Consider the following 144179-nt stretch of genomic DNA (forward strand, 5'->3'; position numbering starts at 1 on the left):
TAACCTTCCTAACTCATTTGATAAACTTACTGGAAACCTAAGAATTTCCAATTTTTGGAGGAGTCAGAGAGAAAATATAATTGTTTTGTTTATAACGTTTAATTTTACCAAAGTATTGTCATAATTTGTTTGAGAGGAAGGTTTTCCCTACTCCCTGAAAACCCATAATTTTTCAGATACAAACCATAAAAGTTATAAGCATATTCACTGGTCCATTCAGTCCTTCTGTTAACTTTTGTGAAGTCATCAGGTTTTCCATTAGAGTACCAGGACATATCAGAATGGTAAGAACTCCATATAATTTCTAGGATATCTGTATTCGTAATTTTACCATACATTATAACATGAACGGATTTATTACTCATTTGATAATCTTTTTCATGTAATTTAACCAACCAAATAAACACAGTTTAATATCTCTCTTTGGGATGTTTCAGGGGCCCTCTGAAGCACCCCAAAATTAGCTAGAGGTCAAAAGAACTTCAGAAGAATTCTATTTAGGAAGTTTTATCAAAAAGATCAATTAAAAGGGTTTAGAACATTTGGTCAGATTTAGTCAATGTTGATGGGTGTATCATTTAGCTTGTTGATATGTTACAATAGGCCTAAAAACCAAGGCTCAAGGTCTAGTGAAGGTCAGCTCCGCCATCTTGGACCTACTTGACTAACCAGTTTTCTTATGGCTGTGTCATTTCTAACAAAATCCATTTATCTAACTAATTGTAATCCAATTTTAGAAAATCCTGATCATGCATAACTCTTTAGTATTTTTCACACCTTTTTCTTTCTTTTTTTTTTAATACTGAAAACACACTTCCTACTTTCATTTAGCAAACCAAGAACTAACTTTTATATTAGCATTTTATAGATTGGTGAGCATAAATACCAGTGATAATTTCTAAAACTCTTGCTTTCTTAGAACATTTTAGAATGGCACCAAACATTATTCATTTATAGTCCCAAATCTCTTTAGTTTCTCTGTAAAAGGAAATTAGTGTTTAGTAGTAAATGTTTCAAAATCTTACTTTATTTGGAAATGACCTAACTATTCAATAGACTTCCAACCCTTAGCACACTTAGCACAACCCTTAGAAATTTAAGTTACGCCAATCTGGAGAGACTATTTTAGACAGATATGTCTAAAGAATAATTATTCTTAATAGAGTTTATATAAAAGCTCATATCTCATTTACATTTTTTAGAAGTTTCTACACTTGAGGTAATTTCCTTGTTGACAAACTTGTAACAGATATAATATTTAACTTGTATTAAACCTAGGTACAATGAAAATATTCTACTTAATGTTAATTACTCTAAGACATGTCTATATTAGATAGGTCAACAAACAAACATTAATATCAGGTATTTAATACTGAATATTTCCCAGTTCACATGAACCTGGAATTTATCATTTAATTTAGAATTATTTGACTTGTAAGCACTTACCTTTTTTAAGCCAGTTAAATAGAGCTCATTTACAAATTAACCTCAAAAATATTACCCAGAGACAAAGACATACCAAGACATATTTAGACAGACACAGTGCAAGATCTAGCTTCATTTTCTAAGTTTAGTCATGAATTAGATACTACAATATAAAATTTACTAGTTTATTAAAAAAACAGTTGAAATAAATAAAAATTTTAAAGTCTTTTTCCCCTTTTCCCTCAGTCTCAGGAGTTAGAGATGGTCTAGATAAGTGTTCCTGAGAGCCCTGGTCTCAAGGAACAGGGAAAGAAAATCGAGTTCTAACAAAATGGTGGCAGGTCTAAACCAAATGTTGGCCAGACAAAGCAAAATGGCCATCAAAAATCACAACACAGAACACAGAGTTGAAACACACACATATAAACCTGGCAGTCCTCATCAGACACTCCCTTAAATACAATACAGTCTCTCAGAAAACCTCCTATAGAGACACAGAACTTCAGATCCAAGTACTAACATCAAAGATTTCAAAGGGAGGAAAGGAAGCCAGGTTGAAAGAAGAAGGGGGAGGAGCTGGGAGAGGGGGTGAAAGGGGTGGCCTTACAGACATCTCCTGCCACCCACAGATACCCAGGCTTTATGGGACTTTTCCCTGAGCCTCCAGAGAAGGGAGGACTGGAGCTTGGCCCTACCAGAAATCAGACCAGACCAGAACCAGAATTCGAGTTCTCTGCCAAGAGGAAGTGATCAATCTCCAATCCTCAGCTCAGGCTGAGGGCCCTTCGACCAGATTCCTTCGTCCAGGACCAGGGGACTAGAAAAACAGTGAAGGATAGGAAGGGTTAAGGAGAGGGAAGGGGAAAGAGGTCAGTAAAGTCTCTTGTTCTTTACTGGTCGGGGCACTCTGGCCAGTTGTCCACGTCAGGAGGAGACCAGGGACAAAAGGGTCCCAGTTGAGGCCGCTGGGTCTGGTCCATTGGCAGGCAAGCTGGCCCCTGAGTTCCCCGAGTGGTCAGGATGTCAGTCTTAGCAAAGAAGAGTCCCCTCCAGAGTCGCCATTTTTTGCAGGAAGGCGGACCCCTTCCAGAGCCCGAAACTGGGCTCTTGTCTAACACTTGGAAATGAATTGTCCGAGGAGACACATGTGCTGACAAAGCAAGAGATTTTATTGGGAAAGGACTCCCGGGTGGAGAGCAGTAGGGTAAGGGAATGCAGGAGAACTGCTCTGCCGCGTGGCTCGCAGTCTCTGGTTTTATGGTGATGGGATTAGTTTCCGGGTGGTCTTTGGCCAATCATTCAGTCTTTCCTGGTGGTGCACACATCACTCAGCCAAGATGGATGCTAGCGAGAGGGATTCTGGGAAGTGGACCGACACACGGCATCTCCTTTAGATCTTTCCTGAACTCTTCTGGTTGGTGGTGGCTTATTAGTTCTATATTCCTTATCAGGCGCTCCTGTCATGAAACAACTCATGTAAATGGTTACTATAGTGCCTGGCCAGGGTGGGTGGTTTTAATCAGTGTGCTTCCCCTAATACAGGGAGAGCCTACAAGGTTGCATCCCTGTGAGCTAAAGCTGATGGAAGCCTCACCTGCCAAGGCCAGTTCTGGGACTTCTCCTACCTGCAAACCAGAGAAAAGGGAAGGCTGCATTCTGTGACAGGACCCAGTTAATTTCAGGATGTGTTATAAACCTTCTGCTGCAGAACTTTGGCAGAAAGCAAATCCGTCATCTCGAGAGGAGTTCGATGTTCTAAATAAGTACAATTAGGATGATAAGCACACATCTCCCTCCTCGAAACCCCTTCATTATTAAGAGAGAGAAGGATACAGACAGAGTGGGACAGGAAGAGTCTGGTAAGAAAGTAAATGACTCCAAAACAGACCAGAGGGTGGAGGGCGACTGGCAGCTTCCGATGAATGAAACCAATTTTTCTCCCAAAGCTTCTGGAGTATAAATGGCTTGGATCAGCTTCTGCATTGGCAACTGAAGATGGCAAACTGTTGCTGAAATGCAAAGTGGCTCAGATGGTAAAGAATCCACCTGCAATGCGGGAGACCTGGGTTTGATCCTTGGGTTGCAAAGATCCGCTGGAGGAGGGCATGGCAACCCACTCCAGTATTTTTGCCTAGAGACTCCCCATGGACAGAGGAGCCTGGCGGGCTACAGTCCATGGGGTCACAAAGACTTGGACACACCTCTGTGACTGAGGGCAACAGCACAGTGTCCACCGCATTGTGAGGCCAAACAAGACCAAAACATCCAAGACTGGAACAGAGAAAGCTTTACTGCAGGGTCCTGCAAGGAGACGGTGGCTCATTCCTTACAAATACCAAACTCTGACTTCCCTGGTGGCTCAGTGGTAGAGAATTTGCCTGCCAACAGAGGAGACATGGGTTTGATCCCTGGTCCAGGAAGATCCCACATGCACTGGGGCAGCTAAGCCTGTGCCCCATAACTACTGAACCTGTGCCCTAGAGCCCTTGCTCCGTGATGAGAGAAGCCACCGCAGTGAGAAGCCCACTTGCCACAACTAGAGAAAACCTGCACAGCAATGAAGACCCAGCAGAACCAAAATAAATAAATTAATTTAATTAATTACCAGCCTTTTAATTAATTTATTAAATAAAATAACCAGCCTTCTGGTCCTGGAAGGCTTTCAGCAAAACCCTTTTCTAGGAAAGGTGAAGGAGGCACAAGGTTGCAAACATCTTGGCATCACAGCCTTTGTTCTTGAGGTCAGGTCATGGTCAGGTAATTAGGTTCTGGGAAATCTATACCAAATGAATGTTATTCTCTGTTCTGACAAGAAGGTCCAGGTCCCCAGATCCTGTCCAGCTGCCATCGCTGAGGGAGCCAGGCGCCTGGGACTCAACTGGCCTTCAGGCTCCTCAGGCTGCCCGTAAGGAGGGGGCCAGTAGGCTGCACCCTATGCAGACAGCCGCTGCCATGAGATGGCTGAGGCAGGGATTGGGGAGAGGGTCACCACAACCACCTCAAGGCCTGGGCCCAGCAGTGGGCAGCCTTGGCAAGGGCTCTGGAACCTGCAGGACACAGCCTGCAGCCTGTTCCCCAGGCTCCTGGCTCACCCACTGGGCCGAGGCCAGGAGAACTGGAGGGCCCCAGGGAGAAGGCTGGGCTCCACCTCTTATCCTACTCTCAGTCTGAGGACCACTATTCCACAGACCATTGGCTGAATGCCCAGACTAAGGGTCACTCACTGACAGCTGGTTGCTTGTGGGAGGGGCCACTGCAGCGCTGACCAATAGCTGAACGGGGACCACTAACTGCTCTGCAGTAATCATCACCTGGAAACAGGGTGGTGGGAGAGGAGGGGTAATGGCCCATAGCAACGGTCTGGTGCTAGGGCTGTACTGGGCCACGCTCTATTACAAAACCTCTTCTAAACCAAAAGGGACACAAGAAATAAGATCTTGACACAAGAAATAAGATCAATTCACCTTATCTCATTTTATTTTATTTTTTGGTGTTCTCATCCAATACTTTTTTTAATAAGAGATGCTCAATAAATTCTTCAAAATGAAGTACTGAAAGTGTGTTTATATCTGTGGTTCTCACCTGGGAGTGGTGTGTCTGGCTCCCAGGGGACACTGGGTAGTGTCTGAAGACACTTCTGATTGTCACCATGCAGTGGTGGCCTCCCCCACCCCAACCTGATGTGTAATCAGCCCTTCCTTCCGTGACATTGGCCTGAGTGCACTGGCCCAAGTGCTCCATTGAGGCAAGGACCTTTCGGTCCACAGCCCCTCCTAGCCCATCAGGCCAGCCTACTCCTGCCACCCACCCACTGCACTGCTCTAGCAAGCAGACAGGAGCTCCACCCTGGGGGCACCAGCTCTGGGCCTATCTCTGGGGTCAGGAGCTGACTGTTGGGGTCAGGAGCTGACTGTTGGGGCCAGGGTGGGCTGAACCCACAGTACCTGACAACCCTCCACATGGCCACCGTGCTCTCTGTCATCTGCACCTCATTCCACCGAGGGCTAAAGGACAATGTTGCAGGATCAGCTGGGTCCTTCAGACCTGGGGTGCAGTGGCAATGAGGCAGGTACCAGTTACAGTGGCCCAACTCAGCCATTGATTGGCACCACAGTTGACCCCCCACCTTTATATGTGAAAGGAGTTTGAATTCAGACCAAAGGAAGATGGTTTTTTGAGATGCTAGATGCTAGTCTGCCATCTTCTTAGTCTGCTAGCCTTCCCATTAAAATCATTAGTCCTTGTTTCAACTACCCAGGGCGGGGCGTGGGGTGTGGGCAGGCACATCACCCCTAGGTGAGAGTCACTGATGTAAACTCCCCTGCAATATTTCATTTTGAAGAATTTATTGAACATCACCTATAAAAAGTACCACATGGACTGGATGAGAACACCAAAAAATAAAATAAAATGAGATAAGGTGAATTGAAATGATCTTATTTCTTGTGTCAAGATCTTATTTCTCACAGGCAATGGTGATGAAATTCTGCTCAATATTATGTGGCATCTTGGATGGGAGGGGAGTTTGGGGGAGAATGGATACATGTATTAATATATGTGTGGCTGAGTCCCTTGGCTGTTCATATAAAACTATCACAACATTGTTACTTGGCTATGAGAATGAAAGTGTTAGCTGCTCAGTCTTGTCCAACTCTTTGTGGCCCCATAGACTTAGCCCTCCATGCTCCTCTGATGGGACTCTTCAGGCAAGAATACTGAAGTGGGTTGTTATTTCCTCCTTCAGGAGATCTTCCCAACCCAGGGATTGAACCCAGGTCTCCTGCATTGCAGGCAGATTCTTTACCATCTGAGCTACCAGGGAAGCCCAAAATAAATAAAAAATTTAGAGAACTCATCTCCCAATTTATTGGCCTGTCGTGTGGCAAGCAGAATGAGCTTGGGCTCGGTGACAGCCGCTTGGGGGAGGGAGGTTAGTTATTGGCATCTACTGGATGGAGGCCAGGGGTGCTGATAAACTCCTCCAGTGCACAAAGCAGCGCTACAAGGAAGCCTCTGGCCCCAAACGTCAATGTGCCAAGGCTGGGAATCCTGGACAGGACCGTGTCCTCTAAAGCTGTCAGTCATTCAGACAGGGATGCCTACAGAGAAGCCCTTTGCAAGCCAGGCTTTGTGTTTAGAAACCAGGGAGGTTTAGATGACAAGACACAAAATCCAATGCAAATCAGTTGAGGCACTACAGGGACCCCAGTGACTCTAGCAACTAAAATCGACATCCGTAACTTTTGAAAGTTGGACCATAAAGAAGGCTGAGCACTGAAGAATTGATGCTTTTAAACTTTGGTGTTGGAGAAGACTCTTGAGAGTCCCTTGGACTGCAAGGAGATGAAACCAGTCAATCCTAAAGGAAATCAACCCTGAATATTCATTGGAAGGACTGATGCTGAAGTTGAAGCTCCAATACTTTGGCCACCTGATGCAAATAATAGACTCATTGGAAAAGACCCTGATGCTGGAAAAGATTGAAGGCAGGAGGAGAAGGGGGTGACAGAGGATGAGATGGTTGGATGGCATCACTGACTCAATGGACATGAGTTTGTGCAAGCTCCAGGAGATGGTGAAGGACAGGGAAGCCTGGTGTGCTGCAGTCCTTGGGGTCGCAAAGAGTCAGACACGAATGAGTGACTGAACAATAAAAACTTTTGATGAGTACCCCTGGTATGCTTACTCTAACTCTGCTCACTTGGGCCAACATGTCTGCAAACAAAAATTCAGGTATGGGGAAAAAAAAAAAACAAACCTCAGGTATGCATTCATTTTATGGGCTTTGTCCTACTGAGATCCTCTGCCTGATCTGGGCAGAACTTCTGTTCTTCGTCAGTGGAGGCTGGGAGAAAAGAAAAAAAGCAATGCTGGAGCCCTTTGATTTTCTATTGTCTGCTAGCTCTAGGATTGATTACTTCACCTCTGAGGTTTGAACTTCTCCCTGGAAAATCATAGTGAAAATAAATGTAATTTATACAAACTCTTGAGCTTAAACATATACATTGTGCAAATTACTTTGGAAATGTTCCTTACAGCCTTGCCCATCAGAACTGTGCTGAAAGGGTGTCTGGTGAGCTTTGGAGCATTTATGAGTCCTAAGTCCATTTATAAGTCCACAAGTGCTAAGCTAACATCTTCCCCTTGCCCTCAGAAATAAAAAATAATTGGTTTCTCCTAGTATCCATTTTCACTCATGATCCTACATATGTCATGAGCTCTTTACTGATTAGGAAGTCATGATTAACATGTTCCCATAATTGCAAAGAGCAGAAGGAACATTCTACACATACCCATTGCTGTTGCTTCTTCTGCCAAAAATATAAACACTCATTTGAGTTTAGTTGGACATTCATTGCCACTAAAGAATCCCCCCATATCAGTGCTGGGAACTTGTTAGATGCTCCTCTGAAAACCATTGTTTGCTGAATTGAAACAAGTTCCCGAAGCATATCTTCCAAGGTTTTTAAAAAAGGATGAGACTACAGGTTTGGGTGTCAGGGAATCACACTAACCATTTTGTGTTTGATTAAAAGCTTATCATCTAAAAATTGCATATTTCTTGTAAGAAATGGAAATTTCCCTTCAGTCTGGCCACTCAGAGGCAGCAAAAACTCCAAAGCGTTTCTTTGGAAGGAATGATGCTAAAGCTGAAACTCCAGTACTTTGGCCACCTCATGTGAAGAGTTGACTCATTAGAAAAGACTCTGATGGTGGGAGGGATTGGGGGCAGGAGGAGAAGGGGACGACAGAGGATGAGATGGCTGGATGGCATCACTGACTCGATGGACGTGAGTCTCAGTGAACTCCGGGAGTTGGTGATGGACAGGGAGGCCTGGCGTGTTGCGATTCATGGGGTCGCAAAGAGTCGGACACGACTGAGCGACTGATCTGATCTGATCTGATCTGATATATAGAATGGTGTAACCAGGCTGGTGAGAAAAAGGGACTGGAAAGACAGGTGAGACCACCTCAGCCTTTTATTTAGAAACCTTACATTTGTTTTGCACTGTTTTCCTTCAAAGCACTTTTTACATGTTTTGTACCTTTTGAGTCTCACCATATTCTAAAGCTGAGCTTTTTGAGGCAGGAAGACTGGGGCTTTTTGGTCTCTGTGTCTCCCTGTACCCAAAGTCTCATCAACCTAAGTTGGAGAGAACCTGGGGAGAAAGAACGCTCCCCTAGGACTGTCCCTGTTTTCGCATTCAAGGAAACAACAATGGCCATTTTGGAAGGCTGCTTCCAAGGTTAAGGTGGAAATCAATGCAAAACACCCTACGGGTATTCCTCTCAGCTTCTGGGTTCCACTGAGAGCTCTTTCAGAAGGATCCCCTCCCTTCTTGTACTCACTGTCTCCACTGCATGCTGAGCGGCGGCTCTGTAAGTTGCCATCCCTTTGTCTGTGGGGCTGTTCATCCCCAACCAGAAGTTGTTGTGTAGGTTCATGTTCTGGTTTCGCACACACTCCAGTTGCCAGCAGTTACAGCCCTAACTCAGAAATAGCTGAAGAAAGGCATCATAAACAAAGCATTATGGATTGGAGTTGGAGGTGGCTGTCTACATTCGTGACTGGAGTGTCCTGGAGGGTAGGAATGGGGGCTGATTTGTCTTTGAAACAGACACACAAACTGACAAGATGAAAATCCTCAATAACCACTTGGTCCATTGTTAGTTCATTTGTCAAATCATCACAGATTTTCTAGGGGCCAAGAACTCTTCCAAGCAACTTACAAGCATGATAACATTGAATCCTTACAGTGATGTTCCATGATCAAGCTAGAAGATGGCATTAACTCCTAATATGATGTGATGAGAAGGGCCCTTCACCTATGTGATTCCCTCCACGAAGCCCACCACTGCAGCTTAATCCCTAGGAAAACACCAGGGAAGCCCCCAAAAAGTATTAGTCATGTCTGACTCTTTGTGTGACCCCATGGACTGTAGCCCACCTTTCCATGGAATTCTCCAGGCAAGAATACTGGAGTAGGTAGCCAGCCGTTCCCTTCTCCAGGGATCTTCCTGATCCAGGGATCGAACTCCGGTCTCCTGCATTGCAGGCAGATTTTTTTTTAACCATCTGAGCCACCAGGGACGTCAATCATGAGGAAAACCTCAGACAAACCCAAATGGAGGGACAAGCCACAAAACAACTGGCCGATCCTCCTCCAAACTGTCAAGGTTATCACAGCCCAGAGGAGCCTAAGGAGACATGATGATGGCCAAATGCAAAGGGGTGATCAGGATGGGGTCTTGGACCTGCAAAGGGACCTTAGGTGAAAACTAATGACATCTGAATAAACTGTGGCGTTTCATTCATAGTCCCTTGTCGGAACTGTCATTGTCACCAATGTACTACAGAAACGAAAGATGTGAAAAATACCCCTATTTTTCATTGGGTAAAGGTTTATGGACACTGTCTGTACTATCTTCTCAACTTTTCTGTAAATCTGAAACTATATTAAAATAAAAAACACGTTTAAATTAGAAAGCTTGCTTAAAAAAAAAAAATAGAACCCTTTAAAGTAGGGATTTTTAACTGCCCCAATTTGATGGTGAGACTACTACCCAGGGGAGTCAAAACTTATTGTCTCCTAACCTGCTTATCATTCTAGCAGTTTGTCCCACCCTGCTCTGAGGCTCCTGTTAACACCACGGAAACCCTCCCAAGCCTCCTGAGAATTAAATGCGAGAGCAGATCTTGAAGGGGTCATTTCTCTGCTTGAAAAGTTGAGTCACCCAGGTTGCTCTGAAGGGCAGAGAGCAAGCTGACAAGGTCTGGGAGCTCAGGAAAACATCGCCAGATTGATTTAAAGGGATGTTCAGAGACCTCCTCAGAACTCCTGGGAAGTCTTGGATGTCTGAGGAGGTTGAAAAATTGTTCCAATTCTGTGAGGCCTGGGCAGCAGGAAATCATCCAGAGTAACCTCTCACACCATCGAGACACCAACTTTTCTGCCTCTCTGCGAAGTCCAAGACCCACAGCTGCTTCCAATCAGGATAAGCAAACCCTCCTTCCGGAGCATCTCACTCCACGGTCCCCATGGCTGGCTCTTCAAAGCACACTCCGTCGCCCCATGCAAGGAAGAAAACACACACCCTTTCACCGCCTGGGGCCCGTGGTCCCTTCCCTCTTTTCCCTCTTCACCATGTTATTTCTTTTCTGAGTCCTCAGCAGCTCCAGCCTTATCCACTGGGATTTCTTGGAAGGTCCCCTTGCTTCTGGTGTTTGCGTCATTCCAGTGAATTTCTCCCAATGACATTCAGATCTATAAACTTCCAGTGCTGCAAAAACTCGCCATGGACCGTGCTGGGCACTATGGGTTCTGTTTCCTCAGGATCCAGTCTCCCTTTTCTCCCATGACAGCTTGGGAGGTACTTCATCCCCACAGCTGGCTCCTTACCTGCAAGGTTCTTTGGGAGAGGCCTTCCCTCCCTTGTTCAGGCCTGGCTTAATCACAGTCCCAGTGAATATGGGTTTGTGGGAGGGGGATGTGAACCAAGAAGATTTGCCAGGGATTTTGTCACCAGCAAATGAGGGTCCTGAGTGCTCTTCAACGCCAAGGAAAGTCCCCTGTGATACCCCAGGGGCCTTCTGTTGGCTGCTGAAAGATATGACCATGCTCCTTATGACATCACCCTCCCCCAAAAAAAGTCAGCCTTTCAACTTACCAACTGTTGTGTGATACATTGTCCTGTGTATTCCACTGTTTTCCTCTAGGCTCTGTTCCAACACATTATTCCTTCTTGTTTGTTCTTATAAAAATGGGGACATCCGATAAACACTCTTATGCTAGACTCGGTGGCCCTTCCCTACCATATTTATCAATCGACTCATTCTTTTGGACCCTGAAACATATGTCTTGAATGGATGTACTCCGGTTTATTGAACTTTTTACTTGCTGGTGGGCATTTATGCTGCATTCTACTACAACTGCCTTGGTGCACCTGTCAATGTACTTTTTTAAGACAAAGTCTAGAAGTTGACATGTTAGTTGAAAGGGAAAATGTCAGTGACCACGCCACGGATGGACCTCAAGAGCTCTGCTGTCGCACACCTTGACCCTGCCTCTCTGTGGCCACCACCTGATGGTGCCCTGAGTCTTGTTCTGTGAAATTTGAGGAGAGGGCTCCTGGTGAGTGAGAACCTTCTGTGTGTCAGGCTCTGAGCATTTAGAATTTTATGTGCATTTAACCCTGTGAAGCAAAAACAATTACTATCCCCATTTACTTTGCAACTCTATGGACTGTAGCCTACCAGGCTCCTCTGTCCATGGGATTCTCCAGGCAAGAATACTGGAGTGGGTTGCCATGCCCTCCTCCAGGGAATCAACCCAGGGATGAACCCACATCTCTTGCATCTCCTGCCCTGGTCGATGGGTTCTTAACCATTAGCGCTGCCTGGGAAGCCCACATTTACAGATGAGAAAACTGAAGCTCAGGGAAAGTCAGTAAGTTGCCCCAAATCGTAGATCTGATATATGGGGGGAAAAAAGGAATTTGGCTCCAGTGTTGCCTGACTTTGTAGCCTGTGCTCAGCACCCCCACCTCCCCTTCCCAGAGGCTGTTGGTGGGTGCATGGATGATGGATGGGTGGGTGACGGATGGATTACCTCCGCAATAATTGATTAGAAATCAGAGCAATTGGTGTGGGGTAGATGTGAAGTTCTCTTCATCTGGTTTGAATTATTATGAAATCAGGATTATGTTGTTATTTTTCAGGCTACATTCTGAAAGACAGTGATTACTTTCTTTTATTCATTTATTTTCTTTTTCTATCAGCTTTAGCTACTAAATCCTCCTCAGTACAACCTTCTGGATCTTCCCAGAACTGCACAGGAAGAGGAGGCTTACTGTGTTCTGAGCCGTCGACTTCTAGGGTGGGTCAGACGTCCTCACAGGCAAACAGGCCCTTCTGAGGTCATTGCCTTTGGGGCTGTTTTGTCCACAAACTTCTGGCTTCTCAGGGAAAACACATTTCTATATGTGGAGAAAAAGGAACCCTCGTGTACTGTTGATGGGAATGTAAATTGGTGCGTCCACTGTAGAGAACGTTATGGAGGTTTCTCAAAAAATTAAAACTAGAACTATCATGTGACCCAGCAATCCCACTCCTGGGTAGATGTCTGAAAAAAAGAAAAACACTAATTTGAAAAGATCCATGCACCCCAATGTTCATAGCAGCATTATTTACAATAACCAAGACATAGAAGCAATCTAAGTGTTCATCAGCATATGAGTGGATAAAGATATATAAATACATTACTGTTAGTCTCTCAGTCGAGTCCAGCTTTTTGTGACCCCATGGACTGTAGACCACCAGGCTCCTCTGTCATCGGGATTCCCCAGGCAAGGATACTGAAGTGGCTTGCCATTTCCTCCTCCAGGGCCACCTAGGGATGGAACCTGGGTCTTCAGCATTGCACGAGAGGGCCATAATGGGCACAACGTGTGTGATATCAGAGATTTGGCAAATGCAGGATGACCAACCTTCCTATTTTGCCCAGAACCGAGGAGGACCCTGGAATGTTACACTTCCAGTCCTAAAATGGGGGAAGTCCCAGGCAAACCAAGACAAGCTGGTCACCATGCCAAACATCTCTATCCTGTTAGGGATAAAAGAATGGATGGAGCTCATGAAGGCTCAGACTGGACCACTCCCCAAAGCTGGGGCCATGTACCTTGAGTCTCAAAGGCACATTCTAGAAAAGTTTGGTGGAGTTTGGGAATGCAAAAAAAAAAAACCCTAAATATTAATGACTTTCCTCCCTGCCTAGGTGCTTCTGATTAAATCTAGGGTGTTTATGTCTGATAGGGGGCTTGACGGTAATGAAGTCAAATCACCCTGCTATCCTGCATGGGGCAAAACTCCATTCCAGGCAACCACCAGAGCTAAACCCACCAGCCACCAGAGTATATGGCAGGGCCTCAGAAATTGCAAAGCATTATGTAAATATAAGTAAGATATTATTTTCATCCTAGTCTATGAAGGTCCCTTGTGGTATTGGCAATTCTTATATGACAAAGATCTATGTTCCTTTTATGCTGAATTAATAATTCACTTATGCTAATAAAAGAAATCCAGTTGCCAGGGTCTCAGAACAACCCCATGTCCTCCCATGAATTCTAATATGCTGGTTTTTTTCCTTTTTTTTTTTCCTTTTGAACCAGCAAACGGGAACAGGTGAGTTGCAAACTCTTGGCATATTTTGAGCCAAAAGTGGTCCACAAATTTTTTTTTTTTTTAATGTGAGACACATGCCTCTGCTTTTGCTTGGCCTCAGAGCATACCACCAGCTGCAAGTCATTTGAATCGACTACCCATGTTTTTGGTTGAAGCGTGAGAGACCTGTGCTGATGTGACCTTTCACCCCTCTCCCTTACATGTGTAAGTTTTGTTTGTTCTCCACAAATGTGCATGCCGGGTGGGCCCCATCACAACATCAGCATTCCAACTCAGGTGGGTATAATTGAGCCTTCCCGTTAGCAGAAATAGGTCTAACTTGGTCTTGGAATCTGGGATGTCTAGAAATGGGCTGGACCCACAGTAGTTACTTGTAAGCAAATCAGACATGCCTGATGATTTTGAGGGGTCTCTTCTCCATAAAAGCCCAAAGACTTTCTTGTTCAAAGAATCAACCCTATCACAAAATCCTTGTCTTTTGAAAACCGGAAGAAAGCCCTGGAAGCGTAACAGAAAACTACCTATCAAACTTGGATGCTAAAGAATTCATATTAATTCAGAAAAACCTTCCCTCGCTGACCTTCATCTTATCTCGACATTTAGTGAACCCCTGAAAGGTCATTTAAATACAGACACAATCTGCCTTTTGTCTCTCTGACTTGCAGGGTAGAAAATGGCTGAATGCCCCCAGAGGTATTTCATATTCGAGGCAGATCTGCAGTCTATTCAGGCCAGGGCTACGGCAAAGGCTTTGCAAGAAGGACAACAGCACATGGCTCCAAGAGACAGCTGACCAGGTGGGCTTCTTACAGATGGGGGCTTTTCACCACCTCCCTAAGTCCACCCCTAATGCTTTATAATTGCACTATTTTATCTGGTGATGTGGTTCTGCCCAAGCGCATCCAGAGATGGGCTGTAACTGTCTATCCACACAAATTCTTCCCTCTGGTACACCAGGTGTCATCTGAAATTCATACGTATGTAATTGAAAATGACATTTCCTCCCACTAGGCAGGAAACCACCAAGCAGTGACCACAGGAGTGATTAATAACATAGCTCCTCCCACCTCACTCCCCAGCGCCTAGGTTTAGGGTAGAAATCAATTAGACTTCCACCTTGAAGCTCCCTGCTGCTCCAAAGCATATTATTTTATTCCATCTGTCAGTAATTTCCAACAATCTGGTTATAAAATCAAAGTACAACCCAGAGGGTTTTTTTCCCCTCCATTCATACTCTTAGAAGCTCTTTCTCCCTCAGATGAAATTGTGTTGAAATCTGTGTAGTGAGGCTCCGATCCTTGGTCCTATAGCGCCCTTTGCACATTCCCAGGTCTGCGGGAATGTCCAGGCAGAGAACCGTTATTTCTCCAGTTCTGTTAATGTTTTGTGGCAGACATGTCCCGCAGGAGGGGGACTACAGCTTTGCTTCCCGCACCGCTGGTGAAAATTGAGTTGTCACAGCACAGGGAGTCCACGATCATTTCTAATCACCCCAACCCCTGGTGGGAAGCATTTAGCTTTGGGTCAGTTGCACAGACCAAGGCAGGTATGAGGACAACCAGGGCAACAAGCCCATCTTCGCCACCCAGGTGCTTCATGTGGCCATGAAGTCACCGGAAGATAAAATGTTAAATGTTCTTCCTTCTCAACAGTTCTCTTAATTAAAGACCAATACGCGCCTTCTGTTCCCAGGCTCCCAGCCCTGAAGGGGTCTCTTCTGACACTTTGAAGGCAGCACATTTTGAAGTGCTTTTTCCCGATGCCTTCCTCATCGGATGCGGACCATTTTTATACGCATCAAACAAAAGATGACTCATCTACACTGATCCAGGAATTGGCTTTTTTTAATTGGCTGATCTCTATGGGGGAGTGGGGAGGACTCAGCTACTAATGGAAAAGGTTAAGCTTTTCAAACTTTATGTGAAATCAGAATGAAGATGGCCGAACAAAATAAAGCAGCCTCGGTGGGCGGGGTGTTTTGAGTGAGTCCTGGGTGAGACCACACGTGGGATAGAACCGCTCCTTCTCAAGCCAAAAACAGGCTTGTTTTTCAAATGCTTCCCCATCTCAATGAAGAGAGAATGAGAGAGAAAGAGGAAGACTCCAAATACAAACCTAAGCCTCTTGAATTTTATCAGATCCCAGGGTGTCTCACTTCTGTCCCTACGTAAGTCAGAAGAGACCGTCTCGCTCCATGCGTCTCACAAGATTCAACACCGGATGGCAGGCATTCGGATTTTTCTGTTATTACGGTGACTTTTTCCCTTTCATCCAGATGACTGTAAAAACTGCAAGGCGATTAAAGCCATCTACTCCTTTATCAGAGGGTTTATGGACAGCAGTTCTCAAGCCTTGGGGTCAACGGACCCTTTAAGTATTTTGTTTTAAGCCTTAGATTACTCACGTGTTAACAGTTGGGGCAAGCTGTTGAGAAAATTAAAGAAGGCAGGGGGGAAAGTCAGGTTAAACCAGATGCTGACAGAAAACCCTAAATGTGTCCATATAGAGTTTTGCGCAGCTCTACACAACTCCGCCTTGAGCTGGTTGGAAATGCTACTTTCATCTTAGGTACTTCCCATTCTCAGGAACAGTATACACCTTGTAGACACGAGTGTACATTTACATTTTAGGTCAATTTTCAGCTTTTCAGTTCCAGAAGAACCTCCTTCCTAGATCCCCGAGCATGGTGTGGATTTCTTGGTCATAGCTTTAGGATAAAATATACTCTAACTCTGCCCATAAAATCCCCCAGGTCCAGCCCTGCCCCCTGCAGTCTCACTTCCTGCTCCCCAGTCCACACCTGTGCCCCTCTGTGCCTGGGGACCATCCCATTGTCTTTTCGGTTCCTTCCCCTCAAAGCGCCCTCCACCTGGAACATCCATTTTCCTCTCATTCTAATTCATCCTTCAGCGTTCATTCTCAAGGTACCATGATTCTGTGGGTTCCCCCCATTCTTTTCTCACTTGGTATGGCCCCTTTTAGCATTTGAAAAATTGTAAGTAAATAATGTGTAATATTTTGTTTCGCGACATCTTCTCTACCAGGTTGTGCCTGGCAGATGGCAGGAGTTCAATGAATAGTTTGTTGGATGCATGGAAGGGAGGAAGAAGGGGAGGAAGATGGAAAGAAGGGAGGAAGGGAGGCCGGGAGAGGGAGGGGAGGAGAGAGCGTACATGCACCTGCAGCGGAGCCTCACTGTGGTGGATACTGTGAGGCACCCCCAGATCTCCTCTAGTGAAGGGCTGCTGCCCCGGCCCCTGGAAGTGCTGTCGGCACTGTTGGTCACTATGGCGACTGCCTCAGCTGCAGACAGCTGCCTCCCCAAGGTCACACCCCTTCTCCAGAGCATTCCACAGGTTGGCCAAGGCTGTCATAGTCTGTGTTAGAGTTCAGCTTCTCCCTCTGCCCAACGTGTTTCCTCATTCTCCTTTGCACAGGGCTGGACCTTGAGAGCATTTCCAGGTAGACCTCAGGCACTAAACTCTGTTTCAGAGTCTGCTTATGGGAAAAGCTAACCTGAGACTCATAAGCCTCTCCTAGAAAACGGATGCCCCCTAAGCCTAGGATGGACCAAGCCCTAAAAGTCAGGCTTCTGGTGGCGGTGGATAGGGGGACACTCAGCGAGATTCCCAGCTGCATCTCTAAAGCTGACAGTTTAGGCAAAAACCTGAGAAGAAGGGCCTTTCTAGAACTGTTGGAATCAGCAATGAGGCACTTGAAGTTCTCTACTGAAAGTAATTTTAAAAGTAGAAAAAGTCACAGAAAGTCCTGGTGCCTGGCAACATACTAAGTACTCAGCAAATGTTTGTTGAAACAATGAAAGCTTCTCTTTTTTTCTCCTGTTCTCTCTTTCTCCCCTAAGAATTTAAAACCAGAGAAAGATAATAAGACTAAAACATTCAGCTCCATCAGTTGTTTTCTCTAAGTCACTTGTTTTTAGCATGAAAGTGATAACTATTTGTAATGTATTTTTCCATTATCTTCTTTGTGCAGGAGGTTTTTAAATTAATTTATTCTCTCCCTGCATCAGGTTGTCTTATAATTGAAGACGTGACGTGTTTGTCTTCCAAATGCTTTTGGTGATGTCTTTTTTGCTGTTAACATCTTCTTTGTCTACACTTGTGATCCCTGCCAAATTGCCCATAGAACAGCAACTCAAATACATAAATTATGGGACTACATAGGCACCAATCACATCTGTTTGAGTCCAAATGTCTTGAGAGAGTTTTCTTTTTGCAAAACCAACACAGTCACATCTAGATTAACTGGAACATTTGGAGGATGGGTTAGTCTGGATAATATATTTATTCTGGCTGATTTCCAGTTAACCAGAACTCCACTGATATTTCCCAACCCTGATGCAGAAAATCTTTATAAAATGTATTGATCCTCTTGATGCTCTTATCAAGGAGAGTGGAGATAATGGACAATTTCAGAGGCAGAATCTAGTCATGTCATGGCAAGCATGTTGGACTTTGAGGCTTTGATATCAGTCATATCCTTGCTTCTGACTCAAGCCAGGACCACATCCTCAGGTTCTCAATTTCCTCTACAAAGAAGAAGATGCAAAACAACCTTTCAGATTTGGTGCATCCCCATCAATCCTAAAGGAAATCAACCCTGAATATTCATTGAAAGGATTGATGCTGAAGCTCCAATACTTTGTCCACCTGACTCGAAGAGCTAACTCATTGGAAAAGACCTTGATGCTGCAAAAGATTGAAGGCAGGAGGAGAAGGGGCAGCAGAGGATGAGATGGTTGGATGGCATTACCAACTCATGGTGATGAATCTGAGAAAACTCCAGGAGATAGTGGAGGTCAGAAGAGCCTAGTGTGCTGTAGTCCATGAGATTGCAAAGAGTTGGACACGACTTAGTGACTAAATAAGAACAAAACCAGATCTGAAAACTCCTTGGTTCCCAGAAGCAGTATTCATACTCTTTCATTCCATTTGGTTATAGAGGTCAGTGAAGACTGTTTGGGGCTCTGGGTTGCATCTACCCTCACAGTAAAAACTGATCTTTAGATCTGTATTTGCTAGATGTCTAGTCAATATTCAAACATCTGTTCACATGGATTTAAATTCCCATGTCCTAGTTCTTTCTCCTCAAAGTGGAATGAAGAGTGAAAAAAATGAAGTTAATTGGACCATAACCCATAGATGGTCTACACTGCATGGATTCAAAATGCATGTCCTAATGCCTCTTGATGAAAGTGAAAGAAGAGAGTGAAAAAACTGGCTTAAAATTCAACATTCAAAAAACGAAGATCATGGCATCCGATCCCATCACTTCACGGCAAATAGATGGGGAAATAGTGACGGATTTTATTTTCTTGGGCTCCAAAATCACTGCAGATCGTGATTGCAGCCATGAAATTAAAAGACACTTGCTTTGAATTTAAAAGATGCTATGATCAACCCAGACAGCATATTAAAAAGCAGAGACATTACTTTGCCAATAAAGGTCCGTCTAGTCAAAGCTATGGTTTTTGCAGTAGTCACGTATGGATGTGAGAGCTGGAGCATAAAGAAAACTGAGCACCAAAGAATTGATGCTTTTGAACTATGGTATTAGAGAAGACTCTTGAGAGTCCCTTAGACTGCAAGGAGATCCAACCAGTCAATCCTAAAGGAAATCAGTCCTGAATGTTCATTGGAAGGACTGATGCTGAAGCTGAAGCTCCAATACTTTGGTCACCTGATGCAAAGAGCTGACTCATTGGGAAAGACCCTGATGCTGGGAAAGATTGAAGGCAGGAGGTGAAGGGGATGATAGAGGATGAGTTGGTTGGATGGCATCACTGACTCGATGGACATGCATTTGAGCAAGCTCCAGGAGTTGGTGATGGACAGGGAAACCTGGCATGCTGGAGTCCATGGGGTCACAAAGAGTCAGACAGGACTGAGTGACTGAACTGAACTGAACTGAACACAACTGGGGAAGTTCCAGAGGTGATGTAACAGAAAGCATCAGGACTGGGATATGGAGCCTAGACTCTGCTTCTTGTCCTGCCAAGGCAAGTTTTTCTCCCCATTCTAGTCTTGTCATCCAGTCCAAGTATAAGGCTGCTCTGGGGTCTCTAATAGACTGTGACCTCAGCTTCTTAGATCAGAATTTCTGAACCTCAGCAGTATTGGCATTGAGACTGGATACTTTTTGGTGGGGACCATTCTGTGCCTCATAGGATGTTGAGCAGCATCTCTAGATGACTTTGTTCGTCTCTGATAATGAGGCAATAATCAGAAAAGGGGTGGAGCCAAGTCACGCATCTTAGACTCTTTCTTTTTTCCCCTTGATGCCTAGTGAGCCATTTCTGTTCCTTCATTTAGTAGATGTACATTAATACTTGCTATGAACTAGGCATTGTCCCAGTTGCTAAGAACCTCAAGACACCATGCCCTGCCTCCAAGGGAGTCTCTTTGGGGCTGTTTATGTGGCTGTCTCATTATGTACTTCATGGACCTCCACCACCCAGCTCTTTATTTTAACAAGAAGGGGACTTTCTGAGTAGAGTACGGCTTACGTGTGCACACACAGGCATAGGGTGGGACTCCTTAGAGCAAACATGTCTTATGGGAACTCTAACATATAGAAAAAAAAAAAGCCTAGATACCTGACCTTTTATTTATGATGAAGTCTAGGGACTCTGTCTGAATTTCTGCTGACTTCTAATGAACTCTTCCCAGTTTCATGCAACATACACATAGAAGACAACTTGGCTGCCACTGAGGTCAGAGACAGGACTGAGTCCCATCCACAGATGCTGCATGTACAAAGCTGCCAATTTCCTATAGGAAACCATTCAAAACTGCATTTATCCAGAGAATAGTTCCTCTACTTATGGGTAGAAATCACATGGACTAATGCTTGATCCTCAGAGGTAAAGAGTGTTGAATTTGCCTCTGGCAGAAGCTGAGGGAGACCAAGAACAGACGTCATTCACAGCTGGGGACAAATGTCTTAGACGCCACCAAGCAGTTCCTTCTGCGTTTGCAGCCTGGAGATTAACAGGCTGTCCCCAAATACGCGACTGGAGACTTGTTCTCGGTGGCTGTTAGCACAGCCAAATCCATTTGCTTCAAATTCAAGAGGAAGGAAGCTGGTCTTTCACCAGAACTGAAGGGACTGCTGGTGGTTCAGCACGAATCCCTAATACACTTTCTTGTGTATGATTCTGCACTCATTAACCAACCAACCAATAAAACAACAAAACACTGAAAAAATATATTGACGCAACCAGCTATTATATGATTGTTCCTTCGAGACTAATGGATGTGAGCGTCCTTTGACTTGGAATGTTAATTGCTCTGCTGTAAAGTTTGACTGAAGACACTTATCTGATAAACCTACAGTGCAACTTGCCCTCACCAGTTCTGTTGGCTTGAGAGAGAGCTGAGCTTAATAAAAGCTGGAATAACTGAAGAAACTAACACAAGTATCTGTTAGATTAGTTCCATGTTTCCCCGCAGAGTGTGTGTGTGGGAGGGGTTATCCTGGGTAGTACAGAGATGATATTTAACTGGTATGCGATGATCAATCTTAATACTTTTAATTCACATTGGAAAATACACACAACTACCAAATTAAGGCTGAGATTTCACAGATACTATAATTTACAAAAAGAGTAGCTTCTTTAAACAGAGATGATTTAAATAAAAGTATTAAATAAAGAATGTACCCACGTGTGGACAAATACGGCAAAAAGCAGTAAGATGGTTCTCAAATGATGGAAGTTTGGAAAGAATAGATCAATTTATGACTATAAGCGTTTGATGAGTTAGCAAAAAAAAGACTATGAAAATCCATCAGTCAGTATATCTGCTCTTCCCGTGTTTCCATTCACACTTTTTCTCCCAATGCATTATGTCTCCGTTGACTTCAAATGGCTCCAGGAGGTATAGACAAAGAATACTGTGTTGGTATGTAAAAATAAGTCTACTATTCTTGCCAAGAGTACATGATTTATACTCATAAGGAGGCATTGTTTTTGAAGTAAGGATGTTTTCTCAGTTAATGAATAGTATTAAATATCCAAGTAACATCAATTCCACAGGGAAAAGTTTGGGATTATTGCACTGTGGATAGTGCCCTCATGTGGCCTTAAAGTCTAGCTACATTTAAAACCACATTTCTAAGTTACGAGCCTTGAAATATGGCAGACAATGACAGAAGGGACACATGGGGTAAAAGAGCAACACAAGAAAATGTGATAATTTGCCATTACCCAATTCTTTCATTGAGTGGAATGGGATACCAATATGGCGGATGAAATGTCTGGTCAACTTTTCAGGAATATTCAGATATCCAACTTATCTAGGATATATTTTTGGTGGTAGTTTGAGTTAAAATGTTAACAAATCAAACAAGACATTTTTATTTTCAGTTTTATTTTTATCAAAACAAAATAATTTAACCATATAAAGAAGGAAATACATTAAACAACCAACCAAGAAGCCAACAGCTTCTTGATTCTGAACAACGGATAGTGTAGTAAGTTCTAAAGAGTTGGCTGCATATATAAGTACTGAGTCATCCTCTAGGGCTCCAAATGACAGAAGCTGATTATTTTCCCTGGCTCTTTTTTCTTTCAGTGGTAAAGTAATACACTCAACATCCTATACTTCAGATTGAATTATGTGTATCCCCACAAACATACAAAGCATGGATGAAAAGGATTGTACAGGGTACAGATCTAGCGCATAGGATTTCTTGGGTCCTGACATCTAGGTTTAATGAGTATCTGGGAAAGAAGAGCAAAAGGCTGTGCTTACAGATTGAGAAATGTAGTGTTTCAAATGCCAAAGAGTCTCCCTCGCAAGCGTTCTGGAGTCACAATTGAAGTGAGAAGAAATAAGCAAGCCCTGTTTGCCATGGCTGTAGAAATATGACCTCCATAGAGCCAGGCAGCTCATTTTTTTTTCCTCACCAGATTAAATTATGTCTGGAGATTTGAGCAGCGGTACATTCCGATAATGATGACAGCTTCCATAACTACAAAATCTGCTGCACCAGGCAGATTTTTGTGCAAAATGCAAATTTCTATGCTAGGAGAAAAAATGAATAATGTGGTCATTCTAAGTAATGAATGTAAATGCAAGGAAATACAGTTTGGCATGAGACAGAAATCATTCATCTGTCATGGCAAGATCTGTGGTCACAATGCGATTGTACAAAGCCACACTCCTCATCTGAGCTCTAGAGGAGGGATTTCAGGAGAGGGAAGTTTAACTTGCCCTTAGTTACCCATCATGCTGTTGACAGGGTTTTGATTCGAACACAGAAGCACCAATCCCCTGTCTTTTTTTTTTTTTTTTTTTAAGCCTCTTGGAAGAGGAACCATAAGTTCTCCTGGGTTGTGAAATGAGGGGTATTAGCTTGGTCCCGAATCTCAAAGGCCATGAGTTGTCTCTATCATGAGGCATGAGTGGTCTCTATCAAGTCTTACAACAAGGAGGCATGAGTTGTCTCCATCATGCCTTACATCAAGGAAGATTCAGGTTGTCCATCAAAAAGCACATGGCATCAAGAGCCACTTAACAGTATAGTTTGCCAAGAGCGGGGGAGTGTGAAACCTCTTTTCTCTATGCATTGTCAACAAGTGAGATCTGGCTGGGTGTAGGTACAGCTGGAGGGGCACACTTGGTGGTGTCTTGAGTATCACAGTTCATGGCATTTGTATACCTCACTCCAAGAGAATAGGAAAGAATTCCAAGTGCACTTTATCTTTGTCTATGACAGCATCCTGGGAGTTATTCTCTGTGGGAGAAGCTGAGACACCCATTGGTTAAGACCCTTACCTCAAGCTACAATGAAATTAACAGCACTGGGAAGAAAGGGGAATCCCTGATTTTTAGACTCCATTTTGCCCTGTTCTAAAATAAATTTGCTTTCCCTTAACCATTCCACAGCACACACTTGTACAGTCATAGCAGCAATGACCAATCAATAATCCTGAAATTTTATTTTTGATAACCCTAACTGGGTTATAGTTCACCAATAATATCCTTAAAATGTACCCCTATAGTTGCAGTTCACTTTAAGAAAATCCTTAAGAACTTGAGAAAATTAAGACTTATAAAATCAGAGATTGTCTGTTGCTTTATAAAAGAATTTTTCATTAAAAAAATATTTACCTTGGGATGATTTTCAAGAGCCAAGTCCTCTAGGGTCATTCAAACTACATTTTTTAATTTTTTTAATCCATTCAAATACAGCTTTTCACAAATTCATGTTGATATGAAGTAAGGTACACTTGTAAACATTGCCACCAACTAGCTTAAAGGACCATCGGAGAGAAGAAAATCGGTGACCTGCTCACCTTTGTATGAGAGGCACAGAGAGTTAGCGATGGAATCAGCATTCTGCCATGTTTGATGGAGCTTGGGATGTGGCAGCCAGCAATGATGGGTTGCAGAAGGATCGAGCTCCCACCTGATTCTCCTGAGGTCGTGCTACTGGGAGCTGTGATGTACTGACCTCAGTACAGTGATGCAGCCAGCAGCTCAGCAACCACCCGGGAAAGAAGGGTCTAGACCATAGTCTTCCCCCCTGACCAGTGCCTCCCAAGACAAAGTAACTAGCTCATCCTACAGATATGCTGGCTTCCTCCTACACAGTAGTGTTCTGTCTTTGCTTCTAATTTTTACATCATAAGCCACCATTTAGAAATGGGTTGACTGCACCCCCCTAAACCTGGAACTCTGGGGAAAAAATTAGAAGAGCTTCCCTGAGTCCACATTCTTGAAAAAAATAATAATTGGGTTTAGTTCCCCACATCCCCCTCCCAAACTTCTTGGGTGCAAGACTACTCCTCATGAGGCCCTCCTCCAAGCCACGCTCATGAGAATCGGGGCCCAGAGCAGCATTCAGTGCATCTAGTCATACTCTCTCCTTCCCAGAAGGAGAAAAAGGTGCCGAAAGGGCGTAAGTCTTCACCAAGATTCCCTAGCCAGCTCTGCACAAGGTCAGGCCTTCTCTCCCTCTTCCTTCAGGACTCAGAACACTTTGCTAGACTTCTCACTATAGTGGCAAGGATAAATCAAAGGGTAGATAATTATATCACTTTTGTTTGGTTTAGAAAGTACAGGAAGCAAACGCCTAGCCTCCTTCTTATGTTTTCCTTGACTGGACTTGAAATCACTAGGTTATGTCGAAGCACATCTGAAATGACCACAGACATAAGCTAAGTCACTGGGAGAAGCTGACCCTACCACAGAGTTTCTGTATAAACAACCCTTAAATTGGAAACTTCACTTGAAGACTCTTGAAATCTGACCGTCCTTCATCACAGACAAGGACGTATTAAAGCATCTTCATACCGTGCGAGATGTTTTGCGTTGCGTTTGAACTATGTCGTAGGAACATCCTTACATCAAAGTGAAGCCAAAAGAGCTGGGCTATAAATTCCAAATGGTACAAAATCATACCAAAAGCAAGTATAAAATTTTATTGAAATGCAGCAGTGTGGATCTCCTGAAGTTTCTCCTCTCCCATTTAAAGAGGAGAAGAGTGTGGTAACTTGGAGGCTTTGCTCACCACTGACGTATATCAGCTATTTTCTTCTGCACAGCGGTGCATGGGCTTGGAATCCTGGGGAATTTTCTCTGTGCTGTTCTGACTTGCACAATACAGAGGCTGATTTAATTTGACAGCAAAGTAACACCAAGCCCCCAAAATAAAATTACCAAGATGTAAAACAGCGTCAAAACTCCAATTAGTTTTGTAACCTTGAAGCTTCTGGAGGAAATCTGAAAGGCTCCCATCACGATGAGCAGGCATCAGTTTAAGCTGCAGAGATTACTAAAATGTAACCCTCTAATTGAAATTGCTCAGAGCACAATATGACAGAGAGAATTGGAGGAAAACAAGTGAATTTTCCCCCTCAAAAATGACTCATTACAGAGACTGTTCTATCAACTTTTAACACAATGTTCCTTTTGCAAGAGCTGGAAAAACCAAGGGTTCCAGAGGTCTCCACAGAAAAGGCACCAGGAATACAAGCGAAACATGCTGTGTCATTGAATCACACGTAAGCATTGACCATGTGTGCAACATTGAGAGACACTCAGTATTTCATCAGATCATAGGCATTTTGAAGTGTATTTACAGCTTCCACTAAGGAGGCAAATTACTAAGCCCAAACTTCAGTTTTGGGAGGAATCCAGAATGAACAGAAGTATCTCACTGCCCAGCTCCTTTGCAGGCTCCCCCAACTTTCCCAAGTACCATTACCCTCTCTGAAGCCAACCCCAAGCTCACTGATGGAGGAGACCTGTCACCTTGACCCTGGTTCAGAAGCAAGTCAATTGTGGCTGTCTGGGTCAATGCGTTTCCTGGGTAAGGCAGTGAGGAACCAAAGCAGAGGACGCAGCTAGGAGTCAAGCCACAGTCCTCATGCAGGTCAACCCTGCTTACACTTTGTTTCACTGCCACCTTTGCCCTGCTGGCACCTTGTGAGCAGGGCATCTGGGGAGGAGTGAGGCTGAGCTTGGGTTTCAGAGTGGGTTGGGGACATCTTAGAAAGAACCCCAGATGGCTTTCCTCTCTGCAGGGGCTTCATGAATAGAGTTCATTTCTGCCGCCCACTTGATGGCATCGACTGCAAAGTATCAACCATCTTTGACGACAGACACCATCTTTCTCTGGAAGCGTCAGATTTCTATCACTAACCGATCTTCATCATCGCTGCTGGTGTCGCTGGACTCCACACGAGTTTGCTTTCTCATTCCTTCCAAACTTCTCTTCCTGAGGGTTTTCAAAGAGGCTGCAGGGACCTCCATGGGCAGCCCTGGGTTAGAAGGGACGGCATCATCCTTTAGAGCCATGAATCCAGTTCCTTGACATTTCACACTGTCAGGTCCTACCAGAGGGCAGGGGACCAGTCCTTCCCTACACCCACATTGCCCCCCAGAAGGAAAACATGACTTGTGTTTCCCTTCCTCTTGGTGTGAACTAGCTGAAGCTGGTCCTAAAGCTGGTATTTCAAGATGAATTTTTCCAGTGGACCCTGGTGTAACTGAACCTGAAATTCTCTGCCCAGATGAAGGCTTCCCTGGCAAAAGGTTTGGGGACACACCCTCTTCTATCGTTTTTCTGTCTGGAGAGCTTTGTGCGAGAGTCTCCTCTTCACCCTGGCTGTGGTCTTGCGGTTCCACACTGTGAATTCCCAGGGTTGTGTGGCCTGCTCTTGCCCCCAGGGAAGGACAGAAGGCAGCTGCAGAGGTAGCAAGGTCATGGCCGAGAGAGGTTCCTTTGGACACAAAGGAAGAAGGCTCTTGAGCATCTGAGAAAACGCATGGTGTAGGGTCTGTTGAGATGTGCTGCTGGGACGGCAGCAGGTGAGTCTCCAATGATCCCACGTCGAGACCTTTGCTGTGGGCTGGAAGGCTGTCATTAGCCCCCAAGGAGTCAGATGGCAGAGATAAACCTGACCCCACAGCCGTGATTAGAGGACAACCAGCCCCATGCTCGCCAGCAGATGAAATCTCCTGCAACAAAGTGCAAAGGAAAATAAATGGAGGGAAAAAAAGTTAATTGGTATCAAAAAACTTGTGGTCAGAGATGTGGTCCTCATTGAGAACAAGGTCTGGAGGTCCTGATTCTTTACCAAGTGTGAACCTCGATACAATGTTCTCCTCAGTTTCCATTAATAACTAATAGATGCATTAACTCTAGGAGAGTTCCCTGTTGACACACAATAAGCTACTGAGACTGCTCTGTATTTTTATCTGGATTTAAGAAAACTCAATCACTCAGTTATCCAACCAGCTCTGAGCATCCAGTTTTAGATCATTACTTAATGTGTGCTACTCGGTGTGTGTGTATGCTCAGTCCTGTCCGACTCTTTGCGACCCCCTGACTGTAGCCCACCGGACTCCTCTGTTTTGGGGGATTCTCCAGACAAGAAAACGAGTGGTTTGCCATTTCCTCCTCCAGGGGATCTTCCTGATCCAGGGATCAAACCTGCATCTCCTGCATTGGCAGGTGGGTTCTTTACCACCGCCACCAACTGGGAAGCATCTTTATTCAAGTATGAATTATAAAGGGACTTGGGATTTTTTTTTTAACCAACTCTGAGATCATCCCAATGGTTCACCGTCCACTCATTCAGCACCATGTTTGAGGCATCTGCCTCGAGGGGCTTTTTATGCCAGGAAACTTCTCTAGGTGTCCTGAGTGAGTTCCGCCACACTGGACACTAACAAGGAAAAGAGAGGCATAAATCCGGACCACAGATGGGTACAGACAACTCGAAATCACAATTCCCACCTTTGCGATCGGTCTGTCTGTGTCCCCGATGGTTCTTAAGCTTGTGTTAGGACAGAAACTCCTGGAGACGTGTCCGCTCTCCTCTTCCTCCTGCTCTCTGTTCTCAATGCAAACATATGATTCTGAGGTGACACAAGAGGGCTCCCCTGACGGATTCACACCTGAAGGGGGGCACACAGATACACACCTGAAATTATAAAATCAGCCAATAGCCACTTCCCAGGGGTTGACCTATGTCTTCGATACCAGCTCCGAGCTCATCAACTGCGTCCTACATGGGATGTCCACCAACTCGATTTACCTTGAATCAGTTCACATTGTAAATAAAATGTCTCCACTTCTGCTAAGGAGAGAGATGGAAAAACCAATTCCTAAGGTAGAAAAATCCTTTGATTACAGATTTTAATAAATATTTCATATGGATCTTTTTTTTTTTTTCATTAGAGTCATCTTCCTTGCCACATTGGTTAATTTTGGATTGGCTTGAATTCTGTGGTCATTCAACTGAGGCCAGAGTAGAAATATTGAGAAAGGAAATTTCCCTGTTATGTTGGATGTCTTGATCTCCATCAGAGCACTGACAGCAGGAGGGCGATGGGTTTTTGTGTTGCTGTTGTTTTGTGGTGGTTTTTGTGATGAGTGTGGGAAGAGGGGCGACAAAGACATGGTCTTGACGGTCCCCACCAAATATCATCTCCCTTTCAAGGGAACCTTACTCTCTCTTCCATCTTATCATTTTGGCCTGGGATATAGGTCAGAAGGATCATGGAACTTCAGAGCATGTAGATCCCATCATGAGAGCAGAGCGGAAAAGCATTCTATAAGGACTGTGTTGCCAGAGAAAAAGGTTTAAACCACTTTTCAGTTTATGAACTTTAAAAAAACTTTGTGTGCTGCAGTCCATGGGGTCGCAAAGAGTCGGATGTGACTAGGTGACTGAACAACAACAGCATAGCTGGTTTACAATTTTGTGCCAATCTCTGCTGTACAGCAAAGTGACCCAGTTATACATGTATGCGTGCTAAGTCACTTCAGTCATGTTCGGCTCTCTGCAACCCTATGGCCCATAGCCGGCCAGGCTCCTCTGCCCATGGGATTCTCCAGGCAAGAATACTGGAGTGGGTTGCCATGCCCTCCTCCAGGGGATCTTCCTGACCCAAGCATCAAACTTGCGTCTCTTATGTCTCCTGCATTGGCAGGCGGGTTCTTTACCACAGAGCCACCTGGGAAGCCCTAGCCATATATAGACGTTCTTTTTTATATTCTTTTCCATTATAGTTTATCATAGGATATTGAGTGTAGTAGAGCTCCATGTGCTCTACAGTACGACCTTGTAGTTTATACCTGCTAATCCCAAACTTCTAGTCCTTCCTTCCCCCACCCACTCCCCCCTTGTCAATCTACTTTTAAATCTGCTTTTATTTTGATTAACATTACACATGCACAGGGTTTTGTTTTGTTTTTTTTTAAGTTGTCTTTCTACTTAAGAAAAACAGCCCACCCACTCATTTTTTCCCACTTGGGATTCCTTTCATGTTTATCTCCTTTTCTCCTAAGGACAAGCATGTAGCATTACTTTAGATTCCCCTTTTCCACTTTGGAGAACAGCTGATGATATCATGAGGGGAGAGGCGGGTTTAGAACCCTCATCCACAAGCCTCATTACCCCCACCCGTGGGCACACATCCCTCCCCTCTCTCCTCTCTTCAGTTATATGTTATATGACTATGCTGTCAAGATTTTGTTGGGGATATGCAATGTTTACATCATTATGTTCAGGAACATGCTTTTCACCACCAAGTCAGATGGTGTACTATGATTACATTGCCTTTCTTGCCAACACTGTTTTTCCTGAAATTAATCATTATTTTGTCTTCTTCTTCTGCCTAGTTTTTTGCACGAATTTATTACCAAAACCACCTCCCATTTCCTTCCCAATTGTCTTTTATTTCATTTTATTCATTCATTTCATTGCCTTGGAAACATCTCACTCAGAACGTTCTGACCTTTTCCCAGTGGACCACTGCTCACTGGGCCCAAAGTGGGGCTGAGCCAATGCATCTCCCTACACCTCCATCCTAACAGTTTTTTTCACCTCTGGTTCCTGGACACACACACCCCCCACACACACACAGACACACACATACTTCTTTTTCCTGGGTTTTCTCTCTTTGTGTTCTTTCCTAATGCAAAACTTCCGGCAATTTCATGAGAAAGGGTGAAATAAAATTCTTTAGACTTTTACTAGCGGCTTGTCTGATAGCTATCTGAATTAAAATTCATCTTCCTTCAGAACTGAAGATGTGGCTCCACAGAGCTCTAGCTGTTGAGAAGTCTGGAGCCAACATGATTTACTGTTCCCAATCCTTTGGAGGAAACGGTTTTGTTTTTCTCTCTGGAAACTCCTAAGCTCCTTTTTACGAGAGTATCACTATGGTCCTGCATCTATTTCCATTCGTTGTCTGTACACTTTCAATGGGTCCTTTCAATCTGAACCATGTCTTTATGTTTTACAAAAATATATTATTTCTTTGATATATTTTTTCCTTATGTTTTTTCTTTCTTAGCTAGAACTGCTCTTACTAGGTTATTAGACCTCTTGAGTTAACCCTCTATTTTTCTTTTCTTTCCTATTTTCTTTTTCTTTTTCTTTTCTTTTGGGGGAATTCCTTCAACTTTCTATTCCAACTTACAAGTGTCTATGTCTGTTGTTGTTGCTCAGCTGCTGAGTCGTGTCTGACTATTTGTAATCCCACAGACTGCAGCATGCCAGGCCTCCCTGTCCTTCACTATCTCCCAGAGTTTGCTCAAACTCATGTCCATCGAGTCAGTGACGCCATCCAACCATCTCATCCTCTGTCGCCACCCTCTCCTCTTGCCCTCAATCTTTCCTAGCACCAGAGTCTTTTCCAATGAGTTGGCTCTTCACATCAAGTGGCCAAAGTAGTGGAGCTTCAGCTTCAGCATCAGTCTTCCTTAAAGGTAGGATTGATATGTCTGTATCATGTTTTTAATTTCCAAGAGCCCACTCTTGGAATAATTATTTCAAGATTATTAATTATTCCAATGATTAATAATAATAGTTAATATTAATTATTATTATTGTCCCTTCTTTATAGCATCCTGTTACTACTTCATGGCTCCAGCATCTTCTCACCTGTCTCAGGCAAGATGTTGCCATTGCTGTCATTACTGAAACTTGCCTGTCCCTACACTGTCTATCTTCTAGGTTCCTTTGTTTCTGTTTGCTTTTATCTCTTTCATATTTAAAGGCTTCCCTGAGATATCCAGCAATCTATCTGCCCATGTTTTAGAAAGAGGTACTGAAGAGCTGGTTAGAAACTCTACAAATGTAAAGTGTCCATCGTGGACCTCCCTGCAGGGTTATCTTGTCGCCTTGTTGACGTGGAAAACCCTGAAGTCATCCACTTTGGGTCTCCACACAGGCTAGTCGACTTTTGCAGAAGGAGTTCTCTGATGTCCTGCCTGGAAATTGTAAGGCAGGTGTCAGCATTCTGTAGTCCGAATTGGGATTGGGCAGGGAGGGGCTCAGCATCCAGTGCCAACCTTTGGTTAAACCCTCTGTTTTCAACCTAGTCCTCTTGCTCCCCAGCATTTTGTAGGGTCTCCAGAGACTAAGCCCCAAGCATTATTTGGGAGTGAAAATGAAGGATGTGACCAGGATCTGAGAATCAGTGGTGGGGTGGAGGTTTCCGCGGGGTGGGGAGTGGTCAACCAACACTCCTGTTTTCAGTCCCACCTGGTACCATGAATTTCTTAATATTCTTGACTTGACCACTGTTAAATCAGGATGAAGTTCGCTTGGGTCTGCTACTCAGTGACCATTCAGCCTCTGCATTCTAATTCCCACAACCATGGCACTATTTCTTCTCTGGTTACCTAGTGCCCATAGGCCTGGACATTCTAAACACATTCCTCACTAATTTCTGGGTTTTTAGGGGAAAGTGGAAGAAAGTGAACATGCTCTCTCCTCCATCTTGAACCCAAAGGAACAGATCCACTTTTTATACCTCCGGGACAGGTCACAAGATGACCTGAACGCACTAATCTTGAGCAAATCAGCTTAAACATCTATCCAAGTTGCAATGATTTGGCAAAGGAAATTGTAATTTTCCCTTTAATACAATCTTTACTTGAGCACCACAATACCACAGTCATCTAAAGAAATAGCACCAGGATTTTGGTATTTCATTCATCCACTCAACAAACATGTTTTGGGCTCCTCCAAGGAACCAGGCACCATGTTCAACCCTAAGGAATCAGAGAACAAGACCAAGATGCCCTGGTTCTTATGAGACTTTGCTCCAACAAGGAAGAGAAACAGAGGCATGTAAGATAATTGAGGTTGTGATGGGGGTCAAGAAGGAAAGAAATGAGGGGTGACTACTCCAGGGAGGACCAATACAGAGGAGGCTATGACAGAGATGCAGTAAACAGGGAAGGGAGAACGATACTGAGAGTGATAATAAACAGAGTATTATAGAGAGTAGCAGTATCCAAGGGGCAGATTACAGAGAGTAACTGGGGTGGGACAGTTAACTGGCTTGCCTAGTAGAAGAAGGTATCTCTGATAAGGTGCCACCTGAAATGAGATCTTCAGGATCAGGAAGAACCAGCAGCCCTCAAAGGCCATTCCAGACGAAAGAGAAACAGAGGCAGGGGACCTGCAGTGGGATGGAGCTCAGAGGATGGACCCAGTGGAAGGAGGCTTTGCTGGAAGCACAGTGGAGAGCAGGGGGCTCAGGTCTTGTAGGATGCAAGAAGCCCTGGGAAAGGATTAGATTTTATTCACCATTCATTGTGAAGAAACCAGTGTTTCCATCAAGAAGTCTACATCCTCTAAAGATGCACATGGTTACTATACAGAGACTGAATTAGAGGAGAGGGCATTGCGGTGGGAAAACCAGTTACAAGGTTCCCAGGGTCATCTAGGGGACTGGGGGGATGGCATGTCTAGGGCAGTGGGGAGAGAAATGGAGAACATAGACTTGAGATCATTTTCATTCTCATCTATGAAAAACCACCCAAAGACAATAATGATGAAAGACGTTTCTAGAGTCCCAGGCCCACGCGCCTCACTCTAAGTGGATTAAGCCGTGCCCTTACAGTGACAAAACCATCAGGCAATTCATTCAATTCAATGAAGAGTGAAAACCAATTAGTATAGAGAAAATAATCAGATTGGTCAAGCATCTTCTCAGCAGGTTGTTTGGGTTTTTAAGCTTAACGAAAAGGCCATGTGTGCCTTTGACCAATAACTTCTGACTCATCAGAGAAAGCGAGAGGAGAAAATCCATTGATTTAATTTGCTTGTGACCTACAGTCTTACAGAGAAAAGAGAGTTATCTTTAATCATTGTGAAAAATGCCCAAATAATGTCACTAAAGTGTGTTAAATGAATTGAGATTCTTGGGAAAGGACAGCATCCTTGCTTTTAGATGGATGGCCCATTTCAAAAACTTTTCAGGTCCAATGTTAAAGCACAGAACAGGGTCCTGTTTATGTTCTGGCATCATTCTATGAATCACTTCATACACCTTCAGAAATTGTGGATTTCTATGTCCTATGGCAATCTTTGCAGATTCAACCGCTCTTATGCAATCATCAGCATCTTATTATTAGAGAACTCATGTCTCATCACTTCTGTTCCCCTCCCCATTAACGGCTGCATGTTTAATAATTTCCCTCAGAAATAACATGCTTCCCTGGTGGCTCAGACGGTAAAGCATCTGCCCGCAATGCGGAAGACCCAGGTTCGATTCCTGGGTCAGGAAGATCCCCTGGAGAAGGAAATGGCAATCTACTCCAGCACTCTTGCCTGGAAAATCCCATGGACGGAGGAGCCTAATAGGCTACAGTCCATGGGGTCGCAAAGAGTCGGACAAGACTGAGCGACTTCACTTTCACTTTCAGAAATAACTGCCGAACCACATGGAGAGAGGAAGAGACTGCTTAGTGTGACAACAAATTTAAATTTAGCCATCTCGAAACAGCAATAGGAAACTGTAAATAATTAGAAGGAAAATGGAATGAAGAAATGACACCATGAAACTTACAGCTTAACTGGTGAGACCCTTAATGCCAAGCCTCCTGCCAGCTATGTCATGGCGAGGCCATATTAAAATGCTAATAGACATATTACTCAAATATCATTATCTTGAAATGTAAGAAATTCAATGCTTTTTCATCAGTTGCCCCAAACCACCCCAAACCTCCATGAATTTAGAGTCCAAAGATGATGAATTATAAGAAAGGAGTAAAAAGGAGTCTTCCACGTGGGCCTCGTTAAGTAAACTGTAAGTGTCAACAAGATCCCAGGAGTAATCACCAGACTACTAATTTATATGATACGAAATTGTTTACAAGCATCCCTGCCACTGAAAGATGCACAATGGGCTAGCATTTAAAATTTGCGATTACTTCAGGAAAGCTGGGCAGAGCTCTAAATGGAGTCACTATGTGGGCAATTATTTGCTCATCCAAATACTAGTTGAGCACATTTTTTTGAGTCCATATTTTTGTTTTGTGTTGTTGTTGCTTTTTAAACTTGAAAAAATATTTATTTTTGGCTACACCGGGTCCTCACTGCTACACTTGGGCTTTCTCTAGTTGCAGTGAGCAAGGGCTACTCTTTGTTGAAGTGACTTCTCCTTTTGGGGTGGCTTCTCTTGTTGGGGGGGCTTCTCTTGTTGCAGAGCACAAACTGTAAGCACCAAGGCTCAGTACTTGTGGTTCACAGGCTTAGTTGCTCTGTGGAATGTGGAATCTTTCCAGACCAGGGATCAAACCCATGTCCCCTGCACTGGCAGGAGGATTCTTATCCACTGTACCACCAGGAAAGTCTTTGAGTCCCTATTTCTTGAGCTATTTATGAGTCCATATAATTGTGCCTAAATATTTATTACTGACCACAGTCAACACTCTGCCAGGAACTGTGCTGAACACAGGCAGTTTATTCAGTGACCAAGGCAGACACCTTTATGGAAATGACAGTCTAATGGCAGAGAAATTCAGCCAGCAAATCATTACACCAAAAAATGATCTACAAATAACAAATGCTAGAAAAGATGTGGAGAAAAGGGAACCCGTCTGCACTTGTCAGTTGAAATATGAATTGGTGCAGCCACTCAGAAGAACATTGTGGAGGTTCCTTAAAAAACTAAAAGTAGAGCTACCATATGATCCAGCAATCCCACTCCTGAGCATATATATCCAGAGAAAACCATAGTTCAAAAGGATACATACACCCCAAGCAGAGTTCATTGCAGAGCTGTTTATAATAGCTAAGACATGGAAGCAACCTAAATGTTCATCAAAAGATGAACGGATAAAGATGATGTGGTATATATGTACAATGGAATACTACTCAGCCATAAAAAAGAACAAAATAATGCCATATGCAGCAACATGGATGGACCTAGAGATTATCATACTAAATGAAGTCAGTCAGAAAGAGAAAGAAAAACACCATATGATATCACATATATGCAGAATCTAAAATATGACACAAATGAATTTGTCTACAAAACATAAACAGAGTCACAGACAGAGATCAGACTTGTGGTTGCCAAGCGGGGGCGGGGGGACTCGGAGGATGGATGGATTGGGAGTTTGCAATTAGCAGCTGCAAACTATTATATACAGGATAGATAAACAACAAGGGCCTACTGTGCAGCACAGAGAACTATATCCAATATCCTGTAACAAATCATAATGGAAAAGAATGTGAAGAAATATTTCAAAATATAAAATTTCAATTAAAAAAATCACCAAGTAGGTGTAGCAAATGCTAGAAGGAAAAAGCAGAGGGTGCGATAAGATGGTACAAGGGGGTCCTGACCCCACCTGTATCCATGAACAGGAGTAAAACCATGCATGCTGTAAAACTGTTAACCCACACTACCTGTTTAGGGCTGGTTTTCTCTCCACCTAGTCTGAATCATTCATTTAAGTAGTTATTCAACCAATAGTTTTAAGGCTCTCAGATTGAACTAAAATTTTTTGCAAGCAAATCCATTCGTTTCTGCCATTCTATTACAATTTCTGTTTGTAAGGAACTCCAGAGAAGAAAAAAGTACAGCTGAAAATGATGGAAGGAAGAAGATTTATTTGCAGGCAGAGGCTGGGGACATTCATTCCAATCAGAAAATGATCAGAAGTGGGTGGGCCGTGGGTGATAGGGAGCAAGTAGTGCTCGATTCTAGTTCCATAGATGGACAGGGACTGGAGAGAGAGAACCAGGAAAAGGTATTTATCCAGAGCAACCTTGGGCACTTTTGTGCTATCCCAATGCAATCTTTGGAAAGTTGGCCTCTAACTAATCACAAATGAATCTTTTATTCAGAAACACTTTCCTCGTGGCTCTCATCTCTTTTCTATTCCTCTGATGAAAGGCAATCAGGACAAGAAATCTTCCTGCACAGAAATTCTTTACCTAAACTATGTTTAGTGGAAATTGCTGTTTAAAATCGTGCTTGAAGTTAACAGTTGGATCCTGTCCAGACAACAAGAGAGTGACTTTATAATGGAGATTGAAAATAGAATGATGAAACCATGTCAGGAAAAGAGATGATCAAAGAAATGGCCACCTGAGACTTTAAATGCTGAGACTAAATGCAATCCATCCACTCTCCGTATCGTTATTTTAAAAGTTTCCTGTTGCTAAATGCAATTGTCTACAAAGGTCCCTTCCCCAGGACCTAACTGATACACTCACGATGGCTTCTCATCTTTCCTTGAGATTTACACCTTGGAAGGAAGGAGAAATTACTCTGTTTCAGCAATTCCAGAGCTTGGCGACTTAACTATTAATAATAGCTTTAGGGAAAGAATGAATACTTCTCTATTAATTCTAATGAGAAAAGATGTAGGAAAGTCATTAGCTCCTGTCAGAGGAGGACAGCGAAGGCTAAGTGGGAGAACAGCCCAGGAGAGACCCCTTCTCTGCCTTCCAAATTCTTTCGGATGCTCTGGAACATGCTGAGGACTCTTTTGAGAACAAAAGGGGAGAAGGTTGCTGGCCCGAGGCCCTGAATCACAAAAAGAAACTGCTACAGAAAACCAGGAAAAAAGGCACAGTCACCCTTTATTCTGGGGACGTATTCAAGCCTCTTCATCCAGTGTTTGGAAATTGGCCCTTTTATGTGAGTGTAATTAGGAAGAGTTTTTACTTGAGAAACCACCTGTAATCATGGCCATGTCTACACCTCTGTTCCTGAGATGAAAGCAAAGCATTTTGATCACATTCTCCATTCAGATATTTTCTTCCAACTCTGCGAACAGGGTTGGTTTGAAATCTTGCCGTAACATTAAAGCTTGGTCGTGTATAGAGTTCAACAATGTTCCTTCAGGAAGCAAGACAGATGCCTTCGGGATAAAGACAAGTAATGAAAGCAACTCAGGAACACTCTTGGAAAAGCTTTTCTGAACAGCTCCTGAAGAAAATGTGTCTAGTGGGTCAAAGACAGTGGTTTTCAGCCAGAGGTGATGTCTAGGGACTTTCTCCAATGCGTGGTACACAGGATAGACCCCCATCCCATTCTGGATGGCCCCAACCCCAAAGGTCAACAGGGTCACGACTGGGAAACCCTGGTTGAAACCAAAAACCATAAACTCAAAAGCTACAGGGCCAGATCAGTAACAGAAACGAGGGCTGTGGATGAAGAAGAAGGACTGGCCCAGCCTCAAGGGCCAGGCTGCCCCTCAACGCCCCACTCACAGAGACCAGCAAGGACCAAGAGGCAAATTTGCTGGAGCTATCAGTTTTTCATGAGAAACCAGAAATCTGAGCTCCATGGTTCCCTTTTAAACACTGATAAATTAATTTTCAAACCACATCACTGTGCTAACCAACCTATCTGTGGCCTGAATGCTGCCAAGAGAGGCCAACGAGTGACCCTTTGTTGGGGAAGAGGTTCGGGGGCACCAAGGATGAAGGCAAGGCTTTAGTCTCCACTCAGCCTCTGCTCTTTTGCAGAAGCAAAGTTTCTTTTAAAAAATACTGTCAAAAAGATATTTATGGGAGAGTAATCCTGTTTTTGAAAAGTAATTTAGTAGTGTCTTATAAAATGAAATTTATAATTATAAAACGTGCCTTGATCCAGCAACTGCTCTCTGGGAAATTGAGCAAGAATATTTACTGCAGCAATAGCTGTGGTAGGAAAAGCAATAGCAATCAACAGGAACATCCATCAATGAAGGAAGAGTTGAATAAATAAATTATGGTACAGCTATACTGTGGGATTTTTGTGCCATTATTAAAATGATCTATCCATCAATCTGTAATATATGCCTAGAGTTACATACAAGATGTATTAAGAAGAAAAGAGTTGTAGATGACTGAATATGGTGTGATCTCTTATTTTGTGTAAACAACAAAATAAAGTGTCTGTCCATATTTTTATGTATGTAGAGAAATGCGTGATGGTGCATCAACCCAACTCTGGCAGCCTCTAGGGTTCATGAGGCTGGGGATTGTCAAATTTTCCTTGCATATGTCAGTGTTGCTTTCTTTGTTGCAATAAGTATGGTATGGTTTTATTAGTCTGAAAGAAAAATTAGAGGCCAATAATGACGTTGGCTTTAAAACTCAGACTGAAAGTCATGAGGAAAAACTCTAGATTGTGCAGGGCAAATCATTTTTATCAGAACAAGGAAGACCATCATACTCTCATAACAATAGGTCATTTCTTAGGCAGAGGAAAGGTTGAGAGACACACAAAAGGAAAAGAAAAATATATTTTTCCATCTTTTAATCAAATCTGAAGTACTTCTGTTCTATCATTTTTTTGTATGAAATTTTGCTACTTCCAAGTAATCATTTTCCAATCTCTTTTTTTTCCCAGAAACCACTTTTCTCTATGGTTTAAATTTCTCTTCTCCTTCTCTGATGAAAAGCAATCAGTTTGAGAACACTTCACTTACCACTTTCTCCAAAAAAACATATTTAGTGGGAAAGTATGCTTAAAATCTTTTGGTAAGTTGAAACTTCAAATCATCCTCAGACAAAAAGAGAATGCCTTAAAATAAAGAGAGGACAAATTGTGGGGAAGAAGGAAAATGAAATGAAGAACAAAAAAACCCAGCTAATATTATTTGAATTATTTAGTGCCAAAATTGAATCAAGAGAACCTACTTTAGAGATCATTACTTTCAAACTTTCTTAACTCTAAATGAAAATTGTAGAAGAAAAAAAAGAAGTTCAGGCTTTTGGAATATAATTGATGTGTTTAGGCAATTGCCTCATCATTTCTTAAGATTTACACCCTTAGAAGGAGGTGTTATCCTTGTTTCAGTGATTCCGTAAGCAATATTACTTAACTAATGGCTTTAGGAAAAGAATATCTCCCCATTAAATCTGACAGGAAAAATAATGGTACGGAGCCATTAGCTCTAGTCAGAGGCGGAGAGGGAGTTGGTGGGTGAGGGAACCCTGGAGTTCAGGCTGCCATTTTGTTTCTCTCAGGGAAACATTTGGAGGTGATTTGTGACAAAGGGAGCAGGTCAGGAGAGACATGAAGTAAACCAACACCCACCTTCCATCTCCACCAGTCCCAGTTCACTCATGACTAACAGAAGTTGAAAGGGTGAAAAGATAAAAACAATTCAAATATACTTAATTTCAGAGAACTACATCACCATCCTCATATAATATTGAGCTATTCCACCTTTTCAATAGGATTCAGTAAACCTTTTATTTCAGGAAGTACCTGTCAGAGAAGTTCTCTTTACCTTTCTTTTTTTTTTTTTTTTTCAATGAAAGATAGCTGCTTTGATAATGTTTGCCTCAGAAGAATTTTTCCTAAACTATGTTAATGGGAAAAAAAATCAGTTAAAATATTTCAGTCACTTAAAAGCTTAGGTATGGACAGAAAATTCAAAAGAAAAGATTCCAGTGAGAAAGAAAGCATAGAAGTGCCTCCTTCACCCTGGAATTAAATAAGGGTTTATTGTCAATGATTTAAGCAGCTCAATTCCGCCTCACTGATGTAGTGTACACATAGCTGAAGAGAGGAAAATTAAGACATAATTACATAAAGATTGGTATTGTGGTAAATGCCACAGAGGAGATGGGTTATGAATCATGGCATGAGGACACCTAATTAGGCTTGAGAGGAAGTGACCAGCCTGAGGAATCAAGATGTCACCTTGCAGAACCATCCAAGGGTTGAACTGCATCTGTGGATCGCCTTGGGTGGTGTAGTCATTTCGACAATATTGATTCTTCCGACCCAAGAACACAGTGTCTGCTTCCGTTTCTCTCATCGGTGTCTTATAGTTTTCAGAGTGCAGGTCTTCTGCCTCCTTTGGTAGGTTTATTCCCAAGTGTTTTATTCTTTCTGATGAGATGGTAAATGGGACTGTTTCCTTAATTTCTCTTTCTGATCTTTCATTCTTAGCTTATGGAATTGCAACAGGTTTCTGTGCATTGATTTTGTATCTTGAAACTTGACCAAACCCTGCTCGCATCCTCAGGATTCTCTATGTATGGTGTCATGTCATCTGCAGACACGGACAGTTTTACTTCTTTTCCAATCTGGATTCCTTTCTTCCTCCTCTGATTACTGTGGCTAGGACTTCCAAAACTGTGTTGAATGAAAGTGATGAGAACGGACATCCTTGTTTCGTTTCCGATCTTAGAGCTTTCAGCTTTTCACCACTGAGTGTGATGTTAGCTGTGGGCTTGTCATGTGTGGCCTTTATGTTGTTGAGGTAGGTTCCCTCTGTTCTGGAAAGGAATAGTATGAAACCTCAGCTGGGTTCTTCAGAGAGAATATAGTTGAAGGACCCACCAGAGGGACAGAAAAATACATTTACTAAATCCCACTCCATGCCAGAGTATTTCTCTCTCCTAATGCAATTTTCTAAGCAATCATATGTTTTCCTTCAGAAACTACTCTTAGCAGTACTTACTTCTCTTCTTTGATGAAAGGCAATCAATTTAAGATTTCCCTCTCAGAGATATTTTTTTTCCCTGAAAGATGTTGAGTGGAAAGCTGTGTTTAAAATCAACCCTGAAGTTGCAAGTTTGTTCCCAGACCATAAGTATGTACCTAAAATTTAGAGAGCCACTGTGGGCATGAGGTGAAGGAGAAAAAAAAAATACAATTACTGAAAATACTATTTGGAATCTGTAACACCGAGATGGAAATCAAAAGTATATCCTCTTTGAATTATGATTCTCAATGTTTCTTTATGAGCCTATAAAATGAGGCTGCAAAAGACTGTCCATTTATTGAAATACAATTGAGATATTTGAGAAGCTCAATTCGTCCTCAGGATTTGCATTCTTAAAAAGAAGAAATTGATCCATTTCAATGATAATAGCTGAGAAGAAAGAGCATTTGTTTTCTCCTTCATTAATCCTGATAAGGGGGGAAATGGACTAATTTCTAACTAGAAACAAAAGCAAGAAAGAAAATATTGGCATTGGCCTCAATCCATTTTGGTTTTCCAATCACTTTAGGAAAGAAACATTGTAAGTTTAGCCTCTGTGAAAAGATAATATCCAGGGAGAATCTCTGTCTTCCCTCAAACCTAAAATGCAGTAAAATCAATAAGACAAGAAACCCAGGAAACAAAACGAGAGAACATTTTTCTGTTTTTGTAACGTGTTTAGATACTACATCGCATGTGCTACTCGGGCATTTTGTCTTTCTCCAGAACACCTGCCTTTACCTTTTTTTGAGGAAAGGCAAGTATTTAGAAAGCTGAAAACTTCCTCTCACTCAGATATTTCTTCTAAACAACATTAGTGAAGGAGTCAGTGTAAAATATTTCACTAATGTGAAATCCCGTACCCAGAATTCAACAGCATTTCTTAAACTCTATTATAGAGGAGCAAGGGGACTGGGAGAAAAGGAAAGGAATAAAAGCAACTCAAAAGACTCTTTGAAAACTTTTCAGACCAAAATTTACTCAAGAATGTATGCTTTCAACCCAATTTCCTAAGTGTGGTTTTCTCAATAATGAAAGAAACTCAACCGGGCGGACTTTGCCCATAATGGAAGGACTTTTCAACTTGGCTTCAGCTTTTCTCAAGATTTCCACCTCAAAAGAAAAGAGCCCTCCTGCGACTGCAATTCCGTAGCAAAGAGACTCAAGGAGTGTGTTTTGAGCAAAAGCCTCGATGTGGTTTCTATGGATGCTGGAGGAAAATAAAGGGGGACAGTCATGAGTTCTTTCAGCTGAAGCAGGAAATAAAATATCAAGGGTTGACTCTGCCCTGTGATGAAGAGGCTCCAACCTCAAGGTTACGTGGAACTTGGAAGCGCGTGTAACAAAGGGGAAAGAGTACTAACAGGAAGAGATGGACCCAATTCTTTTAGAATCCTAGGAAGTCAGTCTTTTGTCCTCCCAGCAGCTTTAGAAATTCTGCCTTTTATAACGGGAAACTTAAATTACAGGATTTTTTTTTTTTTTGAACTTCAGAAACTCTCCCAGTCTTGGAATCACAGACTTTGTCTTCCTCTACATATAATCAGTCTAGTTAAAAATGCCCTGGAAATGTAAAACCTCAGTTACACAACTGAAAGCATTCTTGGAAGTACAGATAGGACTCCTAAAGCAACATGAAGGAGAAAGAGAAAATAAAAAGGCAAGAATATCCCTCCATAGAAATAAATGTATAAATGCTCATGCTGCGAAATTCATTAAGAAATTTGATTTCTAGATTTTTAAGAACAGCAATTGACGTATTAGAACCATGGAGAAAGTCAAGGCTTTCAAGCATATAAGAAATCTTTACATCATTCCTTGAAGATTTCTCCTCCATCACCCACAAAGGGAATCTGTTTTGCAAGTCAAGAGCACTATAGGAAGGGAGATCCAGATCTAACAGAAACTTCTAACTGTTGCCTGGAAAGGAGTAGAAATAATGTCGGGAATCCAGAAAATTCCACGTGGGGAAGAGGTAAGGAATGGAGTGGGAGACGAGACTTGGAGCAGATACAAAATTCTGCACTATATACAAAGGCGAAGGGGCTGGGGGAAAAAACAGAATTTAAAATAGGCAAAACTGGCTACAGGGAGAGAAGACAATCTTTACAAACTCCTGTCTTCCAGCAGTCCCTGGAATCCCCCCTGGGGGTGGTCCCCGGCAGGGTTGGGATTGGGGCACCTGTGCACCTGACCACACATCTGGCCCCTGGTTATTTTCTTCCTTTCTTTTCTAAGTCTACTGAATTAGTTACAATATTACTTCTGTTTTATGCTTTGTTTTTTTGGCTCAGAGGCATATGGGATCTTCGCTTCCAGGTCCGGGATTGAACTGCACCCCCTGCATTGGAAGCCGAAGTCTTAAACACTGGTCCCCCAGGGAAGTCCCCTTGGTTATTTTCTTGAATCAAAGACAGCTGGGTCGATAAGACGACCACTCCCCTCCAAAATTTTCTCCTCCTAAAAGTCCCAGAGTCTGTTTAAAACGCCCGGAGAAAGAAAGGACAACTCATCACATATGTAGAGCAAGGTCCAATAAAAGGATATTAAAGAAGGAGGTGGGGTGGAACCCAGAAACGTCAGCAGTCATCATCGAAAATTTATTCAGGAAATCTTGACTTCTGTTTAAAATATGTTATTACTAAATTCAAATCAGAAAAAAGAATACATGGCTTAAATTATCATGGAGTAAACTAACTTAAGGGTTTTGAAATAAAGTAGTTTACACGTTTTCTGTGAATGCTGACAGAAAAATAATGAGAAAATTGCATGAATATCCATCAAAGAATGAGGGCTAGAAGCACAAAGAGTGGTTCTCTTGGCTTTCTCAGTCAGACCCCTCGTGAAAATCTAAAAAGAGGGGAAAAAAAAGTCAGCGTGGGGAGAGCAGAAGAAAGATGTGAAGTGGACTGAGCCCCAGAGGATGCTGGTACCCAGAGAGACAGGATGATGGCAGACTGCCACGGAGGGAAATCATAAGGGTGAACATCTCAGAAACTTTCTGCCCCTTCAAGGAGTTTTCAACTTCTTTAGGCAAAAGCAACCTTCAAAACTTCTATCTTGAGAAATGATTAGTCTACCTGATCTCAAATATTTCTCTCCCACAGAGGAAAACAAGCCTGACCATTTTCCTTGCAGAATAGCCTCCAACCCTGTATATTCACTGTGAGTGTCTGCCAAGTATACTTCATTATTATGAAAGTTCTCTCAGGGAAAGAAATCCATACCCAGTGTCTAATAAATACAAGAGGTGGGGAGGGCAGGAGGAAATGAAATAGCATGCGGGAGACGATAAAATTTAGGTTTTAGTATAGAGATATACCGTGTCTAGAAGGTCGAGACTCGCCCCTGATTACAGCTTCTGAGTGTATTTTCTTAGCCAGAACTGACAGATTTGATGCCGCCTCCCGCATGGATTTTTCGAAAAGAAAACTAAGCCCTTTCCTTCCAGGGTTTGGCTTGGAAAAGAGAGAAAGTGAAGATGGCCTGTCCTCACTAGTGGAGTAACACAGCCTGGAGGATGCCTGCCCCTGCCACTGACCTCATTTGGGGTCCAGGTGACTTGCTGAGTGGCCTCAGGCCACAGGAAGAAAAGCCTTATCCAGGGGAAGGAGCCAGAAGGCAGAGATGGACAGAGACACAAAGGGAAGGAGAGAAAGAGAGAGACAGCAAAAAGAACCAGTTGCAGGGCAAATGGGAGATGCATGTGCCCAGGTGACCCAGAACAGGTGATCCGACCAGCCGACCCTGAACCAGCCTCTTCAGAGGTAACAGGTTAGGAGTCTGAACAACAGACAGCCCAGAAGCCAACCCATCTGCAAAAAAAGGTGGTGCCCTGTGCCCCCCCAGCCTGGGCATGGAGGACAGGGCACCGCCACACTGATCAAGTTGCAGAAGTGGAATTAGATTTGAAAGAACGGTCAGGTGCGTTTTCAAGTACATGGAGCCCCCCTCCTGCAGGATGGTAGAGGCTGGAAACGGTGGTCTGAGGGCCTCAGGGAAGGGTAGTAGATGAAACGGGATGCCGAGTTAAACCTGAACGTCAGGTCAACAATGGATCATTTGTAACATAAGTGTATCCTATTGCCAAGCTTGGGGGCATACTTATGCTAATATATATAACACACACATACGGATGTGTATATATATGTATGTGTGTTTGTGTGTGTGTGTGTTTAGGGGCTTCCCTGATGATACAGTGGTAAAGAATCCGTCTCCCAATGCAGGAGACGTGGGTTTGATCCTTGGGTCAGGAAGATCCCCTGGAAGAGAAAATGGTAACCCACTCTAGTATTCCTGCCTGGGAAATCCAATGAACAGAGGACCCTGACGGGCTACAGTCCATGGGGTTGCAAAAGAGTTGGACATGACTTAGCAACTAAAAAACAACAACAATATATATATCAGTTCACTTCAGTTCAGTCGCTCAGTCGTATCCGACTCTTTCTGACCCCATGAATCGCAGCACGCCAGGCCTCCCTGTCCGTCACCAACTCCTGGAGTTCACTCAAACTCATGTCCATCGAGTTGGTGATGCCATCCAGCCATCTCATCCTCTGTCGTCCCCTTCTCCTCCTGCTCCCAATCCCTCCCAGCATCAGAGTCTTTTCCAATGAGTCAACTCTTCACATGAGGTGGCCAAAGTACTGGAGTTTCAGCTTTAGCATCAGTCCTTCCAATGAACACTCAGGACTGATCTCCTTTAGGATGGACTGGTTGGATCTCCTTGCAGTTCAAGGGACTCTAAAGAGTCTTCTCCAACACCACAGATCAAAAGCATCAATTCTTCGACACTCAGCTTTCTTCACAGTCCAACTCTCACATCCACACATGACCACTGGAAAAACTATTGCCTTAACTAGACGGACCTTTGTTGGCAAAGTAATGTCTTTGCTTTTGAATATGCTCTCTAGGTTGGTCATAACTTTCCTTCCAAGGAGTAAGCGTCTTTTAATTTCATGGCTGCAATCACCATCTGCAGTGATTTTGGAGTCCAAAAAAATAAAGTCTGACACTGTTTCCACTGTTTCCCCATCTATTTGCCATGAAGTGATGGGACCAGATGCCATGATCTTCATTTTCTGAATGTTGAGCTTTAAGCCAACTTTTCACTCTCCTCTTTTACTTTCATCAAGAGGCTTTTTAGTTCCTCTTCACCTTCTGCCATAAGGGTGGTGTCATCTGCATATCTGAGGTTATTGATATTTCTCCCGGCAATCTTGATTCCAGCTTGTGCTTCTTCCAGCCCAGCGTTTCTCATGATGTACTCTGCATAGAAGTTAAATAAGCAGAGTGACAATATACAGCCTTGACGTACTCCTTTTCCTATTTGGAACCAGTCTGTTGTTCCATGTCCAGTTCTAACTGTTGCTTCCTGACCTGCATATAGGTTTCTCAAGAGGCAGGTCAGGTGGTCTGGTATTCCCATCTCTTTCAGAATTTTCCACAGTTTATTGTGATCCACACAGTCAAAGGCTTTGGCATAGTCAATAAAGCAGAAATACATGTTTTTCTGGAACTCTCTTGCTTTTTCCATGATCCAGCCGATGTTGGCAATTTGATCTCTGGTTCCTCTGACTTTTCTAAAATCAGCTTGAACATCTGGAAGCTCACAGTTCACGTATTGCTGAAGCCTGGCTTGGAGAATTTTGAGCATTACTTTACTAGCGTGTGAGATGAGTGCAATTGTGTGGTAGTTTGAGCATTCTTAGGCATTGCCTTTCTTTGGGATTGGAATGAAAACTGACCTTTTCCAGTCCTGTGGCCACTGCTAAATTTTCCAAATTTGCTGGCATAGTGAGTGCAGCACATTCACAGCATCATCTTTCAGGATTTGAAACAGCTCAACTGGAATTCCATCACCTCCACTAGCTTTGTTCGTAGTGATGCTTTCTAAGGCCCATTTGACTTCACATTCCAGGATGTCTGGCTCTAGGCAGTAATCACACCATCGTGATTATCTGGGTCGTGAAGATCTTTTTTGTACAGTTCTTCTGTGTATTCTTGCCACCTCTTCTTAATATCTTCTGCTTCTGTTAGGTCCATACCATTTCTATCCTTTATCAAGCCCATCTTTGCATGAAATATTCCCTTGGTATCTCTAATTTTCTTGAAGAGATCTCTAGTCTTTCCCATTCTGTTGTTTTCCTCTATTTCTTTGCATTGATCGCTGAGGAAGGCTTTCTTATCTCTTCTTGCTATTCTTTGGAACTCTGCATTCAGATGCTTATATCTAGTTCATCTGAAATTCAGCTTTAACTGGGTGCCTTATATTTGCATCTGCTAACTATGTCCCCACCCCTACAGGGTGTGGGGAAGGGGATCTAACTGGGGACTGGCTGTGCAGAAATATTTCTCCCCCTAGATGAGGCCCCAAGGCAACCCATTTTCTACTGAAATCACCCTCCCCCACTGCCTTGCCCTTGATGACAGAGAATCGAGTGTGTGTTTCATCATGACAAGGGGAAGGAGGCTGTGCCCACCTGTGCTCATAAATTCAAGGAGAGGAGATGAGAATGGATGCAAGAGTACAGGGTAAAGGATAAAATTCGAAAGAGGTTTCAGTGTGGAAATGTACCCAATGGTTCTTCCCTATTTTTTATAGATAACATCATTCCTCTGATGATAGGTTCTGGGTCTATTTTCTCAGTGAGCATTCTCATGCACTTCCTATCAAATATTTTCAATGCAAATAAAAGTAATTTACTTTTCCAATAATGTTTTGGTTTGGGTAGAGATGATACTACTTGGTCTTTGGTCACGGCTCCGGGTTATCTTTGTTCTAGAAATAATAATTACGTCATGCATCACAGGGACAGGATGGGGTGAGTGGGGATCTTCAGGGCAGAGCTTGCAATCAGCGGTGGAACAGGGATGCAGAGGAGATCCTGGATATAACCGGGAGAGAGAAGCAGAATTCCTGTGGGTAAAAAGTCCAATGGTGGGAGCAGGTGTGGGATAACTTGACAAGGGAGAACCCGAGAGACCTCAGCCAGGTGATCAAGGTCAACATCAGTAACGGTGAGTCATGTGATGGCACACCCTTGATAGGATGTGACAAGAAGGTCAATTCACCTCTGGAGTCTCACTCGCCAAAGCCACCCCCCCACCCCAGTCTAACCATGATAAAACCATGAGACAAACCCCAGTAGAGGGACACCCTCCACAACACGGAGCAAGAGTCCTCCCAACTGTCGAGGACATAGAATACAAGGAAAGTTAGAGATGCCGTCAGACACAAGAGGCACCTAAGAACCTTCTGGAAGTCCACACTTCTCTCCTTATTCTTCAGATCTTGGATCCGCGATGCAGCTTTTCCTCTGAGATATGTCAGGAAAGCATTTTTCCTTCCTTGATGGGTCTTGAAGTAAAAAAAAAAAATATGTATTTTTTCAGTTCTCCCATTTCAAACCAGTTTCTCTAACAGTAGCCAGGGTATTGTGCTGTCTGCCCAAACTATGTAATTTGCAGAGCTCACTGAGCATGAAAATGTGGGCCGTTATTTAAAATGGTTAAGAATTCCAAGATATGGAAGCACCAATAGATGAATGGATAAAATGCCCATCATAGACGGAGGAATGGATATTAAGATGTGGTATATACATGCAATGGAATATTACCCAGCCATAAAAGAGTGAAATCTTCCCATCTGCAACAACATGGATGAACCTAGAGGGTATTGTGCTTAGTGAAGTAAGTCACACAAAAATACTACATGATATCACTTACATGTGGAATCTAAAGAAAACCGTGAACAAAGATCACCAAACAGAAACAGAGTCATAGATACAGAGGACAGGGATGGGGGGCACAGAGAAATAGGTGAGGGGGATTACAGGGTGCCAACTTCCAGCTACAAACTAAATGAGTTGTGGTATGAGATGTACAGTGTGGGGGACACAGTTAATAATTATGTGATATCTTTGTATGTGGACAGATGGTAACTAGACTTATCCTGACCATTTCGAAATGTATAGAAATATCAAATCACTATGTTGTATAATGGGAACTAACATAGTGTTGGAGGTCAATTATACTTCAAAAATAAACTCATAGGAAAAGGGATAAGTTTTGTGGTAACCAGAGGCAGGGGATGGAAGGAGGGGGAATTAGATGACGATGGCCAGAAGGTACAACCTTCCAGTTATAAAATACTAGGGGTGTAATGTACAATGTGATAAACATAATGAACGCTGCTCTATGTTATGGACAAAGAGTTCTCTTCACAAGGAAAACATTTTTTTTAATTTCTTAAATTTTATATCTCTATGAGAGGATGGATGTTTGCTAAACTTATTGTGATCTTTTCATAACGTGTGTAAGTCAACTCCTACTGCTGCCTGCCTTAAACTGATACAGTGCTGTGTGTCAGCTGTTTCTCAGTAAAACTGGAAGGAAGAAAGAATTTCAAGGCAGCCCAGCAGAGCAAGCACGGGGCCTTCCGAGTTTGGCCCTGTGTGCTGCGCAGCTCCCAGGCACGCTAGGGTTTCCCTCAGCAGGTATTGACTGCTAAGATGGAAGAAGCCCATCTTCACATCAACAAGGAAAAGAACCAACACAACAATTCTTCAAGGACAGAAAGAGCTGAGGAATGGAGCTTTTGTAAAATGGCATTATGTGGACTGAGGCGAGACTGTGTTTCAAATTGAGGAACACACCTCTCTGTGTTGTTAGTCCCCAAAGGACCCCGAGACCCCCTGACCCCTGGCTGACCTTTCTTCTCAGGGAGGGACCCAAAGTCCACAATGGGGAGAGAGGGATTCTGTGGGAAGGAGAGGCTCAGTTGGGTTGTTTTCTCTTTTATTCATTTTCAGAAGGTCTGGAGGAGTGGTGGTTGTCACACACACACACACACACACACACACTACACACACAAGGATTAACTTTTCAACAGCAGACACATGATGAAGGCAGTTGTCAGTTTTGGCCCTTGGGAAAATTGGAAAGGCCTTGAGAGAATTCTTCAAAGTCTGTCCCCAGTTTCTGCCATGTGTTTGGGATAAAGCACAGGTAGGCTTTAGGTTTGATAAATAAAACTGTCATCCAACCACAGTCCCTGTGTTTATGGAGTTGTGTATGTGTGTGTTCAGTAATGATCCACTCTTTGCGGCCCCCCCTGGACTGTAGCCCACCAGGCTCCTCAGTCCATGGAATTCTCCAGGCAAGAATGCTGGAGTCGGTTGCCATTTCCTTCTCCAGGGGATCTTCCCGACCCAGAGATGGAACTCGCATCTCTGGCACTGGCAAGCAGATTCTTTCCCATCTGAGCCACCAGGGAAGCCTGTTTATGGAGTTGTAGGTTCTTTCACAGATGCAGCAGAGTTCCCCTGCATTCTGGCAAGGCCACCTTGCCACTCAACCTCCCCCCAGCCTTGTACCCAGAGCAGCAAAAAGGCAGATGTGGGGAGGAGACCACTGGCCACAATGGCGAACCTGTGCGGCATAAAGCCAACCGTTTGGCGGTTACTGAGTCAACCAGGAGCTGGAAGGATTTACTCACCTTCACGCACAGATGCCTTCCCTCTGTGCTGCTGTATCCTAGTCTGTGCAGTGTGAGGAACCCGGCACTGCCTATTGGGGTGCTTGAGTTAGATGAGTGGGTACCACACACACCATGCTCAGGACCTGGGATAAAACTCAGGTCTATATTGTTATCTTAGTCATTAATTTGTGGTCTATAGCCCATCTCCCTCGACCTAGAACATCAGCTCCAGGAGGGAGGGGACCTGACCTGCCTCAGTGGTCCCCGTTTTTCCAGCACCTAAAGGGCTTGAGGGAACAGCACATATTAGCTGCTTGATAAATACCCTTGGAATGAGACTGCAACCTCGTCAGCCTGACTCTGAAACTTAGTCCAGATGCTGCTTTTCACCTTCATTCCTCCCAATGGCAGCTCTCACTCCTGCACAGACGTTTCTTGCCCTTTGTGACTGTAGATGCATCTCCAGAGAGAGGTTCTGCAAGGGTTAATATGTGTGCAGCATCGCAGCGCCTCAGGCAGGGGTCCCAGGGCGCATCCGCAGTTGGTCAGGCTTTAGAGAAAAGCTCATTTTCTGATGAATTCACAGCAGTCCTTCCATGCCACCCCCATGAATGAGATCAGTAATGATTTGACTCTGCTCCACTATTCCCACTGATGATAATCATATTTAAAAACCCTGATCATTTTTTTAAACTGCATTTAATGTCAATCTGCATTCATCAAGAATTTTTTTTTTCTTTAAAGGGGTTGTTCTCTTTAAAATCTCCATATGAATTTTGAAGGTAACGGGTTCTGAGCCTGAAGGTAATCTGAAGAAGAAGATTAAAGGTGACCACAACCCTGTTTTCCTCAGGAAGAGAAACAGAGCCTTGAAACTTACAAGCCAGCTCACGTTTCCGCATTCCATACAGCTTCCACCCTCTCTATTCCATCAAAATTAATTTTCTTGTCAGGGATACATAGGTATAACCACAAGCTCTCCCTGGTTGATGAGTGGGGGAGGGGGGCTACCAGGAGGAAACAGTAGGATACGTGTAGATAATGGGACACCCTCACGCAGTTATGACAGTTTGATGTCTCGTTCTGGGTAAATAACAGCAAGGTGTTTTTCCTACTCTTATTACTGTAGCTCACCATATAATTTGAGATTCCATCAGTGGGCGATGTTGAAAAAGCTGCAAAGACCTAACAGAAGAGAAAGGATGAAGCCACGCACTGTGAGATGTAGGCTCTGGAATTGTGGGGACCTAGGAGGCAAGCTGGCTCCTTGTTTGGCCATCACAGGCATGGGGGGAGCATGCCAAAGGGATTCAAAGCAGAAGCGCATGAGACTGAGAGAACCTGGGGAGGAGACACACCCCCGAGCTTGTCAGCATGAACACGGGTGTTTAGTAACAAGATTCTTCAAGTGGTATCACTTGCTCTCTGGAGATAAACAAACAAAAACATGTTTTTTCTCAAACTAGAATTTTAAAGTTCTGTCATTTTTTTAACTTGTGATGGAGAGTAGGGTAAGGAATAAGATGTCACTGCTGCCCAGAGAGACGAGCTCAGGCACAGAGAGAAAATCTTAGCACATACACAGCACCTGGAGAATGGCATTCCTGGCATGAATATTCATTGAATTTAAAGTTTGGACTTTTACCCCGTCTATATCTCTAGCCCTTGTGGCAGAGCCTGAGAGTTGCCTCCCTGTTTCTGATCCTTTTTCTTAGCAACGAAAACCCACTTTCTGGATAGGGTGTGCTGCTCTGCTAAAAACGACATTTTCCAGTTTTTCTTGCACCCATGACTAGGTAACTAAATGTTGGGCAAAAAGATGCGAGAGGATATGATCTATGCACTTTCCAAGGCAGGCCCTTGAAGGAAGGGCTGGTCCCCTTTCAGTCCTCCTTTGCCTTTCCAGTATCTGGACTGCAGACGTGATGGCAGGAGCTGAAGAAGCCATCCTAGACCACAAAACAAGAAAAGCAAGGAGACAAGGAGAGCAGAGCAACAAGACAGGAGGAACCTGGGTCCCTACCATGAAACCACCATCCTAGATTGTTCTGCTGCTGCTAAGTCACTTCAGTTGTGTCCAACTCTGTGCGACCCCAGAGACAGCAGCTCACCCGGCTCCGCCATCCCCGGGACTCTCCAGGCAAGAACACTGGAGTGGGTTGCCATTTCCTTCTCCAATGCATGAAAGCGAAAAGTGAAAGGGAAGTCGCTCAGTCGTGTCCAACTCCTAGCAACCCCATGGACTGCAGCCCACCAGGCTCCTCTGTCCATGGGATTTTCCAGGCAAGAGTACTGGAGTGGGGTGCCCATTGCCTTCTCCTAGACTGTTCTAGTTACACACAATAGTTATTTGTGAGAGGAATAAAACTTTTCATATCCTTTTAAATTCAGTTATTTTCACTTTTCAAGAGAGAAGCCAAAGCTTTATCATACTTAGTACCACAGTGATGAGAAATATTTTACTGTAGGAGTCTAATAAACTTTAGACTATTATCTAAACTTTGGTTAGCATGTGTGTGCGTGCTCAGTTATGTCCAACTCTTTGCAACCCCATTGACTGTAGCCCTCCAGGCTCCTCTGTCTGTGGGATTCTCTAGGCAAGAATACTGGAGTGGGTTGCCATTTCCTTCTCCAAGGGATCTTCCCGACCCAGGGATCGAACCCATGTCTTCTGTGTCTCCTGCATTGGTAGGCAGATTCCTTACCACTGAGCCACCTGGCAAGCCCTAAACTTTGGTTATCCCCATACAGTCTTGACAAATTTGGTTTGCCTGTTGACCAACAAATATTAAGCCTTCACCCGTTTTTTCTTATCTACAAATTATCTGGGCCAGGGATCAGCAAACTACAGCCTGCAGACCAATCCTGACCCTCTGTCTACTTTTATAAAGTTTTATTGAAACACAGCCATTCCCATTCATTTACATATTGTTTGTGGCCATCTTCTCCCTAACATGTCAATGTTGAGCTGTTGCAACAGAGACTTTATGGTCAGCAATGTTAAAGAAACATGTATTATCTGACCTTTACAGAGAAAGACCACCAGCCCCACTCTCCCTGCTTATAGCCAACCAACTTCCAGGATGTGAGTGATGCCATCCTAGATTGGCCAGTGTCAGCCATTCCCACAAGGACCCCACAGATGCATGACCAAACCCAGCAAGACTTGAGTGCCAATTCAGCCAAACCTGATAGCCCACTAACCCAAAGATTCATGAGCAAGAATAAATACTCATAAACTACTGAGTTTAGGGGTGTTTTGTTACACCACAGTAGCTAACATATCACAGGTAAACCTATGTTTGACACAGATACCGCTATATAGTAAATATATGTGTCATTACATTTGATACAAGAGATGTGTATTTATGATGATTAATATGCATATTTTGGGATGACACAAATTCCTTCAGAATATTTGTTTATAAATATTGGATGTAAATATATTACATTTGGGGACGTCCAATGATAACTAATGAGATTGGGAACGAGAAGCATAAGATTTCATAACCTTGGTCTAGTGGCAGATTGCCCACATATTTTAGCACTTGCTTGCTGTATAATCTTATTTCTGCATCTTTAAAATGAGTGTAGGAGAGTATAATTATGGTTGATTTGCATTGTTGTGTGGCAGAAACCAACACATTGTAAAAATTAAAAAACAACAAAAAAATTTTAATGAGTATAATTTTAGCACTTTTGTATTTCCATCAAGAATTTTACAAGGGGTAATAAAAGGGCTCAGAATAGTGACTAGTGATGGGGACCACCCATCAATATTAGCTAGGATTATTCCTATTGTGGTTCTTATTAGATAATACACTGCAGACAAATTATAATTTGTCTGAGCAATGAATGGAATTGAAGTTTGAGAATAAAAGTGTTTACAATAAAAGACTTTGAAATGAATGACTTTTAAAAATAATGCATGTTAGTCACTCAGTTGTGTCCGACTCTTTGAGACCCCATGGATGTAACCCACCAGGCTCCTCTGTCCCTGGGATTCTCCAGGCAAGAATACTGGAGTGGATTGCCATTCCCTTCTCCAGAGGTTCTTTCCGACCCAGGTCTCCTGGATTGGAAGCAGATTCTTTACCATTTGAGCTACAGGGAAGTCCTTTTAAAATAAGGCATGGACTTTGAAAACAAACTTATGTTTACCAAAGAGGAGACTTGATGGTGGGGAGGGATAAATCAAGAGTTTGGGATTAACATATACCCACCACTATATATAAAATAATCAACAAGAACCACTGTAATTAGCACAGGGAACTTTACTCAATATTCTGTAATAGCCTATATGGGAAAAGAATCTGAAACAGAATGGATATGCATATATGTAAACTGAATCACTTGGTTTCAAAAAGGTGATGGGAGGGAGGACCTTGAATACACATTTAGTCATTTTTCCTGGGAGGTGAGGACACAGTTATAAGCGTTGGGTGTTGTTGCAAACAAGTCCCTTGAAGATTGCTTTAAAAAACAAAATAGGATGTGTTTATTTCATGGAAATTTCAAACAGGCATCTACCTGAGAAATGAAAGTGACTGTCCTAATGTTATGTAAATGGGTGCTCATGTGGTGGATAAATTTCTACGATGGCATTGTGCTCAGATTCTAAAAGTACTAAATCTCAAAGAGCTGGGTTGAAAGTGAAGATGCTGTGCTCGGAAATCTCTATTAGGTGACTCAAACCAGGGGCTCTGGCGATGACAAAAGCCATCTTAAAGATTCATGCTACAAGTTCAGCCAGAATGGCTTTGTGAAATGTGAGTAAAAAACATAATGTCCCTACACCGATCTTTTATGTAATGTGTGGTTTAAAGGACTGTGTGCAACTAGCTGAATACATAAAACAGTATAAGGAGAAGTTTGCCTACTTCATCTCCATATTGAGGTTGTATTTCAGGTGGTCCAGAAACTCCTTTGGATCTTTGTGTTGAGAAAATAGGAGATAGCCTTGTTGTTCAGTTGCTAAGTTGTGTCCGACTCTTTACAACCTGCTGGACAGCAGCACGCCAGGCTCCTTTGTCCTTCACTATCTCCCCGAGTTAGCTCAAATTCATGTCCATTGAGTCAATGATGCTATCTAACCATATCATCCTCTACTACCCCCTTCTCCTTCTGCCTTATATTGAGGTAAAACTAGTAAACATTAATAGCTGTGATTCACGATTTGTAGATAGTCAGTGTCTTGCTCTCTTGTGTAACTGACTTATCAAGAAGTCAGTTACAGAAGAAACTTGGGAAGAGTGAGAGAAGCCAGAAGAAGTTTAGACAACAAGGATTTTGGGAGATGGCCACAGGGAGCTCTGGAGAACAAACCATAATCACAAAACTCATTCTTCCTGAAGGCAAAAAGCCTGAGTGGTCCTGTCCCTCCATCAATCAATCAATCAAGGACTGTGGACCACCCTTCAGCAACTGTGTGTATGTTCAGTTCAGTTCATTCGCTCAGTCGTGTCCAATCTTTGTGACCCCATGGACTGCAGCACACCAGGCCTCCCTGTCCATCACTAACTCCTGGAGTTTACTCAAACTCATGTCCGTTGAGTTGGTGATGCCATCCAACCATCTCATCCTCTGTCATCCCCTTTTCCTCCCACCTTCAATATTTCCCAGCATCAGGGTCTTTTCCAGTGAGTCAGTTCTTCCCATCAGGTGGCCAAAGCATTGGGGTTTCAGCTTCAGCACCAGTCCTTCCAATGAATATTCCAGACTGATTTCCTTTAGGATGGATTGGTTGGATCTCCTAGCAGTCCAAGGGACTCTCAAGAGTCTTCTCCAACACCACAGTTCAAAAACATCAATTCTTCAGCACTCAGCTTTCTTTATAGTCCAACTCTCACATCCATACATGACTACATGTATGTTGGGGGAAAGTAATTCCCATCAGTCAAGGGCCAATCCCTTGGAGAAGGTACACATAAAGAGATGTGCACCCAGTCTGAAAAGGGATCTGGGCAGGACACCAGTGGCTTTCACCAGAACTGTCACCCTATAGTACAGAGTGAAATGGTCTTGCTCCTTGCTCTCCTCTACCAGGAAACAACACTGGGCTGTGATAGATATAGAGAACAAATGTATGAATACCAAGGTGAAAGGTGGAAGGGGAGATGGGGTAAATTGAAAGATTGAGACTGACATGTATACACTACTATGTTAGGTAGCATCCCCAACTCATTGGATATGAATCTGAGCAAACTCTGGGAGATAATGAAAGACAGGGGAGCCTGGAGTGCTGCAGTCCCTGGGGTCATAAAGAGTCAGACACGACTTAGAGACTGAACAGTAACAGTGATGTGCAAGGGAGATAACTGATGAGAACCTATTGCAGAGCACAGGGAACTCCAACCAAAGCTCTGTGGTGACCTAAATAGGAAGGAAATCCAAAAAAGAGGGGATGTATGTAGACATCTGACAGAATTTGGTCCACTGGAGAAAGGAATGGCAAACCACTTCAGTATTCTTGCCTTGAGAACCCCATGAACACTATGAAAAGGCAAAATGATAGGATACTGAAAGAGGAACTCCCCAGGTCAGTAGGTGCCCAATATGCCCAATATGCCCAATATGCCCAATATAGAGGAAAACAACAAAATGGGAAAGACTAGAGATCTCTTCAAGAAAATTAGAGATACCAAGGGAACATTTCATGCAAAGATGGGCTCGATAAAGGATAGAAATGGTATGGACCTAACAGAAGCAGAAGATATTAAGAAGAGGTGGCAAGAATACACAGAAGAACTGTACAAAAAAGATCTTCACAACCAAGATGATCACAATGGTGTGATCACTCACCTAGAGCCAGACATCCTGGAATGTGAAGTCAAGTGGGCCTTAGAAAGCATCACTACGAACCAAGCTAGTGGAGGTGATGGAATTCCAGTTGAGCTATTTCAAATCCTGAAAGATGATGCTGTGAAAGTGCTGCACTCAATATGCCAGAAAATTTGGAAAACTCAGCAGTGGCCACAGGACTGGAAAAGGTCAGTTTTCATTCCAATCCCAAAGAAAGGCAATGCCTAAGAATGCTCAAACTACTGCACAATTGCACTCATTTCACATGCTAGTAAAGTAATGCTCAAAATTCTCCAAGCCAGGCTTCAGCAATACATGAACTGTGAACTTCTAGATGTTCAAGCTGGTTTTAGAAAAGGCAGAGGAACCAGAGATCAAATTGCCAACATCCACTAGATCATTGAAAAAGCAAAAGAGTTCCAGAAAAACATGTATTTCTGCTTTATTGACTATGCCAAAGCCTTTGACTGTGTGGATCACAATAAACTGTGGAAAATTCTGAAAGAGATGGGAGTACCAGACCACCTGACCTGCCTCTTGAGAAACCTATATGCAGGTCAGGAAAGCAACAGTTAGAACTGGACATAAACAACAGACTGGTTCCAAATAGGAAAAGGAGTTCATCAAGGCTGTATATTGTCACCCTGCTTATTTAACTTCTATGCAGAGTACATCATGAGAAACGCTGGGCTGGAAGAAGCATAAGCTGGAATCAAGATTGCTGGGAGAAATATCAATAACCTCAGATATGCAGATGACACCACCCTTATGGCAGAAAGTGAAGAGGAACTAAAAAGCCTCTTGATGAAAGTAAAAGAGGGGAGTGAAAAGTTGGCTTAAAGCTCAACATTCAGAAAACAAAGATCATGGCATCTGGTCCCATCACTTCATGGCAAATAGATGGGGAAACAGTGGAAACAGTGTCAGACTTTATTTTGGGGGGCTCCAAAATCACTGCAGATGGTGATTGCAGCCATGAAATTAAAAGACACTTACCCCTTGGAAGGAAAGTTATGACCAACCTAGATAGCATATTCAAAAGCAGAGACATTACTTTGCCAACAAAGGTCCGTCTAGTCAAGGCTATGGTTTTTCCAGTGGTCATGTATGGATGTGAAAGTTGGACTGTGAAGAAAGCTGAGTGCTGAAGAATTGATGCTTTTGAACTGTGGTGTTGGAGAAGACTCTTGAGAGTCCCTTGGACTGCAAGGAGATCCAACCGGTCCATTCTAAAGGAGATCAGTCCTGGGATTTCTTTGGAAGGAATGATGCTAAAGCTGAAACTCCAGTACTTTGGCCACCCCATGCGAAGAGTTGACTCATTGGAAAAGACTGTGATGCTGGGAGGTATTGAGGGCAGGAGGAGAAGGGGACGACAGAGAATGAGATGGCTGGATGGCATCACTGACTTGACGGACGTGAGTTTGAGTGAACTCCGGGAGTTGTTGACGGACAGGGAGGCCTGGCGTGCTGCGATTCATGGGGTCGCAAAGAGTCAGACACGACTGAGCGACTGGACTGAACTGAACTGATGTGGACATTTAGCTGTTTGGCTATACAGAACAAACTGATATAGCAGTGTAAAGGAACTACACTCCAATTTAGAAACAAATAAAAACAAGAACTAAAAAGAATGGGTTGTGATAAATGTCTTTCGTTCCTTGATTTCAGCAGTCATTCCTCCACCTTCTTGGAATATCTCTTCTCAATATAAGTGGGCTGGTTTTTAACCAATCACCACTTCCCATCTCCAGGAGCAAGCAAATCCACTCATTTGGACAAACAGAAGGCTCAGGGCTAGATACATGACCCAAATCTCACTAAGTCAGAGTTGGTGCTGGATTTCAATTCAATTCAAATAGGACACTTCCTACTGCAATTGTTAAGAGGGTAGGATGCATGCCGGGGGCCACTTCATGCCAGGGAACAAAGTACCCCCCGCCCAACCAAGAAGGTCAGCTCAGATAGGAAGAGGGATAAACAGAGCCTTGGTGATATTGTTTGAGTCTCTGGGCTTCTTGTTTCACAAGCAATTATGTGCTTAAATCTTTTTGAGTTGGATTTTGGTCCCATGCTACCAACAATTATATCAATAAGCCATGACAAACTGTTTTCCTCTTACAGACATTGCTTACTTTCCTTCTGTCCCAGCAAAGGAGGTGGGTGGGTGCCATGGGTATTCCTCCCCTCTCCCACCCTACCACTTTCCTAACCATATTCAAAGTGGGATTAAGAATTTACCAAACCTCGCCTAGTGACAGACTTAAAATTCAAAGCTTGATTGTCTGCTCCTAGTCCCCGGAAAACCATCCAACGTGGGGACACATCATGACTCCACTGAAAGGAGCCAGTCTCTTCTATAAAGAGGCACTTCCAATGGACAGTGATTAATCTAGTTTCCCATTCTTCGAAGCAAAATAATAGAGCAATCATCATTTTCTTCCTTATCTAACTACGCAGATGACGGCTTCATGACTCCTCACATTTATTGAGTAGCAAAACTGGAGAGAAATATGTCCTCTGTCCTCAGAAGCATTGAAAGCCTCAAGCTGTCAGAACCAACGCAAGTCTTACTAAACAAGCTGCAGAAAATCCAGGAAGAGATGGGAAAGGTAAACAAACACAAAACCCAAAAGAACTTCTTCCTCTTCAAGGAAACTTCCAGACTAAACAAGGCTACGTGGTTTTTCTTAGTTTTGATACAGGATGACTTGCTGCTGCTGCTGCTGCTAAGTCACTTCAGTCATGTCCGACTCTGTGCAACTCCATAGATGGCAGCCCACCAGGCCTCGCCGTCCCTGGGATTCTCCAGGCAAGAACACTGGAGTGGGTTGCCATTTCCTTCTCCAATGCATGAAAGTGAAAGTGAAAGTGAAGTCGCTCAGTCATGTCCGATTCTAAGCGACCTCATGGACTGCAGCCCACCAGGCTCCTCTGTCCATGGGATTTTCCAGGCAAGAGTACTGGAGTGGGGTGCCGTTGCCTTCTCCGGACAGGATGACTTAAGCCACTAAATAATGTTCCTCATTTCTTAATTTACAGAAAAATATGAGTGCATTGAATCTATAATGAAATGTTACTTAAATGAATCCAAATTAATTGAAATTAAGCATTATAGAATGTAGCATTTAAAATGTATAGCAGATAGAGATTAATAAGGGAAAAATGAAGAGCTTCCCCCCTCCCTCCACTTAGCAACATGCAGTATTCTGCTCTGCAGAATGAAAAGGGAAAGAAAAGAACAAACCATAACAGACCCAGGAAGCAGTTTTAAAAGGAAAATAATTGCTTTCATATTAAAACATACAAAACGAATTTCTTTTGAACCATTAATGTGTGGATTTTAAAAAATCAATAGCATACTCTATTTAATCCATTCGAACAAAGATAAATGGGAATTCGTGTCTCTGGTTCTCGGTAGTGTTTTCTCTCATGCTTTTTGGAATCACTGTGCCATGTAATTTCTGTTGTTGTTTTGTCTATGACACTTGGAGAAGCTCGGGTCTCAACATTTTTGGAGACAAAGGGAGCTCAGTGAAATGGGCTTGGTTTACCCGTCAGACAATGTAACAGCACAGAAGATGCTCCATCGGTGGCCCCTGAGAGCGTGGAGGGCCGAGTGAAGGAAGTGGGGCCATGTGCAAAGAGCAACCAGCTCATCCAAGCAGCAAGAGCAGATGGACGCTGTGTGCAGGCATCAGGGCAGAAGGGCACGCCAGTCAGGAGGGGACACAGGAAACCCAGGAGGGGCTGGGCAGAGGGGAGGCCTCCCCTGGTACAGGAACACATGATAAGCCAGCCTGGCAGGTGATGCCACCAAAACCAGGACAGAAGCCAAGACACACCTTGAAGCACCAAGGCTGAAAAGCACACACTTATTGGGAGGGGCCAGCGAGGGCTTCAGGGACAAGGAGGAGAAGTCTCCCCTTCCCGCGTCTCCATGGTTGCCCACATGCGTGCCCACATGCCACATTCCACTGTGGCTTCCTGGTGTGCATGGATTCAAAAGTGCCCCTCCCACATTCTCGGGGAAGGGGGAGGAAAAGGGGTCATTTCCCTCAAATCCATTCATGCTAAAAGAACTGTAAGCACACCGGCTTCAGCATGTAGGGTTGGGGGCTGACATAGGGAGTGGGGGCAGCCTTCCCAAGCCCCCTGGCAGCTGGCAAAGGTCTCAAAGCTCCTGACAATACTGGGGCTCAGACCAGTGTGTATGCATGCGCTTGTTTTTTTTAAATGTGAATTCACTCTTGTCATGTAAAAATCGGGAGATTTAACTTAATGGAAAATTCTGGGTTTCTGGCTCCTTGGTAGAGATTAAAAGTCATGATCTGGGATGCTCACTGTCAAATAAGATATTAAGCCCTGTTTTAAACGATAGATATAAGCGATATCTCAACAGCCCTATCAAATGGATACTGGCATTTTTCGTCTTGGAGTTATAGACGGAGAAACTGAGGTAAGGGTGCCGCTGAGACCAGCCGAGGACACAGGACCGCAGCCTCCCTCCAAACCGATTCGGGAGATGCTGTCCCACTGGTGCCCCTGCTGGGCTGGCTGCTGCAGGCTTGCTCCTTCCCTGCATCTCTGGGTTAGAACGTTTGCTTCCTTTTTTTTTTTTTTTTTTTAATATTTCTAACGTGTGCTTCTTAAAAACATGGTCAGCTTTGAAGGACAACTGGTTTGTTTCCAAGCTGGGGAGGATAGAAACACCTCACATACATGACACAGAAAGACTGAAAAGCCCTGTTTGTTGTGCAAGGAGCCAGGAGTCTGCGTTTGCAGCAGAATCCCGTATCCTGCTCACATACCAGGATGGGGAGCCGGCCAAGGTCCTGCAGCCCACCCAAACCCCTGCCCGGCCCCGTTTAGTCCTTTATTTCACCCTCATCCTATCACTCTTCTCTTTTCTTCCCCTCTCCTTCCCTCCATCCTCGGCTGGGGCTTCTGCCTCCTCTCTTAGCTTTGGTTTTTATTCTTGCACATCTGGGTGGCATTTCTCATTTATAAGAAAAATGGGAGGACAGGAAAGAGCCGGGGTCCCCTGCATGCTGAAACAGTGGCAAGGGCCATTTCTTGAGCAGAAGTGGTCCTGCCTATCTCAAAAATGGGGTGGGGAGGGAGTCTTAAGATGAAAACCCTCCTCTCCCATCCCTGGGCTATAGTCATCTAAATTCCAAAGAACAGAAAATAAATTCGTGCCAAGGGGTCCTCTGGTAGTCAGAGAAGTCCCCTCCCCACGTGAGTCAGGGTCCGATCCACACGGGACCCACAACTGGGCGAGATCAGAGTCCCCCACAGAGGGACCCCGAATTTGGGCTTTCAGCAGGGCTCCCGGACGGAAGGAGCCAGCCTCGCTGCCTGCTCCTAGACGCTAGGGGGCGCCCTTGAAGCTTGGAAGACAATTTCCATCAAATAAAAAGTGTTTTTTTTTTTTTTTTCCCCCGCTTCGGTAATAAATTCACAGGGCTTGTTTTTTAACCCCCATCAGAGGTTAGAATAGTTTCATAAAAAAAGTTTTGGTAAATTCATGGGCAACTTTTGAGGTTATATGAGGTTGTTGTTTTAAAAAAAAATAGAAAAAGAGAAAGAGAAAAACAGCCTTTCTCTGTACTCATGTAAGACTCAGCATCACCAGGCGTGAGGGCGGACGGGAGTCGGGGCTTCGGGCTTCTGTATTTTTCCACTAGGGTCCGCACACAGGGGGATTCTCGGGGCGGGGGCGGGGGGGTGGTCCCTGCTGCCCACCAGCTAGGGGGCAGGTCCCCCGGGGAGCAGAGTCCCAGCTCTCTTGATGCACCTGTTCGGGTGCCACAGAGCCGCCCACAGCCCCAATGCCCATCAGAGGTGCCCACCCGCAGTCCCGGCGAGTGCTGGTCACCGCTCTTGCACTCCTTTCTTCCTGGCAGGGAGTCGAGAACAAAGCAAAAAAAGTTCCAGTCCCCACCCCCACCAACCCCAACTCTGGAATAGGGGTTAAAAAGAATAAGAACTTTATCTCAGATTGATAAGAAAGAAGACAAGAGGAGGCAGAAGAAAAACAGCGCGGTTATGAGAGGGGGCGTCGTACATTAACTATGATTCAGAGGCTGAGATGCACTGAGTTCATTTTTCAATCTGCCTTTTGCGAAGGGGGAAAAAAATCAGGAAATTATAGAAAATTGAGAAACAAACATCTCCGAGAGTGCTTTGCACCCGGGGGTGCTTAATGAACACTTAATAATTTCAAACGCGAGTACTTAGAGAAATAGCTTTTGTCCATTCCCGGCATGCCAGGTGCCTCGTAGCAAAAAGGGAGAGCTGAAGTGACTGAAAATGATCGCTAATGTCTGTGCGGAGCGGGTGGGGGCACAAAAATTACTTCTTCGTGTCTCTGAAAGTTAGGGAAATAAACAAGCAAAAATATAGAGTTTTAGCAAAAGAAAAAAAGCGTTAGAATGCAACTTGAGTTTCTTTTCCTCCATGTTTGAACTTGGGCAGGACTCCTAATTAGAATGGAGAATGGCCCTGACATCCCCCTGCTGACCCCAAGGGGCCATATTGAAAATTAGAAGAAGAAATTCCAGTGCTCAAGCAGGAAGCAAAGCTTGTTGGACCCGATTCCCCTGTGCTCCCTCCCAGCATCCAACCTTGGGGCAAAGGCCACAGTGAATGCATTTATTTAGAGAAAGGCAGTGTCCCTAAGCAGAACTCACAGTGCCAGGAAGGCGCCAGAACCCAAAGGATTATTCAAATCCCTTTGTCCCCTCTACCTTTGGGGCCAGTCTCACTCACAGGCCATCTGTACCCAAGTGCATAAATTCATGTGCTCCCGAGCACCCACTGACTCCATACCACCTAGCTCCCCATCTGAATTTCACTGTTCCTTGATTCATCCCCTTGACCTGTAGAAGTCTTTCCCAGACTTGGGTGGAAGGATAACCCACAGCCCCCACTGTCAGCCAGGATAACCACTGTGACACCCACAAAGTCCTTTCAATGCATGACACAGCCTCTTTCTAACTCACCATCTCATGTAGATTGGGTATCTTGCCAGTCCCCTGGACAGATGAGTGGGCTATCTAGACTGGCCTCATGGGCTCTTCAAGTGCCAGGTCAGTGAGTCTCTGATACCTATGGACTCAGACATGGCCCCATTTTACAGATCAGGATCTGAGGGAAAGGGAAAGGATGACCTTGGCCAAGGAAGTAGTAAGAAGAAAAGTCAGGACTTGAATTCTTCAGACTCCAGAAACAAAGTTTCTTGCCCTGCACTACTACTGGCCGAATGAGGGGCTGAAAGAGAGGGAGGAAGAAGGAGCATTTGGCATTTTTTAAATTATTTGGCTTTCCAAGGTCTATTGTAGGAAGCAACTGGGTAGGATGAAGTATCTGTCCTAAGAGGGTACCTGTAAATCTACAGACAGAAAAAAAAACAGAACCTAGTTCTCAAATTCTAGTTAGAGGTTGAAACCCAACCTCTCTCAAGACTTAGTCAGGCAGGTGTTAAAGATGTATTAGCATCAAAGGGTGACTTCCTTTGTGATGTAATCAAGAGGCTTACAAAGGAACTGAGGCTTACAAATGACCTTCTCATTGTGACTCAATGCAGTTGGTCTACTTATCACTTAAGAGTTGTTGACGCCATTCAGGTCTCACTTTGCTACTAATCCCTTAGTTAAAATTCACCTTTAAAATTAACCCTAAAGGCTCGCCTGTTCCCCAAAGCAAAACAGCCTGGCCCCTCCGGAAGATCAGGTCCCAGGTGGAGGTCAGAGAGGAAAGACCCAACAAGGTGACCGGAACCCTCCATTGTTTTGTCCCCCATTGGTAGGTCTGTTGAAATCATCACTTCTCCTCTTGCTTCATCCTCTGATGCCATTTGTCTACCAGTCCTTCAACATAGAATATTCTAGAATAAGACTCTTTTTGAGGGTTCTGCTGAGAAGAGGCTCCCCCAACTCCAAGGTAAGGACAGTCTCCAGAAAGCCCTCCCAAAGCAGAACAGTCTCCAGTTCAGATTCGTGATCAAAGGCATGTGCCTCTTTTGTTTTAAATGAAAATTTTGAGCATAATACAGTTTATCTTTCCAAATCTCAACCTCTTTAAATGACTCTGTGGTCCTGACCTCTGGCCTCCCCAGTGGAGCCAGGCACGAGTGCACTTCATACTCTTGTGCTCCCAACTTCTGTTGGTGCAGAAATTGGAATTCAGGATGTGTCGCTCCGTTTCTACAGGAATCTATTAGCGACTGCCAAGGGAAACACTTAGCATCTTAGATAAATAAGTAAATAGTAGTTAAGTGCTGCGCGCCTCCACTTCCAGCAGTTTTCTGTGGATAGCAAAGATTCTTTATGATCCAAGGAGGAGAAAAAGGGATGATGCAGTGACAGGCTGCAGGTCTCTGTAGGGGGCCGCGCTCCCCCTGCAGTGGGGGCCCGGATGGAGGGGCCACGGGGAGATGTGGCGGAAGCGCGGCCCCCTCCTGTTTTGTTCCTGTTTACGCTAGCCCACTCTCCCTTCCCCGCTCCAGCCGGCCCTGTCAGGATCCCTCATTTGGAAGCTTAATCATATCAGCAAGCTTACCGCATTGCATGTGTAATGACTTGTTTACCAGTCTGTGCCGGCTGCCTCTGCCAGACTGGGCTCTCCCTAAGGACAGGGGCCGTGGCGTGTTCTTGTTTGCCTCTCTTCCTGCTCCCACACACTGCCTGGCACAGAGCGGGCCCGACTAATTGCATATGAACTCTCATCTATTTCACAAAGGTGTCTCAATCCACCAACCGGTCCCCAAGCTCCTTAGGAGAGTACTCATGGCATCTTCTGCTTCTCCTCACTCTAAGGGCATAACTCTGACACACAGAAGCTGAATCCCATTCAACCATGAGTAAGAGGTGGTCTGGACATCTGGGCCCCTCTCTCTTTTGGGAAACTGTCTCTCCTCTACTCTTAAAGGTCCCAACCCATCCCTCCATACAAGGGCAGGTGTGTGATTTAGACCTGGTCACTCAAGTCACTCAACTCAACCAGTGATTGGTTCTGGAGAGACACCTGCTCCCAACTAGGCCACCTAGACTCAGAGATCTGGGGTTACAGAAAGGAGTCAAGCATATTCAGGCAAGGCAAGTCCTAGAGGAACCAGTGATGATGCCCCAGGAGAAGATCCAAGCGATGGACAGAAACTGAATCTGGGTGACATCATTCGTACCCCTAGATCCAGCCAAGCCTGAAGCCCCTTTCTCTGTTCCCTGAGATACTGTTTCTGTCTAGGCCAATTTAAACTGAGTCTCTTTCCTCAGAACCCAAAGATACAGGTATCCACTGCTGGTAGCAGCATTTCAGAATAAGATAAGCAAGGTGTCTGTCTGGGGATAGTCAAAGCTTGCAAAAAGAAACATTGCTATCATATTCTCTGCAAGCCTTCTCATTTTATTCCGGGAGTCTGGACTGTGGCCCCAGATCCCACACTAAACCAGAGAAGACTGAGACATTCATCTCTTCAGCTTCTGTCCATAATGAGGGATGAAGATGCCACTCAGGTTTTGACTAAAGCCTCACATATTGCTGTTTGCTCGGTCGAGTTCCCAGGCGGCCTGAGCATTCTGGGAGGTAGCTGAGTAATGCTCAGAGCTCAGCAGCCTGCAAATCAATTAATCTCTTCTGCAAATTGCTCACCAGGTCTAATGAATTGGCTCGGCACAGAGGAAGTCTTATGTGGCCTTGTGTCCTCTGCAGTGACGGACTTCTCTCGGAGCAGACCGAGACATCGTGCCTCAGCCGAGGAACAAATCTATTAATATTTGGAGAGAACATCAAATTGTACCCAGAGGACTTAAAGTTTGGTCAAGAGAAACTCTCTTCTCTGTGATTTCAAAACAAGATAGTCTATTCACCCCTCCATGTTTTTTTCCACTGGATTCTGCCAGCCTTCCTCACGGTCTGTCTGGCCGTGGACCCCCTCTCCCTGCAGTGAGATGCAAGCTTGGGGTGGAAAGGCCCTCCTGGTGACAGGCTTTCCAGTTAGCATCTGTCACACATCTTCGTATTTTTTTTTAAGCTTGATAAGATCGAAGAAGGAAAAGGTACTCTAATATGGTACTGATGGGAATGTGAAATAGAAAGCAACTTGGAAATATCTACTAAAAATGTGCAACATGACTAAACTACAGTGAGGTATCACCTCACACAGGTCAGCCTGGCCACCATCAGAAAGTCTACAAACAATAAATGCTGCAGGGGGTGTGAGGAAAAGGAAACCCTCCTCCATGTAAACTAGGGCAGCCACTCTAGAGAACATGGGCCTTCCCCATGGCTCAGATGGTAAAGAATCTTCCTGAAGTGCAGGAGACCCAAATTCGATCTCTAGGTCAGGAAGGTCCCCTGGAGGAGGAAATGGCAACCACTCCACCATTCTTGCCTAGAGAATTCCATGGACAGAGGAGCTTGGCAGGCTACAATCCGTGGGGTTGCGAAGAGTCGGACATGACTGAGCAGCTAACACTTTCACTATAGAGAACAGTGTGGAAGTTCCTCAAAACACTAAAAATAGAGCTACCGTACGATCCTGCAATCCCACGCCTGGGCATATACCTGGAGAAAATAATTCAAAGAAATACATGCACCCCAGTGTCCACTGCAGCACTTACAACAGCCAAGACATGGAAGGAACCTCAATGTCCGTCAACAGATGAATGGATAAAGAAGATGAGGTGTATATATACACACTGGAATATTACTCAGCCATAAAAAAGAATGAAATAATGCCATTTGCAGCAACATGGATGGACCTAAAGATTATCCTACAAAGTGAAATAAGTCAGACAAAGACAAACATCATACAATATCATGTATATGTGAAATCTAAAAAAATGATACAAATGAACTTATTTACAAAAGAGAAACAGACTCACAGATGTAGAAAACAAACTTACAGTTACCAAAGGGGAGAGAGAGGGGAGGGGTAAATAAGGAGATTATATATACACTAATATATATAGCCTACTATACGTAAGTAGATAGTCAATGTATATATACTACTGTACATAAAGTAGATAATCAACAAGGACCTACTGTATAACACAGGGAACTGTACTTAATACTCTGTAATAACTTATGGAAAAAGAATCTGAAAAAGAATAGGTACATATATCCCTTATATATATGTATAACAGAATTACTTTGCTGTATACCAGAAATTAACACATTATAAATCAACGATATTCCAATACAAAATAAAGTATTTTAAACATGCAACATAACAAAGACTCAGCAATTCTTCTTGGGTCTTCCCTAGAGAAACCCCCCTACCTGGGCCTGGGAGTCATGGACAGTAGTTCCATGTGAAGTACTGGCAATAAGATGAACTATTCACTGTTAAGAGAATGACTGCCTAGGGTCACAGCAGCCCCACCCAGAGAGGCTCCGTCCCTATTTACAAGGCTGGGATAGCTCCGTATGTATTAACAGTATGGGAAGATCACAAAATGGTGTTGAGTAAAACAAGGCAAGTTGCACAGTGAGATGGGTAGTGTTGTACAATTCCTATTAGACACAGACACACACACACACACACGCATGCACAGAAACAACACTCTGGCAGGTGCCTTCCTATCCCAAACTGTAGTTTCATCTGGAGGGGGCAGGGGGCATGGGGAATGGGGGTGGTGGTCAAAGTGAACATGAGCCTCATTACCATAATTGAATGTGTTAAAAGATGTATGATTCATCATTACTCACATAATTAAGAACTAAACTTTTCTGTTCCTCTAGGTGGAGCATCCCTGTTTTCCAAGTTCACTTTCAACACAAACCTGCCCAACTTGTTTCAAGAACTTCCTCATCTGCCTCCTAGCATCCACTCTATCTGCCCCAATCATTTCTCCACACTCACCTACAATGGATGGTCTGCCCTCTGCCCTCCTCATCCTTCAATGGCCCCTCACTGTCCTCAGGAGAAGGATGAGCCCCCACCCAAGTCTCAGATGCTCCTGGTCCCTCCATCTCCTCTCTGCACCCTGGGCATTTCCCATCATCCCTCCTTTGGTCACAGAAGGCTCTGGGTCAGCATCTCAGACTTATAAATGCAGAGTTTGAGGATACCTCAAACTGCCTAGGATACCTAGGCATACCTCTCACACCACTGCCTAGGATACCTCTCACACCACTAAGCTCCCACCCCCATGAGGCAGAAAAGATTCAGTCTTCAAGAAGGGTCTTTGCAGAATGTTGGTTCACAGCTTCTACAGCCCAACTCTGATGAACATAGAGTTTAAATTGATACAGGTGAAAGCCTTACAAGAGTTGAGGAAATCCTAGCTAAGACAGCAGAAGCCAATGGAATGTTATTGACAGAGGAAAGCAGATGTGACAGCACAAGAAAGTCCCAGGGAGGGACTCAGACCCCCAGTGGGGGAAGAGTCACAAGCTTAGCGTTAAATAAAATGCAATCACCCAATGAAAAGGTTGTTCTCCCTACTACCCTCTGATTGGGGAAAGAAAGTCCCAATTGGATGCTAATGTATATCTAAAGTCTTCCAGGTCTCTTTTTAAGCAAAGAGAGTGTATCTAGGGCTCTCGCCCACAACCATCTAGACAGAATTTATTTGCCAGGAAAACATTCTCTTAATGGCATATGATACTGGCTTTCCATTTCCAGCATTGATAAACAGTTTCTATTGAAAATAAAAGAATTTATGGGTTTTGCCAATGAGCTTAAGTGGATCACATAAGCAAATAATCACACAGATGACATGCAGATGGGACATTTCTGAAGATGGTCCATGAATTATTGAATTTAGGAAACACCATGGACCCCTGATTCATCATCTGGGTGGCCCTGAGCAGGTCACTGGATGACTTGGAGACTCTGAGTCTCAGTTTCTCCCTCTGAAAATGAAAATGAATCATCTTAAGTCTGTTGGGGGGATTAGATGTGGGTGCAGCTCCTGAACTGAAAGTGCCTTCTGAGTTTAGTTATTGGGAGATTTCTCTAAAATCTCACTTTGAAATGTTACCCTGAATCTCACGTTGTTTACTGCCAGAAGCCACGCCAGCTGCAGGAAATTGCAAAACCAGAAACTCGATGGAGTTCTTATCGTTCAATAAAGCATCTCTCTCAATCAATATGACTTTAGATGTGTCATCTGGGCACAGGGCCACGCTGGGCTCCTCTTCAGTGTTCCAATTTTAGTCTGTGTACCGGCAGAAGCAGCACGACTTCCAATGTGCCCACAAAAGTCCGAATAATTAACCTCAACCACATCAGCGTTCTCCATTCAGTTCCGCGAAATGCGTTTCTAAGGAAATATATAAGAACACTCTTTATACCAAGGAGTGTTTTCGTGTATCCGCACATCAGAGTACATAGAACAGGATTCAGTTAATGGAGCAGGTCCTTCTGACACAAAGGATTTCAATAATAAAAAAATAAATAAAAGCTGATATGTCATCTACTAGAGAGAAAGAAATGCGCACATAAACACAAAAACAGGACAAATCTCATTATGAGATTCTTTTTTGCAGCCCAGGGTCAATAACTGTGATATTAGGAAAAGGGTAATAGGCTGATTGCTGATGAGTTTTAAGCTCCTGGAGACTAGAATGTCCCACTTGAAATGCAAATAGAATTGAATGATGTTGAGTTCATCCCCGCTGCTCCCCATGTTCTGAAAAGTATTCTTTTCGGAACGGTGACTTCATCAGGAATTGTATAACCACAACAGAAGCGAATCGTTTGGTAGAGGCTTTTGCTCAGGTAGTTTTACCCATTTTGTATGGACGTGTGAGTTTTCAGTGACTTTTTCTAATGAAAAAATAACACTCCAATGTGAGCAGGCAAATGTGCAAGCGGGCACACAACACATACCTGCAAAGCTTCCTTTCCTAAGTCCCTAAGACCCTAACCTGGGAAATAATCATTTTCATGACAAGGCTTAGTAGTGAACTTCCCCTTCAGGTACAAAAGATGGTCTTTCACTGACGTCAATTACACGGAATAATCGCAAAATGGAAAACAACTCCCCCGGTTCTTCAAATGGCATCAGGCAGATTAGGTGCTCAGGTGAGAAGAGAAACCACTCCAGCAAGGACCTATCGCACATTTAACCTAAACCCTGATTTCTGAAACACTACCTCCCACACCACGCAGAAGACACACTCCAATATCTTAGTTAATCCCCCAACAAGCCAATCCATTAAGACGTCGTCACAACTTCAGGCACTTAACGCAGAAACTAAACGGCATACACCTCATGGGCAAGCAGGGACATTTGAAAATTCCTTGCTAGAAACTGCTGTTTGTTGTCAGGGCAGCCTGGATGGATGGATCGCCTCTTTGCTTACCCTCCTTGCCCTCAGTGATTGTCAAACATGTTATGTATAAGAATCTCTGTTCAGAGTTGTACACACCATTCCTATTCTTATGCTTGATAAGTGTCTGGTAAGTCAAGGCTACTTGAAATCTACAAAGAAACTTCCAGCTCCCCTAACTCCTTTGCTGGAAACTTGGATGGTGGATCACTGAATTTAGGTTTTTAAACACTTTCACGCAACATCACTAATTATTAGAATAAAGCAAACTGACACTACAATGAGAAATCACCTCATACCAATCAGAATGACCATCATCAAAAAGTCTACAAATAATAAATGCTAGAGAGAGTGTGGAGAAAAGGAAACCCTCCTACACTGTTGGTGGGTATGTAAATTGGTGTAGCCACTATGGAGAACAGTATGGAGGTTCCTTGAAAAACTAAAAATAGAGCTGCCATATGACCCAGCAATCCCACTCCTGGGCATATACCCAGAGAAAAACCATAGTTTGAAAGATACATATACCCCAGTGTTCACTGCATCAACTGTTTACAGTAACTAAGACATGGAAGGAACTAAATGTCCATCGGTAGATGAATGGATAAAGAAGATGTGGTATATGTGTGTGTGTGTGTGTGTGTGTGTGTGTGTGTATACAATGAAATACTATGGGACCATGAGAAAGAATGAAATGTTACTATTTGCAGCAACATGGATACAACTGGAGATTATCATACTAAGTGAAGTATGTAAAAAAAAGACAAATACCCTATCATATCACCTACATTTGGAATCTAAAATATGACGTAAATGAACCTATCTATGAAACAGAAACAGAATCAGGGACTTAGAGGATAAACTGGTGGTTGCCACGTGGGAGGAGAGAGAGTTGGATTGGAAGCCTGGGATCAGCAGCTGCAAGCTATTACATATAGAATGGATGAACAACAAGGGCAACATCCTGCGATAAATCATCATAGAAAGGACTATGAAAACATTTTAAATAAATAAAAGGCATGTGACCTTCATACCAGGAGAATGAAATAATGCCATGTGCAGCAACACGGATCGACCTGGAGATGATCACACTAGGCGAAGTCAGTCAGAGAGAGACAAATATCATATGATACCAGATACCCCATATGTGGAATCTAAAAAATTAAAAGATACAATATTACTAATATTTATAAAAGAAAAACAGATCCACAGACATAGAAAACAAACATGGCTACCAAAGGGGAAAGATGAGGGGGAGGGATAAACTGGGGATTTGAGATTGACGTAGACACACTACTATATTTAAAACAAATAACCAACGAGGACCTTCTGTATGGCACAGGAGACTCTGCTCGATATACTATAATAACTAAATGGGAAAAGAATGGGAAAAGAATAGATACATGTATACGTATAACAGAATCACTTGGCTATCTATAGCCTGAAATTAACACAACATTGTAAATCGACTACATGCATGCTAGGTCACTTCGGTCGTGTCTGACTCTTTACAACCATATGCATTGTATAGTCCAATATAAAATAAAATTTTTTTAAAAAAAACATTAAATTCAGTGGTGTTGGAAAGTCAAAAAAATAAAAATAAAAAGTTCAGTTCTCAGAAGAGTCTCAAAGATGCCAATCATCATAAAATCTTATAAATTAGGTCTCCATCCTTCATAACTCCTCTGGCCTTCTGCTTGCAGAAGACTTCACTGCCAAGCCATCTGGTAATTCGAATGATTAGTCCCAAGTTATTGGAATAGTTGAAAGAGGGAAATTAAGCATCCTTTTAAAAAATATTTTTCAAAAACATCCTCTCTCTCATCTTCATAAATTATTGACAGGAAGATTCTCCAAAAATAAAAGGGAGAAAGAATCCATAACAACATCTTATTTCAGCTCCTGGACACAAGTATTCCTGGCCACTTCTTTGAAAATGTTTTGCTGATTTAGCTGACCTTCAAGGATGTGAGCCAAAGGTTTTCCCAGATTTGAATTGGGAAATTCAATCCCGCACCCCCATCAAAAGATTACTCTCCATTTCATTTCTGGGTTTCAAATTCCACCATGTTATAGCCCCTCAGGTCACCCCAAACAAATCACCCTATCATTGTCATGCTGAGGAAACCAGGTCCTCCCGCCTCAAAAATACACACATTCGCACGCACTCACAAAGTTGTGTGTACGCACACTTGCACGTACACGCACACACACACACACACAAACACAGTGGGGTCAGCTCTCTCACCAAGAAGCCAGCTCTGATCTCTCTAACCAGGACCTGCCAGGTCAAAGAAGACAAGAAAGTTGTTTGTAAATCGTGGGTGACCAAGGCCTATCTCTAGCTTCCTTTGAAGTTATTAATGGCACTCCGTCTTCAGACACCCAACACTTTCAGAGTGTCTGTCACTCTGCTGTGAAATATTGGCTTTGGGTGGTGGTGGCAGTAAGCTCTCTGAGCTCCTTTGATTCCCAGGGGGTGTTTATTTTAACGCATTCTACCCCACCTCCAACGCAATGGTGTCCATAATGGCCCATTCACCCCATGCTTGCTGGTTTATCCGACCCAACATCCCTGCTCCATCTTTGACACTTCAATCAGGAATGAGGGGTGATTAATATTCCCTGGGGCCACACCCCACAGACTCCCACTGCCCTTGATGGACACATTCCATGTGCTTCGTAATCATGGGAGAGGAAGCCCTTTGAAAATGGGCACCCGTGACCCAGACCTCTGGCTCAACTAACTGTTCCAACAACAAACACGAAAGCACAGTCATCTGTTATTACCACTTGCTCTGCTGCTGCAACATTATTACCTACATGGGGGTGGGGGTGGAAGGGGACTACGTTCCCAGTGGGCTTTGCACTGCGTATGGCCTCCCAATCTTAGCTCCACATTTAGATTTTGTTTCTGATTTTTCTTTTCTGTTTGGGGCTGGTTTTATCCCCCATTCCCTGGATTTTGGTAGAACAGGCTGGTGTTGAGATCAGAAAGCTACTGAGTGTGATGTTCTCAATACGGAGTAGCAGGGCTGGTCCCTGAGGTCGAGAGAAGCTTTTGAAGGGAAGACAGGATGAGGAGGACCATGAAAGATCAGAGACTTTCCAGCTGGTCTCTCCACTAGTACTGAGGCCCCTGGGTCACCATGAGCACAGGGGGTACACGTGCATCTTAGGAAGAAGCGACCGCCTCCATTGGAGGACGTATGGAAGATGCCCCCACCCTCTTGGGAGGAGAGAAGAGCTCCCTGCTTTGGGCTGACAGTTCCCCAGGCAGAGCAAAGGGCTGGACCGACAGGTGGTGACTGCATTTCAACCACATGTGGAGCCCTGCCTGCCCTCATCCAGACTGCCAGCAGGTCTTTCTCCCAAAGAGAAGCTAAGGGGGCCCCCTGACCCAGCACACCGGTCTCAGGATTGAAGCTCACTTGGACCACATGCCTGCACGTGTGAATATGTCCTACTGGGAGGTGGGCTGCATGATCCTGTTTTAACGAATACATATTGATTTAGGTTTATAGAGAACTTTCTGCCAGAGCCATTTGCACACGAGGAGAGCACAGACGATGAGTGTCCATGCATGCCACTGTCTTTTCCACTTAGAAACACATTTTGAGGTCCCTTCTATTGGTTCTCAGACCGGGGGAAAATTGTTGAGGTGGTTCGTGATTGAATTGTGCCTATCCCTCCAAAACATATATATCCAAGTCCTAAACCCACAGAACCTGTGACTGTGACCTTACTTGGGAAAACATCTTTGCACGTGAAATTAAATTATGAGTCTCAAGGTAAGATCATCCCGGATTTAGGGTGAGCCCTTAGTCCAATGGCAAGCGTCCTTATAAGAGAAAGACAGGAGAACATTTGACCCACAGAAATACAGGAGAGAAGCTGTGTGCAGATGAAAGCAGAGACTGGAGAGGTGCAATCACAAGCCAAGGATACCTGGAGCCCCCAGAAACTGGGAGGCTGGGTAGGATCCCCTCCTGGAGGCTCTAGAGAGATTGGTAGCTTCTGGCATCCAGAACTGAGAGATAATACATTGTTGTTATTTTAAACCACCGCGTTTGTGGCAATTTCTTCCACAGCCCAAAGCAATTTACCAATCCAGAGAGCATCTGTTCTATTCCCCCTACGTCTGAACATCCAGAAGAAGCCATATCTCTGCTGAGAAATCTCCCCCTTGGGCTCCTCCCTGAAACACTGACCTCATCCTTCACTAAACAACAGGGACACTAAGTGCCACGCACCCCACATGCTCTCGGCACTCAGCATATGCCGGACCTTACACATGTGTGCGTGCTCAGTCCTTCAGTCGTGTCCAACTCTCTGTGACCCCATGGACTATAGCCCGCCAGGCTCCTCTGCCCATGGGATTTCCAGGCAGGAATACCGGAATGGGTAGCCATTTCCTCCTCCAGGGGATCTTCCCTCACCCAGGGACTGTACCCATGTCTCCTGCATTGGCAGGTGGATTCTTTACCACCAAGCCACCTGGGAAGCCGCAGACCTTACACACGTACGCTTATTATGCTCCAGAGCTAAGAATCAACATTTCTCATCTACTTTAGAGTCTGAAAGTTCCTTGCTGTACACGACCTTGCTCGACCCTCACCCTGAGCCACTGTGGGGGTAAGACCTCTATCAGCGTCCTCTCTACAGATAGAAGGTTCCCAGGAGGGAGCTCGCTGACTTCCAGGGTCACTCCCCACATGATTGAAGCAAAGGATGGACAGAGAGCCTGTCTGTCTGTCTGTCTTTACCCTGTACCTCATTTATCAAGGGCAGGCACTGTCTTCTTCTCCTTTTCAGTTCTGCATGGAGCTTAGGAATAGAAACATGGTAGCTGATGTGAGTTTCCAGGATCAGCTTGATTCAGCTCTCTATGGTGCTGGGAAAAGAGCTGGTGGGAAAGCACTGCCATTTGGGGCAACTGGTAGAATTCTGGTGGGTTCTTTTGGACTTTCTTGGGAGTGGTATCACCCAAGCACACCCTAATGGGCAGGTTCCTGGATTGTATCTCCTTGAGAAGGAGGCAAGTAATGGAGTTCAACATGAGGAGTCACAGAAAATGAAGAAAGGGCAAAGCCCGGTCCCCTGATTGCATTTTTGTCTGGCCTGCTGCCCACCAAAGTCTTAACCCTTGATGTTCCATCAGAAGACAGTGCTTTTCCTTCTACAACTGGTCATCCATTGGAGCAAATACCTACTTTGACTTAAACTCTCATTAAGGGAAAAAAACGAGTCCTCATCCTTGCCTAAGAGAGGGCACGGGGATTGCAAGGAGAGGGGGTGGCGAGGGCTCAAGGGGCAGCATGGAAGCACTATCTTCCTGAGGGGGTGGTGGGGCTTCGCAGAGACTGAGAGGAGGGGACCCTAACCAACTGTCCCCACCAGCAGGCAGAACCCAGGGTCAGCCCTTGAGCCAAATGGACAACAATCAGCCACAAAAGACAGTTAATTCAGTCACCACTGGCCATATGGGACCCCACCACCTTCTCACACAAGGTCTTGGTCTGACTCCATCAAAACACTGTCCACAAGGCTAAGGCTGGGCTCACGAATGCCCAGTGGAGGGAGGAAGGAGGGGAAACTGCAGTCCAGAGAAGTTAATTGATTTGCCCAGTGATTGCAACTTAAAATAGCCCATTTCCAGGAAGCAGTCTCCATTAGTTCATCCTTTGTTTACTTCCGAGCATCACGAAGAGCCCCTTTTGTAAGCCCCATGGAAGCAATGTTCCCAGCCGCTGTCTCATTACAACTCCTCCTGCTACTTTTATTTCACGTTCACTCGAAAGCCCATCCATTGACCTATTTAGCCTCACAGTGGCCCTGCAGGAAGAGGCCAGTGAGCTTCTTCAGAGAAGAAGATGGGGGGAAGGTGGAGGCACCCAGAGTTCTGACTCAGGCCCTCCATACTCAAGGATGTTTGTTGCATCTCAATATTCGATTCCCAATATCCCCACCCAGTTTAGGGTCTTGACCGCCCCACAGAGGTAACACTTCTGTCATCACCCCATAAGCCATCAATACCCTTGCTGGATGTCAGGCTTCAGACAGCAAGGACAGTTGCCTTTGCTCATTTCACATTCCCAGCAGCATGTTCCCAGGTGCCCAGTTTGGATCCATCTCCAAGGAGAACAAGTCTTACCTGCCATCTCTGAAGAAGCCTGCCCTTGGGTCCTGCATGGGTCCGGCCCCTTGGCTCGGGGTGGGTGGCCATCTTTTCTCAGAACCCAGTGTGGTTTCCGTAGTCTAGTGACTCTCAGCTGGACACGGCTCTGCAAGAAATTCCCTCTGTACCTGGGGAACAAGAAGCACAGGCGGCATGAACACCGTGGAAAGCCTGTGCCCTGGAGTTCGTGGGCATGGAAATTCCAAACGGGATGCCCAGAGAGAAAAGTCCAGGTCCCCATGTGGAGTCTGGGAGAACACAAAGGGCATGAGGTCCAGGCAGCTCGTCAGCTCTCGGGAACCCCTCTTCCTTCCAGTCCTCATTCTCCTGCCAGGATGTGAGAATGACCACAGGGCACAACTCAGGGGGCTCTTGTGAGCATGAAACGAGACAGCACCTGGAAAATGCTTCCCACACCACCTAGCACACAGCAGGGCTTACTCAAGGTCAGTTGCTGTAATTAAACACTGAATTATAAGACCATGACTACTTATGTGACAGGCTGTCCAGTGGAACTTTATACAGTAATGAAAGCCTTCTATACTCTGCATTGACCAACATGGTAGCCACTAACCATAGGCATCTCTGTAGTGACTGAAATGTAGTTCATATGTCTGAGGAACTGAGCTTTCTGGTCAATTTCATTTTAATGGGTTTAAAAAGCCACAAGTGACTGCTGCTGCTGCTGCTGCTGCTGCTAAGTCACTTCAGTCGTGTCCGACTCTGTGTGACCCCATAGACTGCAGCCCACCAGGCTCCGCCATCCCTGGGATTCTCCAGGCAAGAACACTGGAGTGGGTTGTCATTTCCTTCTCCAATGCATGAAAGTGAAAAGTGAAAGTGAAGTCGCTCAGTCATATCCAACTCTTAGCAACCCCATGGACTGCAGCCCACGAGGCTCCTCCATCCATGGGATTTCCCAGGCAAGAGTACTGGAGTGGGGTGCCACTGCCTTCTCTGACAAGTGACTAGTAGCTACCATTATTGGACTGGTTGGGTCCAAAGGGTCTCCACTGAAAAAACTGGGCAGCACAGACATTCCACATAGAGAAGCCCTTCCAGGTCATCAGGTCTAACCTCCAAAACAGAGCCTTCATATCCCAGGGGAGGGGGAGGTGTGTAACAAGGGCAGAGAAAGAAAATACTGAGCTTCTCAACATTGCTAACTATTAGAGAAAAGCAAATCAAAACTGCAATGAAGTACCACCTCACACCAGTCAGAACAGCCCTGATTAAAAAGTCTACAAATAACAAATGCTGGAGAGGATGTGGAGAAAAGGGAACCCTCCTGCACCGTTGGTGGAAATGTCTATTGGTGCAGCCACTATAGAAAACAGTGTGGAGATTCCATAAAAAAAACTAAAAATAGAGCTACTATAAGATCCAGCAATCCCATTCCTAGGCATATATCCAGATGAAACCATAATTTGAAGAGATACGTGCACCTCTGTGTTCTTAGCAGCATTATTCACAATACTCGAGACATGGAAACAACCTCAATATCTATCAACAGATTAAGGGGATAAAAAAAGATGTGGTGTGGGTTTATATATATAATGGAATACTGCTGCTGCTAAGTCGCTTCAGTCGTGTCCGATTCTGTGCGACCCCATGGACTGCTTCTCCATCCATGGGATTCTCCAGGCAAGAACACTGGAGTGGGTTGCCATTTCCTTCTCCAAATGGAATACTACTCAGCTGTAAAAAAAGAATAAAAGAATGCCATTGCAGGGACATAGATGAACCTAGGAAATATCATACTAAGTAAAGTAAGCCATAAAGAGAAAGACAAATACCATGTGATATCACTTACATGTAGAATCTAAAATATGACACAAATGGAAACTTACCTATGAAACAGATTCACAGACAGAGAGAAGAGATTTGCGGTTGCCAAGAGTTAGGGTGGGTGTGGGAGTCTGGAATTGGCAGATGCAAACGATTATAGGTAGGATGGATAAACAACAAGGTGGGACTGAAGAGCACGAGGAGCTATATTCAGTATCCTGTGATAAACCATACTGGAGAAGAATATAACAAACAATGTATACAGTTGTTGTTTAGTTGCTAAGTCGTGCCCAACTCCTTTTGCCACCCCATGGACTTAGCCTGCCAGGCTCCTCTGTTCATGGGATTTCCCAGACAAGAATACTAGTGTGGGTTTTGCCATCTCTTTCTCCAGAGGATCTTCCCCATGCACATATTGAACCCACATCTCCTGCATCGCAGGCAAATTTTTATTGCTGAGCTGCAAAGGCCTATGAATATAAACTGATTCAATTTGCTGTGCAGCAGCAATTAACACACCACTATAAATCAACACTACTTCAACAATTTTTTTTAAATACTGAGCTTCTGTTTACAGTTATTTTCACCTGGAGTTTCTTATATCTATTGTTGCATGCCCTTTATAATGTACATAATACTTTAGGGGAGTAGAACATATGTATGAAAGTGAAAGTGAAGTTGCTCAGTTGTGTCTGACTCTTTGCGACCCCATGGACTGTAGCCTATCAGGCTCCTCCGTCTATGGGATTTTCCAGGCAAGAGTGCTGGACGGATTGCCATTTCCTTCTCTGGTAAATAAACAGTTATGCATTCTTGCTGCTACTACTGTTAAGTCACTTCAGTAGTGTCCGACTCTGTGCGACCCCATAGACAGCAGCCCACCAGGCTCCTCTGTCCCTGGATTCTCCAGGCAAGAATACTGGAGTGGTTGCCATTTCCTTCTCCATGCATTTCTTGGGTGCAGGCTAAAAATGTTTTACCAGTAAGGAATGTGCAGCCAAAAGCAGACCAGCAAGCTAGTCTAGCACCCCCTAATGGCAGGTGAAGGAACTGAAAGACAGACCAAACACCTGTCATGTACCCTGACTCTCAACCCTGTAGCCAGTTGCTACCGGACTCTTGACTCAGGTTCCTGCACCATTTTGACCATTATTGGTGGTCAGCCCATTGAAAAGAAATCTGCACCACTTCTAGCTGCCTGGTCAAGCTACAAGATCTCCCTTCCCAAGGCTCAGTTTACAAGAATTCTGTTCCCACCATGATGCTAAGAACCACCTGGTTGCAGAGGAAGGTAAGGCAACCTGCTTGGCGATTTTTCTTTCTCACTTGTCTGAGCTGTTGCCAACATCCAGCCGCAGTCCCCTCATCACCAGGGCCATTGGCAGAATTTTAAATAAGATCTGCAGAGTGCCGTATCCTCCTAGGCGCTGATTTTCACGGCAGCAACAAGGACAAAGTGACTTTTTCTTCATCTTATTCGTGTTTGGAAGAGGCTCCACTTGCAAGCACTCCTGCCTCCCTGGCCCTGGGCAGGAGCTGTCACTCCCCATGGGTGCCTGCCTGGTTCTTTGAAGCAGCCCGTCCCTGTTTGTCAAGACCTCAGGATCCTGAAAGTATGATCTGGCCCAGGTGAAGAGCCACAGGGCTGCTGTTCTGCTAATCATAAACCAGTCAGACCAGCCAGTGCTGCTGCAGGCCTGGGGGAGAGTGACTTCTAAGTACAGAGACAAAGGCAGGAAGGATGGTGCGGGGATGCGGGAACCTTCCTCACCTGTGTGCCGTGGGTCACCTTTGTCTCCAGTCAGCGGGTAATTGACACGAGCTCACAGATGTTAAGAATGACACAGTTTGAACTGCAGGGAGGCCTGCTTTTGGAAAACGGACAAAAGCGAAGAACTGCATTTGATGGAAATAACTAGGAGACTGCCAGGAGAGCTGCAGCCTCTGGACTCGGGTCTCACTGCAGTGGAATCTAGACCCTTTTGGCCCTGGCGGGGAGCCCAAGTGGACTTTGGCATTATCTTCAAAGCAAATTTTGTTTAATCGTGGGAAAGCTCAATTTCTTTCTCTCCTGGGTTCTCCAGAACATTGTTCGAGTGCCCCTCCTAGAGCAGCATCCCCCTGGGATGCACAGCCAGGATGGGGCAGGACTGCAAGCTCACCATCACTGTCCTGCGAGGCCCCTCATGCTCCAGCAGGTACCACGAGTGCCTCAGCTACTGCCTCCACCTTGGCTACTCGCCCATGTCAGCTGTTGGGGTGCCAGCTGCCAGGAATGCACTCTTACCACCTTCTCAAGAGGGTGGCCCTTGGCCAGTGGGAACCGACTTGCCTGGAAGGCCTGGAAGAGTGTGCACACCCCCAGGAAGGGCCCTGAGCCATTGTCACCGGGTGTGAGACCCCAGTCTTTTTGCTTCAGAGCAGGACAATCTCTGTGACACATGTCACACTCTAGAGCTCCTGTGGGGTCAAGCACGACTGGACATCCAACCCCACATCTCTTCTGAGTTCTTCCCTCGCCTGGCCTGCTTCCCTCACCCTTCACGAGCCTCCTGAGAACCCTCCCTAGGTGAACCACTTGTACCAACATCCCCATCTCAGGCCCTGCTTCTGGGGAGCCCAACCTCAGATGCAAGATTCCAGGGTCATCCCTGCTCCTCCTCCTCTGAATCCTGCCCACCTATTTCCCCCAGCGGCACTCAGGTGCATTTACCAAACCTCCTCAAATATGCATGTGCATGCTAAGTTGCTTTAGCCGTGTCCGGACTCTGTGACCCCATGGACTGCAGCACTCCAGGCTTCCCTGTCCTTTTGCTCAAACTCATGTCATTGAGTCGGCTATTTAAGGGCCAGATTTTAAATCCAACTCATACCTGACACACCCTCTGCTCTCTTGGTCTCTCTCTGTAGGTCTTCCTTTAAGAGCCAACATAACTTATGTAAGATTAGCACAGTATCTTCATTGATAGACCTCGTGAAAGACCAATCAGAAAGAAGCCTTCTTGCTCTGGGTCAGCATCAGCTGGGGCCCTGATGACCAGGGGACCAAGGCCACGAGTGCAATGGACATCAGCTTTTCTGGAGTCCACTGGGAGGCTCACAAAAGCAGGCCAGGTAGGGCTGTCATGTATCTCGATGCTGGTGGAAAGCCACTGAATACCCTGCCTGCTCCAACCCCACCCTGACCCCCACTCCCACCGCCCTTTCTATCAGGCAAGTCTTGGAAGGCAGATCCCAAGTGGCAGACTTGCAGGTTTGATATGTGCTGATCCCAGAAAAGGAATACGTGTCTGCCGCGTGACCCTCCCTTAATCCTACAAGGAGTAATAAAGCAAACAGAAACGGTGGGAAGGCATAGCAGATCCTCAGCGCCCTTACCACACAGGACCTGGAATCAGGGCTCTGGTGCCGTGGAGAGCATGACAGAGCCTCAGCACTAGTTCTCTGCCTACAGCTCACCTCAGAGTTATCTCATTGAATGAGGAGAGTATGTCATGACTAAGTGAGCAGACACACGGACTTCCGCTTTACAAGGAAAAACACCATCAATTAGGAGAATTCTGCCCTCAATGTTTTCTCCTGTGTTCTCCACTTCCGTGATTAACAGGCATTTTAGGGTTTACAAAGCGCCCTTTGCCCACATAACCTCCAATCTCCTCCTTGTTCATCCCAATTCACTCAGGGCTTCACAATTCATTGTTCATTTGTCAGGAGCTTCCTAGAACCAGTCTCTGAGCGTTTCATGCTTCAGATAGCACTGTACACAGTTACAAATTAATCAATAAAATCCAATTCCATGGTCCAGTGCCTGCTCTGGGCACGGCTGAGACATTTTCTGTGGACGCTCAGAATCTCTATACCTCTACTAGTTAACATCAGGGCAATTAGGTGTCCAAGTATGAACTTTTTACATTTTCCGATTTCCACTCTGAAGACAGATCCTGTCTTTTCTAATCCCTCTCCCTTAACTCCTGTACTTTCATTAATGAAAACACCCATTTTCATTACATATTTTGAGATGGTAGCAGAGAGATGAGTGAAACAGAATAGAGGGCCCTGAAATAAATTCCAAGTATACACAGGAAGTTAAAATACAGCAAAAAAGTGAAAAAAGTGGATTAGACCAGGGGTCTATAAGCCTTTTATGTAAAGGTCCAGATAATAAATATTTTAGACTTTACAAGCCATATAAAGTCTCTACCACATATTTTTATGTGTGTATATATACTACACACACATATATTTATGGGATTCCCAGGTGGCATTAGTGGTAAAGAATCTCCTTGCCAATGCAGGTTCAATCCCTGGGTCAGGAAGACCCACTGGAGGAGGGCATGGCAAACCATTCCAGTATTTTTGCCTTGAAAATTCCATGGACAAAGGAACTTCCTGGGCCCCCCATGGGGCCACAAAGAGTTGACACGATTGAAGCAACTTAACACATACATAAATACATATTTATATATATGTATATGAAAGTGAAAGTGAAGTTGCTCAGTCGTGTCTGACTCTTTGCAACCCCATGGACTTTAGCCTGCCAGGCTCCACCATCCACGGGATTTTCCAAGCAAGAGTACTGGAGTGCGTTGCCACTTCCTTCTCCAGGGGATCTTCCCGACCCAGGGGTTGAACCTGGGTCTCCCACATTGCAGGCAGACTCTTTACCGTCTGAGCCACAAAGGAAGCTCATATATGTATACATTTATATATTTTTATGCAAATATATGTGTATATATACATATATGCCTATATGCATTTTTCTAAATGTAGAAACCATACCTTCCTCACAAGGGTATAAAGAAACAAGTCAAGAGCTAAATTTGACCCAAGGTCCGTTGTTTTCTACGTAAATATAAAAATAAACCCTTCTTTTATGTTAATACAGATAGAGAAAGAACATGAGACTATCATTTTGTATCTGTGACCCCGGGAGACTGACAGTAAGGAAAAATTTCTTAGACAAGATCAGAAAATCATAACCATGAAGGAAAAGGGAGCTCCATCTGACTACATCAAAATATGCAACTTCTTGATGATCAGAGAAGTCTAAGTGTTAAGTGTTAGTCACTCAGTCGTTTCTAACTCTGCGACCCCACAGACTGTAGCCTGTCAGGCTCCTCTGTCCATGGAATTCTCCAGGCAAGAGTACTGGAGTGGGTTGCCACGCCCTCCTCCAGGAGATCTTCCCGACCCAGGGATCAAACCGGTGTTGCCTGTGTCTCCTGCGCTGCAAGCAGATTCTTCACTGCCTGAGCTACCACGGAAGCCAGAGAAGCATAAACAAGGTTAAAAAATAAGAAGCCCATTTCCACAGAACAGTGGGCTAAGCTACTCTGGTTGCCTACCTTCCTATTTACCCTGATACTGAAACCAACTAAAAATGCAGATTAAAATATGAAAATGTTTACAACTTATATTTAAATGTACTGGTGTTCTGATTAGAAGGTAAGATATATTTAAAAGTCAAAACCCAAGTGAAAATAGAAACCTAAATAAGTGAGAATGTTTTCATTTTGAGGGCATTTGCCAAACCACAGGAGCCTGTTGTTCCGTGTTCATGGTCTGGTGGGGCAGTGTGGGGCGCAGAATTCAAACCCAGAATCTACCCTGTGTGAGAGGTGGCCAGAAGACCCAACCTCTTGTCCTGCGTAAAGCTGAGACCTCAGAGGTTATATCCTCAATATCTCGGTGAATTCAGAATAATACACCCTACCCCCAACACCAGCCCAGAGAACTTTTTTTTTAATTCCAATCTTATCACTGAGTAAAGAGGGCAAAAGTGTCTCCTGTTAATTTTATAACACTGAGTCTATCTTCTCATGGGTTTGCAATCTGAATTCACATTACCCTGGGACATGGAAAAAACTACAAGTAAGAATTTTCTTTAAAGTAGTTGTCAATGGGTGCTCCCAGGTACCTAGCAGAAGCAAAACAAATTACTGGAGAAACCCACCACGAAGTTCCCAAAACCTCAGCTTACTGGCTTCCCTGGTGACTCAGCTGGTAAATAATCTGCCTGCCAATGCAGGAGACACAAGAGATGCGGGTTCAGTCTCTGGGTCAGGAAGATCCCCTGGAGGAGGACATAGCAACCTACTCCAGTATTCTTGCCTGGGAAACCCCCCCGGACAGAAGAGTTGGACACGACTGAGCCTGCATACACGCGATGTCAAACAAGGAAACAAATACCAGAAGCCCAGGGGATTCCTAATGGGATAATTTACAGTGACGTGCATCTGGAGACATCAAAGTAAAAGTATGAAACACCAAAGATTAAAGAAGATCTTTAAAAGTAGCCAGAGAAAAAAGACCTTCAAAAGACAGATGAGCAGATGAATCGCTGACTTCTCTCCATAAAACGGAAACTAAATGATGATGCAGTAGGAGCTTTGATGGATTAGGAGGAAATAACAGTGAAATTAAGACTGGAGACACAGCAAAAATATTTTTCAACAACAAGGATGAAATAAATGCATTTTAAGACTCATAAAAAGTGAAATTTTTCTTCTCTAAAGGAAGTTCCCAGGAATATGCTTCAGACAGAAGAAAATAATCCCAGAATAAAGACTTGACATGCCAAAGGCAATGAAGAGGCAGGATGTTTACAATTTCGTGGGTAAATAGAAATGCATGGGCTTAAACATCAGATAACAGACTTGGGAAGTACCTGTAGTTATGTATGACAGGCAAAGGATATATGCAATTCTAGGATATATACACAATCCTACACATTCTGGGTCGGCAAAACATGAAAAGTCTGCTCCTGACAAACATTAGTAAGAATATGGGAGCGTGCAAACTCTCACATTGTCAAGTTGAAAGTGTGATTATCTTATAACCCAGTAATTCCACTTTAAGGTATATTTCTTAGAAAGCCTCTCACATTGTGTTTAAGGAGGCACACATAAGCATGTTCATGGCAAAGTTAACACATACACAAAAAACTGAAAACAATTTAAATGTCCATAAATAGGGGAATGGAAAATGCAATGTGTAATTCTCACGGGATAGAATACTCTATAGCAATTAAGATGAAGGAGTTTTATCTGAATGTATCAACATGGCTATAGCTTCAAAAACACAATATGGAGTTTAAACATCAAACTGCAAGATGATAAATTCAATGTGATATATATATTAATATACACATATATTTTAAAGATACTAAACAATTTATATATTAGTGGATACATTGATTATAAGGTATGAACACATGGATGGAAATAGCACCAAACATATAAAGCTACATAATTATCTTTTTGTTCTATTTCCTTTATTTTATGTAATATTTAAATACTACATAAAGTAATATTTTATTTGTTTTATTTTTTTAAGGCTCTGAAGCAAATATGATAAAATGTTAACATCTGTTAATTCTGGATCAGCACTCATGAATCTGTTATAGATTTTCTAAACTTTTCTGTATTTTTCTTTATTTTTATTTTTCCAAAAAAAAAGAGAAAAAGATGGGAATTCCTTGGCAGTCCAGTGGTGAGGACTCCACACTCACTGCCAAGGGCCCAGGTTCAATCTCTGGTCGGGGAGATGCTGTTGCTGCTGCTAAGTCGCTTCAGTCGTATACAACTCTGTGCGACCCCACAGATGGCAGCCCACCAGGCTCCCCCGTCCCTGGGATTCTCCAGGCAAGAATACTGGAGTGGGTTGCCATTTCCTTCTCCAGTGCATCCCGCAAACCATGCAGCACAGCAAAGAGAGAGAGAGAGAGAATATGCTGATACATGAGTTTCCAATACTCTGTGAGCTGAGACCCATAGGGGAATCTCTGCCACAGTATTTCATTTCCTGTAGAATATTAAAGACAAATGGAGTGAAAATGGGGGCATGAATTTTAAAATGGGCTTCTTTCTTAAGGAGAGAACACACAGGTTGATAGATAGATAGACAGCATAGATAGGTGGATGGATGGATAGATAGATAAATAGATAGACAAGGTAGACGGATGAATGGATGGACAGACAGATATCAATAGATAGATAGACAAGGTAGGTAGGTATATGGATGGATAGATATTGATAGATAGGTAGATATAGATATGCAAACATACATACATATGTGAGTGGGTAGATGGATATATAAATGGATACACACATCCTATAATATAGTCATTCACATCTAGGGGATAGATGGAGACAGAGCGTGTGGTAGGCAGATTAATACCCACTCACCCCTGCAGAGATGGCCCTATCCTAATCCCCAGAACCTGTGCATATGTTACCTTCCATGGCTAGAGAGACTTTGCGGACGTGATCGTGATGAACGTGTGTTCAACCAGTCTAGTTCAAGTGTTGGGAACAGAAAGCTATAAACGAGGCACCCCCAGCCTTGTGGCCCTCCTCACATCTCCTGGGACCCTGACTGAGGTCTGGAGATTTATGTGATTATTGTCACTTAGATGTAGTGTAGTGTGTAGCTTGATATGTGGGAGCAAAGCCACACACCAGTGCTCCTGGGCTGTGGTCAAGGTGATGTAGCATTGCTCTCCAAGCCCACTCTCTGGACCAGCATCCTCAGCATCACTGAGGAGCATGTTAGAAGTACAGACTCTCCAAAGATCTCTCTCAATAAATGTCATATTGCACTTGAAAATACGTGAAAGTGAAGTGAAATCACTCAGTCGTGTCCGACTCTTTGCGACCCCATGGACTATACAGTCTATAGATTTCTCCAGGCCAGAATACTGGAGTGGGTAGCCTATCCCAAAATATGTTTTGATATTGACCACTAACATAATTTAACAGTGATGAGAACAGACTCTATATGATTTCAATACTTTTAGATCATGAAATTTTTGTATCTGGTCTTATGTCCCTGGATATGTTCCAGTGTCCCCTACTTTACAGTCTATAGGAACTTGAATAGAATTTGTATGCTACTGTTGTATGAAAATTGTATAGATCTCAATTATGTTGAATTGGTTCATAATGCTTTTCAGGTCTACTCTATCTTTCTACTTCTCTGTATATTTACTCTATTAATTTTTGAGAGTTTGGTATTGAAAATCGAACTAAAAATTTTATCTACTTAAAAAAATAATATATCATGAAACTATATGTAACTTTGTTCTGCATTTTCCAAGTCTCCTGTAAATGTGTTACATTTTCATAATTTAAAAAAAAATTTTAATAGAATTAGCATTGTAATTATCCTTCAATTAAAAACAAAGAAAAAATCAATTAAAAAAATTTAAATAGAATTAGCAAAAATAAATAAATAAAAATTAAAAAAAAATACAGACTCTTGGATAGCACTCGGACCCACTGAATTTGACACAGCATCACAAAAAATCTACAGAAAACCCTATGCGACTTTCCTGTCTGTTATGGGCTGGGAACACCAGGGCAAGCTGCCGTTCCACACACAAGCACTGGAAGAAGGCTTGCTGGTTCAGATCTGGGTCCCTGCGGAGGCTGCCCAATCCCTCTGGGGGTCACAGTGTCCTCGTGAGAAAAATGGGGAGCCTGGCACACAGTAAACCCTCAGTGATGCCAGCTCTGGAAACGTGGTCCTGGCAGACATGTAAAACAAGGGCAGGGGACTCAAAAGAGGGTTTGTCATCTCCAGCCACGGAGACTCTGAGTAGTTGTAGGCAAGCATTAGGGATTTGCGTGGCCTCCTGATGAGCACCTAGGTCTGGATCAAACACCTACAAGAGGAGGAGAAGGCCAAGCATTCCTGGAAGGAGACATCGTTGCGGGGGCGAGGTGTGGTGTGGAGGTGCAAGAGAGCCTCAGGGATCTGGGTTCAGAGTGTCAAATGGAGAATGGATGAGGACTGGGACCACAAGTCACACTGAGGGGGAAGGGAACAACCGTGGGAAAACGGGACAGAAAAACCTTGCCGCGGGTGCAGGGCAGCGTTGCTGTTTAGCAGCTGAGTCGTGGTGCTGATTAAAGAATTTGGTTTGTAACTTGCACACAGTGGGCAATGTGAAGGGTTTTGAGCAAAGGGGCAAGACAATCAGAATGACATGCTAAAAGAGGAGTGTTAAAATCCACCTGCCCCTACCCCCCGCCTCATTTGCAGTTGGGAGTTTACATATGCACTCAGATCACAGAGAAAAGTCTAGAAGGGCACACACCTCAATGTGATTGTCTCTGAATGGTGAGATCACTAAGATATTTTATTATCTTCTCCTTGTTCATGTGCATTTTCTAATTTTTCTGCAAAGGACATGCATCACTTGCATAATTAAAAAAGCAATAAAACCTGTAAATAATTAACACGCTCTCTCTTCAGGACTTACACTGGATGGATGTGTTTTCCACTCAGTTGTTTCAAATATTTGCTGGATGCCTGGCCTTAAAAAGGGCACCATTGAAAAACACAGAGCTAGTAGACTGATGGGGAAACATTTGAGTCTTACAACCATGAAACTCTAGACCCCAGTTCCTAAACAGGACTCTCTCTCTCTGTTTCTCTTTCTCGCTCTCTCTCCCTTTCTCTCTGGGCACAGAGATGCCTTTTGAATCCCTGGTGAAGTTTTCTTTGCAGGTTTATTGAAATTGCAGTTTGCAGTTACAGCGTCAGATGGGGAAGTGACAGAGGAGGCCACACGCCCTACCTTTTAGAGTGGGTGCTCAGATGTTTCCACCTGCTGCTCCCACGAGGCATCTTCGCTCTTCTACGAGACCGTCGTTTCTTCCACTCTGGCTCAGACACCCGGTCCCGGGACAGCATCCCTCGGGCTGTTGGGTCAGAGAGCTGAAAATACCAGTGATACTGGCGTCATATTGCTCACAGCCCTTGTGGTGGGAACAACACAGAGGGGTCTCCCACTGCAGACAGGACGCCTGCCCGGAGAAATCAGGCATCAAAATACTGCCTTGCTAACTGGTCTGTGCATTCCTGGGCAGAATCTTCTGGAACCTGCCTGGGCTGGATCCACAGAGGAAAGCCCTGACCTTTGGTGATACCATGGCTGTCTCCTTGCCCTCCTTCAGCAAAATCCACTCCCAGTAACTGATTGCCTTTTGGAGGAAGGAGGCTAACTTGGGTTTTAGATTCCGCCTTTCTCAGGCCCAACACAATCTTTCCTAATCCACCACTCTTGGGATGAAGACAGTACTACCAGGGAGAGCAGCCTGTAAGCTCTGCTTACAGGGACCCAGGCCCTGTTGTTCCACACGATTAAATTAGAACAGAGGCTACAGGACCCTCTTCAGTCACGCTGGCCCAAGACATCCCAGGGTGGGACAGGATCCTTGATGATACAATCCAGGTGCATGGGGTCCCTCTAATGGTGGGACTCTAAGCCTTTTTAATCACCAAGGATTAATCAACCCTCTAGAGCACTCAGCTCCTTAACCTTTCTGCCACTGCTCCCAGGAAACTCAGGAATCAGTCGAATCTGATTATAGCAACTATTTTTCTGGAATCCCTGGAATGATAATGCTCTCTTTTGAAGAGTTTTTTCCTGGTGTCTGTCTCTCAGTAAGGGTTTCTGATTTATAATTGTTGACTACCCAGGGAGCTCCCCTGAGCAGCATTTCATTTTTACTTTTTGCCTCTGCTACCAGGAAGCTCCTAGTCAAAGTTTATGTCCTGTTATGAAAAAGATCTCACCCAGAGTGGTAGGTACAGTTATACTTTCCTTTGAAACTTCTTTTTTTCATGATTTTCTTTCATTTTATTTTACTCTTGGGGCCTCTATTCACTCCCTTGGAAGTGGGCTGAGAAGACATTCTACAGGACAGCAGAGGCTATACCAGACGGCCTCACACTTTCTCTCCATTATCACAAGTCCTGCCTGCCAAACTTCCTCCCTCGGCTCCCAGGGCCCTGGGGCAAAGCTGGTATTACCTTCGACATCTGCATCTGCCCTCCATCTCCAGGGCGTATCCTGGTCCATGCTCCAGACACTGTTTTGCTCACCAGCCAGGCGTCCGGACCCTCACCCTGGAGGCCACCTCCAGGCAAATGTAAGCCCAGGTACACAGAAGCATCCTTCTCCTTCTGCTCCATTGGCAGGGGGAGGCTGCGGCTCAGGCAACACCACGTGAGCCGGGGCTCGGCCCTCAGCGATGGAAAAGAGCCCTGGACCCCGCAGCTCCTGGCAGGTTCTGCATTGGTGCGCAAGGCCAACTCAGGCCAGTGGGGGGCCATGCTGGCCGAGAGAGAGGAGCCAGCCTGGTGGGAGCAGCAGGCTAGAGACCCTGAAGAAGGGGCTTGAGTAGCACTCTCAGAAGGTGCCCCCAGCTCTCCAGTGGGTTCCCAGGAATTGAGGACACCCCCAGAGGGCCCGGCCCTCGCCACAGTGTTGCTCCTGGAGATTTCTTGGGTGTCATGGGTCCCACTCCTCCAGGATTCACACATTGAGGCAGGCAAGAAGGAGGCTGACCCCTTGAGGGCCCTGGCTATTGGTATACCAGCATTCAAGCCTCCCCTCTCCTCTCTCTGTAGCCCCTTTCTCTGGTCACATGACCTGGACCAGCTGGGGTATTTCCAGCAGCTGTCTTCTCCAGCTGGGGCCTGGCCTGAGATAGGACAGGGAGGCAGGAGGGCCCCCTGCCCTGACTCGGCAAAGGATGTCTGTACCTCAGGCCCCCTTCTCTTGCAGATAGAGTCCTGGCCTTGGTCCAGCTTCTGGGGGAGAGGTGACAGGGGGCGGGTGTCTCTCTGGGGAAACCTGAGGAGGTACTGGGGAGGAAAGACCATGTCCACCGAGTCAGTGAGGGTGTGAGGAGCCGGAGGGTGGGAGGCCAGTTGGGAGGGACACCCAGGGGGACGTGGTGGAGGCTCCGTGTCTTGAGGACCCTCCCACCTCAGGTTCCCAGATATGACACTCTCTGTGGAGTTGCCACTTCCAGGCAGCCCCCCTGGCTTTTCCCCAGGGTCAGTGTCCTGGTTCTGAGGTGGTGGTGAGGCAGTCTGCATGGGGCCACCAGGAATCTCTCCTCCTGCTCCCAGGAGCTCCTGGCAGCTTAGCTCCTCCACCTTCAGCTTCTTCCTCTCTGAGGGGAGCTTGTCCTCCAGGGCCTTGGGCTCTCCTGAGCTCCCACCAGGCCCTCTCGGGACCACATGGGCCTGCTGACAGGTTTCCTTGGTGCCCTCACCACCGCAGGTGCCACCTTCCAGCTTGGAGTCTGGCCTGGGAGCCTCTAGGTCACCCCCTTTGAGGGGACCAGATGCTGGGAACTGCTGACACTCCAGCTCCGGGCCCTCATGTGGAGGAAGCAGAGGGCTCTTGCTGTCCAAACAGAGGGCTTCTCCACTGCTGAGGGTTGGGGGTGAGACGGCCCTGTTAGAGCCCAGCTGGTCAGGGCCTCCTGTTCCAGCCACTGTCTCCCTCTGCTTATGGGGCTCACTCACCAAGAGGCCTGCCAGGACTGGTGGACTTGCCCACGGCCCTGGCTTGGCCCCCACAACAGTGTCCCCACCACCTGAGGCCTCTTGCTGGAGAGGACGCTCCAGCGCTGCCCCACCGCCCACTGTCACCTCGGTAGCCTTCCTGCCTCCACGGTGACTGGCTTTCGCTCTCTGGTAGATGCTCTTGAACGTGTCCTTCCCATACACTTGCCACTTCTCCTGTGAGAACATCTTCAGTTTCCTCTGGCCGCGTTTCTTAGCAGCTGCCTGGCCCTTGCTGGCAGACCCCTCCTCAGCAGCTGGTCTCTTTCCCTCTGGGTCCTCCACGGGGGCCAGGGCATCTGCGGTCAGGGGACACGGCAGGTCCTCCACCGCCGCCTGTCTGACTAGAGCCCGAGGGTGCCCGCCGGGGGCATCAGCTAGGCGGGCCGGGGTGGGCCTGGGGCTCAGAGGTTTCTGCTTCTGGGGCCAGGAGTCCCGGGGTTCCGGCGGCTCCGGCCACGTCCCGGTGCCCTCGACGAAGGGCAGTGAGTTGCTCCTGGTGACTGGCACGCAATCGGTGCCAGTGGAGAGCTGCGTGGGGACCGAGTGGAAGAAGAGGGGGCGTGCCCTGTCCGGGGGCGTGCAGGTGGAGCGCGCGGCACGCAGGGCGGCCGGCAGCCTCCCGGGTCCCGGCGGCCGCAGATCGAAGTGGAAGGAGTCCTTGTAGGTATAAGGCATGGGCAGGTCAATGCTACCCTGCTTGGACAGGACCGTCTTGCGGGGCCGCACGTGTGCCAGCTGGGGGTCGTCCACCACAGCCTGGTTGTGCGAGATGAGCCTGGCGATGCGTTCCTCCAGCCGCCTCTTCTCCAGCTCCAGACCAGCCACCCGCTCCGCGCGCCCGGGCCCGGGGCCGCCCTCGCCCTCGGACTCGGCGCTGTGCTCCGACAGGCTGTGCAGGGGGCTGCCGGCGGCCGGCGGCTGCTCCGCGCTGTCCGAACGGGACAGGTAGCCCGAGTCGGTGCTCTCGCACTTCCGCAGCCGGCCCTCCGAGGGCTTGGAGTCTCCAGGCTTCTCCACCTGCTGTTGCTGCAGCGCTGAGCTCGGCCTACTGGCCGTCGGGGACCGAGGCTCTGGCAGCTTCCACCTCGACTGCGGGCTGGCCAGCGGGAGCCCGGGAGCAGAGTCTACAGGGGCCTCCTTGATATCAAACGTGGACCCCCGACAGGGAACAGCGTCCAACTTCCGATCCAGGTTCTTGGCAACCAGGGACACATGCACGGTGGGCACTGGGCAGTGCCCAGCGGCGTGGGTGCCGGGAGAAAGGGGTCTTTGTGATAGCGCCCGGTCGGCCCCCGTGGGCTCAGCAGCCTTTTCACCTTCCTCTAGGAGGCTGCTCCCTCCACCGTCAGACTCCGAAGAGAGTCTGGAGTTGTTGAGGTGTGTCTGGGTCCGTCTGTGCTTATATAAGTTGCTCTGGGTCTTAAAGGCAATGCCGCAGGTGGCGCAGGGGAAGGGCCGCTCCCCTGTGTGGGACCGAATGTGCTTCTCCAGAACGCTGGGCTTCAGGCAGTCCCGGCCGCAGTGTGGGCACAGGTACCTGCCAGCGTTGCGCACCTTGCCTGGGCTGCCCAGAGCGGGCCCCAGGCCCGGTGACAGGATGGGCAGAGCACCCACGATGTTCACTGTGAGCCCCGGGGCCACCGGCTTCCCTGCTCGGGTGGGACCAAGCCCTTCAGGCTGCAGCAGGGGGCCGAGAAGGAAGGGCAGGCTGCCCCCGTCCAGACTGCCTGTCACGAGGGGAGCACGTGGCTGGAGCCCTCCCGGAGGCACTGTGTGGTACAGCGGGATGGGCAGGGCCTTCAGGAACACGGTGGGGGCCAGGCCCTGCTCCCGAGACAGGATGACGGGGCCCAGGGTCAAGTGAGGCGATGCCTGCCCACCCGGGGCCCCTGGGGGGCCAGAAGCAGGTGCCGGCTGGTCCCTGGCAGGCGAGGTAGGACAGGCGAGTTCTGGCACATCCATCCCACATCATCTGGGTGGCCTGGGGTGCTGGGAAACCTGTGAGCAACAACCGGACTTTACTGTGGGTACCTCTCTTCTCTCACTGTACAGTACACACTTGCCTGCCCCCACTGAGCATTTCATCACCTCTACTGAAGCCACAACAATTCCCCCCCACCCCGCAAAAAAATGCCCTTATGCTCTTGTAAAAAACAGGAGGGAAACTGAAGCTCAGCAAGTGGAAGTGACTTGTCGTGAAGCTGAAACATGATAGAGCAGGGTTCAGACCCAGGTCTGTCTGAATCCTGTCTTTTATTTAATTTTCCAAAGAGAACTCTTGATTCTTGCCCTGCACACAGGTACATGGTGGGCTTGTCAGTGACATCCCCCTACCCAGCACAGTGCCCTGTGCAGAGGGGACACTCAGAACATGTGCTGACTTCGTGACAAAAGAAAGTCGTGCAGCTCATTAAGGGCCTCAAAGTCCACAGTGACCCCATGCCTTGGGGCAAGTCCCTTTCTTCATTTGGGCCTCGGTTTTTAGATCTGTAGAGTGGGCAGAGAATCAGCATCTTCCACTCTGGAGTGCTGAGTTTCTGCTGTTGGATAAGGACAACAGGGAAGAAAACTGATCTGAAGGGATGCTTACTAGACTGAACAAATGAAAATACAAAACTCCCAGTTAAATTTGAATTTCAGAGAAACAATTAATAATTCTTTAGCATGTATCTATGTCTCAATTCTTGCATTGGTCTTGCTTACACTAGAAAATTATGCATTATTTGTGTGTGTGTGCATGCTCAGTCATGTCTGACTCTTTGCTATCCCATGGATTATAGCGCACCAGGCTCCTCTGTCCATAGAATTCTTCAGGTGAGAATATTGGAGTGGGTAGCCATTTCCTTCTCCAGGGGATCTTCCCGACCCAGGGATCAAACCTAAGTCTCCTGCTTGCAGGCAGATTCTTTACCATCTGAGCCACCAGGGAAGTCCAAATGTGCCCACAATTAAAAGTTAAATTATATAAATCTGCAATTCAATAAAGCATGTTAAAAGCAAAGTTACTACAACTGGATATTCACATGCAAGAGAATGAAATTGAATCCCTACCTCAGGCTACATACAAAAATTGACTTGAAATTGATCTAAAGCCTAAATGTAAAAACTAAAACTATGAAACTGTTAGAAGAAAACATCAGAATAAATCTTCATGACCTTGGATTTGACAATGGGCTGTTAGTTATGACACAAAAAGTACAAGCAATTAAAATAAAAGGATAAATTGAATTCTTTCAAAATTAAAAGCTTTTGTACATCAAAGGACACTATCAAGAAAGTGAAAAGAAAACTCACAGAATGGGAGAAAATATTTGCAAATCATATGCAGGATAAATCCAGAATATATAAAGAACTCTTATAATTCAATAACAAAAAGACAGACAACTCAGATAAAGAATGAGCAAAGGGTTTGAACAGACATTTCTCCAAAGAAGATATCAGTTCAGTTCAGTTGCTCAGTCGTGTCTGACTCTTTGCAACCCCATGAATTGCAGCACACCAGGCCACCCTGTCCATCACCAACTCCTGGAGTTTACCCAAACTCATGTCCATCGGGTCGGTGATGCCATCCAGCCATCTCATCCTCTGTCGTCCCCTTCTCCTCCTGCCCCCAATCCCTCCCAGCATCAGAGTCTTTTCCAATGAGTCAACTCTTCGCATGAGGTAGCCAAAGTGTTGGAGTTTCAGCTTCAGCATCAGTCCTTCCAATGAACACCCAGGACTGATCTCCTTTAGAATGGACTGGTTGGATCTCCTTGCAGTCCAAGGGACTCTCAAGAGTCTTCTCCAACACCACAGTTCAAAAGCATCAATTCTTCGGTGCTCAGCTTTCTTCACAGTCCAACTCTCACATCCATACGTGACCACTGGAAAAACCATAGCCTTGACTAGATGGACCTTTGTTGACAAAGTAATGTCTCTGCTTTTGAATATGCTATCTAGGTTGGTCATAACTTTCCTTCCAAGGAGTAAGCGTCTTTTAATTTCATGGCTGCAGTCACCATCTGCAGTGATTTTGGAGCCCCCAAAAATAAAGTCTGACACTGTTTCCACTGTCTTCCCATCTATTTCCCAGAAGTTACACAAATGGCCAAAAACACATGTTAAGATGTTCAATATCACTAGTCATTAGAAAATGTAAATCAAAATCACAATGAGATATGACTTCATGTCAACTAGCACATTGTTATAATAATAATGAAAGTAACATGTTGCTGAGGATGTGGAAAAATTTTAGCCCTAGTGAGAATGTAAAATGATGCAACCACTGTGGAAAACAGCTTGGCAACTCTTCAAAAAGTTAAACACAGAACTACTACCTGACCCAGAAGTTCCACGTCTTCGTATATACCCAAAAGAATTAAAAATAGGTATTCAAATAAATAAATCATAAATGTTGATAGCCACAATTCAAAAGAGCCAAAAGGTGGCAACAACACAGGGGAAAGATACTCTGGAGAAGGAAGTAGCAAGCCACTCCAGTATTCTTGCCTGGGAAATCCTATGGAGAGAGGAGCCTGGAGGGCTACAGTTCATGGGATCACAAGAATTGGACACAACTTAATAGCTACATGTCACAGTCATAGCTTGGGATTGGCTTCAGTGGAAGTATTTATACCACAGAAATTGGCAAATGCTACAATTAATCATTTTTCTCTTTTTCGTCCCAAGACTGTCGTTCCCATTCTCTGTTCCTCATAAACCTGTCTGCATTGTAGATCTCACAGACTTGAGACCTTGTAATTTTTTAAGGAAAGACTTAAAGACAGAAATCCCCAGGGATTGGTAGGAGCTACTAGAATTCCTAAGCACTGCCGTGAAGAGAAGATGAGGCTTCCTTGAAGGTGCCGTGTCCTTCCTACTAGCTGAGAAATTTCCAGGTGCTTCCCAGGAGAACCATCAGGCCCGCCTTCCTGTCTCTGCTCACCTGGCTCCCAGGTCACTCGGGCACAGCTACTGGGAGGATCAGATGAATGACGTGTATGAAAACATCGAGGGTGGCATCAGGCAGGGAGGAAGTGCTTGGTTCATCTGAGTTTCCAGTGATACGCCATAATATTTTGAACTATTAATGAGCGAATCCTCCCCTCCCCACCTTCCCTCCTACCCCTTGTCTCTTCCCCATCAGTCAGCGCAGCCAACTCCCTTCAGAGCCTCCGGGAAGGGAGGCTGTCTCAGGTGCAGTTCCCAAGAAAGAAGGCCATGCATGATAAGGATTCGGTTTAGGAGGTGATTTCAAGTAATACTGACAGGGAAGTGGGAAAGCAGGGTGAAGGAAGCTTTAAGGAGTGTGTCATCCATAGATTAAGTTAACCTTAAAATACATTCCAATATACATTAGATGCAGACACTGTTTGATTCCACTTATACGGGGTACTTAGAATAGTCAAATTCACAGAGTTAGACTGTACACTGATAGATGCCTCAGGCTGGGGAGGGTGGAGAGGAGGCAAGCGGGGAGGGGTAGTTAGTCTTTAATGGGGACAGAGTTTCAGTTTGGGAAGGTGAAAAATTCAGGAGTTGGATGATGGTGAGAGTTGCATGACAATGTGAATGCACTTAGTGCCACTGAACTATACAGTGAAATATGTTAAAATAGTAAAATAGTATGTTTTATATTATGTGACTTTTACCACAATAAAAAATATTTAAAAAAAAAAAAAAAAAAAAGAGAGAGTGTATCGTCAAGCAAGTCCTCACTGAGGGCACCTAGAGCTCACCTAACCAGGTTGGGGAACAAGAGATCATATAAACATGTTACCCCCTGGGGGCTGAAGGCGCAATGGCTGGCATGGCCAGCTGGCCAAGGAGACACACCCAGTGGGCTCTGTAGCCCCAGAAAATCTCATGCCCAGCAAGACTGCCTGCAATTTGTTCCTAAGTGGTAAATGCAGAGAAGGATGAATGGCCAGGGCTTCCAATGGAGTTATTATGGCAGAAACAGAGGACAGACTTATAAATTCCAAAGCCTAAACCCTAAGGGGACTCTGATGAGGACCATCCTTGGGTTGGGAGGAAGTGGGAAGGAGGAAAGCCAGAGGGAGGTGATAAGACCCACAATAGCAATAGCTGCAGAGACGAGTCCAGTGGGAGGGATGGAAGAAGCCCCCAAGGTTCCATGCCCAGAACCCTACAGCCCAGAGGGCTACAGCCCAGGACGACTCCCATAGTACCCAAGAGGGGGTTGGGAGTGACCCGGAAAGTGGGTCAGACCCAGGGCAATGCAGGAGAAGGGGTGACTCAGCGAGGGGGGGCTGGCTTGTGAGCGGAGCTGGGGGCTGAGCACCACCTGTCTCCTGAAATAAGCCCATCATCAGGGGAGAGAGAAAAGAAGTCCAGAACTGACTGCCTTGAGGTGGGAGGAGTGGGGCTTCAAAATAGAAATTCCAGAAAAAGAGCGCTACATCTCTGACACACCTGCCACGATGATTATTTTGCTCTCTGCAGCCTGTTGCGTGATCACAGCAAAATTGACACCTTTTAGTAGCAGCTGATCGCTGCCAGGAAGGTAGCAAGCCCACCAGCACCTTCCGGAGGTTCGGGAGGGGGGACATGGCACTTTTCCCAGGAAAACCACAAAGGGCTGCGCTGATGATTCTCACTCTGAACCAAGGGGGTGGGAAGCCATCCTATCGCCATCAAGCAGGTGCCCCAGGAAGGCTCTAGGAGGACCACCTGCTCAGCTAGACCCACTGCCAAGCGCTGCCCCCTCCCCGTCGCCCTCCTGAGGGTCCACCCTGCAGAGAGCTTCTTGGACTCCTCGCTTCCTCCATCTGTCACGTGTGGGCTTCCCACTCACCGAAGCTATGTTCCTCTAAGCTTGTGTGTGGCCCCACGGGGAGATGAACAGAAAGGTGGGAGGAACCTGAGGAAAGTGACTATTTCCAAAGGCCCCTTTCTTCAGAGCAACCCACAAGGGGGCCTGGGCAAAAAGACAAAGTGGGCATGCTGCAAATAGGTTTTAAAAACTCACCTTCTGGGCCTGAGAGACAAGACTATGAAGATGGAACTTTCAGCAGATAGAACTTCCAGAAAGAACGTGGGTACCAAGACTGTCATTCTAGTTGCAAGTTTCCCAAACGTCAGTCCATCCTGCGTGCCTGTCACCTGCTGTGCTGTGTGAGGCAACCACTTGCTTCCCCCAATCCCTGGGCACCTGGGCTAGCATTACTTTAACAGGGAACTATGTGCATAAGAATGTGAATGTACTCAGCAGCACAGAACTGCACTTTAAAATGGTTGAGATAATCAGTTTTTTGTTATGCATATTTTACAACTTCTAAAAAGTAAAAAGAAAGGTGATGCTATATCACTGGGCTTCCCTGGTGGCTATGATAGTAAAGAATCTGCCTGCAATGTGGGAGACCCAGGTTGGATCCCTGGGTTGAAAGGATCCCCTGAAAAAGGGAATGGCTACACACTCCAGTGTGCTTGTCTGGGAAATCCCATGGACAGAGGAGTCTGTCGGACTACAATCCACGGGTAACAGAGTTGAATGCAACCGAGTGACTGACACTTTCACTTTCTTCACTATATCATTACCCAATTAGCCAAAAGCTTATTTTCATTCAAAAGCCTGCAAACATGTTTAAAGCAACAATTGATTCTATTCATAATTTTCTAAATATTCTAAATAAGCCATAATATTCTAAATCTTAGAAGCAACCAGGATGCCCTTCAGTAGGTGGGTGAATAAGTCAATCATGGTGCATCCAGACAGTGGAATGTTATTCAACATTAAAAAGAAATTATTTTAATTAAAATTTAATTTTAATGACAAAAGACTGGAGCTATCAAATCATGAAAAAACATGAAGACACATAAATGAATATTTTTAATCAAAAGAAGCCGATCTGAAAAGGCTATATAGTTGGACTGTATGATCCCAACTATATAAAATTCTGGAAAAGGCAAAGTTATGAAAACAGTAAGAAGATCTGTGGTTTCCAGGGGATGGGGGGGAGGAAGGGATGAATACATGGGGCACAGAAGATTTTGAGGGTAATAAAACTGTCCGGCATAATACTGTAGCACTGGGTACATGTCATTATGGGTGCATGTGTGCTCATGTTCGACTCTCTGTGATCCCATGGACTGTAGCCCACCAGGCTCCCCTGTCCATGGAATTTTCCAGGCAAGAACCCACTGGATGGGTTGCCATTTCCTTCCCAACCCAGGGATTGAACCTGTGTCTCTTACAGCTCCTGCATTTCAGGTGGATTCTTTACCATTGAGCCACCAAGGAAGCCCATTTATAAATCTAAACCACTCTTTTAAAATTATCTATTAATTTTTAAAATTAAAAACCAAAGCAATTAAGTTTTTAAAGACATGTGAAAAGACATTTATTGTCACTGGCCAAGATGTATGAGGCATAGGTCATCATGCCACGTCTGCTATCAGTTAAAACAAAAACAACCAACAAATAAATGCTTATAATAACTGGAGGGGAAAACAAAGGAGGACTATACCATTACCCAAAAGAGAACCAGCATGTTCACCACCACTCAGTAGCAATAAGGCCATTCATACCCATGGGGTCAGTGGAAGCCATGTGAGGAGCCAAAACATGGCATCCAATTTTCCAGGGAGACACCCATGATAACTGAGTGGGGAGCCAGAATGACCACCCCATGAAGCAGTAATGAGGAGCTCATCCTTGGGGTCAACAGAAACCAAGTGGGCAATCTGTACTTCTCTCCATTTTCTCCCCCTGCTGAGCATCATCAAACTGCTGCTGCTGCTAAGTCGCTTCAGTTGTGTCTGACTCTGTGCAACCCCAAAGACGGCAGCCCATCAGGCTCCTCCGTTCCTGGGATTCTCTAGGCAAGAACACTGGAGTGGGTTGCCATTTCCTTCTCCAGAGCAGCATCAAAGGAAGCCAGTAAAAACAGACGGTTTAATCCATCCAGACTCTCATAATGTAGTACCCAAGTGACTAAATTTCAATCAAAATCACTTTTCATATCAGGGAGATGTCAAACTGAGTAATGAAAGATAATTCATAAATGCCAATACCAAGATGCAAGAGGTGTTGGAATTATCTGACAAAGATTTTAGAGGGCCCATCATGAAAAAATGTCTCCATGAATACTTACAAATAGCATTGAAACAAATAAAAACAGTCTCAGGAAGGAAATCAAAAGTAAAAGGACAACCAAATGGACATTTTAGAACTGAAAAATACTATAACCCCAAATTTTAAAATTCAGTGGGTGCACTCAACAGCAGAACAGAAGGGAGGGAAAAAAAGAAGCCGTGAACTTGAAGATAGAACGATAGAGGTTTCCCAGTCTGAACAACAGAGAGAAAATAGGCTGAAAAATAAAAAATGAACAGAGCCTCAGGGACCTATCAGATTAACAAAAGCTATAACGTTCATATCATCTGAGTTCTGGAAGGAGACGAGAAAGAGGACTGGGAGAAAAACAATACTCATCGAAATATGGCTGAAAACTTCAGTTTGACAAAAGACATATAAACCCATGGAATCAGGACACTAGTGAATCTCAAACAGGATAAACCAAAGAAATCCTCACCAAAACACATCACAGCCAAACTGCTGAAATCTTAAGATAAAGAAAAATTTCCTCAAAGCTGTAAAAGAGAAATGACAACTTTCCTATGGGGAAAAACAAATCCTAATGCCAGCCCGTCTGGCATTTCAGCCCGTCTGAAACTTGAGGTCAGAAGGAAGTAGCACAACATTTTTCAAGGGCCTAAAGAAAAGAACTGTCAACCACAAATTCTATATCCAGCAAAAAGACCCTTCTAGAAGGAAGGGGAAATGAAGGCATTCTCAAATAAAACACAGAGAATTTATCATCAGCACGAATGGCTAAAGGAAGTTCTCTACATAGAAAGGAAATAATAAAGGGAGGGGGAGTTCCCTGGTGATACAGTGGTAAGGACTCCACACTCTCACTGCCAAGTTCAATACCTGGTCAGGGAACAAAGATCCCACAAGGCATGTGGTGTGGCAAACAAATTTTCAAATAAAATAGCATAAAATAAGAAGTCATCATAAATTAATGGTGTGATCCATTCTTGTAAAAATAATATTACTACTACTAAAACAAGGACACTTGGAACTTCAAGAAGGAGAAAGAACACTGGAAAGAGAAAAAATATAGATAAATTCAATATTTCCATTTGAATTTTCCAAATGATGTCTGAAACAGAAAACACTAATGTATTTAGAAGAAATATTTAAGACAATTATAGGTGGGAGAAGGTAGAGGAGGTAGTTTCTACATTTCACTTCAGCTGGTAAAGCAGTGACATTAATAGACTATGATGAGTTATGAATCTATAACGCAATACTAACAGCGACCACATAATCAATACGAGGATATCCGACAGAGCCTGCCTGAACCACAGGCCACAGATGCCATCTCTCTGCAACCATAGAAGCTCGGGCTGGAGAGGATGTGGCTGCAGCCTTCCTGACAGTGAAACTGGGTACCCATGCAGGCAAAGCACAGCTGTCTGTGGCCAGGGGTCCACACACACTGGCCAGTCCCTCTGCAAGCCTGACTTCCCTCCACACAGCCCATGAGCTCTGACTGCCTCTGTCCCCACTAGCATCCATATTCCCAATGCACACCCTCATCTCTTTTGTCATTGCCTGCTTCCTACCCACACTCCAGAGGGTTACCTATTATGTGCTCAGCAATTCCAGACCAGCTCCAGTCGGGCTAAACTAGCCAACATCTCTGCTGTTGGGTGACTACGTCACAACTTCTTCAATGAAGTCTGAACTCCATCCAAAATCTGCCCTTTAGTGGACAATCTCTTGCAATCCTAGGGACTATAAACAATGTTCTTAAGTCTTGTGCATACGTGCGTGCTAAGTCACTTCAGCTGTGTCTGACTCTTTGCAACCCTGTGGACTGTAGCCCTCCAGGCTCTTCTGTCCATGGGTATCACCAGGCAAGAATACTGGAGTGGGTTGCCACACCCTCCTCCAGGGCATCTTCCTGACCCAGGGATCAAACCCACCTCTCTTATGTCTCCTGCACTGACAAGGCAGGTTCTTAACCACTAGCACCACCTGGGAAGCCCTCTTATGTCTTATAGTTACTCTTTTATTTTAGTTAATCATCCTTATCCTAAACTTCCCCAGTGTAACCAACTATGTGATGTCTATCTTCTGATTAGATACACATACTACAGAATCAGTACTGGAAGGGGCCCCAAGGGACAGATCCCTAAAGATGGGATCATGCCCTTGAACTTAAGTGTGATGTTAGATCCTTGCCTATGAGAAACGGGATGCTTGCAACCCATGACAAGCAGTGCCATCACAGTTAATCAAGCTATTACCCGTGGTTGCTCATGATAAAGTGCCAATGGGGGCACGTGCCTTGGGAATACCAGCCACACATCAGTGATGATGACAATCAGGAACGTGGTATGAGATGGACTTTTCTGACTGCCATTGAGCACTTAGAAAACTATAAACCCAGGTCTATTAACTCCCACCTCAAGTCATGATCTGAGACTCAGACAGCTTCCACAACAGCCCTGAAAGAATTTATTTCAGGGCTGACATGACAGAAGATCAAACACAAAATTTAATGGTGCAAGTTGTGCATTTAAATGGCAGTTGGATTCACAGTCTCACCAAGTGTCTAGGGTGAAAATTAGGTCAGTAATCAGGTAAGAATGAGATCCTGAAACTTGGAATAAGGCCATCTGATTGGACCTGGAGAAACTGACAATATTGACTCCAAGTCACTCTGAACCTCTCTGACCAGTAGCAGTAGCTTTTCCTCCAAGGTCCAAGAAGACCAGTCTTCCTCAGCTTGAAAACCCCATGGTATGCTCCCTTGAGGCATTAATAGACGCCTCGAATGGGGATGTTCTCTCTTCTCAGAGCCCACCACAGCCCCCCACCCTTTTGTCAGTAACTAGAGCTACATGTCAGCATGACTCAGGAAACAGGTACAGGCTATGTTATTGTTGTTTATTGTTATCTTATTGTTTTTTATTGTATATTATTGTTGTAAGATTTGTCCAACTCTCTGTGACCCCATGGACTGCAGCACACTGGATTCCCTGTCCTTCACTATCTCCCAGAGTTTGCTCAGACTCATGTCCATTGAGTCCATGATGCCCCTGAGCTTTATCCAGGAGGAAATAGCTTATATACCAAAATAGCTGTAGATCCTTGATAACACATATCAGCAGAAACCTGAGAATCCATGTGTGGGAGTGGATCCTAAGAGTGTTATAACAGAAGGGGTACAAAGAACATCAGTGATTGGGCCACGTTCATTGATGGGGTGCTTATTAGAAGTTCTCAACTTAATGTATTCATTGAATGGCTGGCTGTGGTTTTGCAGCTTCCTTGGTTGGTTAACAGAAACCTGGACCCACCACTAGAAATCTAGTGGTGACCTAGATTTCATGAGACTGAGATGCCAGAACTCCTGTGGTCTGATGTGGAGGCAAGAATTCAGCAGCTCAGGTAACTAAGAAGGCCGGCCTGGGTATACCGTGTGCCACGTTCAGACCTACCTACCCACTCCCCAACCACAATTTTCTAGAAGACCCAAAGGCCCTCTCCTCTCTAGGGCATTGCACTCACATCCCTGAAAACCTCTGTGGTTGCTCTCTTTTGAGGTCAGGTATGTCTAGGGGGTGTCAGCCTTGAGATGGGCTCCCCGATTTCACTGGGAATCCCAGGAGAGCAGAGGCCAAGCGGGAGCACTTAACTGTCCATGAGAAAGTGGGCATATTCAGCCAGGGCCGTGGGGAGGGGCCAGGAGTCAGAGTTCCTTGGGTCCTAGAGATCTTCCGTGGTAGCTGACTGACCAGGGCGCCACTAGGGATAAAATAGGAGGTCAGCCCCTAGGATATGGCTTGGTCTGGATAACAAGAAACTCTATGTGTGGTTGTGTGGTCACTAGTAACCTGACTTGAGTCACCAGAGAGAATCATGCCCCTTCGTCCGCTCTTCAGACCTTAGTCAGTTCACAGAGCCAGAGGCCTCTGATTGAAGGGAAGCCTAAGTGCCCTTCAGAAAGAACCCTGTACTATTACTCTATAATCAAAGCTATGGTTTTTCCAGTAGTCATGTACAGATGTGAGAGGCAGACCATAAAGAAGGCTGAGCACCGAAAAATGGATGCCTTCGAATTGTGGTGCTGGAGAAGACTCTTGAGAGTCCCTTGGACTGCAAGGAGATCAAACCAGTCAATTCTAAAGGAAATCAACCCTGAATATTCATTGGAAGAACTGATGCTGAAGCTGAAGCTCCCATACTTTGCCCACCTAATGCGAAGAGCCAACTCATTGGAAAAGACCCTGATGTTGGGAAAGGTTCAAAGTAAAAGTAGAAGAGGGTGCCAGGGGATGAGATAGTTAGATAGTATGACCAACTCAGTGGACATGAATTTGAGCAAACTCTGATAGTGAAGGACCCGGAAGCCTAATGTGCTGCAGCGCCTGGGACTGCAAGGAGTTGGACACACTCAGCAATTGAACAACAACAGGAAAATCTCCAAACACTTGGAAACTAAAGCACAAACTACTAAATAACCCACAAGTCAAAAAGGAGGTGTCAAGGGAAGCCCAAAACACAGCGAATGAATGAAGCTGGAAATATAACATCTCAGAATTTATGGGACACAGCTAAGGCTGTGCTGAGAGGCCATTTATAGTGTTAAATGCTTATTCAAGAAAAGACAGAATCTCAAATCAATAACCAAGCTCCTACACCCATAACCTAGTAAAGGAAACCCAAAATAAGCAGAAGGAAGGAAATAATGAAGAAAAGGAAACAAAATGACTAAACTACAACAGAAAACTAATCAAGTCAATGAAAAATAAAGCTTGTTCTTTAATAATATCAATAAATTGATCTTTATGAAAATTATTACATATAGAATGGATAAAAACCAGATCCTACTATATAGCACAAAGTACTATATTCAATATCCTGTAATAAACCATAATGGACAATAACTTGAAAATAAATGTATATATGTATAACTGAATCACTTTGCTATACAGCAGAAATTAACACAGCATTGTAAATCAACTATACTTCAATAAAATAAATTTTTAAAAAATTAAATAAATAAATCCTACTTAGAATCTCTACAAAGATTTAGAAAGGAAAAAGGACAGAAGACACAAATTCCTAACATCAGGAATGAAACAGAATATCATGACAGACTTGCAGTATCCAAAGGACAGCACAAGGGTTACCATGAATAACTCCATCCACATGCATGTGATAACGTGAATGAGATGGATCAATTCCTCGAAAGGCACAAGTTAGCAAAAATTCACCAAATATAAAACAGATAATTTGATTAGCATTGTATTTATTAAGCAGACCAAATTTGTAATTTTATTATATTTTAAAATCTTCATTGAATTTATTACACTATTTCTTCTGTTCTTTGTTTTGGATTTTTGGATGCAAGGCATGTGGGATGTTAGCTCCCCAACCAGGGATCAAACCCACACCCCCTGCATTAGAAGGCAAAGTCTTAACCACTGGACCGCCAGAGAAGTCCCCCAAATTTGTAATTTTAAAACAGCCCAAGGAGAAGTCTTAAGATCCTGATAGTATTGCTGAAGAATTCTACCTAGAATTTACATAAAAATTAATACAAATTCTATACAACTTCTTTCAGGAAACAAAAGAGGAGGGGGCATTTCCCCATTAATTTCATGAAGCTAGGTATTACCCTGACACCAAAATCAGACAAAGATAGTCCAAAAGCAAAGCAAAACAAAACCTACAGAGCACTATCCCTTCATGAATGTAGATGTAAAATCCTTCATAAAATATCAGCAACTAGATTCTGCAATGTAGAAAGAATTACACACCCCACGACCCAGGGCCCCAGGCCTGCATCTGTGTAATCTATCATATTTACAGAGGAAAGAAGGGGGGAAATCACATGTATATCAATTGCTGGAGAAAAAGCTTTTGACAAGAGTCAGCACCTATTCATGATAAACTTTCTCAGAAAATATAAATAGAGGGAAAGGGTCTCAGCTTGATGAAGTGCATCTAAAGATGTTATCCTTAATGATGGAAAACTGAATACTTCCTCCTAAACATCAGAAATAGGATTATACACAGATCACTCAGCACTTTTATGTAACAGAGATGTAGAAATTCTGGCCAGTGCCACACAGCAAGAAAGACAATAAAAGATACAGAGACAAGAAAGGAGGAAATGAAACTTTCTATATTTGCAGATGACACGATCATCTATGTAGAAAATCCCAAGAAATCAGAAAAAAAGAGAGAGAAAAGGAAAAAAGCTTTCTAGAACTAACAAGTTCAGCAAAGTCATGGTCTACAAGATCAACACCCAAAAATCAATCCCACTTCTGTATACTAGCAATGAACAATCGGAAACCCAAATTTAAAATGCAATGCCATTTACAAGCACTCAAAAAACTGAAACACTTAGATGTAAAATGAACAAAGCATAACCAGGACCTATATGCTAAACACTACAAAACACTGATGAAAAACTCAAAGAAAATCTAAAGAAATAAAGAGATAGATTGTGTTCATGGTTTGGAAGACTAGCCGTAGCAGAGGTGTAAAGATGTCAGATTTCCCCAGAGTGATAGAGAGACTTACTTCAATTCCTATCAAAATCCCCATAAGCTTTTTTTTGTGGGCATAAACAAGATTATTTGAAAATTTATTGAGAAAGGTAGAGGAACTAGGGTAACTCAGTTTTGGAAGAAGGATAATAAAATGGGAGGAATCAGTTTAAATTTTCAATAAATTTTAAAACTTATTACAGCACTACAGTAAAGAAGACAGTGCCATACTGGTAGAGGCACAGACACATAGATCAAATTGAACAGAATTTAAAAACAAAAACAAAAACAGAAATAGACTTGCACAAGTAGGCCCAGCAGATTTTTAACATAAGTTCAAGCAATTTGGTGAGGGGAGGGTGATCTTTGCAATAAACAGTGCTGGAGTAACCGACATCCAGAGATAAAAAATAACCTCAACTACACCTCAGACCTTACTTATATTAACATTAACTCTAAATGTGAACCAAGCTTAAATGGAAACTATAAAACTATAAACTCTAGAATAAAAAAAACAAGAGAAAACTCTTTAGGATCCAGGGCATAGGAAAGAGTTTTCAGACTTGACACCAAGAGCATGAGCCATAGAGGGAAAATGTATAAATTGAATCCCATCAAAATTAAGAATATCTCCTCTCTGAGAACCCCTGCTTTGAAGAGGATATAAAACATCAGCTATAGTCCAGGAGACAGTATTTGTAAGCCATATATTAGACCAGGGAATTAAACCTAGAGAATGAAAACCTAACATAAAAAAAAAAATTTAAGTTAAAAAAAATTCAAACTATATGCCAATATACAATAAAAATTAAATTAAAAAAATTCAGCAACCATCCAATCAAAAAGTGAGCAAAAGACATGAAGAAAGACACAGCGCCAAAGATATACAGATGGAAACAAGCACATGAAAAGATGTTCAGCACCACTGGCCATCAGAGAAATGCAAATGAAAACCACAGAGAAATATCACTGCACACCCATCAGGATGCGGAAATGAAAAACAGTGATAACACCTAGTGCAGGCGAGAATGTGGAAATACGACATGAATGGCTGATGTGAATACGAAGTGATAAGGCCATTCTGGACACAACTTCGGCAGCGTCTTGAAAAAAAAAATTAACCTGCCACTACCATTTAACCCAGGGATTACCTTCCTGGCCTTTTATTCCAAAGAAATGGAAACTTAGATCCACACAGGAGACTGTGCACAAATGGTCATGGCAGCTTTATGTGTAAATAGCTGATAATTGAACTCAGCCCTGATGTCCTTCAACAGACGAACATTTAAATTAGCTGTGGTCCAGCCATGTCCTTATTACTCAGCAATCAAAAGGAGTGAACTATTACATGGAACAATACTGATGAATCTCCAGAGCATTATGCTGTGTGAAAAAAGCCACACCCCAAGGCCAGACACTGTAATTTCATTTATACGACATTCTTCTTTTTTTTTCCTATTTTATTCTTATTTTTTCCATTTTAAAATGGATGTGTAGTTGCTGTATAATCTTATATAAATTACAGGTGTATAATACAGTGATTCACAATTTTTAAAGGTTACACTCCATTCCATTATTATAAAGTATTGGTTATAGTCTCCTTGTTGTACTGTATACCCTCATAGCTTATTTTACCGCTGAGAGTTAGCACATCTTAATCTCCTAGATGTGTGTTGCCGCGTCCCCCTTCCCTTTCCTCACTGGTAAACCACTAGTTTGTCCCTATATCTGTGAGTCTGCTTTTCTGTTGTTATATTCACTGGTTTGCTGTATTTTAGATTCCACATGTAAATGATATTATACAGTATTTGTCTTTCTTTGACTTCAGTTAATTTGTCTTTCTCTGACTTCACTTTATGGTTTATGATCATCTCTAAGTCCATCCATGTTACTGCAAATGGCATCATTTCCTTCTTTTATGACTAATATTCCATTGTGTGTATATACCACATTTTCTTTATTTATTCATCTCTTGGTGGACACTTAGGTTGCTTCCATACCTTGGCAATTGTAAAAAAAAATGCTGCTATGAAAGTTGGGGTACATCAATCTTCTAGAATTAATGTTTTTGTTTCTCTCAATATATACCCAGGAGTAGAATGGTTACCTCTTGTGGAAGTTCTTTTTTTTTTTTTTTCACTTGTGTAATAGTCTTGAAATGACAGATTATGGAGCTGGAAAACAGATGAAAGGTTACCAGGAGTTGAGAGGGGGAAGTGGGTGTGGCCACGAGATATCCCTGTGGTGATGAAACAGGCTGTATCTTGACTAAATCAACATGCAGGTTGTGATTTGAAAGATGTTACCATGTAGGGAAACTGGCTAAAAGGTACATGGGATCTCTTTGGATTATTTCTTACAACAGCATGAAATAAAGAAAGTGAAAGTGTTAGTTGCTCAGTTATGTCCAACTCTTTGGAACCCCATGGACTGTAGCCCGCCAGGCTCCCCTGTCCATGGAATTCTCCAGGCAAGAATACTGGAGTAGGTTGCCATTCCCTTCTCCAGGGGATCTTCATGACCCAGGGATCAAACCCAGATCTCTTGCAGTGCAGGCAGATTCTTTACTATCTGAGCTGCCAGGGAAGCCCTGCATGGGAACTGCATGGGAACCTACAATTATCTCAAAACAAAAAGCCTAATTTATAAAAATAATAAATAGTAAATAAACAGAAAGAAAGAGCACTGAAACAGGAAGTGACCTTCATAGCATGTGAGCCCATGTTATTTACTGCAGCATCTAGAGACCTAAAACCATATCCCTCGGCCTGGGTGCCATAAGGCTGCCCTTGGAGAAACACTGACTTGGTGCATATCATTTTCCTCTGCATCATTTTCTCTAGGTCAATTCACTTGTCCTCAGGTGCCCTTATATTCAGAGGACATTTTTACATCACTGCCATAAATGGCAAGGCTCCCCCATTATATGAGTGCAAATGATTATAATGATAATATGATATCAGTGAAGACCCTCAGAGACTTCTCACTTCATTGCAAGTCAGAGCAGAGGAAAGGCTACCCTGACAGACTCTGTAGAGATTCCTGACTGTGACCATTCAGAGAAACTTGGTCATCTTTGCTCAGCCACACCCAGAAGGACAGAACTCCCAGACCTCGAAGACCATACCTGTCTTTGACCCTTTACTCAGCTCCCTTCAAGCTCTATGATTTTGTAAACTATTTTTTAAAGCACTGTAGGGCATCACTGGCTTCCCCAGTGGCTGAGCAGTAAAGAATTCATGTGCCAGTGTGGGAGACTCAGGTTCAATCCCTGGGTCAGGAAAATCCCCTAGAGGAGGAAATGGCAACCCACTCCAGTATTCTTGCCTGGAGGATTCCATGGACAGAGGAGCCTGGCAGATACAGTCCATGGGGTCACAAAGGGTCAGACATGACGGAGCACACATGCATGCACATACAAGGCATCATTGGCCATGCCACACGGCCTGTGGGATCTTAGTTCCCCAACCAGGGATTGAACCCGGGCCACTGCCGTGAAAGTGATGAGTCCGAGCCACTGGTCCGCCAGGGAATTCCCAACCTCTTACGGCTTTGAAAAAGTTGCCTCGACTCTCCTTGCCATGTTTTCCTTCTCTGAAGGTCAGGGCTTATGCCCACTTGTTCAGAGGATCGGACAACTGGCAGATGTGTATGGTGGTGAGCACTCTGCACTGGGTGTTTTTCTCTGTGTTAATCTGACACAGACCTCCCCACCCCCTTCTACAGTCTTGGTTCTCTGCATACACGCTTGTGGTTTCTGCCACGAGAAGGGCCTCTGGCTGGTACCCACTTGGCTCTCCTGGTGGCCTCATTTCCCCTTGGCAACTAGGCAGTGATTATTTAAGTTTTGGGGGGTTCCCCCTCCCCTGTCTTTCTGGTCAAAGTAAAACCGAGGGAGCAAACCTTCATCTCTTGGCTTCTCTGAATCTTCCCACAGTCCCCAAGCCTGTGCAGAACCCAAACGCTTGCTCTGATGGGTATCAGTCTTGTGATCCTAAAAGCTTGCCCTTAGTTGGGTACCAGAATTAGTTAAAAGGCACATTATTTTAAATTGGCCCTGACGTCGATTCTGCTTTTCCCAGTCTCCCGACGTTATCGTTTTTCTAAGTTGCATCCTGTCTCCCCTTGCATTCCGGCAGATAACATCTTGGCTCTCGTTCTTACAGGAAGATTTGCGACGGGAGCAGAGAGGCATGCCACCTCTCAGGACATGGGCTCCAGGGCTTATCTGACAGACCCTCCAGCTCTTAGCTATTTTGGACGCTGGGAACCCAAATATATGTATAAATACATGGTCCCAGGTCCAGGGTCCCTTGTAAATCTCACTGAAAAATGCTCCCCTTGGGTGGTTGCTCAGTAGAGCTGCTATAAATAGTATGACTCTCAAATACCTTGATATTTAGATTATACTGTATGTTTTTTTTTCTGACTCTTGGGCTAATAGAACTAATGTTCCTAACCAATTCACACCTTCAGTTTAATTAGATCCATCACTAAAAAAAAAAAAAAAAGAACTGCTTACCAAGCAACAGCAACAAATTTCCTTATAGGTTTTTCTATGTTCAGGAGAACACGGATTGCAGACTCGGTTTCTGACAGCCATTATGATTTGCAGTAAATATTTTGACAAAAAGAACAGTGATGGTAAGCACACAGGACAATTACTGAACTGGGTCAAGCCCAGTTTTATGCAGCATTTTCTTTTTAACTGTATGCTTGAAGATAAATACATCATTAAGAGTACAGGGTGAGGAAAAAAAAAGAGTTTGTTTTTTAAAAAACTAGCATTATCTATAGGCTTACCTCGTGAAGTATGTTACATACCTTGATGGAGAGAGAGGTACCTGCGGCCAGTGGTGCTCCAACTCAAACACGAATGACCTGGCCTGAAGCTGGGGAGACATCCGTGGCCCCAGAAAAGAACTCAGAGCAGAGAGGCGCTGGCCCAGCCTGCCTCCTACCCTCTTTGCTGAAATGGTGCCCACTCTACAGGCAGCATCTCCGAGGGCAGAGGCACCCTCTTTGTGTATTAGAAAATAAAGTAAAAGAGGATGACCTCCTGTGGCTTGGCCTTTGAGTCAACACTGGGCTTAACTGAGAAAAGCACCGTTTTGAACAACCTGGAGGAGACACATGCAGAGATGAAACTTGGTCTGGCTCAGAAATAGGAAGTCAATTCTTTTCTATACATCACTTAATGTCACAGTAACAACCTTTAAAAAACAGGAAGAGAGAGATGCAGAGAGGGAGAGAAAAAAAATACAGCCTCTGCTGAGACCTTCAGTAATTGTGACTATTGATCTAACAGCGCATCTACCGAGCCTGCTGCTGGGAAATGGAGGTGTGGCACCCAGCATATCAGAGACGTGTTTGTCCTGTGAAGGCTGGTAAGAAGTAGAGCCAGCGTCGTTGTCTTCCTGGAGGTGGGGTTGGAAGAAGCGTCCAAGAACCTCCCCACATAATACTGCAGGTTCTCAGGGCCCAGGTAGGGTATTTCCACTGCAAGTGAAGAAGGCCTGACAAGGATCTCTGTGATGCTGTCTTTATTTAAAGTACTGGTACTTTGCTCAATTTGGAATCACTTGCATTAATTTTTTAATTTTTTTAATTTACTTTTTAAATTGGAGGATAATTGCTTTACAATATTGTGTTGGTTTCTGCTGTACCATTAATTTTTATTTTCAATACATCGCATGAAAACATTATCTTGATGACTTCAGTTTGGGGCACCCCTAAATTCTGCATCCATGGTGGAGTTTTCTCTGACTCCCCACTCTAGTCCTTGCCCTGCTCTCTCTTACTTTGTAAGGAGAAAACACAGGAGTGATGGAGCATTGAAAAGTATAATAAATACAATCCATAAATATGTAAGAATACAGTATGTACAAGTTCAGTACATAAATAATAATTATTCTCAGTGGTGGAAGTTGAGAGGCAAAATGAATCTCTAAGTCACATAGAAAACAAACTTACGGTTACTAAAGGGGAATGGGTGGGAAGGGATAAATTAGAAGTTTGGAATTAACAGATACACACCACTATATATGGGTTTCCCACATGGCTCAGTAGTAAAGAATTCTCCTGCCAATGCAGGAGCCACAGGAGACAGGTTTGATCCCTGTGTGGAGAAGATCCCCTGGAGGAGGAAATGGCAATCCAATCCAGTAGTCTTGCCAGGAAAATCCCATGAACAGAGGAACCTGGCGGGTTACAGTCCATGGGGTCTAAAAGAGTCAGATGTGACTCAGAGACTGAGCACGCATGCACCGCTATATAGAAAATAAATAACAAGGACCTATAGCACAGGGAACTGAAGATATTAAAGATATTCAGTATCTTTAATAATCAAAAATGGAAAAGAACTTTAAAAAGAATACATATATACATGTACATATATGTAAAGTTAAATCACTTTGCTGTGTACCTGAAACACAACATTATAAATCAACTTCAATTTTTTTTAATTGCAGCTATTGGTATGGTTAAAAAAAACAAAAAAGAGTCTCAGGGCTTCCCTGGTGGTCCAGTGATTAAGACTCTCTGCATGTCAACCTCCAGCTGGTCATGTATCTAAGCCTCACACTGAGCTAGATTGGGCTTGGGGAGGAATTTTACTTGGGTGAGTGAGCTGGTCTTTGGAAGAACCACATCCTGAAGATTCATATGGATTCCACTCCCTATACCTCTAGCATCAACGCTCAGGCACCTCCCCAGCTATGTGAGCCACCAGGTGTGCAAGTGGTCACAGGTAGTATGCAGGTAAAACTGGGAAAGCCGGAAGCAATGTCTCAGTGGTGTAGCATGAGCACAGCTCCAATGTCCCTTCCCCTCCCCAGGACCCTCCAGCATCCCAGATCCCAGCACTGCCACCAGCATCCAATCCAATTTATTGGTATTAACAATTTTCCCATTGTTAAATATCATAGAACCACCCCCTGACCATGACACAGAAATAAAGCATCACGGAAGCCCAGGGAAAGACAGTTTGGGGAACTTCCTGGATAAAATAGATGAGCTGGGTGTTGCAGGATGCTAAAGAATTTTCTGGGCAGGTGTAGCAGCAAGAGGCAAGCTGGGGAGGCTTGGAAATGCACGAAGGTCAAAGGTTTGTGAGTGTCTGGCTGTCCCCGACAGGGAGAGGGAGGGCCATGGGACAGCTGTGGATGCAAGGAAGAGAGAGGAGAAGACTGGAAGAGCTGAAGAGCTGGGCCTGCCCCTGGAGTAAGGCAAAACTCCCAGAAGTAGAGAGCCATGGGGGAGGATGCAGAAAGGACTGAGAAGGCGGTAGGTAGACAGTCCCCCATAACCAAGGAAGCCCTCAGAAAAGAATCTGTCTCTACATCCGGAAAGGGCTTTGATTTTCTCTTTCCTCCTAAGTTACAGTGTGAATACACTTCATGAAGATAGCTTAATGGGAAAGTTTCCCTGTACAAAAGTAACTTAAAAAATCATGACTTTGGAGTTAATTGAAAATAAACATATCAATGGATGATTAGATTAAAAATCTCACATGTCTATGCCATGGAGACATGAGGCAACAGAAGAATGAAATCCTGACCCTGGAACAATGTCAGTGGACCCCCAACTACACTGAATGGAACCACAGCTATGCTGAGTGGACCCCAGAACTATGCTGAGTGGATCCAGAGCTATGCTGAGTGGACCCCTAACTATACTGAGTGGACCCCAGAGCTACTCTGACTGGACCCCAGAGCTACTCTGACTGGACCCCAGAACTATGCTGAGTGGACCCCAGAACTACGCTGAGTGGACCCCAGAACTACGCTGAGTGGACCCAGAGCTACGCTGAGTGGACCCCAGAACTACGCTGAGTGGACCCCAGAACTATGCTGAGTGGACCCAGAGCTATGCTGAGTGGACCCCTAAATATGCTGAGTGGACCCCAGAACTACGCTGAGTGGACCCCAGAACTATGCTGAGTGGACCCAGAGCTATGCTGAGTGGACCCCTAACTATGCTGAGTGGACCCAGAGCTACACTGAGTGGACCCCAGAGCTATGCTGAGCGGCAGAAACCAGACGCCAAAGACGACATGTCGTCTGGTTCCATGTATATGAAATGTCCAGAAAAGGCAAATCTGCAGAGACAGACAGTAGAGTTATAGCTCCTTAGGGCTGGGGCTAGGGAAGGGAGTGACGGCTGCTACGTGCAGAAGTTATTTGGGATAGGGGGGTGGAATGTTCTGGAATTCAATCATAGAGATAAGTGCACAATTTTGTGAATACACTAAAAACCACTAAATCATAGACTTTAGAACGGAAACATTATGGTATGTGAATTATATCTCAAGATAATAAACAATCCCTCCCCTTCCAATTTTTCTAAGTACTGTCACATAATTCATCTGTCCAGATTGGGAACCAGATAACTAACCCAGTAAGCATGTGACAACAGTCACCAAAGAAAAAGAAAAATCATTTCCGAATTATTGTGAACTTGCTTTCTTGGGCCTTTTTTTTTTTTTTTTCCTCCCTCAAGGAAACAAACAAAAAAGATATATCACTCCCTTGCCAAGAGTAAGGCTCGTTTGGCAAAATTGCAGTCTGTCATGACAGTTCTCTAAAGAACAGCTCTCAGGTGCAGCTAAAAGACAGCAAAACCAGGACAGGACGCAGATGTCCTGCAGGTCCAGGAAGACTGGATGGGAAGAGGAACTTACACGAGGAGCAATGCTGCATGGCCCCTGTGCCCCTTTGACACACGTTCCCTTCCAGAAGTGGGGACGGGGGGAGTCTAATGACCCCGTGCCTCTGGGGTTCAATGAATTTCTGTCCAGAAGTGGGGCCAGGGGGAGCCTAATCACCCCCTGCCTTTGGGATTCAGTGCCCAGAATCTTCCCTGGCCCCCAGAGATGCAGCCACATGGCACAAATCCCCAGGGTGGCTGCACCTGGCCCCCTTCTTGCAGCTCTGAGAGCAGCTCTCCCCCAAGACTCAGCAGAAGGATGAGTCTGTGCAGGAAATCTGGGGCCCGGGGACCTGGCTCAGCCTCACCAGCAAGCAGGGCGCTAAGAAGATCTCGAGGCTTCGGATGAGTCAAATCTGAAGTGACTGCAAGACGCCTCCAGATGTGGTCCTCTCTCCACATCCTGCTGCCAGCCCTTCTCTCCCCTACCTCCAGGGGCCTCTGCAAAGCCTTGAACTGGGTCCAGAGCAGATCATAGTCCCCAGGGCATGTGTTAAACGAAAGGAAATGAGTGGATGTGTCTGTTTGTCGTTTGCTTGTTTTCACTGTTGTGCAGCAGCAGGACAACTTGTGAAGAGACTATGCAAGACCAGTCAGGACAGACAGCCACCCTTCTCCTTCGACTCTTCTGAGATGGACCCTCACATTTCTTGTCCCTCTCAGGTTGTCTTCCCCGGGTGTCCTAAGTAATTGTTTGGGCTTCCCTCTTTGTCACCTGATGGCCTGCACAGGATCAGCCCGAGGACACTATCTACCCAGAGACAAACCCCATCAGATTTCTCCAGCCTTGAGCCAAACCCAGACCTTGCATGGGGGCCCGTAGAGACCTACCAGCCAGGTGGGACCTGCTGGGATGGAAAAACCTCCAAGTCTCCAAGCTTATCAACTGCAGAGTGTTCACAGCGGGCTTCAAGCGGGAGGCAGGGGCACACACACGCGCTCTTGGGAACATGCAATCGGGTTTTCATTTAAGCCTCTTTCCTCTCTGGATTCCATTTCCCTTAACATTCTCCTTGTCAAAAGAGGTTTGTAACCACAGTCCCCGTGTAGTGAGAAATGAGGTTCACCTGTAGAGCTCCTCTTAAGGGGAGCCCTCCACAGGGCTGGGACGCGTCCCCACGGCCGTTGTTCTCATTTCTGTGCAGATGGAAAAGTGCACTCCCCTGAAGAGCAGTTGCAGGAGTGGTCGTGTAATTAACTGCCTGAGTGTCCTCTGGGCCACTTCAACCATGTTTTTATTTAAAACATGCCGCATCCAGCCGGTTTTTGATTATCCATGATAATGGAGGTCAAGGGTCAGCAGAATAATTGAGATGGAAACTTTATTCCCACCAGAGGGTCTCCCGCTCCCCCACCTCCACCTCCACCTCCTGCCTTCCTCCTGCTGAGGAAGGAGGCGCTGTTGGATCGTGGAAGAGCTGCTGGCCTGGAGGCTCCCTTGGGCCAGTTCCACAGTCAGGATTCTACAACCAGATTTCTGGGGGACTGTACACCATGCCCTCCCTTTCAGTCGGGGGAAGGGCGGTGGTGATGAAAAGGAGCCAGACCACTGCATGCCGGATCCTCATCCCCAAGCTGAGCGTCATTTTCATTTATACTTCTAACATATTTCTTCAAACTGACATGTTTTTTTGTCATTTAATTGTTTACAAACTGTAATCACAGTTGATGTGGTCATGATATACTTCTGTAATATCCATTAAAATAATTCCCTAGGTAGTCACTTTTTAAAAAGATATGTCAGAAGACACCACTTGACCCTCGTCTGGATCCTAGAATAGAAAGCCAGCATCCAGGGAAGACTGAAAGTCTAGATAACATCTGGAATTCAGTTACAGTCGTGCGTCAACATACTACATCTCTGTCATTGTGCAGCCCTGTGTGCATGTCAGATGCTCACAGCGGGACAAAGGGCTAACTTTGCAACTTTCCTGTAAATGGAACATGACTCCAAGATATAAAGTTTATCTTCAAATGTTTAACAGAGATGCAGATGACTTGCAGACACACCTTCTCCTGAAGAGGCCGGGACGAACTGTGAGAGAAACATTGAGATGCATACACGACCACGTGTAAACCAGAGCCAGTGGGAAGCTGCTGTCAGCACAGGGGGCTCAGCGCAAGGCTCTGTGAGGACCTACAGGGGTGGGGTGCGAGGGGAGGGGCATAGGGGAGGGAAGCCCAAGAAGGAGGGGATACATCTGTACATGTATATAGTATAGACACAAATGTATATATGTATAGCTGATTCAGGGCTTCCAATGTGGCGCTTGTGGTAAGGAACCCTTCTGCCAATGCAGGAGACAGAGACGTAAGAAACACAGGTTCAATCCCTGGATGAGGAAGATCCCCTGGAGAAGGGAATGGCAACCCATTCCAATTTTCTTGCTTGGAGAATCCCATGGACAGAGGAGCCTGGCAGACTACAGTCCATGGGGTCACAAAGAGTCGGACACGACTGAAGTAACTTAGCATGCAAGCGCATAGCTGATTCACATTGTTGTTCAGCAGAAACCAACATGACATTGGGAGTAATTATCCTCCAATTAAAAAAATAATAATAGTGTTTAATGGTTCCACCTAAATTTACAGAAGTTAAGAAATTAAAAAAAAAATACAGTACCCCAGGTCTAGATACCAATCTTGGGAAATGTCACGTCAGACAATGTGCCAGCCCTTTAGACTCTTCTGATATCGGGAATGGGCTGGGTTTGGGTTGGTTTCTCTGGTCCAGACCCATTCAGGGGAGGGTTGAACGAGGAAGCAGGAAGACGCCCCTGGCTGTGGTTCGGTGGGCGGGGGGCACAGGTTCATCAGGACAATGTCCTTCTGACTCTCAAGACAGTTTCCCCAAAACTGTCCTCCTCCACCCCTGGTCAGCAAACAAATGCCCCCTCCCTTTTCCGGAACAGCTCCCATCACTCCAGCTTCCCGGCTCACATCAGGCTATGATCGTACTACATCCGGGGAAAGATTCAGAGCCTCCGGGGCCCATTACTGCCTTGTTGTTGATGCTCCTGCCGTAATTGCCTGAGCAGTTCATTTTCCTAGACGGTCACCCTGACTCTGCTTTCCCAGAGCTAGAGAGAACAGAAGTGCCTGAGTGACAGACCAAAAGCCAGGCGAAGGCAATTGCATTTCGTTCCCTACCCATAGTACCCCTATTTAGGAAGGCATGCTGGAGCTCTTGAGCACTTGGCTGATCTGATTTTTAATCATCAAGTGTAAAAATGAAATCATTCCCAGCATCTGAAGTGATTTTTGTCAGTGTCACCCACTGTTTCTGTAGATTAATTTTTTAGACCAGAAAGAAAAAGCCCCACGTTTCAGCAATAAAAAGAAAAACTGGTTCCCCTCTTCCACCCCCTGTCAAAAGTTTCTTATGTAATGAGTTTGTTTTCTTGTTCTTTTTTTTTTTTAAGAGGAAGAGTTCACTGATCCAGATGGGGAACAAAATGGTGGGGCTAAGACCCCCACCCCACCCACCCCTTGGGAGATGGATTAATCAGTGTCTTTCAGATGTATTTACAAAAATGATATGTTTAAACATTTCAATAAACAGATTAAAACCAAGATTTGTATATCAGCCTCTGCCAGCTACTTCTCCAAGCCAAGTATCCCTTTGTCCTCATGAAACCGAATGATGACTGTTCCTCAAGTCCAAGTCCTGGCCTAGGAGACCCCAGGGATTTTGTTCTCTCGGTGGCCTCTGAGCTCGTGTTCTGGCTTTCTTTCCCACCATCCCATCCTCCGGGTGTGTCCCTTCCGTGTTGTTATTGTTCAGTCACTAAGTTGTGTCCAGCTCTTTGCGATACCATGGACTGCAGCACACCCAGTTTCCTTGTCCTTCACTCAAACTCATGTCCATTGAGTCAGTGGATTGGCTTGTTTTCCTGTCCAGGAGAAGCTGTGCTTTGTCCAGTCTGCCCTGTCACCTCCCACTGCCCAGAGAAGGTTTTGCCATCACTGAACTGTTCTTCACTGGAAGGACTGATGCTGAAACTGAAGCTCCAATACTTTGGCCACCTGATGCTAAGAACTGACTCATTGGAAAAGAACCTGATGCTGGGAAAGATTGAAGGCAAAAAGAGAGGAGGGCAGCAGAGCATGAGATGGTTAGACAGCATCACCGACTTAATGGACATGAACCTGAGCAAATTCTAGGAGATAGTGGAGGACAGGGAAGCCTGGCACGCTCCACTCTATGGGGTTACAGAGTCGAACATGACTGAGTGACTGAACTGGACAATAACAAACTGCTCTTCGTCTTTTCTGTGATACATGTTCAAGATGCTTGAGGAAAAATAAGGACAAAAACCAAACAGGCAGATACCAACCCAAAAAAGCCATGAAGAAGAAAATAGAACCACTCCTGGGAAATTGCATTCCACAGCTACTCACACATTCACCAACTATTTCTTGAACACCAAACAGGTTCCAAGTTTCTGTTCTAGGTCAAAGGATCAGGGGAGAATAAGATAAGGCCCCTGCACTTGTGGGCTCACCTTTTGGAGTAGGAGACAATCATATAGAAGAAAACACATAAGTGAGTGAAGTCATTTCAGATAGAGATAAGTGATGAATAAAAAAAAAAAGAATGGAGTGCTGTGACACATGATGAGGACAGCTGAAATGCAAGGATGATTCAGCCAAGGGGAAATCTGAGGGTGAGTTGTTCCAAATGGAGGGAGTTTGATGTGCAAAGGTCCTAGGGTGAGCACCCACTTGGCAACTTAAAACCAGCAGAAGGCTGATGGATATGCATAACAATAGCAAAGAGGAAGATGCTACAAGATGAGGCCAAAGTCCAATCAGAGGACAAGGGGTGTAGAGCTTTTGAGGCCACAGGTGGCTCAGATGGTAAAGAATCTGCCTGCAGCGCAGGAGACCCAGGCTTGATCCCTGGGTTGCGAAGATCCCCGGGAGAAGGGAATGGCAATACTGAAGCCCCACTACAGTATTTGCCTGGAGGATTCCACGAACAGAGAAGCCTGGCGGGTTACAGTCCACAGGGTCGCAAAGAGTGGGACATGACTGAGCGACTAACAGTAACATTAAGACATGGCAGGGAGGCTGGGAAATCTGTTGAGAGAAAGAGGGTCAGGACAGAGGAACGAGCTTTTCATTGGAGTTTGGAGAAGAGGGACATTGGAGGAGGGAACGTGGATGAAAAAGGAAGAAGAAATGTTTCAAGTTTTGCTGTGGATCATGAGACTCCTCCCCAGCACTGAAGAAACTCAAGCAAAGGACCTTGCTGTTTGCCTATCAGATAAATCACCTGCTGTCTCCTACAAGCCCCTATCTGGGGCTTGTAAAGCTGCTTTGAGACTGGACCACATGAGTTCCTGTTCCAAAGGTGTTACATACTCATTCTACAGGCTCGACCCATGTGTGTGACTATGTTCTGGACTCACGATTCCTCTCCCTGGAGCAGGAAAAAGTGATCCAGCCTGGCTAGATGTTGCATCCTCTGTGAGGTGTGACCCAATTGTCCAGGCACCCTGGGAACTTGTCCTCTCTCAGGGAGCTCCTGTAGCTTGCACATCCTTCCCCATGCACTTCAAACAGCATGTTGCAATGATTGGTTTACCCATCAGCTTCTGTCACCAGTTGCACTCCTTGAAGATGGTGACAAATTTTAACTTTCTTAGCCCGGCTCCACGGGGCTTCCCAGCTGGCACTAGTGATAAGGAATCCGCCTGCCAATGCAAGAGATGTAAGAGACATGGGTTCGACCCCTAGGTCAGAAAGATTCTCTGTAGGAGGGCATGGCAACCCACTCCACTATTCTTGCCTGGAGAATTCCATGGACAGAGGAGCCTGGCAGGCTATGGTCCATGTAGTTGCAAAGAGTGGAACACAACTGAAGTGACTTAGCACACACACATGTAGCCAGCTCCACACAGGTACTTGGTAAGCAACTGTCAGACCGACTTCCCAGCTGTGCTGGGAGAGCAAAGGTTGTTTGTAGCTTTTTCAAAGAAAGAGTTCCCCCTGGCACGAAACAGTGGGGCAGTAACTCCCTCTCCAAGGCTGGGCTGGCCAAAGCAACTTCCTACCAGGTCCTTTTCCCTCTAGGACCTTCCTGTTCTCCAGAGCTTATCATGGCAGGGATGCTCAACCTCTGACTTGTCCTTCCTCGGGTGTACTTGGTGGGGGCAGGGGTGGCTAGGACCATCAGGTGTGTTTGTCCAGTCTCCCGATCAAGTCTGGGCAGCTGGGAGACCCAGGCTTCTGGGGGCAGCATCCTGCACCATGAAGCACTTCACCCAGTGGGCCTGGGAGCAAGACCGCTCGGTGAGGCAATCGGTTCCTCCCACCATGACTTCTGCTCCATGGGAAGCTCAGCCCAGGGAAGTGGGAGCCAAACACAAATCAGGCCCTGACCTTCTCAAAAGTCAGGCAGCAGGGCTCAGGCATGCTTAATATTGCATTGACTTCTTCCTGTTCTCGTGGGGTCCAGTTGTGCCGAGTTTGGCCCCGAGGGGAAGAACTCAGGGCAGTGCGGGCTGGGAGCCAGTGCACGTGTTCTCTGTAGGCGGGAAGGAGAGGGAGCCAAGAGCGGTGAACTCAGGAACACGGTCTGCAGGGGCCGCTCAGCCTGCTGGGCTGTGGGTGGAGAAGGCAGTTGAGCAGGATGGGAATGGATTGTGTGCCCACCAGCAGCAAAGGTCCAGTGATCTCCCTTCACCCCCAGGCCCCCTGTAAATACCACACTCCTCCCATGACCAGAGGGCTGATTTTCAAACAAAATTCCGTCCAACATCCTCACTCTAGTCACAGCTCCCTGAAGTAGTCTCTGCCACCTGCATTGTCGCCAGGGTGCTGGCCTCTGCACACCTCTGCGGCTCCGTCCCAAACCCCACTTCCTGTTTGCATCCCAGCCCACCATGGCCTTTCAGCTCCTGCTGGCGTGGGGGCCCCATGACTTGTTCTGTGTCCGTCCTTCCGTCTACATCTCATTGCCTTGCTCCAGACCTTCAGACCTAACTCAGATCTGGGGTCTTCTGGGGAGCCTGAGAAGAAGCTCATGTCACCATGCTTAGCCATTAACCTGAGCTCCTTTCTTCAGCAGACAAGACAGAGGGGCTGGGGCAGCCCACCCCTCCATCATCAGTCTCTGGGCTCAGTTACTCTCTTGGGGAACATCTCTCAACATATGGGGGTGCAGTTGGCACCAACATTTGGGGCCAACCCTGTTAACTCTAAAAGCACAAATCCCAAACCATCTCACTTAAAACTTGCAAATCTCCATGAAGACTTTCCCATGAGAATTCACTCTCTCCAAAAAGTCTGTGCCCAAGATTCAGGTATCAATCCTCAGTGGACAGGGCTCTACCAAGCTCCCAAAATCTCAGAGCAGGGGTCTTAGGGCACCTAAGGTTGAACCTGGGCTCCATTCTCACTAGTTGTGGACAAGTTCCTTTGTCTTTCAAAGCCTTCACAGACTGCTCTGTCTGGCAGGGACGATAATAACCCCAGGCACTTGGATTAATTAAGTTCATGGTGCTCCCCAAAAGGCGGGTGGATCTCTAACCCCAGTCAGTGTTAATGGGAGCATTTTTGTGTGTGTGTGCTCAGTCATGTCCAACTCTTTGCGACCTCATGGATTGCAGCCCGTCAGGCTCCTCTGTCCATGGAATTTTTCAGGCAAGAGTACTGCAGTGGGTTACTATTCCCTTCTCCAGAGTATTGTCCCAACCTGGGGATTGAACCGCGTCTGTTGCATATCCTGCATTGGCAGGCAGATTCTTTACCACTGAGCCACCTGGGAAGCCATGGTGGAAGCCAGTGGGAACATTACAGCTGCAATTATTCTCATCAACAGCACCCATTCTGGGCATCTTGGCAGGAGGATGACCAGAAAGAGGGACTGCCTCTTCCTCTCTGGAGAGAGATCCTGAGGAGGGCTTATCCTGAGAGACAGGAGCTGTGTTTCTGGCTGGGTGTGCACAGATCACAATGGCAAGTCACGCACACATCAGTGTGTTCCCCCTGCCTCATGCATCCACCTCCACACCAGCCCCCTCGCATCCTCAGCTACACCAGAGAACATGTGTGTGTGCTTGTTCACACACACACACACACACACACACCTCCTGCTCCAGGCCAAACATGCTCCAGGAACGTGGACTTCACCAGGTCCCAGTGGCACTCAGCCCAGTACACCTGCCATAGCCAGAGACCCAGAACAGTAGTGGGGTGCAGGTGGGATGAGCTCATGGCCTCCCACAGGTACACACTGCCAGGCGGCCAAGTGTATTTGCATATAATTTGCATGTGTTGATACAGCCTTCCCATCTCTGCATAGAGCGTTTCCAAGCTAACCTGTTATTACTGCTCCTCCAAAGCTTGGTTTTCCTAGGCGCTTGCTCTGCTTACCCACCCACTCTCAGAAAGTCCTAGGCAGGGAGGCAGAATCTGAGCACCTGGAAAGTCAGGCCAGCATCCCTGGGTCTTGGCTGCTCCCCGGGACAGCGAATTTCATCATGCCTCCCCGGGAAAGACCCAAGGAGACCACCCTGCATATAAAATGTTACTGTGTGCCCGGAGCCAGGTACCCACTACAGCACATAGGCAACTTTATTCTCCTCAGGGCCCAGGGAGCTAATCTGATGGAGAACTTGACCCCAGCTCCTCCCAGAGCAAGTTTTTCAAGTTTGCATGGGCATACCCCGTACTACAGATACTACTACTGAGTGAGTGAGTGAGTGAAAGTCACTCAGTTTTGCCCGACTCTTTGCGACCCCGTGGACAACACAGTCCATGGAATTCTCCAGGCCAGAATACTGGAGTGGGTAGCCTTTTCCTTCTCCAGGGGACCTTCCCGACCCAGGAATCAAACCGGGGTCTCCTGCATTGCAGGCAGATTCATTACCAACTGAGCTATCAGGGAAGCCCATACTACTACTACTACTTGTAGCAAATATATAAAAATGCGGAATGCACTGAAAAAACATATATGTATGTGGGCATATATATACCTTTAAATGAATCACTGTGCTGCACACTTGAAACTAATATGGTAAATAAACTATACATCAATTTTTAAAAATGCATGATGGGAAAATTAAAAAAAAAGAAAAAAAACGCATGATGGGGGGCTTTCCTGGTGGGCTCAGTGGATGAGAATCCACCTGCCACGGCAGGAGACATGGGTTCAATCCCTAGTCCAAGACAATCCCGCATGCCAAGAAGCAACCGAGTCTGAGTGCCACAACTGCTGAGCCTGTGCTCCAGAGCCCAGGAGCCACAACTACAGAGCCCACATGCTGCAACTGTTGAAGCTGCTGCTGCCTAGAGCCTGTGCTCGGCAACAAGAGAAGCCACTGCACGAGGAACCTAAGAAAACTGCAGTCAGAGAGTAGTCCGTACTCGCTGCAACTAGACAGAAGCTTGCACAGCAACAAAGACTCAGCACAGCCAAAAAAATAAAATAAATTTTAATAAATAAAATTATTTTTTTTAAAGGGAAAAGGAAAAAAAATGCAGAAGGGTGAGTTTCCTGGCGGTCCAGTGGCTAAGACTCCGTTTTCCCAATGCAGGGAACCTAGGTTCAATCCCTGGTTGGGAAACGGGATCCCATATGCCACAACTAAGAGTTTGCATGCCACAGCCAAGACTGAATATCCCATGTACTGCAACTGAGAACTGGTACAGCCAAATAAATACATAAAAATAAATGTTTTTAAAATAAAAAAATTTAAAAATACAGGATGCCTAGTTAAATTTGAGTCTAGAAGAAACAACAAAGAACAAGCTAGTATATCCTGTGCAATCCTTATACTATAAGAGAATTCACAGCGTCCCTGAAGTCCAGCTGGGCACCCTGTATTCTCTCGGACAGCCCTACCTAGGACCCCAGATCCACTGGTTTCTAGTATCACTAAAACCATGTTTTCTCCCAGCTTTTAGCTAAGACCAGAGGAACAGGGCTTTACTGCCTAACTGTCCAGCTTCCCACTGTAGGATAGAAAGCTAGAGCAGAGGCTCCACCTAAGGTCAACTGAGAACCGCCAGAAGGAGACACAGGGGCAGGGAGAACACATGTTTCCTAATTTAGTTAAACATTGAAAAGCTGTTCCTCTTCTGTGTCTGGGAGGAGCGCGGTGGTTATCACTGTGGACGTGAGCCCACGTTTCCTGTGGCGAGAGACACGTGTGTTTGCATCAACAGGCCCTGTTTCTAGGGACCCCCCCAGGATGTGAGGCCCACAGCGGTCACAGAGGAGGAGGGGGCCAGGGAGGACCTGTAGATGGGGCTGCTTGGGAGCTAGGGGCCCTGGAGAACCCTGCCCCTCACGTGGGACGCCCGCCTCCACGCTGCACCCCGTCGAGCTTCCGCATTGCGCTGCAGACAACTGGCCCTTCCCAGGACCATAGGTGACAGTCGCCTAGCTGCAGACCTTTGCTGGGGGTGGGAACTCAGCAGGCAAGGAACGGGGCTGGGGACCTTTGCCCTTCACCTGCAGGGAGGCCACCCCTCCGGCCCCACAGGCCTCCCTCCAGTGGGCTGAGCTCTGGCTCTTCCAATGGGGCCCCTGTACTTCCAGAATGGGCAGGACTCTGCCTGCAGACACCACAGGTAAACAGGTGCCTCGCCCAGGAGTGAGGGAGAGGAAAACCCTTCATCAAGCCTTTTTTAGGGGAAAGAGTTATTTTATAGTAAGATCGGTGGATCTACTATGGAAGGCAATGCAAAAAATAACATACATAAGGCTCCGTTTCCTCCTCCATCAGAAGGTGATGGGATGGCTGCAGCCTCCCAGGCATTACAAGGACTAGAAAAAGAGATGCAGGCAAAGCATCTCCTTCCCGGGCATAACACTGGGCAGTCAGAGTCAGCAGCAGCAGTCACCTTCTCTGATCATAGTTTTGGATTTATCCCTTCAACTGGCCTGGCATATCAGACCTCTCTGCACTTAAACAAATTACAAAGCTGCTAAAGACTCCAGGTTTTCAGCACCGGGGGAAGCTTTCACTTCATTTTCTAAGGGCATCCTCTGGTCAGGTCTCAAGCAGGTGACAAGAGCCTGAAGGTCTGTCATCTGCCCTGTCTGATGTGCCCAGGTGGGCACCCATCTCGTACATCAGTGGCCACACACATGGCAAACCTGGAAGGAACCAGAGGTTCCCATTAGAACGGAATTCCCGCTACCCATCCACTGGATCCCCACTCATCACCACCTGCTAGCTAGGTGTTCCCGGCCCAGAAAAATCCAACTGTGGTTGCTGAAGAAGCTTTGGTAGAGGATGTGATGGGCCATGTTCAAGGAGCTTGGTGTGGTCAGGAAGGAATGACTCACCCAGACACACACAGCTCACATGCATGGACTAGGGATCCTTGAGTCCGCTGCCTGGGTTGAAGGACAGAACCCAATCTCGACAAAACACCCAAGTCAGTTCCCTGCCTACTCACACCCTCTCGGTGGTCCTGACCCTCCTTCTTAAGAACTGCTCAAATTCAGTGATGCTAATCTCTCTTGAGGACCCGAGCACTGAACCTGCCCAGTGGCCATCAGAGATCAGCCACACTCTTTGTATTTCTTCACTTGATAGAGAGGTCAACCACTGCTCTGGAATGTTCCTGGGTGGGGTTGTCCACTCCCCTGTCTCAGATGGACCAACCATGAAAGACTCAGGAGCTAAATGAAGACCATACATAGGCGGCTCTGAACACCTAGTCGTCAATGACTGAGTCTGACTGTAGGGTCGCGGGGGGATATTTGAATTAATTTAAGAGAGGACAAGAGATGTCCTCTCGAATCAGGGGCTGGGATGCATTCACACTTTCTTACTGACCTAATAATTGTTGCAAATGTACAAAGACAGTTGTCTCAATGGTTCCACTACTGCTCGGCGTTGTTTCTCACACTTGCCTCTTCCTCATGCCAGCTGTTATCCTGTTTTCACCTCAGAGAGCGAGGCACCCTGCTCAGGACAGCTCCGGCATCTAAACTGCTCTTTCAATACAGCCTGGGCTCCAAAATATGAACAGGCGTTTTCAGGGTAAGTAGCCTCAGGTGAGATTTCAGCCAACATCTGACCACTTCCAAGTCCCATGATGAGTTCCTGCTAAAATATTACGCTTCGTCCTAACTACCTTGGGAGCGATTCTCTGTTTACAAAACACACTTCGTCAATATTCACCCCGTGTGGAGATTAGGGAGCCCCGTCCTTCTCTGTAGTGGTAGAGATGCCTCTAAAGCCATTTTTTTTTTCCAAGCCATGATCCAACATCTTTTCCCCCCAATTTCGACTCCGTACAGCCTTTCCTTTTTGAAAAACAAAGCATAACAATTGCAATTCTCCCTTGGCCAGTGGCCAGACCTCCACGGGTTGGAGCCAGGAGATGAACGGATACACCCGGAGAGGGCAAGGTCAGAGAGCGCAACATTCTGGACTCGTGTTTGTGCAGGAGACCAGACCCCGAGGCCCGAGAGCGCCCAGACATGAGGGTCGACACCTCCCGGTTTGAATGACACGCTCAGGACCTTCAGAATCTGAAACACGCCTATGACATTAATTAATGCCAGGCAAACTGTAACAGCAGATCTTAGAGACTAAAAATAAACCTATGCCAACTGATTCATCCCTCACTGCACAGAATTTGGAGCTTTTTTTCTCTGCTTCTCTTCTCCAAGTACGTTACATTGTGGCCTTTTTCCTTTCCCTCCATCTTTGTCGTTCTTCTCTAATCCCTCTCCTTCTGGTCCAGAGGTTGAAAGTGTCCAGAGGAGATGTCCCCACTCGGTTCCCCTTCGACCCACAAACATGCTTAATAAGCAAGGAAATCATTTCTTTTCCTGGCTCCCATGGCGGTGAGCTATGTAATTTGTCCTTAATATTTTCCATACGGATGTTGCTGTGTTGCCTCACACACACACAACTCTATAGCTTCATTTCCGATTACAGTCCGTTCTATTTTAAACTTTGTTGATTTCTACTGGGAAGGAAGCCTATTTCATAGAGATTAGCTGGACAGCTGGGTCTGATTGCTTCTGATTACCGGGCTTGGGGCCACTGGGCAGACAGGTTTCCCAAAGTCCCATAGATGGAGAACCACTCTGTAGGGACCCACTTTGGGGTCAGCGCTCACTCCAAGGAGGAAGGTCAGTGGCCTCAGTCGGAAATCAACAGGTCAAGCCAAAGGCAGGGTCAGCCCTTAGTCCACGTCTCAGCTCAGGAGGCTGTGCTGAGAGGTGGAGGAGGGGGCCTGAGAAGCCCCCTGACTCCAAGGCACTCACGGGGACCTGAGTGGGGGCTTGTGTCACAGAAAACTGCGTGTGCTTGGAAGAGAGCATCCATCATGCTTGCCTGATAGAATCACTCAGGAGGTGACAGACAAGGCTCAGTGATTAAGCTCCCTTCATCTGGCCTTGCCTCCCAGACCTCCAGGTGCACAAAGAAATCACAAAGACCTCTCTCACCTTGAAGTGGTCAGTCCACAGGCAGGTGGGGGCTGCCGCGCTCTCCGGAAAACTGGTGGCTCCGATGAGGCACGAGTTTCCTCCCTCCTCGTCCCATGTCTGCCTTTGCTTCTCTTTCTGCCTTCTCTAGAGGAAACCGAGTGCTGGAAAATTTTTTTTTAATTGTGTGTGTGGAGGATGGTGGGTGTCAGGGGTGCAGGGTGGTGGGGGGTGGTGGAGGGACCCGGGGGGTAGGGGTGCAGCCTGCCCTGGTGTGGGTTCGGGTGTAATGGCCGATGCTGGAGATACGGCTTGCCTGCCGATGCTCAGTGCTACTGCAGCTCTGTGTGTGGGCGGCGGCAGCTACACGGCTGGGTTTCAAACCATTACACTGAACATTTGCAAACAGATAAAAAAACAAAACCATCCGGTACAAATGGAATCTTCTGTTTTTCTTTCCCCCCACACACTCTCCCTTGCACCTCTCTTCTGGAGTTTCGGAGAAGGTGGGCAAGGGTGGGTTTCTTTCTCTCTAGGCTCCCCCCACCCCATCACCCCATGTCTTCTGGCCACACCATTTACCCTTAGGGCCACTGAGCTGGACGGGAAGGTCAGGTCATACAGACCAACCCCCAGGCAGTGGGCATGCCCAGACATTTGGGAAGGATTTTCTCTTCTCTGGGGTCTTGCCCTGATTCCAGCCACGGAGACCCATCACACCCAAGGAGGGTCTGTACATCCATATTTGGCCACCTGGATCCCTCCTGGTTGCAAAGCTACCTTGGAACTGGCTGACGAACGGGAGAGAGGTGCACTTTCATATCCAGTGAATGCCTTCTCAAGGAATACTCTGTGAATGGTGGCATGAGATACTCCATGAAAAGGGAAAAAAAAAAAAATCCTGTGGACAAATTACCTTGGAAACTATTGCATCCCATATCACTCTAAGATAGTCGCAGAGCATGTTGGCAAGTAAAGACTGAGAAGTCCTTCAATAAAGAATCCTGTGTAATTTTGTCTAATCCAATATTTCCAAAACATGTAGACCTTAGATGAAAGAATCCCCTCTCCCCAAATACCACCACCACCCATGACAACACACTCATATGTATGCACACTTTGTACACACATTCATGTACCCCACCCCCAGTGGAGGCCTGACCCCAAATCAACCCTTTCAGCCAAGAGAGGACAGGTAAAGTGAGATCCTGGGAACCAGGCAGGTCAGAGGTCACCATCTCAGAACACTCTAAGCTTGTTACTAACACGGGTGCTCTGGCTAGTTACCATGAACTGGAGACTGTGCTTCCAGCTGGACAAGGAACATGAGGAAAGTGGACAATTTCCTCAGGGCTGTGTGGAGCTGAGTCAGTGCAGCTTCTCTCCCTTCCAGTGGGTCTCCACCTCACTTTTGCAGCCCAGGGATGGGGGTTGCCTGAGGTCAGAGCTGACCCAAACTGGCAGGGTTGCAGAGGTGGGGTTGGGGGACAGACTCCCTGGGGGAGCTTTCTGGTACCCTGTTCAGACCCTTGATGGACACTCTAAGGATCAGGTGGCACATCTGATCCTGGACAGTGTGAGACTTAGGGAACCAGAATAGAAGAAGCGTGAAACATAGAAACTCCAAGAGAGAGACCTGCTGCATAGAGAAGCTCAGGTCAGAAGGGACCATGATGGAGGGAGTTGAACAGAAGTAGGGGAGGACAAGACGGTGCGCCCTACTGGATTTGGGGGCTGCTGGGCCCATCAGTGCCGACAGACTCTAGCTCTACGGCTCACTGTCGATGGGGCGTTGGGCACTGGGCGTTGGCCTCTTCATGTGAAAACTCCTCAACCAAGCGTGATCTTGCCCTCGTGGGCATTTGAGACTATCTGAGGACATTTCTGGTTGCCACAACTAGGGACAGGGCTACTGGCGTCCGGTGGGTAGAGGCTGGGGATACTGTCGTATGCCCATGAGGATGGACAGGGCGGCCCGAGACAGAGAATGATCCATCCTGAAGGTCAACAGCCCAGCAGAAGTGAAGGACCCAGTCCGGGTGAGTCCTTCAGCCCCCTTGGTGGGGCTCAAGCGAGACCATGCACACAAGGATTCTGAGTAAAGCAGAAGGCAGTTATGTTACATTTGGCAAGAAAGAGACTTCCTTATCATTTAGGTGGCATTTCATCTCTGATTGGGGGGCAAAATGGAAACAGATGGGAAGTCGTGTAAGAGCTTTCTGCTTCAGACCAAGAAGAGAGAAAGCCTGCTGGCCCTGAAAACACTCCAAATCACATGATTAAAAAAAATAAATAAATAAGAAAAAGAAATGAAATGCCTCCTCTTGCTTAAGTACACCAGAGAACTTGAACTCCATGTGAACAAAGTGAAATGGGTGCAGAAAAGCTTTAAAAAGCTCGCAAGCACTTCGATGAATAATCATTGGTAATTAGAGCATTTTACAGAATCCATTAAAGAAGCTTTAAACAAAGCTGAAATTATTTGTTGACCTTTCTCTGAAGGAGGGTAACGGTTGTGCTGACAACACTAATGCATCTGGCCTGGTCGGGGGTTTTCTTTCAAAGAAATCTTGGGCCAGGCTTGCCACGCAAGCCCCAGCACACAGCAAATTATTGGAGGACAAAAGGAAAGTGAAATTCAAGCTCAGATGTGTATTCCAGGTGACTGCCCAACCTTGAGGAAGAAAACTGCCCATTTCTCACTCTGCACCCCAACTCTGGTAGGACCCCGAAGGCAGGACCCGGGATCTTGGCCCTGGAAACAGATTTTCCTGGATGATGAAGAAGTACAGGTGGGAGCCCGGGAGAGGCAGGTAGGGGCTGTCCTGCTGTGACTGGAGTGAGGGTCAGGACCGGTCAGGCCTATTTTTTCAAGGGAAAAACAACCAGCCAGCTTTCTGGTGTGGACACAGAATGGGACCCACAAGCACCAGTTACATCAGCTTCCTCCAGGAGCCAAAGCAGAGCAAGGCCGCCTGCGAGTCTTGACAGCCCAGTGCCTCCCCAACCACTGAGTGTGTGTTAGTCGCTCAGTTGTGTCTGACCCATAGACTGTAGCCCGCCAGGATCCTCCATCCATGGGGTTTTCCAGGCAAAAATACCAGAGTGGACTGCCATGTCCTTCTCCACCCTCACCACTTACCCATTCTCTAACCAGAACAGGCAATGGCCGTGTATCTGAGAACTTCCCCGTGCCAGCACTTTGGCACTAGGAGCAAAATGGTGATGGATAAACAAAAGCTAATCTCTGCTTCTGTTTACATGGGGTGCATGGTTAGGTAGTTTGAGATGGACATGTACACACTGGGTATATTTGAAATGGATAACCAATAAAGACCTACCACATGGCACAGGGAACTCTGCTCAATGTCATGTGGCAGCCTGGATGGGAGGGGAGTTTGGGGGAGAATGGATATGGATATGTATGGCTGAATCCCTTTGCTGTCCACCTGAAATTATCACATTGTTAATTGGCTATACTCCAATACAAAATAAAATGCTAGGGGGGAAAAAACAAAAACAGAACCTAGTGCAGTTCTGAGTAATGGATTTTACAGTGTGCCTGGTGGTCTAGCTCTGCCGCCTTCCCTGTGAGGACGTGCCAGAGGAGGTCCAGGGCTCCCCGCTCAGGCGTGTCCCACTGGGGAACCAGCTGCTCTTCACAGGAGTGGCTGCTGCTTTCTGAGTGTCTCGCTCCCTCCTATGTCCTCTCCCCCATGGCTGCCACCCTCTTCCCACTGGCAGCCCCCTTCACCCGACACTCCCACTTGCCCAGGGAGTATCCAGTGGCCTCACTTGGTTCATAAAAGACCTCACAGTTGGACAGAGCCTACCTTCTGGGCCAATTCCTAGGCTTCAAGCCATCCTACAGATGACTGTGAGGTCAGCCACCACTGAGCCAGCCCCAGACGAGGGAGCAGGGTCTTGTGTGTTTTCCCAGGGAGCACCACTGGCATTCCACAGAGAGCCCCTTTCCCAATACACGGGTGCCAGGAGGGAACCGTCTGGGCCAATCGAGTGGCTTCTGAGATCATGTCACATGGTCTTCAGCTGATTTTTATGTATTTGGTTTTGGTTGCACTGGGTTTTTGTTGCTGAGCAACGGCTTTCTCTGGTTGCATCCAGCGGGGGCTTCCCTTTGGTGTGGTGTGAAGGCTCCTTGTTCTGGCGGCTTTCTCTCATCACAGAGTGCAGGCTCCAGGCGTGCAGGCTTCAGTAGCTGCGGCACACGACTTAGGTGCCCCATGTCATGTGAATCTTCCCAGACATGGGATCGAACCCTTGTCCCCTACATTGGCAGGTGGGTTCTCATCCACTGCACCACCAGGGAAGTCCCAGATGATTTTTTCAAAATTGTACTAGTTATATTTTTATTTTGATAAAAATAACAGATCCAACTTGTGTATATCCCTTTTAAATGCATCTTAATAGCCAATTTAAATAAAAATTCTATTCTGAGACTTATATGGAAATCCAAACAAACTAGAAGACCTAAAGTGATTTTGAAAAAGAAGAATAAAGTTGGAGCAATCACATTATCAAATTTTAAGGTTTACTCTATAGCTACAGTAATCAAGACAGTACAGTATTGATGGAGATAAACATGAAGATCAATAAAACTGTACAAAGAACCAGAAATAGAGCCACACAAATATGCTTCACTGATGCTGACAAAAGCACAAAAGCAATTTAATCGAGGAAGGATAATCTTTTCAACAAATGATGTTGGAGCAATTGGATGTCTTGGCAAAAAAAAAAAAATCTATGTTAAACCCACAATTTATACAAAAAGCAACTCAAAAATGGATTGTAGATTTAAATGTAAGATATAAAACTATAAAACTTTTAGAGAAAAAAAAATGAGAGAAAAGTTTTGGGACCTAAGGTCAAGGCAAAGAGTTCTTAGACACGACACCAAAATCACAATCTGTAAAGGAAAAAAGCCAATGAAATTAGACATCATTAAAACTAAATCTTTTCCTCTGCAAAAGATGCTATTAAGAACATGAAAAACAGCTTTATTGAACAGCTGGTACTGGAACAACTGGACATCCACATGCCAGAAAAATGAATCTAGACACAAACCTAAGACTCTTCACAAAAATTAACTCAAAGTGGATCAGAGACCTAAATGCAAAATGCAAAACTATCAAACTCTTAGAAAATAGCACTGAAGAAAACTTAGATGATATTCTGGAAAAGGCAAAACTACAGAGACAGTTAAAAAAAAAATCCAAGCGATAGCAAACAGCTGAAGGGGTAGAGGGAGGGAGGAATAGCAGAGCACAGCATGTTCTCAGGGCATGTGTGATAAGGAAGCCTACTTTAATGATGGGCACACGTCTTTGTATATTTTTCCAAATTCAAGGAAATACAGCAGCAAGAATGAACACTAAGGAAAGCTAGAGTCTTTGGGTTGCAGTGTTATGTCAGCGTAGGTGCATCAGTTGTGACAAAAGCACCGTCTGATGGGGGATATTGACCCAGAGTGGGTGGGTAGGGGGCATATGGGAACTCTCCCGACTTCTGCAGTTTTGATGTGAACATAAAACTGCTCCTCACAAAGTGAAGTCTCTATTTTAAAAAGAAGAAGAAGAAGAAAATATTTGCAAGCCATGTATCTGGCGAAAGACTAGTATTTGGAATATATAAAGAATTCTCAAAAATAACAGTGAAAAAAATAATCCAATTAGAAAATGGGCAACAGACATGAACAAATATTCCATCAAAAGGACAGCCAGACGGCCAGGATGTATTTGAGAAGATGCTCAATGGATCTCCCACAAGGGATGTGAACTAAAACCATGATGAGACATCACTGTGCACCTGTCAGAGTGGCTAAGATGAAATAAAAAACACAGTACCGATGCTGACCCAGATGTGAATAAACCGCATCACCCACCAGTGGCTGGTTTGTGTGAAAAATGGGTCAGTCACTCTGAAAAACGATTTGGCAGTGTCTTACGAAATTACACGTGCACTTATTTTTTAACTTATTTTGTGTTGGAGTATAACCGATGAACAGCGTTGTGATAGTTTCAGGTGAGCAGCAAAAGGACTCAGCCATACATATATGTGTATCCATTCTCCCCCAAACTCCCCTCCTGTCCAGGCTGCCACATAACATTGAGCAGAGGTCGCTGTGCTACATGGTAGGTCCTTGTGGGCTATCAGTTTTAAATATAGAGTGTGGACATGTCGATCCCAAACTCCCTAACTATTGCCTCCCCCATCCTCCCCCAAGCCCAGCAACCATAGGTCCCTTCTCTGAGTCAAACATGCACTTATTTAGACAACTCAGCAATTGCACTTTAGGGCATTTTGCCCAGAAAAATGAAATTTTATTTTCACATACAAATCCATCCATGTATGTTTATAGATACTTTCTTTGTAATAGCCAATAACTGGAAACAACCCAAATATCCTTCAACAGGTAGATAAACTGTGGTGTGTCTACACCATGGAATATAATTAAGCAATAAAGAAAAAAAGACTGTTGATACACTCAACAACTTGGATGAATGTCAAGGGCATTATGCTAAGTGGAAAAAAAAATAGTTGTACATCCTGTGTGATTCAACTTAACATGACAAAATTATAGAGATGGGAGAACAGATTAGTGGACCGGGGCATAGGGATGGAGGGTGGAGTGAGACCACGAAGGGGTCATAGTAACTGACAGTTTTATATCTTTTTTCCTTCTTTCTTTTTTAAATTATGAAAGTATGATAACACATTTACATAAGACCTGGAAAATATAGAATAGAGTTCCATATAGTTCCACTATATGTTACAATTATTTTTTAAGTAGATGAATTAAGATTTTTAGTTGGAGTTTCAATATCATACTCTCAAAAATTAATAGAATCAATAGCAAAGTAGAAGGATATAGTAGGCCTGAAAAGCACTATGAACCAATTCAACATAAGATTTATGCAGTTTTCATACAACAGCAGGATACAAATTCTATTTAGTTTCCCATAGACTATAAACCAGGAGGTGACAGTTCTGTATCTTGACAGTGGCCACGTGTGATAAAATTGCGTAGACTGTATTTGCACATACAAATGAATACATGCAAAAACTGGTGAAACCTGACTAAGGTCTGCACCTTAATAAATTGTATTGTCAGCTTCCCACTTCTGATATTGTACTATAGTTATTATGATGTTACCAATGAAAGAGGGTGAAGAAGCTCTCTCTACTCTTTTTGTAATTATTGAAAAAAGGTTTCCAAAGGGAAAAGTATTAATTCAGTGACAGTACAGGTGATTCATGAATTCAGTAGAAAACTTGTGATAGTGACATAAGACACACCCAAGGTCTAGGAATGGTTGAATTTCTTCTAGGGGTTAGGGTCCCATCCCGGGGCAGAACCTGTGGGCATCCAAGCCTTAGGCATCCAGTGGACATCCAAAGCAAAATCCGAGCCCTTCTGTGGTTCTGAGGTGGTAAAATTTAAAATCAAAGCGCCTCTGAGGCCAAGCGAGCCAATTTTCTAAATGGCCAGAGGCCTTGCTTAAACTCCACTGAAATGGAATTGAGTGACACAGCAGATGTCATTAGATAAGAGCAGCCCCAGCCAGAAATACCATATTTCATCAACTCTTAAGACACACAATTGCAATAGGCACCGTTATTTTTTGTTCCACTGTTAAAGAAAAATACACTGCCAGTTAAACCATGATACAAATGCTTTCTTATCACTTAGAACATTTAATTTTACTTATTGAAAGGGTTCTTTGAGACTTCTTTAGACAAATATTTTTTATCACATATTACTATTGTGCATACATAAAAATGAAAATACAAGTGAAACAAATTGTCATTAGTCCTCAAACTTCTTTACACAGAGTCTGACTTTTGTGTCATCAGTGTCTGGGTTTTTTCCATGGCCTCCCATCCTCCATGCATTCATCCATAACCCTGATGATGTGGCATTTCTTTAAAGAATCCATCAAAGGATTTAAAGTCGAAAGTGTTGGACTCTTCAAAGCAGACTTTAGAATCGTATATGGTTTTCCTGCTTTGGTTCCCATTTCAGGATTGTTGCTAAATGTCTATGATTTGCTCAAGTTCTCCACTCCATCCCTACAACCATGACATGCATAAGGTTACAGAAGCTTCCCCTCCAATCCACGATCTTCTTATAGCATGCTGACCCTGGTCAGTTGCATATTAGTTACATGTGTCCGCTGCAGAAGGGAACTTCAGATTTGGATGATGGTTATTTTGATGTTCACACACATGGTCAATTCAAAAATGTCAGGACCTTCATAACACAGCATGGACTGTAAGATACATTCTGATTTTACCTGTATGATCATGTGAAAAAATATCTATCTTCTAAATTGTTGCTGCTCAGTTGTTAAGTCATATCCAACTCTTTAATACCCCATGGACTATAGCCCACCAGGCTCCACTGTCCATGGGATTTCCCAGGCAAGAATACTGGAGTGGGTTGACATTTCCTTCTCCAGGGGCTCTTCCTGGACCAGGGATCAAACCCGCATCTCCTGCATTGGCAGGGGGATTCTTTACCACTGAGCTACTAAGGAAACCCCACAACTTCCAAATAATGGAACGCAGTAAGGCGACAACTGAAATAATGTCAGGTGGCTGTACGTATTCTGAAGAAAACCAAGAAAAGACTTACAATCACAATTGGCTGGGAAGAGACAGACAAAGCAAAATATTCTGAGTACAAGATATTTGAGAAGAGTCTCAAAAATAAAAAGTCATTAGCCAAAGGAAAATCTGGGGAAATTGCCCCCTACTATCTGCAAGAGAAGTTAGGTTATGCTCAGAAAAAAACAACCTCCAAGTTTCTGTGTTGTAAGAAATAAAGATTTGTTTCTAATTTACGCTTGGTGTCCATAAGCCTGTAGGCTGCAATGTATCTTTCTCACTTCAAGACCCAAGGTTGATGGAGAAAATGCTGTCTGGAAGATCTCTAGTTGTCATGGCAAAGAGAAAGGATGGGGGTAAATTTCATGCAGGTTGTGCGACCTTCTGCCCAGAAACGACACATGTTTCTCTGTCTATGATGTGAAAGCAAGTTACTAGGGCCATCTAGCTTCCAGGGGTAGGGAGAGGAGTGCCGTCTACCACGTGCTTCTGAGAAAAACTAAAATGACATGGTGAACAGCAGAAATGGTGACCACACAGGCAGGCAGAGGAGCCAGCACCGAAGCAGTGGGCTACAGAGAAGCATGGTGACTGGGGCACAGGGGGAGGCCAGGGAGACTGGACCAGTGGGGATGGAGGGACAGGGGGCAGAAGGACACAGCACCCTAAAAAGCACAGAGACCTGTTCTAAAGCCCAGCCATGCTCTAGAAACCACCATTTCATCCTAACTATGACCCTGAATGCCTGTAGACAGAATTAAGCAACTAATTGCATAATGAGGTGGTTGAATTACACCTAATTTCCACAAACGCTTTTGTTGAACAAACATGGCAAAGCCAGAAGGTGGTTTTCAGTCATTTAATCAATCTTTCAAAATGCTCCAAAACCAGTGTTAATCACCGTTTTAAACTAATACATGTAATATGTCCTTAAATACTTTACCGTGTCTTGGCATTAATCCTGCAACTAAATCTACTGAGTCACTGATAACACGATTGACACCTGGCACCTGGGAATTGGAAATTAATGCATGTCTGGAAGCAGGTGACCAATGGGTGAAGCCCAGGGAGTGTTACTGAGGAAGTGAGGGGCCTGGCTCTTCAAGGGCGCAGAGATGATGCAGGCATTAAAATGAAGGGCTTGGGGTTCCACACAGGTCAGAGGGACTCTGTTTTAGAATAACAAGCTGTCCCTAAAAGAACCTACAGGAACTTTCTGATCCTCCACCCAGCACTGGGCTGCTGTAAATCCTCTGTGGATGTTGCTCCCCTCACCCGGAGACTCTGCCAGGATGTGGCTGTGTTGGTGATGCTGTCAAAATCAAGGATTGAAAACTGCAGGTGGGCTGTTTCTTCACAACTTCCACTCAACACAAGCACCCTTTTGCCCTAACCCCGCTTAACTGCTGAGGAGCTAACAGAAACTTCTGGGGGATGGAGTGCAGACCAGGACCCCGGCTTTCATATCCCCATAAAGTCTGAGCCACCAAGAGAACCTGAAAAGACTGAGTTTGGGGTTGAACACTTCTTGGGACCTAGAGACATCAGGTAATATCACTGCCCCACCTCTTCATCCCAACCTCACCAGTGGACAGAAATGAAGAGGGATTTATCACACAAAATAGAAAAATGTCATGGAAATGCAAGTGTTTTGATACGGACAGCTATGCTTCATTGATTCACTCCCCAAAAAAAAGGGTTTATAGAGCACATCTCAGGCATATTAGCATATATGACATGTCAACAACCTGGAAATGGCTGTCTTGGGATGAAAGTTTTTACTTTTGTTGTTCAGTCGCTAAGTCATGTCTGACTCTTTGCAGCCCCATAGACTGCAGCACACCAGGCTTCCCTGTCCTTCACTATCTCCTGGAGTTTGCTCAAGCTCATGTTCACTGAGTTGGTGAAGCCATCCAACTTTTGTAATAGAGAACCAAAATAACAATAGTTAAGTGAAAGTCGAGTCCGACTCTTTGCGACCCCATAGACTATACAGTCTATGGAATTCTCCAGCCCAGAATACTGGAGTGGGTAGCCTTTCCCTTCTCCAGGGGATCTTCCCAACCCAGGGATCGAACCCAGGTCTCCCTCATTGCAGGTGGATTCTTTACCAGCTGAGCCACAAGAGAAGCCAAATAAAAAATAACAATAGCTTAAGCAAAATAAATGTTTATTTTTCTGCTGTATAACAGTTCCAACACTGGCAATGCAAACATGGGTGACAGATCAGAGAGCTGGGCTTCTTCTAACTGGTTGGTGTGCTTTCCTAGCTTATGTCCCGCCCAAGTGACCCAAGATGGCACACCGTCTCCTTTCTAGACGGACAAAGGGATGAGAGGCAGGCGCACTCCTTCCCTGTAAGGGCTTGACTTAGAAAGTATATATCTCATTCTCTTCACAGCTCTTCAGCCAGAATTTAGCCATAGGGCCAGATCTAGCTGCAAGAGAAGATGAAATGTCTTATTTTTATTCTGGGTGACCGGGTGTTCTTATAAAAACCAGGGAATCAGTTACCCTGAGATACAAAGGAAACATGATATCAGGCAACCCACAGGCTGTGCCACAATGCCCTCCAGGAGTGTGGAGTCTGCTGGGGCAGAAAAGCACATGGCTGGATTCCAACATTTCATCCTAGAATGAGCCAAACACCTACTAGGACGGAAGTCTAGAGGAGGAGGGAGTTTGGGGACTTCTATCCAGAGGGAGCTACAGGATCTACCGCAAAGGATAGTCAGAGGCCTAAACATGAACTCAAGAGGATGGGGACAAGCTGGGTGGAGGAAGGCAGCATGGGTTCCGGGGTCACAGACCAGAGCTTGAAGCCTGCCCCACCACTTACTTTCAGGACGATTGTGGAAAGCAGGACTCAAAAGAGACATCCCCACCCCGGCCAAGATTCCAGACCCCTGCTTATTTGCTCAAACATCAAAAGGGCAACATTTCATTCTTTTTACTGGCTGAGTAGTATCCCATTGTGTGTGTGTGTGTGTGTGTGTGTGTGTGTGTGTGTACATACACCATATATATACTCTCTATATATACGCCATACATATATATACCACATATATATATGTGTGGTGTATATACACACCACATCTTCTTTATCCATTCCTCTACTGATACAGTCTTAGGTTGCTTCCTTATCTTGGCAATTGTAAATAACGCTGCTATGAACACTAGATGCATATATCTTTTCAAAGAGACAGAAACTATTTTAGCCCCATTTGCAAGAGAGGAAACTGAGGCACAAAGATATGAAATGATTTTCCCAAGGTTCTACAGCTGCTCGGAGACAAAGCTGAAATGACACCGCAAGCTATGTGGCTTCGAGCTCTGGGAGGCAGGAATGCCGATGTCCCCAGCCCACCCCCACTGTACAGATGAGCAAAAAGAAACTGGGAGCCTTGGAGTCCCACAGAGAGTTTGCAGTGAGTCAAGTGGGTCTTGGGTTGAGATAATGATGACCACAAGCCTTCCAGCCACGGCCTACAGTGCAGCTGATGGTTTCCTCTCATCTTTCCCAGATGGCAGGGAAGCCGAAGTCCCGCTGCTCAGCTTCCACAAGCAGGCTGCTCAAGCAGAAAAGCCACAACTTCCATTTGTTTAAAGGCCAGAAGAGAGAAAAGCAGACCGAAAGTCCAACAGAGATCGTCCATGTATTCACCGATCATCTGGCCTCTTCAAGATGCCAGCCACTGTCCTTGGTGCTGGGTGAGCAAGATGCACACGGTCCCTGCAAAGTGGTCAGCGCAAGAATCAAAATCAGACCGTTGCTATTGTTGTTCAGTCATTAAGTCGTGTCCGACTCTTTGCAACCCCACGGACTCTAGCCCACCAGTTTCCTCTGCCCATGGGATTTCCCAGGCAATTTTACTGGAGTGGGTTGCCATTTCCTTCTCCAGGGGAATCTTTCCAACTCAGGGATCAAACTCACGTTAGCAGGAAGATTCTTTACCACTGAGCCCCCAGGGAAACCCGAGGACCATTGTAAGTGATCAAAGCAAGGTAGGTGAACCACAGGAGTAAATCCTATCTCATGGATAGAAGCAGACTTTCTGGCCTGGGTCCTGCCGCTTCAAGGCCTGTGGGGGACTGCAGTTGGGGGTCTACTGGCTGCTGCCGCCACTACCCTCTGTCCACTGTTCAGTAAGATTCCAGGCATCACTGTCCATGTGAGAGGGGTCTGGGGTGGCCTCCCAAGCCCTGGGAAGCCAGCATGAAGGTAATACCCAAGACATCCCTCAGGCACCAGGAAAGAGTCTGGGCTTCACCTTGTCCCCACATCAGAATACCATCCTCTCTGCTGTCCTCAGTGACCCCAGCTTCATGGCAATGATACTCTAATCTCTGGAAGCTTAGAATCAGCAGAATGGATGCTCAGCAGGACCTGAAGGAGGAAGGTGTGAGGTCTCCAGCCAGCGCCAGCCTCTGCCATCAATATCCCTCCCTCTCTGAATCCTGCTTTCCAAACTTTAGAATGAAAGATGGAAGAGAGATGCTTTTGTGGGTCCCCTTCCCATCCTGGAGGCTGACCCATGCTTACTCCTCCCCAGTTCAGCCAGCCGTGGTCCCTGCCTGTGGCGTGCCCAGCCCTGCATTCATAACTGGGCATGGAGGTTTGGGTTCCCTCTTCCCACTTGGCAGCTGTCAAATGGAGCCACACACGGGGCCACTGGCCCGCCCACGGGGAGGGCTGTCTGGTTCTGCACGAAGGTGCCTGTGTGCAGATCTGCATTAGCCTGCATCACTTTAAATCACCTCGAAAATTGACTTTGGAGGAGAGCTTGACAGGTGAGGTGTGTTTTCCTACTGGAAAAACAAGCAGAGCAATAGCCCAAGGCAACCCCACGGAAGTCATGCAGGACCTGAGGTTGAATAGGCCCTAACAGATCAGTTGAGAAGCTTCCAGCTGCGGTCAGTAGCACAAGGGGACCCAGTCAGGTCCTGGGACCCTAGGCGAAGCCGAACCCCAGCCCGGCAGGGTCTTGCCTCGCTCGCTGGGGCCTGTGTGGCTGCAGAAGCAGCCTTTCACCCCTCACTGGCTCTCCTTCCTCCAGTCAAAGCCCGCTTGAGATAAAGTTGAGAGTTTGCCGAGGATTGGGGTCAATTC

At 45.1% G+C, this 144179-nt stretch overlaps 1 protein-coding gene across 2 annotated transcripts; it reads right to left on the minus strand.

The window, feature by feature from the left end:
• Positions 1-21979: 21979 nt before the first annotated feature.
• On the minus strand, positions 21980-113482 carry ZNF831 (zinc finger protein 831). Of its 2 annotated transcripts, XM_005214941.5 has the most exons (6): positions 113152-113482; positions 91192-94740; positions 89954-90093; positions 77560-77711; positions 27878-28038; positions 21980-27096 (listed from the first exon to the last, which is right to left on the minus strand). In XM_005214941.5, the coding sequence occupies exons 2-6, from the start codon at positions 94702-94704 to the stop codon at positions 26260-26262; spliced, it is 4803 nt and encodes a 1600-aa protein (XP_005214998.1). In that variant the 5' UTR covers positions 94705-94740; positions 113152-113482; the 3' UTR covers positions 21980-26259. The 2 variants fall into 2 exon arrangements, with proteins under 2 accessions (XP_005214998.1, XP_059748978.1); XM_059892995.1 differs by lacking the exon at positions 21980-27096 and having other exon boundaries at positions 27946-40625.
• Between the last annotated feature and the right edge of the window lie 30697 nt (positions 113483-144179).

Source organism: Bos taurus, chromosome 13, assembly GCF_002263795.3.
Source record: "Bos taurus isolate L1 Dominette 01449 registration number 42190680 breed Hereford chromosome 13, ARS-UCD2.0, whole genome shotgun sequence".
NCBI lineage: Eukaryota > Metazoa > Chordata > Mammalia > Artiodactyla > Bovidae > Bos > Bos taurus.

Coding starts and splice junctions, on each gene's coding strand:
- ZNF831 (XM_005214941.5), bottom strand. CDS start 94,704: ATGGATGTGCCAGAACTCGCCTGTCCTACCTCGCCTGCCAGGGACCAG. Junction 77,712..89,953: donor CTGAGCACCCACTCTAAAAG/GTAGGGCGTGTG, acceptor CTTGTTCCCCAG/GTACAGAGGGAATTTCTTGC. Junction 28,039..77,559: donor GGCTTCTTCAGAGATGGCAG/GTAAGACTTGTT, acceptor GCCCCCCTTCAG/GTGTGAATCCGTCAGGGGAG.